At 48.5% G+C, this 116,810-nt stretch overlaps 4 protein-coding genes, 1 long non-coding RNA gene and 2 pseudogenes across 27 annotated transcripts; 3 read left to right on the top strand and 4 right to left on the bottom strand.

Moving 5' to 3' along the window:
* Window positions 1–2,016: 2,016 nt before the first annotated feature.
* Window positions 2,017–22,395, bottom strand: LOC100345355 (polyadenylate-binding protein 2). 5 transcript variants are annotated; one of them, XM_089309875.1, is made up of 10 exons: window positions 22,257–22,395; window positions 21,870–21,957; window positions 20,923–21,362; window positions 20,153–20,269; window positions 6,487–6,601; window positions 5,741–5,808; window positions 5,328–5,434; window positions 4,111–4,198; window positions 3,872–4,023; window positions 2,017–2,932 (listed from the first exon to the last, which is right to left on the bottom strand). In XM_089309875.1, exons 3-10 carry the CDS (start codon window positions 21,352–21,354, stop codon window positions 2,893–2,895), a joined length of 1,119 nt encoding a protein of 372 aa, XP_089166001.1. In that variant the 5' UTR covers window positions 21,355–21,362; window positions 21,870–21,957; window positions 22,257–22,395; the 3' UTR covers window positions 2,017–2,892. The 5 variants fall into 5 exon arrangements, with proteins under 5 accessions (XP_089166001.1, XP_069909975.1, XP_008267833.2 ...); XM_070053874.2 differs by lacking the exons at window positions 20,153–20,269; window positions 20,923–21,362; window positions 21,870–21,957; window positions 22,257–22,395 and adding an exon at window positions 7,433–7,550; XM_008269611.4 differs by lacking the exons at window positions 20,153–20,269; window positions 20,923–21,362; window positions 21,870–21,957; window positions 22,257–22,395 and adding an exon at window positions 6,951–7,309.
* A 41-nt stretch (window positions 22,396–22,436) lies between these two features.
* Window positions 22,437–33,514, top strand: PPP1R3E (protein phosphatase 1 regulatory subunit 3E). 14 transcript variants are annotated; one of them, XR_016217952.1, is made up of 5 exons: window positions 22,437–22,855; window positions 26,783–27,090; window positions 30,273–30,416; window positions 32,244–33,127; window positions 33,219–33,514. XR_016217952.1 is itself a non-coding variant. In XM_070053880.2 (5 exons), exons 1-2 carry the CDS (start codon window positions 27,491–27,493, stop codon window positions 28,596–28,598), a joined length of 840 nt encoding a protein of 279 aa, XP_069909981.1. In that variant the 5' UTR covers window positions 27,132–27,490; the 3' UTR covers window positions 28,599–28,640; window positions 30,273–30,416; window positions 32,244–33,127; window positions 33,219–33,514. The 14 variants fall into 14 exon arrangements, 12 of the variants coding, with proteins under 12 accessions (XP_069909981.1, XP_069909983.1, XP_089166005.1 ...); XR_016217953.1 differs by having other exon boundaries at window positions 22,450–22,607; XM_070053880.2 differs by lacking the exons at window positions 22,437–22,855; window positions 26,783–27,090 and adding exons at window positions 27,132–27,907; window positions 28,176–28,640.
* LOC149123028 (uncharacterized) lies at window positions 33,043–40,501 on the bottom strand. Of its 2 annotated transcripts, none has more exons than XR_016217955.1 (5): window positions 39,079–40,501; window positions 37,544–37,744; window positions 37,374–37,445; window positions 35,587–35,656; window positions 33,043–33,165 (listed from the first exon to the last, which is right to left on the bottom strand). It is a non-coding gene; the product is annotated as an uncharacterized LOC149123028 (long non-coding RNA). The 2 variants fall into 2 exon arrangements; XR_016217954.1 differs by having other exon boundaries at window positions 38,586–40,501.
* On the top strand, window positions 40,444–51,048 carry HOMEZ (homeobox and leucine zipper encoding). The gene is made up of 2 exons (XM_002718078.6): window positions 40,444–40,707; window positions 48,326–51,048. Exons 1-2 carry the CDS (start codon window positions 40,668–40,670, stop codon window positions 49,939–49,941), a joined length of 1,656 nt encoding a protein of 551 aa, XP_002718124.3. The 5' UTR covers window positions 40,444–40,667; the 3' UTR covers window positions 49,942–51,048.
* LOC127483860 (5S ribosomal RNA) lies at window positions 47,610–47,728 on the bottom strand (annotated as a pseudogene).
* A 536-nt stretch (window positions 51,049–51,584) lies between the features above and the next one.
* RNF212B (ring finger protein 212B) lies at window positions 51,585–97,719 on the bottom strand. Of its 5 annotated transcripts, none has more exons than XM_089309876.1 (15): window positions 97,563–97,719; window positions 94,201–94,301; window positions 91,259–91,311; window positions 90,628–90,702; window positions 68,144–68,259; window positions 67,153–67,213; window positions 66,407–66,435; window positions 61,713–61,759; window positions 61,477–61,519; window positions 61,270–61,330; window positions 60,837–60,882; window positions 55,477–55,516; window positions 54,750–54,805; window positions 53,741–53,802; window positions 51,585–51,983 (listed from the first exon to the last, which is right to left on the bottom strand). In XM_089309876.1, exons 2-15 carry the CDS (start codon window positions 94,298–94,300, stop codon window positions 51,918–51,920), a joined length of 855 nt encoding a protein of 284 aa, XP_089166002.1. In that variant the 5' UTR covers window position 94,301; window positions 97,563–97,719; the 3' UTR covers window positions 51,585–51,917. The 5 variants fall into 5 exon arrangements, with proteins under 5 accessions (XP_089166002.1, XP_051678625.3, XP_017203693.3 ...); XM_051822665.3 differs by having other exon boundaries at window positions 51,585–51,968; window positions 54,750–54,847; XM_017348204.4 differs by having other exon boundaries at window positions 54,750–54,847; window positions 97,563–97,718.
* Window positions 94,712–95,497, top strand: LOC100339018 (large ribosomal subunit protein uL15 pseudogene; annotated as a pseudogene).
* Window positions 97,720–116,810: the final 19,091 nt, after the last annotated feature.

Genomic DNA, 116,810 nt, shown 5'->3' on the forward strand with positions numbered 1-116,810 from the left:
TATGGGATGCTGGTGCTTCAGGCCAGAGCTTTAACCCGCTGTGCCACAAATCTTTCATTTTTTTTTTTTTTTAAGATTTATTTATTTGGATGTGTTACAAAGATCTTCCATCCACTGGTTCACTCCCCAGATGGCCACAATAGCTAGTGCTGCACCAGGCCGAAGATAAAACCCAGGAGCTTTTTCTGGGTCTCCTACATGGCTGGCAGGAACCTCAGCATTTGGGCCATTTTCCATCGTTTAAATGGAGCTGCTGGGACACAAACCCACACCCATATGATATACCCGCATGGCAGGAGGGGCCTTATTGGCTACGCGGCAACAAGGATCTTTTAGAGCTAGCCATTTAGTGCCCCCTGGTGGATTTTACCAGCATTTACCCACTCCATAGAGATCACTTGTTATTCTAGTTGTACCGTTAGGAAGAGATTGACCTCAAATGCTTAACCAATCACATCATAATAAATATCAAGTGCTTAGCACTGCTAAGAGAATTCAGAATACAATGCAGCTTGGAAAATGTGCTAAAGCTTCCTAGATAGTCAAGCCATTTCTTTAACCGTCTACGTAAGGGAACTGCATTGAGTTCCCAGCTCCTGGCTTCAGCCTGGCCCAGTCCTAGTCTTTCAATTTTTTTAATACTTTTTTTAATATTTACTTGAAAAGCAGAGTTAGAGTGGCAGAGGGATAGAGAGCAAGAGTCTTCACCTGCTGGTTCACTTCCCAGATGGCCGCAACAGCTGGAGCTGCGCCAGCCCGAAGCCAGGAGCTTCCTCCGGGTCTCCCATAAGTGCTTGAGCCCCTGTTTTTCTGGGCCATAGTAGAGAGCTGGAATGGAAGTGGAGTGGCCGAGACTCAAATTGGCATCCATATGGGACGCTAGCACAGCAGGCGGCGGCTTTACCCACTGTACCATAGTGCTAGCCCCTCAAAGACTTTTTTTCAAACAGTATGCAACTATGGGGCCAGCGCTGTGGTATAGTGGGCTAAGCCTCCTGCAGTGCAGACATCCCATATGGGCAAGGGTTCTAGTCCTGGCTGCTCCTTTTCCGATCCAGCTCTCTGCTACAGCCTGGGATAGCGGTGGAGAATGGCCTAAGTGTTTGGGCCCCTGCACCCAAGTGGGAGACCCGGAGGAAGCTCCTGGATCCTGATTGGCGCAGCTCTGGCCATTGTGGCCATTTGGTGAGTGAAGCAGTGGATGGAAAATCTGTCTATAACTCTACCTCTCAAATAAATCTTCAAAAAAAAAAAAAAAATCAGGCTACTAAGATGGCCAAATTGACAACAAAACCTACAGACCCAAAAGCACCGAAAGCCAGTTGTGAGGTTGACATGGCACGGCAGGTTAAGCCCCTACCTGTTGTGATGCCTGTTGCTCTACTCCCTCCCTGCTAATGCACCCGGGAAAGCAGCAGATGGTGGCCCAGGTCCTTGGGCCCCTGCCATCCTTCTGCCTGGCCCACCCCTGGAGTTGCAGCCATTTGGGGAGTGAACCAGCGGATGATCTTTCCCTCTCTGTAACTGCCTTTCAAACAGAACCTTAAAGCCAGTTGTGAGGCCATAATTAACACAATCCCCAAAGTTAGCATATTAGAAGTGGTCACTGCAAGGATGGACAGAATGCTGTTTCCAATCTTGTCAGCTGTTCAGGCTTTCCTATTTCTTGAGCACATTTAGTTATGCCAGAAAGGTTACCCAGATCCTAGTCTATCAATCTACAGTTGCTGACTATAGATTACATAGTTTACTTGTCCATAAATTTTATCAGGAGCACAAACAGAAGCACCATGAGTTTATTCTAATCAGGCTATTATTTACTATGCAGAAAACCCATCCTCCTCAACTACACACATAATGTTCTTGTATGCTGTAACTGAACTCCTACTCCTGAATTTTTACAAGTGGGAACTTACCCTCCCTAACACCAGTACCTCCACAAAGTACAATTCACAGCCATCTGCAATCTAAGCCGATAGGAAGATAAATAATCTTTACACCTAAAATGCCAAACAATTTTTTATTTTCAAAAACAACTTTATTCATGACACATATTAAAAAAAAATTCCCACCCCCTGGAAATGAGCTAAAAAAATAAACAAAAATCCACCTCCCACCTCCCTGTTCCCACTTCCTCCCATTCCCTCCAAATAAAAGGGAAAAAAAGGCAAAGGAAAAACAAAACAAAACAAAACAAAAAAACAGAAAAACAAAAAAACACCCCAAACCCCCCCAAAACAAGGTAGTGCATTTCCCCAGGGGAGAGGGGAATTTACACTGGAGCCGCTGGGAGCGGAACGGAGATCTTCCGGCTACAGAAACCTGCAAAGAAAGACACTCAAAACAGAAAAAGAAACACAAAAGGAAACAAAATAGATCACCAGGCAATCTGCAGGGGCAGGGAGCCGGAAAAAGAAGGGTGGGGTGGGCGGCAGATCTGGCAGGACAGGAGCAGGCAGGAGGGGACTGTGAGAGGCAGGAGGAGATGGAGGGAAGGTCACAAGCGGAACAGTTTGGTGTCCTTCCAGAGCCCTGGGTAAAAAGACCCTCCCACCACCCTTGCCCACCTACCCTTGAGCAGCCCCCAAGGGGGTGGAGTGGGGCAGGGAAACACGGGGAGCAGCTTGCGCAGTTGAGACGTGTCCATGGCGAATCCCCAGAGTGAATGAGCAGCCCCTGCCCCACTCCCTGGGCCTTCCCCTACTCCCCAAAGCAGGCCCTCCTCAGCAGTTAGTTATAGGATTCTCCCCCCTTCCACAGTATATCTTTTTTTTTAAAAAATATTTTTTTTTCCATCAAGGTCATCTTCTGTTTTTCTTTTTTTTTTTTAATTCTTTTTTTTTTCCTTCTTTCCTCTTTTTTTCCTCTCTCTCCTCCTAATACACACTTTTTTTAGTAAGGGGAATACCATGATGTCGCTCTAGCCCGGCCCCTGGAAGAAAGAAGGAGAGTTAGGTGTTAACATGACCACTAGACAGCTCAGTGCAAGTCCCTCCCCACAGGCCCGTGCCCCAGTTATTGTGAAGGGAAGGGGGAAAAGCAGCTTCCAGTGTCCTACAACTGACCCCATATAACAGAGACAGTTCCACCTAGTGAGGGGGGAGGGGCAGGGGATTCAGAGTTCTCTGCCAACAGTGGCAATGCAGAAGTGCACCTGAGATACAGAAGCTAGGATAGGAAAAGGACCTGCTGTTTATCCAGGTTCCAGCTCTCCAACAGCTCTTAACCCTAGGCCCTCACCAACAGATCCTCCCAAACTCCTAGGAGCAGATAATAGGTAGATCTTATGAAAAGCCAAGGTTATATCATGTGCCTTACCTGCCTATTTAAACATTATGAGACAGAAAGTAAAGCAAAGCAACATGGGCACCACGCCAGGCCCCGAGAGAAAGTTAAAACTTCGGAGTGGCTCAATTAGAGTAAATATCCCAAAATCCTCCATGGCCATCAGGGAGGATCAAGAGCCTCTGATATTCTTCCAAGGGAGGTCCAAGCTTCAATCCCGCCCCTAATTGTGGGAAAAGTAGCAATCTCCTCACAGGGCTCTCACTGCCCTGAGGCCCTGTTCCTCTTGACTTTCTGTGCAAACATTTCACTGCCACCAACTCAGGAGAAAAAAAGGGCTGGGAGAGGTAGCATCTCTCAGAACAGGTGGAGAGATCTAGCCCTTGTCACTCCCACTCCAGAAAAAGATGACAAGATTGGCCTCCTGGCCTGGCCTGCAACTACCTTCCTCACCCTGCACAGGCAGGAGACCAAGTCTCTGGAGACCAAGGGCAGGGGATGGGAGGGAGGCTCCTCAGATCAGGAGAGAAGGAAGCATACAGGGCTCATGGGAGGCGGGGGAGAGGAGCAGCCCATCTATCCTGACCTGTAGATGCGACCCCGGGGCCTGCTGTTAAAACCACTGTAGAATCTAGAGCGGGAACTGTTGTAGTTGGTGGTCCTGGCACGGTAGCGGGCACGTGGGAAACCCCGGTCTGTTGTGCTGATGCCTGGTCTGTTGGTTCGTTTTGGAATCACCTGAGAGTAAGGGATATGCAACAGAAAGCCTCAGAATCTACGTGGCGAGTTTACACAGAATGACAATAGCAAGAGCATGGGGCTTACCTTGATTTGTCTTCCTCTAAATAGGGACTCATCTAAGGCCAGGGAAGTTCTCACTGACTCTTTGTCTGAGAACTCTATATACGCAAACCTGAAAAAAGTGATGTCACTTTATTTTCTTCTATAGGTTGCAAACAGCTCCTAGGTCAAACCCACCCTTCAGACATGCTTTGTTTGGGTACACTGTATTTACATTTAAGTTATCTGTCAATTTTTAAATGGAATATTTTAATCAAAAGTTCCCAGCTACTCTTGGGAAATAGGCCAGATAAGGTCTGGATTTACATGTGGCTGTAACCAAGGAAAAGCTGCCCCTCCTCCTCTAGTTTTTGAGATCCCACCCACACGGGCCTTCACCTTCATCTGTCTACTCTCTGAAGGCATTTACGGGAAACCCCTGACACACCAACACTTGCGCCTATCTCACAAATCAAAGGCTACCTGTTCTGGGGTAGGCATTGTGGCCCAGTAGGTTAAACACCACTTGGGATGCCAGCATCCCATACCAGAATGTTAGTTCAAGTCTTCGCTACTCCACTTCCAATCCAACTCCCTACTAATGCACCTGACAACATCTCAGCAAATGATGGCTCAAGAACTTTAGTCCCTGCCACACATGTGGGAAACCCAGATGCAATTCCTTGATCCTAGCTTTGGCTTCACCCCGCCCCAGCCACTACAGCCACTGAGGAATGAACCAGCAGATGGCAGATGGACCAGTCTGTGTGTGTATGTGTGTGTCTTCCTGTCACTGCCTTTCAAATAAATAAATGTATTTTTTTTTTAAAAGTCACAGAACATTTTCAAAAAACAATAAATTGTGTTCTGTATTGAGCAGTAAAATTTCTTGTTGTTAAGAGGGTCTCTTTTTCTCCACCTAAAGACTTATCTGAAAGGCAGAGCGAGACAGCGCTTCCATCTGCTGGTTCACTCTCCAAATGACCACAACAGCCAAGGCTGAGTCAGGCCAAAGCCAGGAGCTTGAACCCATTTGGGTTTCCCACATGGGTGGCAGCAGCCCAAGCACTTGGGCCATCTTCCATTGTCTTCCTAGGCACCTTAGCAGGAAGCTGGATCGGAAGTGGAGCAGCCAGGATTGGAATGGACACTTCAATATGGGATGCTGGTGGCGTCACAAGCTGCCGCTTAACCTAAAGCACTACAACACTGACCCCTAATTGGCTTCTAAACTATGACAACCTCCTCCTCCCCCTACTTACCCTTTGGGATGGCCACTGAACTTGTCACAGAGTATCGTCACACGGTTGACTGAACCACAGCCATGAAAGTGAGCTTCGAGCTCTTCTGCGGTTGCACCATAGTCCACCTGAGGGAAGGGGGCACATTTCACAGGTACTGGGCAAACTCCTGTCTCCACAGGTACCCCACTCATACTGACCTCGGTCACCTATATACACCAAGGCACATTACATCTGGTCCTGTAAGAAACTAATGCTTCTTCCTCCCAACCCCACGGCCTTTGCTGAAGGCTCCATCCATTACCTTCTACATCCTTCCCAATCTACTCCCACACCCCAGACCACCACTTATCCCAGAGATGTGCCTTTCCAGATTAAATAACTCCCCAAAGAAAGAACTATGCCCCATCTCCAACCAGAGCCCCAACGCATACATTGCCAACATAGATGGAACGGGCGTCAGCCTCCATCCTCTCCTCAATAGACATGATCACTGGGCCAGCTGTGAGGAAGAAAGTGAGAAAGTCTAAACCGTGCGTCCTCACTGGTCTAACACACACACTTCCACCATGGGCACCACCACTAAATAGAAGCCCAACAGTGAAGACAAAGGTTTCGGTCTGTTTGGTTCCCTGCAGCTCTCATTATCTACCACACAGTAGGTGTGCATTAAAGATTTGACAAATTAAGAATTTAATACAACCTTAAGAATCTTAGATAACAGGATAGGAGTCTCCCCACCAAGCCAAGTCCCTAGTGAACAGCTGCCGTTGAAACGCCTTGCACAGCAAGCAAATCAAATGGGCAGAGACTTGACTTTTCCATTGAAAAGCGGAAGACCCCTGAGCTGAGCAGTTTCTGAGAGGGGCTAACTGAAAAGGTAGGTCTGAAGGTCAAATGCCAGCTGGAAACCTCCAGAAAGACAGGGGCAGACTAAGAACAAAGAACACCACATTTACAGTGAGGACAAAGGGAGGCACAGAATACCACCACCAAAACACAGGTTTCGTCTCCCAAAGGTCAAGAGAACACAATGGACTATGACCGCAGCACCTGCCTAGAAACTGCTCAGCCAGGCAGCTTCAGGGTCCCGCGCCTCTGAAGCCGCGTTCTCCGTGCTCCCCACGACCCCCCCAACCCGGCGACCCCAGGCTGCACGTGCACTCGCCAGATGACTCACCATTGCCTGGAGGTGGACTCATATTCATCTGCTTCTCTACCTCGTTCTGCAGCTCTTTTAGCTTCTCAGCTTCCTCCTCCATCTCCCTGACTCGGGCTTTGATCGCTTCCAGCTCCTACAACGAGTGGGGAAGGTATGCAGAAGACCTTAAGGGGAATTACCGCAGGGGCTGTGCCCGGCGCTCGCTCGGCGCGTGGCTTCAGCCGTACTCGGCCATTTCCTCTGCCTCACGCGAGGATCACGACGAAGAAAACCAAACTACCTTCTCTAGGAACACCAGGCACCCATGACGCCCGAATCGACCCGGCCCGGTCCTTTGACACGACCGAGGACCCGTCCCCGGGCCAGCCCCAGCCACGTTATTCCCCGCCCAACCCCACCCCCCGCCTGCCTCCCGCTCGCCGGAGCTCTGGGCCTCCCGCGATCCGGCCCGCCGGCCTGCTCGCTCGCCCTCCTTCCCTCACCGGGTCCTCAATGGCGCTGTCCCCCGGGTCACCCTCGACCAGTCCCGGCTCCTCCTCCTCCTCCTGGTTGCCGGGGGCTCCCGAGCCAGGCCCAGGGCCCGGAGTTCCCGGGGGTGCGCGGGGCCGGGGCGGCTCCTCTTCGGGCTCGGGCTCTGGCAGCAGCTCCCCAGGCTCCAGTTCCTCAGACTCCAGGCCGTTCCCGTAGTCCCCTGCGCCCCCCGGGGCCCCCTCCCCGGCCTCCCCACCGGCCCCGGGCACAAGATGGCGCCGCCGCCCCGGCCCGGAGCCCCGACCGCCCGCAGCCCCCGCTGCTGCTGCCGCCGCCGCCGCCGCCGCCATCGCCGCTCAGACTGGGGCCCGCCGCCCGGCGATTGGAGAACTGCGCCGGCCACGCCGAGGGTTCATTAGTCAAGCATCCTGCCCGTCACCACGAGCTAGGACTCCATTGGGGAAGATTACTTGACAATCAAATAAGACCCCACCTCCAAGGCGGGGCCCTGCGCCAAATCTTCAAATCCTGGTAGGAGAAATGTCCGTCAATCAACACACGTCCCACCTCCTCTGGAGTCCTTAGGTAACAATACCATCAAGCTGTGACGACATTCCTGCTTCTCCCCCGCCTACGGGCGGGCCCACGAAGTATAGGACGCTCTGTGATTGGCCCCTGGCTAGGCGACTTGAAAGGACCAATCTTTTAATCGCCTTACTGCATTGGCCCAGTCTCAGATACCGATTGACTCGCGAGATTCGAAGGGCAGACGCCCGTTCCGTGACAGATGAACCTTGCCCTGAAACGTATTGATGGGCTTAAAGCTAAGGAAACCCGGGGTCACATGACTAATCTGTCCTTAGGGGGCCGCCATCTTGATACTGCTGCCCAGCTGATGAGCTGATGGAAAGCTGGGGGCTGAAACGGCGGCGATTTCTGGAAACTGGTCTCCTGACCAGAAAAACGCCAGGAAGGATGTTGCTGCGGAAACGGAGGTTCTGAGTAGAGCGCTCCACGAGGGAGCTGACTTTTGTCATCCATAGTATTAGCACCACTCTCCACCAGATGCCCTAAACCAGAAATTAGGGAAGAATTTTCACTCCACAGCTACCAGTCACGAGTAGTTCTTGCTTGACCCGTTTCTTCCCTTGCCTCAACTGTTAGCCCCGTTGCCTACAGGCTCTATTGGCTTCCAGGGTCACTCCTCTGTTATCTGCACCACCCGCACAGTGGTCTGGGTGTGTTGGCCGGATAGTCTCAAAAACTCTTCAGCCTGGCCTAAGGCGGCCCAGGACTTGACTCCTTTGTGAATGTTGTCTCCACTTTCCTCATTCCAGTGCGTGTGCCTGCATCTAGCTTGCCTGCGTACCTGCAGTCCCTCTTCAACCACACCGCCAAGCTTTCCTTTCCCTGTCAAGACAAGCAGGCCTTCCTCACTGTGAGCCTACGGCTTTCTGTTCTAACTATGATGTGAGACTCCTCTGTTGTCTGTACTGCCAGCACAGTGATCTGCGTGTGTTGGCCAGATAGTCTCAAAAACTCTTTAGCATGGCCTAAGGCGGCCCAGGACCTAACTATGATGTGAACGCCTGCTGATGAGTCACTGGATCTTATTTATCTTCACACCTCCACCGTGTATGCTTAGCACATAGTGTCACATGGTGTGTTTGTTGACTGATAGATGCATTGATTGGATATCCTGTTATCACCATCTTCAGCACTTTCCACCCTCTAGCTCTCCTTCAGACCCTAAAGGAGTCCCCTCTCTTCCAGGTTTCCACCGCAACCGCTGCCCCCGTAACATAAATGAGACTTGGTCCTGGAAGACACGACTGACACGTGTTAGCGGCGACCCTACACATTTATTAAGAAAGGAATGGCAGTGCTAAACTTGCAAGAGAACATTTTTGTAGACACACCAAACTAGGTTTGAGAGCCAGATTCACAGGAGCCCAACCAATAAGTAAAACAAGCACAGTTAAGGCAAGGAGATTTAAAAAAGAGATCCTATTGACAAACCAGTCAAAGGTGCCTCATTATACCCAAGTCTTCCCATCACTCCCACTTTATCTTGCAATTCCTTACCTCAGATACCGGGGAAGCTGGAGCAGAGTCATAGTTGAAAATTTTTTTCAGCAAATTCATAATCCATTTCAGCTTCAGTGATCTGGGAGAACTAAAGTTGAGTATTGAAAGCAAGCTCTAAATAATTCAGATCTAGGACTGGTATAGCAGATTAAAGTGCCTCCTGCAATGCCAACATCTTATGTATGTGCCAGTTCAAGTCCTGGCTGCTCCACTACCAATCCAGCTCCCTATTAATGTGCCTGGGAAAGCAGCAGAGGATGGCCTAAGTGCTTGGGCCCCTGCACTCACATGGGAGACCCAGGTGGAGTTCCTGGTTCCTGGTTTCAGCCCAGCCCGGTCCTGGCTGTTGTGGCCATTTGAAGTGTGAACCAGCGGATAGAAGATGATTCTCTGTCTCTCCCTCTCTCCCTGGAACTCTGTCTTTCAAATAAGTAAATCTTTTAAAAAATAAAATAAATGAGTCAGATCCCTGGAAGAAAGGTCTTCTATATGGATCCTAACTTAACCATATTTGAGTGTTTCCTTTGTAGCTAATTTCATCAAGGCAGCTAAAGGAAATGTGATTTTAAAAAATGTCTTTGAATCTGACTTTTGTTGAGCACTTGATTTTCTAACAGGCACTGTTCATTATATCTCACTGAATCTCATAAAACATGATCAAGTAAATATTTACAACCATAACCTTTTTGAGGGAAGAAGAAAAGGGTTTAAAGAAGTAAAATAATTTGCCCAAGTCATTGAGCTAACTAGAAGTATGCAGGGAATTCAAGGGCAGTTGTCAAAGTTAGATCAAAATTAAGGTCTGCTTTAACACACCAAAATTACACAAATTATGTATGTATGACACTGACTACTGGAATAAGACTAAATTCCAACAAGAGACAAAAGTTTAAGTGTCCTATATGCAAAGATCATAACCTATTGAAAGGTTTATAGTGTGTGATAAACATACAAAAATAACTTGTCAGGCCAAAGAAATAGAATGTAAAATTATATACAAAGTATTACTACAAGTATGCACATCTGATTTTTAAAAAGAACAACTGGAGCATGGGGAGACAAAAAAAATAAAACAATGCAATCTATTTTATTTTTTGGTAATATGTGCCAAAAGCATTTAAAATGTTGGGATTCTTAACCCAATAATCCTATTTGTTATAATCCCTTCTAAATAATCTATTCTAAATAAGTAAGGGGAGGGGCCAGCGCTGTGTTGTAGCGGGTGAAGCTGCCTCCTGGGGCGCTGGTTCGAGTCTTGGCTGCCCCACTTCCCATCCAGCTCTCTGCTATGGCCTGGGAAAGCAGTAGAAGATGGCCCAAGTCTTTGTGCCCCTGCACCCCGTAAAGACCCAGAAGAAGCTTTTGGCTCCTGGCTTCAGATCCACACTGCTCCAGCTATTGCGGTCATCTGGGAAGTGAACCAGTAGATGGAAGACCCCTTTACCTCTACTTCTCTCTTTGTGTAACTCTTTCAAATAAAAAATAAATCTTAAAAAAAAAAAAGTAAAGGACTGGCTACTCTGTCTCCAACCCAACTTTCTGCTAATGTGCCTGGGAAGACAGTAGAAGATGGCCCTGGGCCCCTGCCATCCATTTGGGAGACCTGGATCGAGGTTCTGGCTTCTGGCTTCAGTCTGTCCCAGCTCTGGCTGTTTGCATCCATTTGCAGAGAAACCAGCAGATGGAAGATTTCCCTTACTCTGTCTCTGTCTGTTGCTCTGCCTTTCAAATAAACAACCAATAAAATAAAATAGTAATCTAAAAAGTGAATATGGGCTGGCGTTGTGGTGCAGTGGGTTAATGCCCTGGCCTGAAGCGCTGGCATCCCATATGGGCGCCGGTTTGAGACCCGGCTGCTCCACTTCTGATCCAGTTCTCTGCTATGCCTGGGAAACCAGTAGTAGATGGCCCAAGTCTTTGGACCCCTGCTCCCTCGTGGGAGACCAGAGGAGGCTCCTGGCTCCTGGCTTCTGATCAGCACAGCTCCAGCCATCGCAGCCAATTGGGGAGTGAACTATCAGATGGAAGACCTCTCTTTCTCTCTCTCTCTCTCTCTCTCTCTTTGCCTCTCCTCTCTCTGTGTAACTCTTTCAAATAAATAAATCTTTAAAAAAAACTTAAAAAATAAAAAGTGAATAAACATTTTTGTTAAAGATGTTTTTTAAAGTGAAAAAAATAAACAACTTAAATGTACAAGTGGGCTTTCAAATTATTATACATGTGAAATTTTATGCAGTTACGCTTTCAAAATGTTTTAAAGACAAAAAATGCTTGCAATATAATGGTAAGCATAATTGGTGGCATACAAAATTCTATATACAATATGACCATAAAATAAAAGCATACATAAAACACTGGAAAGAAATATGCCAAGCTGTTAACAGGAGTTCTTTCTGTGTAGTAGGGTTATGGTTTTCTTTTCTACACTTATGTTAAAAAATCATTCCAGTTTTCAAACTTTCAGTTTGAACTTAGCAGTCATGATTACTTTTATCAAAGAAGCAAACATGCTTAAAAGGATGTTTGAATGGTGTTTTATAAAGTCAGAGCCTTTCTGTATATAAACATAATTGAAAATGAATCTTGATGTGAATGGAAGGGGAGAGGGAGCGGGAGATGGGAGGGTTGTGGGTGGGAGGGAAGTTATGGGGGGGAAAAAGCCATTGTAATCCATAAACTGTACTTTGGAAATTTATATTTACTAAATAAAAGTTAAAAAAAAATAAATAAAGTCAGATCCTACTACATGGTAAAAGGCAGGGATATCATCTTAATTATATTTGTATTCTCTTAACTTATCACTCCATAAACACTAACTGAATGGTTTTTTTTTTTTTTAAGATTTATTTATTTATTTACTTGAAAGGCAAAGTTACAGAGGCAAGGCAGAGGCAGAGAGAGGTCTTCCATCTGCTGATTCACTCCCCAGTTGGCCAGAACAGCCAGAGCTGAGCTGATCCAAAGCCAGGAGCCTGGAGCTTCTTCCAGGCCTCCCACGCAGGTGCAGGGGCCCAAGGACTTGAGCCATCTTCTACTGTTTCCCAGGCCATAGCAGAGAGCTGGATCAGAACTGGAGCATCCAGGATTTGAACCGGTGCCCATATGGGCTCCCAGTACTGCAGGTGGCGGCTTTACCCAATATACCACAGAGCCGGCCCTTGAATGGTCTTATTTAATATCTTGCCTATTTTGTAGACAATACAAAAGAGAAGATTTCTCCTCTGAGAACAAACTTTTTAAATCATTTCTTTGTCCACTTGAAAGGCAGGGCGACAGAGAGCACTTCCAGCAGCTGATCCATTTCCCAAATGCCCACAAGCAGTGAGGTCTGAGCCAGGCCCTAGTGAGGCCAAAGCTAGGAGCCTAGAACTATATCCAGGTCTCTCAAGCGGCTGGCAGGGACCCAAGTACTGAGCCATCATCTGTTGCCTCCCAGGGTGCATCAGCAGGAAGCTGGATCACCAGCAGAGCAGCCAGGACTCCAACTGTTACTCCCATATGTGATGTGGGTGTGCCAAGCAGTGACTTATTACCAACCCCAGTGCACAACAATGGCACCTGAGAAACAAATTAGTGTGGGATTGTCTGAGCTTCACCATTACAAGTATAAATAGAGAACCATGGAGTTTGAGAAAAGCTGAAACTCCTATGATACTGCACCCCAGAAGTGGGCAAAATGCAAAGTTGAGAAAAGGAAAATTAAGCAGTAGAAATGTCTGAGGCACCTCCAGTTCTGTCCAGAGGGACATTTTCTCAGTAGACAACAGACATAGTTGGGTTCTTTATAACTCCTGCTTTGCAATGTTTATAGACTGCAATAATTCTCTGATCTAGACCTACACCATGTAACATGGTAGTCATTGGTTATAAATGGCTGTTGAGCACTGGAAATGTGACCAGTCCAGTCTGAGACATGCTGGAAGTATAAAATACACATCAAATTTTGAAGACTCAGAAGGAGAAAGAGAATGTGAAATAACATATTAGTAACTGTTTAATATTAATTAAATTTTGAAATAGAGTTTTTTATATAATGGACTAAGTAAATATTATTAACATTAATTTTGGAATGGGGGTTTAGTGATTAAGAATAGTTTCACCTGTGGCCCACATCAAGTGTCCAGGTTCAATTCCTGGCCCCTGACCCCAGCTTCCCGCCACTGCAGAGCCTGGGAGGCAGCTGCGATGGCTCAGGCCGTTGGGTTCCTGCCACTGATGTGTGAGATCTAGATGGAGTTTGCCAGGCCTAACCCCAGCCACTGCAGGCATTTGGGGCGTGAACAGCATATGAGCTTTCTCTTTCTGTTTCTGTCTCTCAACACAATTAAAAATAATATAGGATTAGTTTTCCCTGTTCTTTTTGCTTTTTTAATGGAGTTAACTAGGAAATGGAAAGCTTCATGGCGGCTTGCAGTACATTTCTGTTCGAGCCTTTTCTATTTACTTACCTCAGTTTTGGAGCAGATCCCAATTATCTTCCACTGTAGCTCCCTCAGTCTGCCCTGGCATGGCAGTGGGGTAGCCATTTAAATGCAAAGGAGGCTCAGCTGGGTTGCTTCATTGCCAATCTTCTTGAGTAACTTTTTAAAAGCTTTATTCCTGAAACACTTGTTTTAACAAATTGTACCAGAAATATGTATTCATGATCCAAAAAAATCAGAAGATATTGACAAAAGAAGAACAAAATCAAATCTCCCTTAAAATCTACCACCCGGAAATAATCCCTGATGATACGTGAGCATACAGCATTCCTGAAATTTTGAATTGCAAATATAGAGAAAGGCACAGAGAAACATATATTTTAGCAAAATGGGCTTGAATTATTTTTTTACTCAATAAAATACAAAAATATCACTTTGTGTCAATATTTTTCCTATTTTATTTTTCACAGTTTTACTCAAAAGTGACCCGAATGGGTGGATGTTGTGGCCCAGCAGGTTAAGCTGTTGCTCGGGGTGGCTGCATCTCATATTGGAATGCCTGGGATCAAGCCCACCTCTGCCCCTGCTTCTGATCCAGCTTCCTGCTAAGGTGCTTGGGAGGCAGCAGATACTGACCCAAGTATTTGGGTCCCTGACATTCACATGAGAGACTGGGATGGAGCTCCTGCTCCTGGCTTTAGCACAGAGGGTAAAGCCACCAACTAGGATGCCAGCATCTCATATGGATCAAGTCCTGGCTGCTCCTCTTCTGATCCAGCTCTCTGCTATGGCCTGGGAAGGCAGTGGATAATGGCCCAAGTGCTCAGGCCGCTGCACCTGCGTGGGAGACCCAGAAGAAGCTCTTGGTTTCAGCCTGGCCCAGCACTGGCAATTGCAGCCATTTGGAGAATGAACCAGTGGATGGAAGACTTCTCTCTCTGCAGCTCTACCTCTCAAATAAATAAAATCTTTTTTTAAAAAAAAGATTTATTTATTTATTTATTTGAAAGTCAGAGTTACACATAGAGAGGAGAGGCAGAGAGAGAGAGGCCTTCCATCCGCTGGTTCACTCCCCAATTGACCACAACAGCCGGAGCTTTGCTGATCTGAAGCCAGGAGCCAGAAGCCTCCTCCAGGTCTCCCACGCGGGTGCAGGGGCCCAAGGCCTTGGGCCATCTTCCACTGCTTTCCCAGGCCATAGCAGAGAGGGATATGGGATGCCGGTGCTTCAGGCCAGGGTGTTAACCCGCTGCACCACAGTGCTGGCCCCAATAAATAAATCTTTAAAAAATTAAAATAGAGCCAGCGCCGCGGCTCACTAGGCTAATCCTCCGCCTTGCGGCGCTGGCACACCGGGTTCTAGTCCCGGTCGGGGCGCCGGATTCTGTCCTGGTTGCCCCTCTTCCAGGCCAGCTCTCTGCTGTGGCCAGGGAGTGCAGTGGAGGATGGCCCAAGTACTTGGGCCCTGCACCCGCATGGGAGACCAGGAGAAGCACCTGGCTCCTGCCATTGGATCAGCGCGGTGCGCCGGCCGCAGCGTGCTGGCCGCGACGGCCATTGGAGGGTGAACTAACAGCAAAGGAAGACCTTTCTCTCTGTCTCTCTCTCTCACTGTCCACTCTACCTGTCCAAAAAAAAAAAAAAAAAAAAATTAAAATAGGGGCTGGCGCTGTGGCACAGAGGTAAAGCCACCACCTGTAGTGCCAGCATCCCCATATGGGCGCCGGTTTGTGTCCCAGCTGCTCCACTTCCAATCCAGCTCTCTGCTATGGCCTGGGAAAGCAGTGGAAGATGGCCCAAGGCCTTGGGCCCCTGCACCTACGTGGGAAACCTGGAAGCAGTTCTTTGCTCCTGGCTTTGGATTGGCACAGCTGCGGCTGTTGTGGCCAACTGGAGAGTGAACCAGCAGATAGAAGACCACTCTCTCTCTGCCTCTCCTCTCTGTGTGTAACTCTGACTTTCAAGTAAAATAAATACATCTTTAAAAAATTAAAATAAAATCTTTCCTGTGTCCATATTTAAGGCAGCCTTCAAGTTTTCAAAGGAACTGTTATTAAGTAAAAATACAGGATACCTACAATCCATCCATTTGCTAGCAGTTCTAACTACCTGTTGCCCAACTTTCTCAAAAGTGTCATTTGGAGAAACAGCCTTGGTGCAGAATGGTCTGCGGGAAACAAAACCCCCGTCCCTTTAGACAGGGTAAAGACCAGTCCCGCGTTCATGCAGAGAGAGGAGCTCAGGGCAGCATACTTGAGCTACACGTGAAGCACCCCAAGGAACAGGTGAGGACCCTCAATCCCAGGGCGGTGCAGATCTCAGCCTCACCTTGCTATCTGGTGCTACGGAGGGGTCGCCCATCGCACCACTCGGTGTCTCAGCAAAGCTGCCACGCTCTGCGCCCCTCGTGAGTAACAGACAGGCTCTTATAAAGCCCAAGAGCAGCGTGACTCGCACAGTGTTCTCCCCTCTGCTTTTGCTGCCAAGAAGCTCAGAGCTGAAACCATAGCCTTGCTTTAGTATCTGGGGATCCTACACATAGAATGCTTTAGAGTGCACTAATTTTCCTTTTACTGTCATCAACTATTAACAATCCAATTTCCCCTCGACTGGCTGCTGTTTTTGTTTTTTGTGTAGTACTGTAAGGTAATGCAAATGCTTGTTGGAAATAAGCAAAAAGCAATCAATCATTAAATTAACCTTACTGTGGTGGAGATAAATGCTCATCATTCCTGAAGATCTTAACTACTGCCCTCTAATCCCCCTTCCCTAGAAGTTCAGCAAACCACTCTCTGAAACATGGCTTCCTGGGGCTGGCACTGTGGTGCCATAGGCTGAGCGTCCGCCTGCGGCACTGGCATCCCATGTGAGCAACAGTTCGAGTCTCGGCTGTTCCACTTCCGATCCAGCTCTCTGCTGTGGTCTGGGAAAGCGGTGTAAGATGGCCCAGTCCTTGGGCCCCTGCACCCACATGGGAGACCCGGAAGAATCTCCTGGCTCCTGGCTTCAAATTGGTGCAGCTCCGGCCGTTGTGGCCATTTGGGGAGTGAACCAGCGGATGGAAGATTTCTCTCTTTCTCTGTCTCTCCCTCTGTAACTCTCCCTCTCAAATAAATAAATAAATCTTTTAAAAAGAAATACATCTTCCTCTGTAGATTTTTCTACAGGGAGGAATAGAAAGGCAACTATATTTCTCACAATGTAACACATAAACCCAAATATACTGATTTATTGTACTACATTGTAGAAAGACTAGCCGTTCCCACTTGAAATTTAAAATTAGGATCACTATTCCTGTCAGACATGATTTGTATATGGTCCTTAGAGTTACAGGGACGGATGGAATGTTCTTGGAGATTCCATCCGATTTAGCAGTTTGCATCAAAATGGCTGGAGCCATTTCTTAGGCAACCAGGAAAGGCAGCAGGGACTCCATTTTTGAAGTCTGGAGTAGGCATCATGAGATCAGGGAAAACTGGCCATTCCCACACACATGTCTGAGGTTGAACCACAACTGGGGACTTGATTGTTATCACACAAAGATTCTGGGTAGGCTTTCTTTGTTTTACTTTGTTCTTGTGGCAGGCCCGAAGCACCATCTACACAGCCCCCACCCCCGAAGCATGCTTGGGTTGGGACAGACAGAGCTCTTGTCTGGGCATTTGGCCAGGGTAGGGGTGGGGTGAGGAGGATGGGGGCTCAACTCTGATTTGTTGCTTTTTTTTTTTCTTTAAATTTTCTCAACACTTTCCCAATGCCCAGTTACTTTAGTTCTTGCCCTTCCAGGGTCAGGAGGAGATGACTGGATTCAGGAATGTTCAGGCCCCAGGCTGTGTCGTTAGAAGTCACAAACCCTGTTCAGTCCTTTTCTCATTAAACTTCTGGGCTTTATTTATTTATTTTTTTAATACGATCATTACATATTACACAAAAATAAAAGTCAAATGAACTTGGTATTTATAAATTATTAAATAAAAATACAGGAATATATCTTTATATTTATAGAGCTTTTTCTCTTCTTCTAAACTAACCAAATCTGTTCTCCTGCCGTCTGATGATTTAAAAAAGTAAAATAGTGTGTGTGTGCCCTAGAGTAAGTGGAGAGTGGGATCAGTCATCGCAGCACCCAGCGCCCTGCTCGCGTTCCTTCCCTGGCCTACGCAAAATCCCTATTTGTCCCTCCAGGCTCTGGAGAGCAAGAAAAACCCTCTTTATCTTTTTCATCTTTGAAAAAATGGCAATTACATTGATTTCCCTTATTAAAAAAAAAAAAGAAATGGATTTAAAAATGGGGAGCCATACTCAGCCTTCTTGGCCAAGAGCGAATCCCAAGCAACGATATGGCTCTAGACGAGTCCCTGGTTTTCCCTGACAGAAGTCTCTGGGGTTCCCATTGCCCTCACGCTAGGACGGGCAGGACGGGTCAAAACTGCCCGCTGTGGCCCCGCTCGGCCCCTGCTTCTGGGAATCCAGACCGAGCCCTCGGCCACTCCATCCACCCGCACATGAGGGCCTCGGAGCAGGACATTTTGGGTAACCTGACTGTGGTCCCTGCTGCTGCTGCTTGCTACAAGGTCCCCAGCGATGCGAAGGGGCTAGGCGTCCTGCAGTGGGGCAGGAGGGTCTGCCCCAAACCTGGGGGAGCACAGACTCTGATTTGGAACCCACGATCTAGCCAGTGGTTTTCCAACTTTCTTCTTTTCTTTCAGCAGCAAACCCCTTAATGCAAATAAAATCTTACCCTGAACCCCGATACGTAAGACAGCTACAAGGGGAGCTGTTCTGTTTGAGGGCAAATTGCACAGCCTGCTCAGCCCCCCCCCCCCCACCTCCTTGCTCTCCTCATGGACTCCTGAGGCAACCCCTAGGACACTTCAAGACTCTGCCAAGCAGTTTGAAAACCACTGGCCTAGTCTGTCCTGAGCAAGTCAGAGACCCCACCCCCACCCCACCCCACCTGCTCGCCACAGACCAGCTCTGAGCTTCTGGGACCAGCAGACTCACAACAGATCAAGTGGCACGTGCAGTCGACCACCTCCCCTAGAAACACCATTGAAAGTGCAGCCCTCAGAATCAAAAGTCTGGAGTAAACACCTGAGGCCGATTTGGTCCCACATTCTAGCGGGTACAACTCTGTCGCCACATTCTGGGACCAAGTGAGACTCTCCAAGATGAGTCAACCGTGGTCTAGCTAAGCCCCTCAGAGCTCAGGGTCACGGGCAGGGCTCTGATACACTGTGTCTGAAGCCAGCATTGGAGAGCAGCGATTCTAGCACCACCGAAAGTGCAGCAGTGAGGTCTGGCTCAGGGCATGCAGCTGGAGTGAATAGTTCCTTTCTCAAAAAGCCAAAAATAAAAAAATAAAAAACAAAAACAAAAACAAACAAACAAAACCCCTATAATCTGAATCTGTTCCCGAGGACTGGGACTTCTGAAGTGAGCATCCTCAGATCTGAGCTTCAGACAAGGAACACCCATGCAAATAGCCTGGCTTCCAGGAAAACAAACGCTTCTCGGTCCTGGTGGCTGCCCTAGAACCCACACACCTGGCCCTGCTCAAGCAGCAGCCACAGAGCCCACCACACAGACGAGGCCAGTCACCGAGTCCCTGTCACCCTCCTACCCACGGGGTTCAGAGCTGGAATGGCCCCCTTGAGGCGTCAGCAGTCCTGGTGAGACACAGCATGGGACCCAGACTGTATTCCAGATCAGCATTTCTGTCCAAATCCTCAGAAAGAAAAATCAGAGCCCCAATTTGGAGTTGAAATTTGGGTTCGGGGTCCCAGAGACAGAGACCACTACAGGCACTACTGTGCCCCAGAGAGAGGGGACAGTAGCAGGCAGGTCCAGCTACTGAAACCCTCCCCTCCCCCAGGCTCCACAGCCCTGCCCTTTGCTCAGAGCCCAGTGCGATGCACAACCAAGGGGGATGATGAAAGAACAAGGTCGGCTGCAGAGCTGCTCTCTCCTGCCCAGCCCGGCCAAGGACTTTCTGCAGAGACCAGTCAGAGCCTTCCCTCTGGATACAGTGTTTCTTCTCCCTTGGCCTTGAGACATCAGAACAAGAGGAGGGCGGAAAGGAGGACCAGAGGAGGGACTGAGAATTGCTTCCCCTCCGCCTGCCCCTTTCTTGCAAGAGGGAATGTTTTCTTCTTGAAGAATCCCACCACCATCAGAGGACACAAGCAAGCCCAGCGTGCACATGCGCACACGTGCACATGCACACACATGTCCAAGCAGCCCGGGATCCCAGCCACCTCTACCGGACACCTGAGAACCCGAAGCTTCCATTCCAAAGGGATGTGCCTGCTATGTTCCCCAAATGCCACTCATCCAATGGAGACACAACTCCTTAGACGAGTCTACTTTGCTCAGGGCTGCAAGCCAAGCTCCAGGTAGCTGCCTGTGTGCACACCTCCAGTATAATCCCTCCCAGCTCCCCTACCCTGGAATCACTCCATCTCCTGGCCCACGACCATCCCCAAACCTTCCCCACTGTCTCCAGCCCACGCTTCCATCTGCCCAGCCTCCTCAGCTCCCTCACGCACCATCCTGCCCCTGCCCATCCCACGTCGATCCATTCACCCCACTTCCTCCAAGGGTGTTTCTCGGTCCTGTTCCTGCTCTCTTGGCCCCCAGCCACACCTGGCCCCACCTGGCCCCGGACATTCTCATTTGCTAGCAAAAAAGGCCCCTACAGTTACCAGGGCCCCCAGTGCCACGGCCCCCGTCAGCACTGTCCTCACTGACGCCCAGGTCCCCTCCCGCAGACGCCGCGCCTCCTCCAGGGCCCGATCCCCGTACAGAGCTGTGAACTCCGCCTGTGGGAGAGAAGGGAAGTAGAAGAGAAAGAAGGAGAAAGGGGTGTCAGGAGAGGAAAGAATAGAGAGAAAAAGAGAGGAAGGGTTCCAGTTCCATCCACTGGGAGCACTCCCCCACACCCAGCTCCTCTCCGGCCAAAGCTCTGCCGACTGCAAGCCTCTCTGATCCACCCAAGAGCACCCCACCCCCACCCCCACTCCAGCCCAGCCCAGAGCGCCCGGCTCATTCGCCTTCGCTGCCTCAAGCAAACCCCATCTTTTCCTTGGTGAAAAATTCTGCTTGGACCTGGCATCCTGTGCCAAAGCTTGCCTGACTGTCCGTCCCGGACCCTCCCCGCCTCCCACACGACGTGGATTCGGGTCCTGACACCTCCTCCCTGCAGGCACTCCTTGGGTACTGTACGTTCCGTTCTCTGCTGGGGACCCAGAGCCACCCCCGCCCAGTGATTACTGCACAGCAGCCCTGGAGTATAGAAGCGTAATGTCCACCGTGAGGGCGTCTCTCGGTCTGATCCCACCCACGCGTGGAGACTCAGCCCCCATGCCTCCTTCCCGGCCCAGCTGCCCCAGCCTCCAGTGGGAGCCCCCATCTGCCCCCCGGGAGAACAGCTTTGCCAAGGAGTGTGTACAATAGCAATGGAGAAGCTCCTTACCCAGCCCCCGGTGCTGTGGATCCAGCCGGCCAGCTGCGTCTCCAGGTAGGTCACCATCCACTCCTGCACTTGTCCCACCAGGGGCTCCATCTCCTTGTTGACGCTCTCAGCACACAGTGCGGCCCCAAAGGCAAAGAAGGCCACCACGCGGCCCCAGTTGGGACCCCTTTGGAAAAGTTCATCGCAGACCTGGGTGAAGCTCTGCTGTGCTGAGCCTGGGGTCACATGCAACTGAGCGGCCAGGTCGGAGAAGTTTTGCCGGAAGCGGGTCTCGAACTCATCTCCGGCTGCCCGCATGGCTTGGTGCAGCGGGTTAGCTGCCGGGCCCTCTCCAGGGCCAGCCCCACAGACATAACCCTTCTGCCTCAGCTTGTAGCCTACAAAGTCGGCCACCAGAGCCCGTGTGTCTGGGGCTGAGGCTGGGGTCGCCATCCGGGCGGCTGTAAGAGGCAAGGATGAAAGACCGGCATGAATATCGGGAATATGTAGACAGAGGCTCAGAGGGACATCTCGGGCCTGGCCAACTCAGTGAGCCCAGGACGGGGACGAAGCAAATGTTCAGAGACCACTGTGGGGGGGCGGGTAGGGAGAGATGAGAGCAAGGGGCATTAAGTCATGGTGCTGGGCCAGGGCTCCAGGGACTGCTGGCCAGTACATTCATAAGGGCCAAATTATACATAAAGCAAGTCTATCCGACTTCAAAAATACTTTAGATTCTTTTCATAAGACAACACCAGTTCTATGTCACCCCCGCAACATCACCCCCCAACACACACACGGCCCGCCAGTACAAACCTTCCTGGCTAGGGTAAGGGGCTCAGGACCTCCCCAGAAGCAAGATGTGAGGATGTTGGCAGAGGCAGAAGATGGGGAGGAGGCAGGGGCTGAAGAGGAAGGCAGGAGAGGCAAAGGGCTGCCCGGGACAGGGCACGGAAAGGGAAACTCACCCAGCCTGGATGGCAGCGCTTAGGACCCAGCACCGGTGGCAAGGAGCCCCCAGCTGGGGCCTTTCATCCTCCCGGCCAGCGTGGCGCCCTGGAAAGGGGAGGGGGAGATCAGAAGCCGGCAGGGAAGGCCAGGGACCGCGGTCTGGCCTGGGAAGGGCAGGTGCTGCAGCTCCTGGGACTGGGCCCCGGCCTCCAGCTCGCCAGCTGTGTGGCCGAGTCCATGTTTAATGACTGTCCTCCGGGAAACCCAGGGCCAAGGGCTTCCTGCCGACACCAGCTCCAGTCCTGGCTCCCCCGAGGGCAGCCCAAAGGCCCAGCTCCTCCCTTACCCCCACCCTCAGCCTGTCTCCAACCCCGCCCGCCTGCCTGCCAGGTTGGGGATCTCACGGGTCAGGCCGCGGCCGGGATCCGGGCCGTTTCCTGGTGCAGGAGCTGGGAGGGAGGGAGAGAGGGAGGAAGGGAGGGAAGGAAGGAGGGAGGAGAAAGGGGGGTGGCAGGAAGGAGGGCCCGGCGCCGGGTGATGATGGGGCCCAGAGATGCGTCCAGAGAGAGGGGCGGGGCCGGGACGCAGGCCTGGGAAGGGCCACAGCTAGGGAAGAGAGAGGGCCGCTGAAAGGCAGAAAGGGGCCGGACAGAGCAGGCACCGTGGGCCTAGCTGGGCTTCTGAGCCCCGTGAACTGCCCAATGCAGTGCCCTGCGCCTGGGGACATCGCAGAGCGAATCCAGCATTTGCAGAAGGTCTGTGCCGTTCCAGGTACTTGTGGAACTTTTCCAGCCTGCACTGTGTGCCTGGGAAGGAAGAGCAGCCCCCACCACGCTGGGAACTGCCTGGCTGTGGTGTGCCTCACCTTGGTGAGCTTGCAGACATCACAGGGACACCAGACCTTTCCCACTCCTCTCCAGCCCCACGACCTTGAACCAGTGCTCTCTCTTTGAGGGCTGGGGCTTCCGGGAGCCTGGACACGGATAGCCAGTGGTTCCTGCAGGTACTCTCTCTACATCTTCTCCTTCTGTACTCCGATGGATTTTTTTGTCGATTATTATTATTATTTTTTTTACCCAACACATGAGCTCACGTTCTTCACTATGAGAAACATCACACAATAAAGAAGTAGAGTATTAAAACACGAGTTCTCAACTATGTGAATATAGACACACGCACACCCACCACACAAGTCCACCTCTCTCCTTGCAGGCTGACAATGCTAAAAGGCATGTTTATCATTCCAGATCTCGTGTGTGTGTGTGTGTGTGTGTCTTACACATGCCCATGTGTGTATATAGAACCTGAAGCCATCATAAAGGCACCATACGCACCTTGACCCAGCCCTTCCTTGGTCTCCTTGGAGCTGACAATTCCTTGAACTCTTCTTGTGCTTGCTGAGAGCCCTGACCAAAGGCCAGAAAGAGGCAACTCAGTTCCTCTCCCTTTTTTTTAATTTTTTTTATTTTTTTGACAGGCAGAGTGGACAGTGAGAGACAGAGAGAAAGGTCTTCCTTTGCCATTGGTTCACCCTCCAATGGCCGCTGCGGCCGGCGGGCTGCAACCGGCGCACCGCGCTGATCCGAAGGCGGGAGCCAGGTGTTTCTCCTGATCTCCCATGCGGGTGCAGGGCCCAAGCACTTGGGCCATCCTCCACTGCACTCCCTGGCCACAGCAGAGAGGTGGACTGGAAGAGGGGCAACTGGGACAGAATCCGGCGCCTCGACCAGGACTAGAACCCGGGGTGCTGGCGCCACAGGTGGAGGATTAGCCTATTGAGCCGCGGCGTTGGTCAGTTCCTCTCTTTTTCTATTCCTTTTGCTTCTACTTCCAGTCCAAGCCTTGGTATTCCCATCTGCCTTTATGGTCACTAGAGAAGCAAATTTTTTTCTGTAGCCATAGTGGTAACAACACATTTTGAGAACTTATTAGGTGCTAAGTGCTTTCCTTACATGTATAGCATTTTATCCTCACCCCAGTCCATATGCAGCTGCACGCCCAGTGTATGGGTAAGGAAACAGAGGCTTAGAGAGGTTAATTTGCCCAGAGCTGCAAACCGCTCAGCAAACCTGGTATTCAAGCTAATTCTGTCTGACCTGAAAGTCTGTCTGTGTTACTTTAAGATCACCTCTTCCCTTCAGGTTGCCAGGTTCTCGTAGTCTGAATCCACAACCTTTATGAGTCCACCCTCAGCTGCTGCCTCTGTTCCAAAGGCACAGCTTCTCTACTCCTTTACAGCTGTCTCTTTTCAACCACCCTCATTTCCTCTTTGCTCTTGGGCCAATCATTCTGGCAAGGTTGCCGCCTTCTTTAAAGAAAGACCTAGTCTAGGCTTTTATTTCAAACCTAGCTTTTTCCAAGAAATTTACTTGAACCAAAAAACCATTTTGTTATTTCAAGTAAATATCCTAAAAGATGCAAACATGTACATCTACTTCTTTTTTTTTTTAAAGATTTATTTATTTGACAGGCAGAGTTACAGATAGTGAGAGACAGAGAGAAAGGTCTTCCTTCCGTTGGTTCACTCCCCAAATGGCTGCTACGGCAGGAGCTGCACCGATCTGAAGCCAGGAGCCAGGTGCTTCCTCCCGGTCTCCCGTGTGGGCACAGGGGCCCAAGCACTTGGGCCATCCTCCACTGCCTTCCCAGGCCACAGCAGAGAGCTGGACTGGAAGAGGAGCAACGAGGACTAAAACCAGCGCCCATATGGAATGCCGGTGCCGCAGGCAGAGGATTAACCTAGTGCACCACAGCGCTGGTCCCCCCCCCTTTTTTTTTTAAATAAAGATTTATTTATTTACTTGGAAGTCAAAGAGAGAGAGAGAGAGAGAGAGAGAGGTCTCCCATCCGCTGGTTTACTCCCCAGTTGGCCACAATGACCGGAGCTGTGCCGATTCAAAGCTAGGAGCCAGGAGCTTCTTCCAGGTCTCCCAAGTGGGTGCAGGGGCCCAAGGACCTTGGGTCATACTCCACTGCTTTCCCAGGCCATAGCAGAGAGCTGGATCGGTAGAGGAGCAGCCAGAACTCAAACCAGCGCCCATATGGGATGCGGGCACTGCAGGCGGCGGTTTTACCCACTACACCACAGTGCTGGTCCCAGCATTTATTTCTAAGCTCCTTAAGAGCACGAGCTGAATTTTATTCACTTTTATGTCCTCATGGCCCAATAGGCTCTTTGTAAATGTTGATGTAATGACTCAGTCAATGTCTCTGGCCAGTTATTGAGCAGGTTCAACCAGACATTTGAAGATTACTGCAGCGGCTGTTTAAGAAGAAATGACTGGTTTGGAATTAAAGTTTGGTGTGTATTTGAGCAGTCGGGAGAACACAGCTGTGGGACCAATGCAACTTACACCAAAGCTACTTACCTCAAGGATTGTCTCTCACTACACCACAGAGCTAAGAGATGGCACCTTAACCTGTGGACAAGGCAACAGGGCCTTTTTGGAAAACCTGAGAACCCAGCCTTGAACCCGATCCATTTTACTTCAATGACACATCTTTGTTATCAGAGAACATTTTAAACTGCTTGACTATAACATAAACTAACATATGATTTTGTAAAATATTTATTTGATAAAGTAGAGCTACACAGAGGGAGAGGCAGAGAGACCTTGTATCCACTGGTTCACTATCCAAATGGCCATAACTGCCGGGGCTGGGCCAAGAGTCCAAAGCTCCCTCCAGGTCTCCCATGTGAGTGCAGGGGTCTAGGCACTGGGCCATCTCCAGTGCTTTCCCAGGTACATTAGCAGGGAGTTGGGTAAGGAGTGGAGCAGCCTGGACTGGAACCTGCACCCACTTTACCCACTACACCACAATACCAGCCCCATAAACTAGTATATGATTATTTTATATGTAAGTTAGGATAATATGTTCATGGATTTTTATATGTTTAAAATACAAAACTCAATGTCACTTTAAAGATAACTACTGGTTAAACAGCATTCCTGGTGTAAAAATGCAGGCAGGAGTGAAATGTACAATAATAAATGGGATGGTGTATGTCTCACTGTTTTCAATTTAGTCACTTGTGACTTTATAATTTATCCTGCTGCTTTAACTTCTGAATTTTCATCTCTAAAGTTATCCATTTTAATACTCTGGAGATGTTAAATTTGATTATTGAATGTCTTTTAAAATATTTTTGTTTATTTGAGAGGTAGAGTTGCAGACAGAGAGGGAGAGACAGAGAGAGAGGTCTTCCATCTGCTGGTTCACTCCCTAAATGGCCGAAAAGGCCGGAGCTGCACCGATCCGAAGCCAGGAGCCAGGAGCTTCTTCCAGGTCTCCCATGTGGGTGCAGGGGCCCAAGCACTGGGGCATCTTCCACTGCTTTCTCAGGCCACAGCAGAGAGCTGGATCAGAAGAGGAGCAGCTGGGATGCAAACTGGTGCCCATACGGTATGCCAGTGCCACAGGCGGAGGCTTAGCCTACCCCACCACAGCACTGACCCTGATTATTAAACGTTTTAGTCTCATATAACCAAGTGGCTAAGGGTGGGCTTTAAAGCTGGACTTGTGAGGTCCTAATCCCAGCTCCCCAATTAATTACCCTCTTTCCCCCAATGCTCTCATGTGTAAAACAGGCATGTTACTCCTCTCTATTCCTGTGATGTTGGAATATTACCTAAGTTAGTATTCAGAAAAGAATAGCACATTGTCATTGATGTGTAAGGTCAGCAGGAATGTTAGAAAAAAGTGAACACATCTCTCTCTTATTTTCATGAATGTAGATAAAAATGAAAGGGGAAAATGCTGGCTCTATGCCCTCCTGGAAGCTTCCACCAGAACTGGAACCCTGCAGCCTCCAAGGCAAGAAAGCTGTGTGTGTTCATTCATTCATTCGAAGGCCTGCCTCCTACTAAAACTGACCACCAATCAGGCCCAGCCCCTGCCCTCAACACACTTTTTTTTTTTTTTTTTACAGAGGACAAGCCTGAGGGCCAGAGAAGTGCCTTGCCCAAGGTCACTCGGCTAAATAGCACAGCACCTGGGCCTAGAGACCCGTCCTCCCAAAACGCTCCGCGAAGGCCACTGTTCCCGGGAGGCGGTCGCCCCCGACCCTCTGAAGCCCCGCTTGAAGGGACTCTTATCTACCTTTCAGGATCGTTCTTCAGACTACTCGTTGCCAACCCCCTCCCAAACCTGGAGTTTGCGTTTAAGAAAAGGCAACGGAGACCCCTAATAAAGTCACACACTGGGTATTTTGAAGCTCCACTTGAAAGAAAATGCAAGGTTAGTCGGTTCCTCCCCGCGTCCCCCCTTCCTGTGCCGGAGAATTTGAGGACATTAAAGAAGGCTGGTGGCTTCACTCGGGGTTTAAAGGGTGGAGGGCCCGCCCCCTGGTGCGGCAGCGAAGACAGATGCGGAGCCACCTGTCAGAGGGCTGTGGGCGGGGGCCAGGGCGGCGAGGGCCGCGGGACCCGGGCTGCACGTCCGCGAGCGCAGGCTCAGAGCAGACGCTCGCCGGCTGCAGGATGGGATAGTGTAGGACCCTGGGAAGGAAAGGGGGTCACGCAGGCGGGGCAGAGCCACGCGAGGTGCAGAGCCCTGGAGGTGACAGCAAGGAGAGGACGCAACGGCGAAGGGCCACCGAGGCGTCCGGGGCGGGCTGGCCCTGCGGGGCGGAGATGCCATGTCCCGCGAGCGGCCGCCCCGCACCGACATTCCCCGCAACCTGAGCTTCATTGCTGCGCTGACAGAGCGAGCCTATTACCGCAGTCAACGGCCCAGCCTCGAGGAGGAGCCCGTGGAAGAGCAGGGCGAGAGCGGGACGCGGCTCGGGGCCCGATCCCGCGCTCACGCTCCAAGCCGGGGCCGCCGGGCCCGTTCGGCGCCCGCCGGAGGAGGCGGGGTCCGGGTACCCCGCAGCTGTAGCCCCGACACCCGCAAGAGAGTGCGCTTTGCCGACGCGCTGGGGCTGGAGCTGGCTGCAGTGCGCCGCTTCCGCCCAGGAGAGCTGCCCCGGGTGCCCCGCCACGTGCAGGTCCAGCTGCAGAGGGACGCCCTCCGCCACTTCGCGCCGTGCCAGCCCCGCGCCCGCGGCCTCCAGGTAGGCGGCGAGGGCACGCCCCCTCTGCGGGACCTCCCCAGCCGGACGCTGCGGGGGCGTGGGAGTGGATTTGAACGGGAACACACACCTCCATCCCCAACCCTGTGTGTGCGCGCGCGCTCGTCTCTCGGGGGCCAGCGGAGCGGGAGTGGTTCTCGGCTGCTCTGTGGGCGGGGCCCCCGCAGCCGGTAGGGACGCCGGGGCCGGCCTCTGATTGGCGCACGCTCGCCGTAACCCCGCCCCTTCTCTCTCCTCCCTCTGTCCCCAGGAGGCGCGCGCGGCCCTGGATCCGGCCAGCGAGCCCGGCTTCGCCGCCCGCTTGCAGGCGCAACGCATCTGCCTGGAACGCGCCGAGGCGGGCCCGCTGGGCGTGGCCGGGAGCGCGCGCGTGCTGGACCTGGCCTACGAGAAGCGCGTGAGCGTGCGCTGGAGCGCCGACGGCTGGCGGAGCCAACGGGAGGCGCCCGCCGCCTACGCCGGCCCGGCCCCGCCCCCGCCGCGCGCGGACCGCTTCGCCTTCCGGCTCCCCGCGCCGCCCATTGGGGGCGCCCTGCTCTTCGCCCTGCGCTACCGAGTCACGGGTCTCGAGTTCTGGGACAACAACGGCGGCCGGGACTATGCTTTGCGGGGGCCTGAGCACCCGGGAAGTGGCGGAACCCCAGAGCCTCAGGGCTGGATCCACTTTATCTGATAGCGACAAGGAGCCTGCGGCCGACGGCAGAGAAAACCTAAGGCACCTGGGGGCGGGAGAGACCCAGATTGGCGGGGAGCGGTCCGGGAGAGCCAAGTGGGCCAGGGCGGAGGGGCGGGTTGGGTGGGAAGCGCTGCTGCAAGTGAGACGGAAGAAACCCAAGGCATGGGAGAAAAGGCCCCGCAGCGATTAGGAAAAAAGCAACAGAACGGGGGCGATGGTGGCGTTCTGTTCCGTGGGTGGGCACCGGCAGAGTGACCAAGCCCGGGAGGCCCAGGCAGTCAGAGGGTAGGGACCTTCCTTGCAACGGAGGAGGTATTTGGTGCGAGGTCGCCCACCCAGGACGAAGTCATCTGGGTTGCCCACTCGCTCCCTTTACTGCTGCTGCCCCCCCCCCCCCCTCCAAGGTCCCTCAGTGCTGCCCGTCCTAGCTTTAACTCCGCCAGAATTGCCTTGCTTAGTCCCGGGAAATTGGCCATTGCTTCCCCGTCTCTGCCATTGTGACAGGATTTCCTTGTCACCCCTGCCAGTCTCCACGGCTGGCTGGGGAGCGATGACAAGTGGTTGTCAGAGCTCCTTCGGCCTCCAGGCAGCTTTGAGGATTACAATGGAGACAAAAGCAACACCAAGCCCAATGATGAGGCGCCTAAGGAGCTGGTACACTCAGGGGCTTCCAGAAAAATGCCAGCATAACCTTTCTGGGGTGCCTTCTCTTCGCCTCTAAGCACTTTACAGACCGTGCCTAGGGAATCACTGTTCTGGCTTATTCTTTGTGCCTCAGAAGAAAAGGAAGTCACTGACTAGCCTATAACTTTGGGACCGTTGCTTCCCACTTTTGGGCTCCACTTTCCTCTCTGGGAAATTGGGTTCGGGTTAAGTCATCTCCTTAAGGTTCCTCCTTGTTTGACATCTTAGTGATCCGTGCATGACAGAGGGTAGGCCGGAAGCCACATTCTGCAGCCTAGTGCTTCAGGTCAGAACACACAGCACCTCAGGCATCTCGTTGAAGCTAAGGATGGGCCTGGCAGTCTGTAGCAGAGCCCAGGAGGCATCCCATAGCCAGCCTGCAGCCTCGTGGGACCAGAGCTCTTCCCAGCCTCCGCTCATCTTCTGCCCCTTGCTTTTTGCTCTTGCTCTCACAGACTTGCAGCCGGGGTGCACTGAGACTTTCCAGGAGGTGCAGCTATGTTGGGGAAAATGATGCTTGGGAGCCCCAAAGATGAAAGGAAACAGTGTTGGGGCCTCTCTTAAGGATAAAAAATTATGGTTGTATAAGGAATGGAAATCATCAAATCAAGAATCAGAGCAACTTGAAAATTCAGTGGCACCAGAAGATGGCAGTCTGCTCCACACTCCCCACCAAGGGAATGGGAAAGCTGTGTTGTTTTTGCTGTTTCTTTTTTTGTTTGTTTGTTTTAAATCCATTCCCATCCATGCCTTAATTCTCTCCTCCTGGTTAACCTTAACAGGGGAGTCCTTCATTTGCTGGTTGCTGGTTTTCCTTTCTCTTACTCTCTTCTTAACCTCTACTTTTGTCCACCTTGCATTGTTCTACCTTGCCATCACTTTTTTTTCTTTTAACAAAAATGGTATTTCCTGTTTACCTTCGTTTTCTTTATTTCCGTTTGCCTGCTCTTCATCCTTGTTGATCTCTGCTATTCCTTCTCCCTCCAGAAGGGGTGGGGAACCTACTTCCTTTTCTCCGAGACCATGGTTGAGCCACCTTCCTTCCTCAGGCTCCTTCTTGCCGGTCTTCTAGAAGGGAGAAGAGGGAAGAGAAGCAGTTGCTGATGCTAGTGATGAACAAGGAATGCCCAGGTAACCAGCTCCCCACACCCCTTTGTTGCTGATTTCTCAAAGGAAAATTTCTGGGTCCCCTGTTCCTCATCACTAAGGGGAAGCATGCCCACATGGCCATACGTGCGTTCACAGTCGAGTGTGGGGCTTGTTACCAGGCCCTTCCTGTCCACAGTCTTCACCCTTCAAAGAAAGATGGCCGAAAGAGAGGACCCCCTGGGCCATTCCTAGAATAAATGCCTATTTAAATATAATTCTTAGCTTGTGAAAAAAGAAACAATTTGTGCATCTTGTGGATCACCTTCAGGTCAGGGTTGCTGCAAAGTGAAGACAGAAACTGTACGGGAAGTCAGCAGGCAATGTGCTGGGTAGTCACCGGTGAGGACCCAAGGAAGGATAATCGAGGGAGATGTGGGTGCAGCTCAGCAGTGCAATAACTGCCTAACGTGTGTGCGTCATTGTTAGGTGGTATTAACAGCAGTAATAGCTCACATTCTTGACTTTCCACTTAGCTGCTACAATCTGTTTTGCATGCTTGCTCAAAACGACCACATCTGTGAGTTGAGCATTATCACTGTCCCTATTTTTAAAGATGAGGAAACAAGCTCAGAGACCCTCAGTAATATGCTCAAGATCACACAGCTAGCAAAGGGGAGAGCTAGAATTGTTAACACCGGAGATCTCGAGCTGCTGTGTGCAGTCATGATATTCTATAATGCTCTATGTCATTTCTCTTTAGGAAAAGGCTACACTCTCTGATTATGCTCTGTCTTCCCATCCTCCCAGTCTCCCAAACTGGCTTGGAAAAGGCAAAGCACCAAGGGCCCCAGGCTTCCTCTTCTTCCCAGGTGCTTGCTACTATCCCGGTGCCAGTCTCTTGGCCTTGCTGGATCAGCAAGGGATCTGCTAGAGAACTTGGAGACCTATTTAAACTCCAGCCTTTCCATATATTGGGCTTCTCTCCTGGCCACAGCCAACCCTCCATAGCTGTTGATGTACCATCTCCTTCCTCTGTCCCCACTATCACTGAAGAGGCAAATTCACTAAGATTCACACTGTGAGCGTCCCCAGCTAGGACAGTTGCTAGATGGTCTGTGCTTGGGCCTTCTCCAGGATCCCTGCTTTCCTGAGTGGGCGAGTGCATGCTCAGGCAGGAACCGAGGGTGATTCTGTTCCCTAAGCTCTGCCTCTGTAAGAAGTACGTGGTCCACTCCTAACCCCATCTCAGCTTTACCAAAGAACACCCCAGTCTTCTGATTCTCCCGTTAAGGAGCTGCCGCTGGCCGGCGCCGCAGCTCAATTGGCTAATCCTCCACCTAGTGGCACCGGCACACCGGGTTCTAGTCCCGGTCGGGGCGCCGAATTCTGTCCTGGTTGCCCCCCTTCCAGGCCAGCTCTCTGCTGTGGCCCGGGAGTGCAGTGGAGGATGGCCCAAGTGCTTGGGCCCTGCACCCCATGGGAGACCAGGAGAATCACCTGGCTCCTGCCATCGGATCAGCACAGTGCGCCGGCCGTGGCGGCCATTGGAGGGTGAACCAATGGCAAAAGGAAGACCTTTCTCTCTGTTTCTCTCTCTCACTGTCCACTCTGCCTGTAAAAAAAAAAAAAAAAAGGAGCTGCCGCAGGATGTGGGGATAAGCTGGGAGTTTCCCCCGTAGTTGGCCCACGAGCTGCGTTCTTACTACAAATCATGGGTGCCTCCCTTTTTGAAACTGGGACTTACCCAACTGTCAGTACCACCAAGCCTTGCAAGAGTGGGATGAAACTAGTATTTCTTGAGCATTTTCTGTTTGCGATTTCCTGGAGGGACTCCTACCCAGATGCCATCGGTGTGCCCTCCTTTTCCAGGACATGAACACCGAGATGTCTCCAAGCCCCGGGCTTTTGCTCACCTTGGGTTGAACTGGTACAGCCGGGTCCCAAACCCCAGCATCTGCACGTCGACCAAGATGAGGCAGTTCACCTTGCCCTTCCTGCACTGCTGTTTCCACAACTTCCCCACGTTACAGCCTCAGTAGGCAAAGCAGAGAGCCTGTAGACAGGCGCAGCCAGTGGTTTCTCCCAGCTGGTTCGGCCTGACCTGACACGGGAAATGCTAGAGGTGTAGAGATCCTGTTAAGTGTTATCGTTATGCATTAGGCATCATGGTGGAGACCTTCCTCTAAAGGCCGGTGACTATACACGTGAGCAATTTTGGGTATAACATGTTGGCCGTGGTCTGGAAAGTGCCATAAGAGAAAGCGTTACCATGGGCAAGGACTGGGCTCCTTGAGGCAACCCAGCAGGAACATGGTCACCCTTTGCTCCCATCCAGGCCCCAGATGTCTTCCTATTCCTTCCTGTCCTATAGCCTGCCTCCTCTGCCTCTTCCCGTTTATGAATGTAGCACATCGTTTCTCTTCGTTACAACCCCGAATGCTCAGTTTTCCAATCTGGACTTCAGTGCCTTCTAATTCCTGGGTTTCTCTGGAGATCCTCTGGACCCTCACAGTTTGCATGGCATGGAGTCAGAGACCGGGAAAGGCTTGTCATTAGGAATTACCTGGGCCAGGCTCTGGTGCAGAGTGAAGACACAGGTGCAGGGGTGAGAAGCGACTCCAGCAGCATCAAAACATTTTAGTGCAGCTCAAGATGGGCTCAAACCCAGGCTTCCTGATCACATCCATCCCCAGGCTGAGCGGTCCCTGTACAGTCGGGCTCAAGCCTTCTCATGACAAAGGATAACATCAGACGTATGTCATTTCCTGCTACTAGTTTCCATTGCTTCCTCCTACATACATAAAGAAAAGCAAAGGGAACTGACATTTTTCTCTGTGATTCCAGTCTTGGCACTACTGGAGATGCTGCTGAAGAGCAATGGCCTTGCTAAAAAGACTGAGCAGCCCACCCACTGAGTAGCTGCCCCGGGAAGCGCTGCGTGAACCATGGAAAACCACTTCTCACCAGGTGCTTCCAGAGCCTCCCCAGCTCCTTCACAGGGCAGCGCTGTGCCCTGGGCCCCAGACCACTGCTACTATTGTGTGTCACTTGAGCTTCCTCATGCAGCTGCCCTCCCTTCTGGATATTCAACCTTATATTTGAAATAAAGTTGAAATATGAAAACAAAGTACATCATAAAACACTCAGAAGTATTCTTTGTTTGGGGCTGAGGGTGGCAAGAAGTCTAGATGCAAGATTCCCTTCCTAAACCCTCACTCCTCTTTCTCTCTCTCTCTTTCTTTCTTTTTCTCTTTCTTTCTCTCTTTCTCTCTCTCTCTCTCTTTCTCTCTCTCTCTCTTTCTCTCTTTCTTTCCTTCTTTCTCTCTTTCCTTTCCTTCTTTCCTTCTCTCTCTTTCCTTCTCTCTCTTTCTCTTTCTCTCTCTTTCTCTCTCTTTCTTTCTTTCCTTCTTTCTTTCTCTCTTTCTCTTTCTTTCCTTCTTTCCTTCTCTCTCTCTCTCTTTCTCTCTCTTTCTCTCTCTTTCTTTCTTTCCTTCTTTCTCTTTCTCTTTCTTTCCTTCTTTCCTTCTCTCTCTCTTTCCTTCTCTCTCTCTTTCTTTCTCTTTCTCTTTCTTTCTCTCTCTCTCTCTTTCCTTCTTTCCTTCTTTCTTTCCTTCCTTCCTTCCTTCCTTCCTTCCTTCCTTCCTTCCTTCCTTCCTTCCTTCCTTGAGAGACAGCTCCTGTCCATTGGTTCACTCCTCAAATCTCCACAATAGCCAAGGTTGGCCCAGGCTGAAGCCAGGAACTGAGAACCTAATCCAGGTCTCCCACATGGAGGGTGAGGACCTAGCTACTTGAGCCATCCACTGCTGTTTCCCACAGTGCTCATTAGCTGGAATCTGGAGCAAAGCCAGGACCTGAACCTAGCACTCCAGTATGGGATGTGGTCGTCCCAAGCAGCGTCGACCACTAAGACAAATGCTAGCCTGGTCATTTCCTAAAAGTCCTGCTCCGGGGCTGCTGGCATATCGCAGCAGGTTAATCTACTGCCTGTGATGCCATCATCCCCTATGAGCACCAGTCTGAGTCCCGCCTACTCCACTTCTAATCCAGGTCCCTGCTAATACACCTGGGAAAGCAGCCAAAGATGGCCCAAATGTTTGGGTCTGTGCCACCCCCATGGAAGACTTGGATGGAGTTCCAGATTCCTGTCTAGTCTGGGCCAGCCCAGGCCATTGAAGCCATTTGGAGAGTGAACCAGCAGATGGAAGATCTCTCTCTCTTTTTTTTCTCTTCTCTGTGTAACTCTGCTTTTCAAATAAATAAATCTTAAAAAGTCCTATTCCTTTTCTGCTGGGGTCCTCTGGCTGTTTGGAAGTTGCATGGAAGAAGACCACGGGAGAGATGGGCAGCCATGGTTTAAGACACCACAACAGGATCCCTCCACCCTTTTGGGTAGTGGGAGCATAGTCAGGGCCTGGCTCTTCAGTTCCCTGGCACCCAGCACCAGCTGTTGGTGTTGTTAAAGGAACAGTCTGGGAAAACTGTTTCTGCTTTTCACAGGGGATTCTTCTTCTTTTAGGGGGTCATCTCGTTACTTTCTGCTCTTGAGTAGTGGAGGGAAGAACAATGCCCTTCCCTAATAAGGGGTTACCCTAAAACAAAGGGTAAGACAGCTAACGGAGGGGAAAGGAAGGCAAGACCTCTGTGGAATCCAGAATGGAGGGATAGAAATAGATAACAGAGGGAGTCCTTGAAAGAGCAAGTTCTCACAGGATTGGCTCCCACATCACCTGAGTGATGAGAGAACCAATTACCACAAAGTAATGAGGTGACAGCATTCCTAAGAGGCAAGCCCCAAGCACGGAATGCCTGATAGCTCCTCCTTACATCACAAAGGCCGACCTGTGACGTCATCGCTGCCCAGCCCACCGCTCTTCAGTGTGCTCTAAGAGTGCTGAAGGGCAGGGTCAGCATGAGGAGCAAACACCCACGGAGAGGTAAGGCGGGGCTTTCCAGGGCTTCTCTCCACGGCTTCCTGCCTGGAGTCGGAGCCCCAAGCCCTGCACAGACTCCTCACGTCTTCTGGGGTAGGTTTGAGCTCCTCCTGCCACAAACTCCTTCCGCGTTAACTTTCGCTCTCCCAACTCTGTCTCCAAGCCTCAGTACTCGCAGGTCTGAGTAGTCGGCCGCCTCACTGCCTGCGGCTCTGGTCTTTCTAGGAGACAGGGCACGAGCACTGGAGCAGAGTTCCCCTAAGGAGGCAGAGACTCACCATGGCCATCTGGTAGTCCTAGGCTGGAGCCAGGCTTCTGGGTACCTGAAGTATGCAACTTTTGGAGCCCCTTTAAGAAAATTAAATACAAAATTATGATATTTTCAGAATGACAAATTACAATTTTTTAAAAAGCTGCCAAATATCTGCCTAAAATTATTCATATTTCCACTTTTTTTGCCAACAGCCTTTGATAGCCTTTTTGTATAATGATTGTATGTTTTCTATGAGTCTTCTAACATGATCACTTTTGTATTGTTAATTTAAAAAAATTTTGCCCCCATGCCTTGTGATACTTTCATAAATGTTTAGAATTTTTGTCAAACTTGGTAAAACCACTATAAAATTTTGGAGCTTTTCGAATTTGTAATGGCTAATGTCGTATATTCTGAATTGATAGTATCAAGAATAATGGGAACTAGCCGGCGCCGCGGCTCACTAGGCTAATCCTCCGCCTGTGGCACCGGCACACTGGGTTCTAGTCCTGGTCAGGGCGCCGGATTCTGTCCCGGTTGCCCCTCTGCCAGGCCAGCTCTCTGCTGTGGCCACGGAGTGCAATGGAGGATGGCCCAAGTGCTTGGGCCCTGCACCCCATGGGAGACCAGCACCTGGCTCCTGGCTTTGGATCAGCATGGTGCGCCGGCCGCAGCGGCCACTGGAGGGTGAACCAACGGCAAAAGGAAGACCTTTCTTTCTGTCTCTCTCTCTCACTGTCCACTCTGCCTGTCAAAAAAAAAAAAAAAAAAAAGAATAATGGGAACTATAAATATTAGTTTGGGGGCAGGCACATTTGTAGCACAGTGCTTAGGTTGCTGCTTGGGGCACCTGCAACTTGTATGGGAGTGCTTGGTTCAAGTCCTGACTCTGCTTCCAATACAACTTCTCACTGATGCACACTCTGGGTAGCAGCAGTGGTGGTTTAGGTGCTTGGATCCTTGCCACCCACATGGGAAACCTGGATTGAGTTCTGTGCTCCTGGTCTCAGCTTGATCTCTGCCTTTCAAATAAAAAATGGAAATAAACATACAGGCAGGCATTTGGCTCAGAAGTTAAGTCAGCAGCCGAGACACTCCCGTCTCGCATCAGAGTGCTTGTTTGGAGTCCCAGCTCCTCTAGGCTCCTCCATTCCTGATCCAGCTTCCTGCTAATGCACACACTAGGAGGCAGCGGGTGATGGCTCAAGTCCTTGGTTGCCTGCCAGCCTAGATTGAGTTCTGGGCTCCCGGCTTTGGCCTAGCCCAGTGCTGGCTATTGAGGCATTTCAGGAGTGTTCCAGCAGAGGGAAGATCTCTCTTTCTGACTTTCAAATAAAATGGCAGTAAATACACATTTTTAAAACATATAAGTAATTTAATTTTTCAGGGCTGCCATACAAAAATAGCAGAGACTGGGTGTGTGCTAAATTTGTTTTCTCAGTCCTGGAGACTAGAGGTCCAAGACAAGGGCACTGGCTGAGCTGACTGCATCCTGAGGCTTCTGTCCTTGATTGTAGAAGGCTGTCTGCTCATGGTCTTCCCTCTGCCTGTGCATCACAAGTCTGTGCCCAGATTTTCTCGTGGAAGGTCAGCAGTCACACTGTGTTAGGACCCACCCTAATTCATCCATCTCAGCTGAACTTAATCACCTCGAGAAACAACCTAACTCCACACGAAGCTACGTGTGGGGGGACAGGACGTTAACCCTAAGTTTGGGAGGACACAGTTTAATCCATAACACTGTATCCACCTGGGGATAATTGATTCTATTCACAGAAGTAACTGCAAAACCCATCAAGTATACCTACTAACCCCACAGTACACGTGATCCCTCCTCAGCTCCCTCAGCCAGTCTCCAAGTGCCCATCACCTCTCTGTGGACACCTGAGAAAGGGACATGTGACAGAGGTCAAGTCAAGAAGGAGATACCAGTCAATTCCAGTTTGGGGTGTTTTTTTTTTTTTCCCAAGTTTTAGAAAAACCTGTGACGATGTTGGCGTGTTGCTGCAGCTCCTCCAGTGGTGAAGGTCTGTGACAGGGAGGACGCTGCACCTGCAGGGCCTCCAGCTGTAGGGCGAGCGTGCCTCTGGTCAGCACTGCTAATGTCTGAGCCGTGCAAAGGGCAGATGACAGGCATCACATTCTCCAGCGTTAGTCCCTGGAAGGGCTGGCAGGGGACTGTCCTGCAAAACATGGGACTCTCACCATCAGCCGAGGCTTCTCCCCTTCACCCCGGCCCACCCCAGTCCACTCCACATTCACCAGTGGTGAGGGACCTTTTTTTTCTGCCAAGAGCCATTTGGAGATATATATATATATATATATATATACACACACACACACACATCATTTGTGGGCCATGCAAAAGTACCAACTTAAAAATTAGCCTGCGGGCCGGCGTCGCGGCTCACTAGGCTAATCCTCCGCCTTGCGGCGCCGGCACACCGGGTTCTAGTCCCTGTCGGCGCGCCGGATTCTGTCCCAGTTGCCCCTCTTCCAGGCCAGTTCTCTGCTGTGGCCAGGGAGTGCAGTGGAGAATGGCCCAAGTGCTTGGGCCCTGCACCCCATGGGAGACCAGGATAAGCACCTGGCTCCTGCCATCAGATCAGCGCGGTGCGCCGGCCGCAGCGCGCCGGCCATGGCGGCCATTGGAGGGTGAACCAATGGCAAAAAGGAAGACCTTTCTCTCTGTCTCTCTCTCTCACTGTCCACTCTGCCTGTCAAAAAAAAAAAAAAATTAGCCTGCTATCAGTTTGAATTTCCAGTCTCTACTGCGATTGCCTTGGTGGGGCCTGACCAAATGATGTTGAGGGCCGTACATGGCCTGTGGGCCAGACATTCTCCACCCGTCTAGACCTACATAGAGTTCAACTCGCATAGAGGGTTCAGCCTGTACTTTAGAACTAAGGCAGGGGAGTTTCTTCTATCCTCCTTGGAGTACCCCCCCATAAACTTGAATGCTACCCCCACCCCTGACTGTTGGGAGCGAGTGTCCTCAGAAAGAGAGGTGATGGAGTCACCCACCTTTTGTAATTCCAAGCCCAGGATCAGCACTGCCCAGAGTGACTTAGCAAACCACAGGTTCATGGGCTTAGTTCCCACAGACAGCTCCTGCCTGGCCTCCCTTCCAGCCAAACAAGCTCGGATTTATCCCAGTCAATCCAGTCTCCTTAAGTTGTGAGGGAATGACCCCTGCACTGGTCGCTGAGGGCTGCCCACACCTGAAATATCCCACTCTTCCCCCTCTCATTGCAGACACACTCCAGTTCGGCACTGCCGCGGTCCCGACTGTGGACAAGCTCTGTCCACACCAACAGCCTGGCTCACAGCCTGAGGCATGAAACGCTTCTAACCCTAGCCCTAACCCTAACCCTAACCCTAACCCTAACCCTAACCCTAACCCTAACCCTAACCCTAGCCCTAACCCTAACCGCTATCATGTTTTTGCTGGGCGTTAGTTTGAAGGGCGCGGGACTGGCTCTTAAAATTTGAGGTCGTGGCGGGCACCGCGACTCACTAGGCTAATCCTCTGCCTGCGGCGACAGCACCCCGGGTTCTAGTCCCGGTCGGGGTGCCGGTTCTGTCCCGGTTGCTCCTTTTCCAGTCCAGCTCTCTGCTGTGGCCCGGGAGTGCGGTGGAGGATGGTCCAAGTCCTTGGGCCCTGCACCCGCATGGGAGACCAGGAGAAGCACCTGGCTCCTGGTTCCTGGCTTCGGATCAGTGCGGTGCGCCGGCTGCAGCGCGCTGGCTGCAGCGGCCATTGAAGGGTGAACCAACGGAAAAGGAAGACCTTTCTCTCTGTCTCTCTCTCTATCTCACTGTCCACTCTGCCTGTCAAAAGAAAAAAAAAAGTTGAGGTCAATAGCAAATGTAACGAGGGGAAGGCGGCAGGGCCAGACGCATCCAACAGGGCTCAGCACTGAAGGAGGGGTGTTTCTGATGTCTGGCAACCCTGAAAGAATCTAGACCTCAGGGTGCAGCAAGGAAGAAGGAACGGAGGAGTCAGGTGGTTGGTTTCTTGGGATGCAGGGAGGTGGAGAGGTGAGGTGTGAGAATACAAGTCTGAAGTTATTACAAACTGTCATCACGTAGAAGCTGTTAATTAAGTGACCTAAGAAGTCAAAAAGAGACTTAAAAATATATATACAAGAGTCACTTCGGGAAGTATTCTCAAGTTTTAGAAGACGGAGAATTCTAAACACACATTTTGGCCGTGAACTTCCGGCGGTGCAGGACAGGCATCCCAGCAAAGTTCGCTTTATCTTCATCTCTTTCTTGACAGCGAACACCGGGATCCCCGAGAGAGGAGGCAGAGCTCTGCGTCCCCATTACCAGGGCGGGGAGGGGAGCCTGAGGCTCTGCGAGGCACCCGGCAGGTGCCCGCCCCGGCAGGTCGTCTTTGCGAACACCAGTCGAAGGCCCTCGTCTTTCCGGGTGGCAAGACAGCTGGTGCACCTCGACAAGCGCCCGGTCGCTGCAGGCGCTTCGTCACGGCGAGCGCGGCGGCGGCCGGGCGAGTGGAAGGCCAGAGAGCGGACGCTGACAAGGTCTTGCAGGAGGGCTTCCTCCAGGAGGCGACTAATGCGGAGTTGTTGGCGGTCCCGACAGTTCAGCAAAGTGCTGCGCCTCTCCTTGGGGGATTTCGGGAGAAACATGGCTCGGGGTACTCGGAAGGTCCGGCGCCAATAGGTCGAGGGTACGGGGAGGTACCATTCGCGGCACCCTGGCCTCGGGGGACATCGTTCCTGCCCCACACACCCAATAGCTGACCCCTGCCGAGGCCCACGTAGCCAATAGCCGATTTGGGCCGAGACAGACGCAGCCAATGGATGGTCTAGTGCCTTCCGCCAGGGCCCGCCTTCCTGCGTCCACCAATCAGGACTCGGGCCACCTTGGCACAGGCCCTGGACGCCCGCCCCACCCGTCCCCCCCGCATCCAACTCGCTGGAGCTGGGGTGGGCTAGACGGGCGCGCTCTCAGGGGCGGGGGGCATGCCGTCCGGGTCCCGGCCGTCCGCGCGGGTGGGCTCGGAGCAGGCCGCACCGGGCAGCTACCCCACTCCCACCCGGAGCCCCCCTGCCCTCTTTCCCCCCTTACCCCCGGCCCATGGTGCGAGGCTGGGAGCCGCCGCCCGGGCCGGACCTCGGTGAGTGATCCCCAGCCCCTTGGACTTCCCCTCCCAGCCCGTGTGCTATCTCCGACCTCCAGAGCCCCGTGCCCGCGCTGGGGGAGGGCGAATTCTGGATTGGAAGTCGCCCGGTTCTCTCTCCTTTCTCCTCTGGACTTTTCCCTGTTGTAACTGAGGGAGGGTGAGGGGGGTGTGTAGGGAGGAGGGGAAGGCTGGGTTGGGACGTCCTTGGCGAGGGGAGGATTTAGATTCGCCTGCCTCCTGGGGCTCATCGCCCCAAGTGCAGCAACTTTTTGTTCTCTGACCCAGTTTGGAGCCTTCTAGACTGCCTGTGAAATGGAGGCTAGGAGGCACGTTTCCTTCCCAGGCCCCCCCCCCCCCCATCCCCATGACTACCTCCTGGCGACCTCCCACACGCACAGAACCTGGCGGCACTTTGGGGGAGCAGTGGCCTGTGGGAATGAAAGGTTTTGACTCTCGTACCCAGCGGTAGTCGGAAAACCAACCAGGAAACCAAGCACCAGACTCCACGGAGGTTTCTGGTGTTGTGTCCTAGTCGGGGACGAATAAACTGAAAGAAAATTCAAGCTGAGACCTATTTGGTAACGTGGGCCCAGATCAGACCGGGAGAGCTTTTTTTTTTTTTTTTTTTTTTTTTTTTTTTTTTAAATCGTCTATGATTAGGATAGGTAGAGAGCAATAATCGAGAAAGCCAGAGTTGGGGGTTTTAAAAATGATGCATACATAACTGAAACATAATTAAAAAGTACATTAATTTCACCAATCTTTTGGTGTAGTGCTGAGACTGTGTGTGTGTGAAAGTCTGGTGATTGACATTTCTAAGTTACCATTCTCAAACCCGGCTGCACCTTGCAAACTTAAAAACTAGGGATGCTTGGGCCCCTGTCCAGACTAATTAAACCCGGCTGGGAAAGAGGCTGGCCTGGTTTTTCAGTTCCCAGGCAATGCGTGTGCAGTCTGAGAGGAGTCGCTCAGACACTTTCATCATCTATGATTTCCAGTTTTGGTTTCCGTAAAGTGAAGTGAGAGTTCAGACAGGTTGGAAGCAATCTGAGTGCAGAATCCTTTTGAGACTTTTGAAGTCCCATTTCCCACACTTTTACTGCTGTCTTGACCAATGCCACCAATTCAGCAATTTTAGAAATGTATGCTCCCCTTTGTATCATGTCTCTCCAGGGCATCTGTTTTCATGGGAACAATTTTCAGTGCAGTATTTTTCATAGATTTGTGTCATGTTAAATTGCATCATTATACAGAAAAACCATGGGCATAAGCAGTTTCGGAATCACAGTACTGGCCCAAGCGCACAGGACAACGGCGTGAAGCAGACGGTTATGGCACTGCACTGTGGGTATTGATGGGTAACCCACCTGCAGGTCAGGTGAGCCAGATTCCTGGCCCAGTTGGGAGGACAGGAGACAGAGCTTCTTAATTTGACTCCTTAGAAATCAGAGGGGTAATCACAACTTTGGGGGCCCGTAACTTACCTGACTCTGAGGTTCACGATCCAAAAATTAAGACATATATAAGCTAATTGTCACAAAGAGTCCTTAAAGCCATTCCATCTGTCTCACCCAAACACCTCTCAGGTAGTCCTTCCAATCTTTAGGACATGGCTCACTAGGCTAATCCTCCACCTTGTGGCGCCGGCACACCAGGTTCTAGTCCCGGTCGGGGTGCCGGATTCTGTCCCAGTTGCCCCTCTTCCAGGCCAGCTCTCTGCTGTGGCCAGGGAGGGCAGTGGAGGATGGCCCAAGTACTTGGGCCCTGCACCCCATGGGAGACCAGGAGAAGCACCTGGCTCCTGCCATCGGATCAGCACCGGCCGCAGCATGCCGGCCACGGCAGCCATTGGAGGGTGAACCAATGGCAAAGGAAGACTTTTCTCTCTGTCTCTCTCTCTCACTGTCCACTCTGCCTGTAAAAAAAAAAAAAAAGATTTAGGGACTTGAGCAGGATCATATCTAGTCTCCAACTTCAGCCATCTCCTCCTTAGCCATAAGCCTACGCTCAAGCTGAAAGCTTACAGTCCCCTTTTTCCCAGGATTGTGTGAACATGGAAACGAATTTTAAGACAGCCCGTTTTCCTGCCACCTGTCGGGATACAGAAAGTCCAAGGGGGAAGATGTTATGTTCCGACTGACTAAATTTTTTATTAGTGACTTGGGGTAGCAGTAGGGTGTATTTGGCATATTTCATAAAGATATGAACTTGGGGCCAGCGTTGTAGCACGGCGGGTTAAGCTGCTGCTTATAAGGTCAGCATCCTGTATGGGAGCACCAGTTCAGGTCCCGGCTGTTCTTCAGATCCAGTTTCCCGATAACGTGCCTGGGAAAGCAGCGAAAGATGGCCCAGCTACTTGGGCCCCTGCCACAATATGGGAGAGCAGGATGGAGTTCCTGGCTTCTGGCTTTGGCCTGGCCCAGACCTGGCTGTTAACAGCCATTTAGGGAGTGAATCAGCAGCTGCAGAATGTCTCTCTGCGCTCCCTTTCTTTCTCCTTGTTGCTCTGCCTTTCAAATAAATAAATCTTTTTTTTTTTAAGATACAAACTTAATTATTATTCAGGATACTCAGCGCCACCACCCTGCCCTAGGCGTCCATCCTTCTTCAGCTTTCCACAAAACACTGCAGTGTCTTCACTGTGGTTTTGATTTACTGCAGGGTCTGCCCTACTTATAATTCTCAAGAGCCACTTCCAGGGAAGTACCAGCCATCCCCTACCACTGTGTTTCAGGGAGTCTGCCCTAACGTGGGCTTCGTGTAAGTGAAAACTCGATGTACACAGTCCAGCAAATATGTTATTTGCATTGCTGCACATGACACTGAAATCTCAAGCTGAGGCTGAGAATCTGAAGGCTGCCAAACCACATGAATAAAGCAAAATGTTTCCTCTGAAGCTTAGCACTGTATCTGTCTCCCATTCCCATCCGGCAGTCTTTAACCTCCTACTGGACCGCTGTATTCCTTAGGCTACGTTTTCCACAATCTGAAATGTTACAGTGTTTTTCAGAGCAGAACACAAATAAGGTTAAGCGGATGTCAGGCGTTGCCATCATGTTCTCCAGCTTGGATCTGGTGGTGGTCCTGGTGGGCCACTATTTCTAAATGGTGGTTAGTACAGGGCCATGGAAACAGTGTTGCTGTGTCCACAGTGAGCCTGGCTGGCACTGAAGAGAAAGGGAGCCTTATCACGTTGGCAGTTCCCACCGCAATCAAAAAGGATCTAATCGTGGATGCAATTCTCTGAAAGTAGTGGTTTTCGTACTTTCATAAAGCAGCAAAGTGCACCCTGAAATTACATCCAAACCCAAATTATAAAACCTGTTAAAGTCACAAATACCCAGGTTTTCTCCACTGCTAGCTAGAATTGGGGCTCTGTAAGAACATTGAAAATCAGGATTTGTTCTTTAAGATAAATTTGAAATGCAGAATGACAGTGAGAAAGGGGAAGGAAGAGAGATATGTTCCGTAACAGCTGGGGCTAGGTCAGGCTGACGCAGGGGGTCAGGGACTCCTGGGGAAGCGTGGAGTAGCTACGACTTGATACGGAATGCAGGAGTCTCCAGTGGCAGCTTAACCAGCTGTATCCACTCATGATCTTCTTTTAATTATTTTTTTATATTTGTTTACTATTTGAAAGGCAGAGTTACAGAAAGAGGGAGAGACAGATCTTACACCTGCTGGTTCACTCCCCAGATGGCCACAACAGCTGAGGCTGAGCCAGGCTGAAGCCAGGAGCCTGGTAACTCCATCTGGATGTCCCACGTGGACGACAGGGACCCAAAAAGTTGGGTCATCTTCCTCTGCCTTCCCAGGTGCATTAGCGTGGAGCAACTGGGACTCCCAACTGTGGCTCACATGGGATGTTTGCATTTCAGGTGGCAGCACAGCCCCCTGCCCTAATTGTTTTAATTTGAGACAGAGAAGTTTTTCACATCTGCTGGTTCACTCCCCAAATGCCTGCAAAGGCCAGGACTGGGCCAGACCAAAGCAGGGAGCTGGAAACTCAATCCTGGTCTCCCATGTGGGTGGCAAGAACCTAATTACTAGAGCTATTGCCACTGTCCCCGCAGATCTGCACTCGCAGGAAGCTGGAGTCTTGAACCCAGGTACTCTGATGATAGGGGATGTGGGTGTCTTAACCACTAGGCTAAATGTCTGCCTTCCAAAATCATTTTAAAGGATTCTCTTTAAACATTTTTTTCTTATTTTGTTTTTTATTTGAATGGCAGAGAGACAAAGACAGATCTTCCATCCACTGGTTCATTCCCCCAAATGTGTGCAATAGTTAGAGGCTAGGCCAGGCTAAAGCCAGGAACAGGGAACTGAATCTGGGTTCCCACATGGGTGGTGGGGACCCAAAAATACTTGAACCATCACCTGCTGCCTCCCAGGGTGCACATTAGCAGAAAGCTAGAGAATTGGAAGCGGAGCTGGGACTCAAACCCAATCACTCTGACATGGGATGGGGCATCCCAGCTGGTATCTTAACTGCTGTGCCGAGTGCCAGCCCCAGGATTTGGTCTTTCCCCGCACCTTCCAGAACTACCTTATACAGGTGCATCCCATGAAGCCCTCAAGTGATGACCAAAGCTTTACTGAGCCTTTACTTTGTTCTAGGCATAGTGTCAAGTGCATTTTTCATTTAGTCATAAACTTACCAGGTAGATGCTTTTTTTTCTGATGAGAAACTAAGGCTTAGAGAGGTTCAATAACTTGCCCAAGAACAAGTAGCACTGTACAAAGTGGCACAGCTACAGTTTATCTCAAATCTGCCCCACCCCAGACTTTCATCTCCACCAACTGCTTGGGGAAACACCTCACACATAGTAGGTGGTCTGTAAGAATATATAACTGTTGATACACACGGTCTCCATTTTTGACATACAAGGAAACAGTTTCATTAAGTTCAATAGCTTTTCCTCAAGATCACAGAGCTGGTAAGAGGCTTGATTGAGATTCAAACTAACAGGTCTGAATTCATATTTCTGCCTACCATGCCATGCTGCCTGTATGTACCCTCTTAGGGCACTCTTCGGGCTCTATTGCTGATAGGATTTGTATGACCTTCTGTTTGTTAGAGCTGCTTGTTACAAGGAAATGGTCACAATCGTTATAACGCTTCTGAGTTTTTTAAAGCATCATATGGAATCCCTGATGTCACACGATTTTAAGTTTATGGACTTGAAGATTTCCTCAGTTCATCATGTAGCATTTACAAATAGGAATCCTGCCCCGTCCTTTACAGATCAGGTTGTTTATAAACAACAGACGGGATTCCCCTAAGGTAAAGGGTAACACGCGTAAAGGGTCTCTCATGCCTGCAGAGGGAACTGAGTTAAATTTGTCAACAGGAATAGTCTGGAAATAACTTGAGAGGTATTTCAGAAAAAGCCGTACAGTCAGGGGCTCTCCCCACAGTGCTGCTGTGGAGAGCTTGCGGGAGCTGGTTACAATTTCTAATGAGCCTGGCCTCCTGGTCTGGAGGAGAAAGCTGGACTGAAAAGATAAGAGCAGGAAGCCTTGGCCCTGTGTGGAGGGGGGCTGTTAGTGTCTGAGGGAGCTCTCCCGGCTCCCTGGAGGGAGGCTGAGCTACTGGAAGAGACAAAGGCTGGGGGAGGGGATAACCTTTGTTCCCTGGCTGACTTGGGGGAGGAAAACATTCTCTCTCTGCAAGACCTGAGCCAAGGGGAGTGAGCCCCGTTTATGCCAAATCTCCGACCTCTATCTCTTATCCTACGGCAGGATGGAAAGAAAGCAAGCCATTGGTGTGGGCTTGGGTCCTAAAGGCCTGTCATTCCTCTCCTTGCAACAGCCCTATGCCAAGAAGGGGAAGCAGAGAGGGGGGCTGGGCAGAGGACAGTGCTGTCCTACCTCTAGAGAACCATCAGTGGATTCCCAGCTCGCTCTCCGCATTCTAGAGATGATCATACATTTTTAGGAGCTAAGGAGTTAGGGCCGGTTTGGAGATCCTACTCCTCTCTCTTCGTTTGTGACTCTTGCTGCATGACAGTGGGAGACTGCTTCCAGAGTTCCAATTAGAAAGATAAAGGCTCTAGGGGCCATTATCTGGCCTAGCAGTCAAGTCATGGCTTGGGGCACCCCACACCCCAAAACAGAGTGCCTGGGTTTGAATCCCAGCTCTGCTCCCGATTCCAACTTCCTGCACCCTGGGAGGCAGCAGGTGCTCAAGTTCTTGGGTTCCTGCCACACACATGGGAAACCTGGATTGAATTTCTGACCCCTGGCTTCAACCTAGCACAGCCTTAGCCTTTGAGGAATAAATCAGTGGAAGGAAGCTCTCTTTCTGTCTCTTTGCCTCTCAAGTAATTAATAAAAATGTAACAGAAAAAATATTTTAAAGGCTCTAATAGAGTGCATTTTCTTTTTTATTTTTTTTTTTTGACAGGCAGTTAGAGAGAGAGAGAGAGACAGAGAGAAAGGTCTCCTTCCATTGGTTCACCCCCCAAATGGCCTCCATGGCCAGCGTGCTGCGCCGATCCGAAGTCAGGAGCCAGGTGCTTCCTGCTTCCTCCTGGTCTCCCATGCGGGTGCAGGGTCCAAGCACTTGGGCCATCCTCCACTGCACTCCTGGGCCACAGCAGAGAGCTGGCCTGGAAGAGGGGCAAACGGTACAGAACCGGTGCCCCAACCGGGACTAGAACCCAGAGTACCGGCGCCGCAAGCGGAGGAGGATTGGCCTAGTGAGCCACAGCGCCGGCCAAAACATCCCCTTTCTTTCTTTTTCTTTTTTCTTTCTTTCTTTTTTTTTTTTTTTTTTTTTTTTTGACAGGCAGAGTGGACAGTGAGAGAGACAGAGAGAAAGGTCTTCCTTTGCCGTTGGCTCACCCTCCAATGGCTGCCACAGCGCTGGCCCCTTCTTTTTTTTTAAAATAACCCTACAGCACCCCGTATTCCCAGGCAGTCTCCCATGCTAGTACTAACTAGGCCTGACCCTGCTTAGCTTCCAAGATCAGACAAGATCAGGTATGCTCAGGGTAATATGGCCATGAAATTTTTTTTTTAAGATATTTTATTTATTTGAGAGGCAGGGGCTGGGGATGGGGGGAGGTCTTCCATCCTCTGGTTCACTCCCCAGGTGGCCACAATGGCCAGAGCTGTCCAGATCTGAAGCCAGGAGCCAGGAGCTTCTTCCGAGTCTCCCATGCAGGTGCAGGGAGTCCTTGGGCCATCTTCTACTGCTTTCCCAGGCCACAGCAGAGAGCTGGAACAGAAGTGGAGCAGCTGGGACTCAAACCGGTGCCCATATGGGATGGCAGGCGGCTTTACCCACTACACCACAGTGCTGGCCCGTAGACTTCCTTCTTAACCTCTAAAGACAGATTTTCATTTTGGTGACAATACTCGCTAGTCATGTGACTTGAGGTGGTTTCACTTCTATGGAGTTCAGTTTTCTTGGAAAATGGAAATAAATCATAGCAGGCCCTGATGACTGCAAGGTTGTGGAAATTAAATGAGAACTTGTTGCAGCGCTTTAAAAGCAACTCATGATACAAACAGAAAGTTTGGTGTCCAGTGGTTTGGAAGAAATTGAGCCCCGTGTCCCAGTAAAGGAGCCCCAGTGACTGAGCTGTTTCTCTTCCTATTACAGCTTTCTCTGAAGGGCATACATCAGAAAGCACCATGCCTCCTAATAAGGAGGCCAGCAGTCTTAACGGCTCACCGGCGGGTCTCATCTGCCTCCCTCCGATCTCTGAGGAGCTACAGCTCGTATGGACCCAAGCAGCCCAGACCAGTGAGCTGGACAGCAATGAACACCTGCTGCAAACCTTCAGCTACTTTCCCTACCCCAGTCTAGCAGACATTGCCCTTCTCTGCCTACGTTACGGGCTGCAGATGGAGAAGGTCAAGACCTGGTTCATGGCCCAGCGCCTGCGCTGTGGCATTAGCTGGTCCTCTGAAGAAATAGAAGAGACTCGGGCCCGCGTGGTCTATCACCGGGACCAACTTCATTTCAAATCCCTTCTCTCTTTCACTCATCACGCAGGGCGGCCCCCAGAGGAGGTGCCTCCTTCTCCAATGCCACACCCGGAACAAGTCGGTCTTGGAATAGGTCCTCTGACTCCCAGCGCGCCCACTCAGGTGAAAGGACTGAAGGTCGAGCCTGAGGAGTCCTCTCAGATACCACCATTGCCACTAAGTCACCAGAAAGCAAAGGAGCCCTTGCTGACACCTGCCAGTGGAGCATTCCCCCATCAATCTGATTTTTGGCAGGATCTTCAAAGCAGTAGCCTCTGTAAGGAGCAGGCAGGTGGGGGTCCTGAGCAGTCACGTGCTGTAGGCACTGCTTCCTGGAACCACTCCACAGGTGTCCACCAGCCGCGTGCTAGAGATAAGCCCCCACCGGTCTCATTACTCGCCAGTAGTTGTAAGGAGGAGTCAGCATCTAGTGTGACTCCTCCTCCTTCCTCTACCTCTTCTTCCTCTTACCAGGTACTGGCTAATGGAGCCACTGCCACCTCTAAACGCTTGCAGCCACTGGGCTGTGTCCCACAGTCACTGTCACCCAGTGAACAGGCACTACCCCCACATCTGGAGGCAGCCTGGCCCCAAGGGCTAAGGCATAACTCAGTACCAGGTAGGGTTGGCCCCATGGAGTATCTCTCCCCAGATATGCAACGCCAGCGAAAGACTAAACGCAAGACCAAAGAGCAGCTGGCTATCCTCAAATCCTTTTTTTTACAGTGCCAATGGGCACGACGTGAGGATTACCATAAATTAGAACAGATCACTGGTTTACCTCGTCCTGAGATCATTCAGTGGTTTGGTGACACACGCTATGCCTTGAAGCATGGGCAACTAAAATGGTTTCGGGACAATGCAGTACCTGGTGCCCCTAGTTTCCAAGACCCGGCCAATCCTACACCACCACCATCCACCCGCTCTTTGAATGAATGGGCTGAGACACCACCTCTGCCGATCCCCCCACCCCCACCGGATATCCGACCCCTGGAGAGATACTGGGCAGCCCACCAACAGCTGCGGGAAAGTGATATCCCTCAACTGAGTCAGGCATCAAGGCTTAGCACCCAGCAGGTTCGGGACTGGTTTGACTCTCGATTACCTGAGCCAGCTGAGGTTGTAGTTTGTCTAGATGAAGACGAAGAGGAAGAGGAGGAAGAATTGCCAGAAGATGGGGAGGAAGAGGAGGAGGAGGAAGATGAGGAGGACAACGATGACGATGATGATGTGATCATACAGGACTGATGGGGGGGAGGGTGGGGCTGGAGATTGGAGATGAACCAATTTAGTAACTGTTTAAACAAAGAAACCACCTCTTTTTAATTACTTTGTGGCAAAGAACTGAAAAGCTCTCTGTTCTTCAGGGTGGGTGAGGGGCATAGAGTGAGGGTGGGCCAGGGAGGATGACCAGAGGACACAAAGGAAACCCAGGCCTCCAGCCTCACGGTAAAGACTACTAAGGATCTGGCCAAATGATGGGCTGGGAGCCGGCTCCTGCTTTCCTGTATCTACTGGTTTTTCCCTCAGTATACTAGAGGCCTGACCTTGGCCCCGCATCAGCAGGAGGGCTGCAAAGGAGGAGCAAGCAATCCTGACACAGTTGGTTCCAGGGCATCCCCAACCCCACCATTTCCCCTAGAATTCAAGGCTGCCTTGCATCCTGCTTTTCTCTCAGAGTACAAGTCCATGCGACATACAGCTAAGAGTCTCAACATGTCCCAGTCTCATCACAAATAACTCCTCTTCCTCATACCCACCTGACGTTACCTTTCACCTGCCTCATCGGTGAAATCACACAGGCAGCAGAATGTTCTCATTTCCAACACTGGGACCACTTTGCCTTGTACTTTTTATCTCTTTCCAAAATCCCCTCTCTGTTCTCTGTTTGTCTCAGGGTAAATCTTCCCCCACAGAGTTTGTGGAAAAGTTTAATAACGGTGGAGAATACTTTTGACTGGATATTTATTGAGGTGGGAGTTAGGAGAGATGTCCTTTTAAAACAGAATTATAAGGTTGGAGGAGGGATGGTTTTTTCTAGTCAAAGGGTGTTCCATGGAAGTAGGTTCCAGGTTTGGTTTTACAAACCTGACACTACCTCCTGTCCAGCTTGACAGAGACTGGATTTTCATCTTTTTGCTATTGGGTCAGTTTTTGTCCAGAAAAGAGGCTTTTCCTTCTCTCTAAAGGATCTGAATTGGAGACAAAGGGACCATTGTTTCTCATGGAATTTATTATCGATGTTTTAGAATGGTTTTCATTGGTTGGGTTCACATATAAAGCAAATAGATAACCATCTAAAAATAAGATTGGAAGCCTCTGATTGCTAGAATAATAAAAAGGCCAAAAATAAAACTGTTTCTCTCTTCTCCACTTTGCCACTTCTATGGTTTAGGAATTAATGGAACCAAGTCCATTCATGTTTTTATATTTTGAAGGGGCAGGTGTACTTATGAGGTGAACTGAATTTAATTAATGAGGTTAATTTAACAAAAAACTTTCAAAGGCAGCAGGTTAGCATTTGTCACCAGGCAGACTCTGCTTCCCAGCCGCCAGGTGATGATGAGGATGTCTGAGGCTTCAGCAGTGACAGTCTTGGAGACGACTTGTGTGGCCATTCCAGCATTCTAGAGCTTGTAACAATAGAGTTGCAATAGTCAATAAGAAGGCATCCTTTTCATTTTATTATCTACATGCTTGAGTAAGCTGAAACCCTGTCTCCAACTGCTACTTTGACAAAGGAAAATCAACACATTTAATAGTAAGTAGGCCTGGAAGAAACACAGGTAAACAGAAAAGTGTGATCAGTGAGGACAAAGACCAGAGTTGTTACTTGTTAACACTGGCAGTGGAACAAAGCATCCAAACCTAAAAAATGAAAGACAGAAATGAAACGTGGTTGATGAGTTTATTACCCCCACACCCAGCTCAAGCATGATGGCAAGAATATTTTAACAACCTTAGTTGGAAGTTACAGAAAATGAAGGGAGCTACATATGTCTTCTGGGAGTGATACAAACTTTTCTTAAAGCCCTGGCCATGCATAAAACCTGGCCACTTTCCTGGGAGGTAACACAAGGTGTGTAGGGTAAAGACAGAAAAGATGCAGAATGAAACCAGGAAACAAAGCGAGGGTCCATTATCCGAGGCCATCTCCCCTAGTGGGTACAGGATGCTCCAGTCCACCCTTCAGTAGTGCTTGCAGGCCAGATCTTGAAGATGCTCTATCTCGAAGTGCTCCATGCTTCATTCCCCCTGGCTAATCCCATCTGCCTCTGTTGGTAGAGAGTCTTAGCAGGTAACAGGAAAACACACATAAGTGTTTATTGCAACAAAAGGGCAACTAAGTCCCTCTCAAATCATTATACAGAAGCCACCACTGTTACTTCCCCATGGTTTTCTCTATTACATGATAGCTAACTTTTCCAAACTTAAGATTTGCTGTATTTCATGTGACAAAAGCTTTGTTGGTACTTATAAAACTCAAACATTTTCATAGTTTAGGATAATAAGGCTATTAAAAAAAAAAAAAAAACAAGCTGTTTTGCAAGATCTGGAATGACTACCACACCTAGGAATGATTACCGTGGAGATAGAATTCTAATACCTTGGAGGAGGTGGCACTTTCTTTAATAATCCTTAAAAGCTTTTAATGGAAATTAAAAAAAAATACTGAAGTAGATTATTCCAACAAACTCACCCATCACCTAGCTTCAACAATTAACTCATGGCCAATCATTTAATTTCCCATCCATAAATATTTTAGCATGTATGTACAGAACATAAAGGCTATCAAAAACAAACAAAAAAACCTTATCAGGGCCGGCGCTGTGGTGCAGCGGGTTAAAGCCCTGGTCTGCAGCGCTGGCATCCCATGTGGGCACCGGTTCGAGTACCGGCTGCTCCACTTCTGATCCAGCTCTCTGCTATGGCCTGGGAAAGTGGTGGAAGATGGCCCAAGTGATTGGGCCCCTGTACCCACATGGGAGACCTGGAAGAAGCTCCTGGCTCTTAGCTACTCCAGCCATTGCAGCCATTTGGAGAGTGAACCAGTGGATGGAAGACCTCTCTCTCTCTCTCTCTCTCTCCTCTCTCCTCTCTGTGTCTACCTCTCTTTGTAACTCTGTCAAATAAATCTTTAAAAATAAATAAAAACAAAAATATTATCATCATACCTAACAATTAACCTCAATATTAGGAATGCTTTAAATAAATGTTTCAATTGATAACTCAATTTTCCTCAACTTTCTTACAGGGGTTTTAGTTTTGTTTTGCTCTTGGATTTTTACAGCTTGTTTCAATCAAGACACCATTAGGGGCCATGTATTTGTAGACAGTCTCCAGGTCTCTGACGTCTGTTTCCATCTAAGTCAATCCCTCCACTTACAAGGACCTTAGGGAGGGATGCTTTCTCCCCTGTGTTGCCTCTTAAGGCTTAGAACCTAACTGCTTGCATGAAAATAAGGGACATTTTGGAATAAGGTGGCAACAGATATATCTACCTTAGTGTAAAAGAGCTATCCCTGGGGTTGCCAGGAGCTTGGAGTAGAATAAAGGGCCCACATACCCTCAAAACCCAAGTCACCAAGAGGCTGGAATGGACTTTCCACTTAACAGAGCTCCTCATTATCAAGCTCGCTTCTTTTTTGGCTTGGATCAGAATCATAGCCTCATAAAGCAATATTCTAGCTGTCTCTGAAGAACTTCACATGTTTTTTCCTAGTTCAAACAGAACCTCCACTGAAAACATACATTCAGTTGAAAGTACGTCAGGGTCAGTGGGCCCACACTTATTTCACCCTGGCCAAGACCTCTCAGTTCAAAGCCTATCCGTACCATGACTGAATTTAAAACTCCTCACTGGGAACATAGTATGACAGTATGATGTACTCCCCGAAACTGAGGCCATTCTGGAAACCTGTGAACATATGCTCACCACGCTGGCTACATCCTGCCACCCTGACAGGAGACCAGGATGAAGAACTTAGTGGGCAAGCAGAACCACGCAAGTTTCTATACACACACAAGTTAGGCTACCAGGCCTCACCTGCAGGGCTGGTAGCTGGAGACCAGGAAGACTGTCCTGTGTGGCTCTGCCCTCCCTGGGACCTGGTGAATGGAATGGAATGGTAAGAGGTAACTTGCTTGGGCACTTCTCAGCAGTGTTAGTTATGGGTCAGGGTAACTAGGTAGTTCTTAACCAAAGGAACACTAAGAAGGGGAAAGACTATTAGCTAAGCAATGTAAGAGGTGGATTATAAAGTCCATTCTCCTGTTAGGATGGGGCACTGACAGAGGTCTGAGATTTAACTATCAGTGGAAAGATGTAGGGAAAAATCTAAAGATCTGGGTGGAAGAAGGTGCCATGGTATAGCAGGTCAAGCTGCCACCTGCAGTGCCAGCATCCCATATGGGCACCGGTTTGTGTCCCGGCTGCTCCACTTCCAATCCAGCTCTCTGCTATGGCCTGGGAAAGCAGTAAAAGATGGCCCAAGTCCTTGGGCTCCTGCACCTGCATGGAGACCCAGAGGAAACTCCTGGCTCCTGGTCCTGGCTTCAGATCAGCACAGCTCTGGCCGTTGTGGCCATCTGGGGAGCAAACTAGCAGATGGAAGATCTTTCTCTGTAACTCTGCCTTTCAAATAAATATCTTTTTTTAAAAAAAAGTCTATAAAAATAAAGAATAAATGAAGATCTGGGTGAGCTGTGGAAGGTGGCAGCTGCTCATCAAGAGCACTGGCAGCAGAGGTTTTACAGTCCTCAGAACTGAGCTCCCAGTGTGTTCAACATAGCAATCTCAGTAAAACAAACAAATAAAAAAGCCAGCTTAATCCTGTTGGCTAACCTGGATAAATAACCAGATTCAATGGGTGACAGGATGAGTTCTATTAAGGAAAGACCCAGAGCGTCCCTTCAGTGTGAAGGACATGGGATGACTCTTTAAGGAACCAAACTGGAGACAGTACTCTTTGAGGGGTCGATCTCAACTTCCTGTCACCTTGAGAATCTTCATTCAATGGCTGAGGCCCCTCCTTTGAGAATATTATTTAACTTACCAGAACTGTTAGGAGTGCGGACTCTGAAGGGGCCTGAGTCCCCAGTTAGGGATGATCTGAAAGAAAAAATCCCCTGTCCAGAGGAGGCAGATGAAGGCCTGAAGAGCAGAAATAAGAGCATCAGCAAAGGAAAGGAAAGGCCAGAGAGAAAAAGAAAATCCCCTGCTACGAATAAGATGAAATTACTCATATGCGGCCAGCGCCGCGGCTCACTAGGCTAATCCTCTGCCTTGCGGCGCCGGCACACCGGGTTCTAGACCCGGTCAGGGCGCTGGATTCTGTCCCGGTTGCCCCTCTTCCAGGCCAGCTCTCTGCTGTGGCCAGGGAGTGCAGTGGAGGATGGCCCAAGTGCTTGGGCCCTGCACCCCATGGGAGACCAGGATAAGTACCTGGCTCCTGCCTTCGGATCAGCGCGGTGCGCTGGCCGCAACATGCCGGCCGCGGCAGCCATTGGAAGGTGAACCAACGGTAAAGGAAGACCTTTCTCTCTGTCTCTCTCTCTCTCACTGTCCACTCTGCCTGTCAAAAAATAACAAAAAATAAAAAATAAAAAAAGAAATTAAAAAAAAAGAAATTACTCATAGGCACAGTAGACCCAATGCCGGTCCCCCTTCTCTCTCATCAGTGGGGCAGACCAGGACGGAAGCACCCCGTGCGGGCAGCCGGCAGAATGTCCGCGGGGACAGAGGGGACAGATCTCAGGAGAAAGAAGCACAGCATCACTCACCTGTAAGAAAGACTGTGAGATGAAGCTGGGGAAGGGGTTTCTGAAAAGCATAAAAACGACCTGGTGAGACAGTCCTCGGCCTGAAGGGGAATGTAGGTACACTGGCGCCAGGGCAAAAGCAGTACCTATGTTAGGCTTGGGGCTAATGGTAAGTGAAAAGGCTCACAAATCGCTCAGCAGCCTCCTGTAGGTGCTTTCCTTTCCCCTCCATAAGTTTGTGAGTCCAGCAGCCTTGAGGAGCCCTAATGTATCTGCCTTGGTTTCCCCTCGAAGACTGATAACCAGAAAGAAGAGCTAAAGACAAAGCCATTAACTGGCTAACAAGTGATGCCAGGAAAAGCGGTGGAACAAAGGCCTCCAAAAATTCTCTTCCATTGTAAGAAATGAGAAAATGGCCAGAATCAACTTTTTCAGAACTCTGAGAGTCAATTCAGGGCTTGCAGCAATCTGTAAATGCTTATTTAGGAAAAACAGCTGACTGTTGGTTAAAAAGAATTCTTCATTCTCCTTCAGCTGCATGATAGCTTTGAAAACCAGCATGCTACACTCACGGCAATCACGAAGTCTAGTCGTCCCCAGAGTTCTTTCAAAGCTCCACTCCTAGAGGACTCTCATTTGACTTGGCTAGTGGACCCCCTTGCAAGGGTGTCATTATTTGACTTGACTTGGAACTCAAATTTACTAAGACTTGGAGTAGGGGCCAAAGGTGTGGCTCAGTGGGTTAAAGCCCTGGCCTGAGGTGCCAGCTTCCCATTTGGGTGCTGGTCCTAGACCCGGTTGCTCCTCTTCCGATCCAGCTCTCTGCTATGGCCTGGGATAGCAGTAGAAGATGGCCCAAATCCTTGGGCCCCTGCACACACATGGGAGACCCAGAAAAATCTCCTGGCTCCCAGCTTGGATCAGTCCAGCTCCAGCTGAAGCAGCCATTTGGGAAGTGAACCAGTGGATGGAAGACCTTTCTCTCTATATATCTGCCTCTGCCTCTCTGTAACTCTGCCTTTCAATTCTATATATATATATATATATATATATATATTTTTTTTTTTTTTTTTTTTTTTTAAGTTCCAACACTGGGACAGGTTGTGGCCTGGCAGGTTAAGCCACCACTTGGGATGCCCATATCCCATATTAGAGTTCCAGTTCAAGTCCTGGCCAATCTGTTTCTGCCCCAACTTCCTGTTAATGTGCATGAGATGCAGCAGATGATGGCCCAAGTACTTGGGTTCCTGCCACCCATGTAGGAGCCCTGGATGGAGTTCCTGGCTTCAGCATGGTCCAACCCTGGTTGCAGGCATTTGGAGAATGAACCAGTAGATGGAAGATCTTTCTCTATTACACTCTGCCTTTCAAATAAATAATTTTTTTTAAAAAAAGAAAATATTTCACACAAAGGAAGGCAGTGACGTGAGAAACTGAGGAACAAAAAAGACGTAAGACATAGGAAACAAACACCAAAATGGCAAAAGAGAGTCTTTTCCTATCAGTAATGACAGTAAATGTATATGGATAAAACTCTCCAACTGAAACAGAAACTAGGAGCGTGGGTTTGTAGTACAAGGGATTAAGCCACTGCCTGTGACACTGACATCCCATATGGGCCCTGGTTTGTGTCCTAGCTGCTCCACTTACAATCCAGCTCCCTCATGTGCCTGGGAAAGCAGACGAGGATGGACCAAGTGCTTAGGCCCCTGCACTCACATGGGAAACCCAGAGGGAGTTCCAGATTGCTGGCTTTGGCTTGCCCCAGCCCCGGCCACTGAGGGAGTATCCAGTGGATGGAAGATCTCCCTTCTCTCTGTAACTCTGCCTTTCAAATTAAAAAAAAATTTTTTTTAAATGGTAATAACTAACTGTCCAACTATACACTATCAAAAGACTTGCTTTAGATTCAAGATATTTATAGATTGAAAAGTAGAACTATGAAAAAATATATTCTATGCAAACAATGAACAAAAGAGAACTGGAGTAGCTATACTAATATTACACAAAACAGACTTTAAGACAAAACTGTTAGTGGAGAAAACAGTCTTTCAAGAAGATACAATACATTTGTACCCAGCAACAGAGTTGTTTACAGCACATCAAGTAAAACTTCATATCCTAAAGTACATGAGGCAAATAAAAACTGAAATCAATAATCTAACCTTCTACTTTAAGGAAACAGAAAAAGAACAAACTAAATCTAAATCATCCAGAATGAGATTAAATTAGAAATAATTAACACAGAGAAAAAGAAAAATAGAGAAAATAAACAAAACCAAAAGTTGGTCTGGGGCTGGTGCTGGGTGCAGCAGGTGAAGCCCCAGCTTGCGATGAAGCTGGCATCCCGCATCAGAACACCAGCTGGAGTCCTGGCCGTCCTGCTTCCCATGCAGCTTCCTGCTAATGCACCTGGGAAGGCAGCAGAGGACGGCCCAAGCACTGGGGTCCCCGCCACTCCTGTGGGAGACCAAGACAGAGTTCCTGGCTCTTGGCTTTAGCTTCTCCCAGACCTGGCTGTTGCAGCCATTTGATGAGTGAACCAGTGGACGGAAGATCTCTCTTTCTCTTCCTCTCCCTCTCCCTCTCTCTCTCTCTCTTTCTTTCATGCTCTGGTCTTCAATTAAATTTTAAATATCTTTAGAACATTCTTTGAAATGACTGGCCAAGAAAGAAAGGGGAAGGACTCACTTTATAAATATCAGGAATGAAAGAAGAAAAACTTCTACCAACCTGATGGAAATCAGTTGGCTAGAACCTCTATATTTTTCAAAAAGGTGAACATGGGAGAATTAAAGGGAGACTGGTGAATTTAAAAAATGAATTTCTGGGGCCAGTGTTGTGGTGCAGCAGATAAAGCCACTGCCTGCGGCACTGGCATTCATTTGGGCGCTGCTTCAGGTCCCAGCAGCTACACTTCCATCCAGTTCCCTGCTAATGGCCTGGGAAAAGCAATGGAACATGACCCAAGCACATGGGCTTCCTGTACCCCTGTGGGATACCAGGATGGAGCTCCTGGCTCTGGCCTGGTTCTGGCCTGGCTCAGCCCTGGCCATTGTGGCCATCGGGGGAATGAAACAGCAGATGGAAGTTTCTCTCTCTCTCTCTCTTTATAACTCCTTCAAAATAAATAAATCTTTTTTTTTTTTTTTTCTGACAGGCAGAGTGGATAGTGAGAGAGAGAGACAGAGAGAAAGGTCTTCCCTCTGTTGCTGGTTCACCCTCCAGTGGCCACCACGGCTGGCGTGCAGCGGCTGGCGCACCGCTCTGATCTGAAGGCAGGAGCCAGGTGCTTCTCTTGGTCTCCCATGGGGTGCAGGGCCCAAGCACTTGGGCCATCCTCCACTGCCTTCCCAGGCCACAGCAGAGAGCTGGCCTGGAAGAGGGGCAACCGGGAAAGAATCCAGCACCCCGACCGGGGCTAGAACCCGGGGTTCCGGCGCCGCAAGGTGGAGGATTAGCCTATTGAGCCGCGGCGCGGGCCCAAAATAAATAAATCTTAAAAAGATGAATTTTTAACTGGCCTCTTGGGAAAGAAAGGAAAATTCTTCTGATAGTTTCTCTAGGGACTGGCTAATGCCCTTGAAACAGTACCAACAGTCAAAGTTTTAAGGGTATATGGACAAAAATTGAAGTGGCTAGAACCAAAATATTTCCTCACTAGAATATTTTTATGTACAATAGACAGTGAAGAAGCCAGATACCCTTCAGGCAGACAATCAGCATCTTTTTAAGCTTCCTTGTGCTGCCATCTTGTGGCAATTTTAAAAATCCAAGCCAATTGTTTGAAAAGTTCACCTTCATCTCTCAGCCAGTTTTTTTTTTTTTTTTTTAAGATTTATTTATTTATTTGAAAGTCAGAGTTACACGGGGGGGGGGGGGGGGGAGGAGGGAGAGAGAGAGAGAGGTCCTCCATTCATTGGTTCACTCCCCAGATGGCTGCAATGGCCGGAGCTGCGCCAATCCGAAGCAAGGAGCCTCCTCCGGGTCTCCCACAGGGATTCAGGGGCCCAAGGAACTGGGCCATCTTCCACTGCTTTCCCAGGTCATAGTAGAGAGCTGGATCGGTAGAGGAGCAGCCAAGTCTTGAACCAGTGCCCATATGGGACGCCGGCACTTCAGGCGGTGGCTTTACCTGTTATGGCACCGTGCTGGCCCCAAGTCAGTTTTTTTTGTTGTTGTTCCCAATGGTTTCCTATAGTTCAAATTTTATTTTCCCCCTATATGTTTGAGAACAAAATTAGTATTTTAAAAATATTTTATTTATTTATTTGAGAGATAGAGTTACAGACAGTGAAAGGGATAGAGAGAAAGGTCTTGCGGGGGCCGGCACTATGGCGCAGTGGGTTAAAGCTGCGGCCTGCAGCGCCAGCATCCCATATGGGCGCCAGTTCGAGTCCCAGCTGCTCCACTTTCGATCCAGCTCTCTGCTATGGCCTGGGAAGGCAGTAGAAGATGGCCCAAGTCCTTGGGCCCCTGCAACCACATGGGAGACCAGGAAGAAACTCCTGGCTTCAGATTGGTGCAGCACCAGCTGTTGTAGTCATTTGGGGAGTGAACCAGCAGATGGAAGACCTCTCTCTCTCTCTGGCTCCACCTCACTCTGTAACTGTCTGTCAAATAAATAAAACAAATCTTTAAAAGAGAGCGAGAGAGCGAGAGAGCGAGCAAGAAAGGCTGCAAATGGCTGCAATGGCCGGAGCTGGGCTGATCTGAAGCCAGGAGCCAGGAGCTTCTTCTGGGTCTCCCATGCTGGTGCAGGAGCCCAACTCTTGGGCCATCTTCCACCGCTTTCCCAGGCCATAGCAGAGAGTTGGATCAGAAGAGAAGCAGCTGGGACTCGAACAGGCACACCGCATGTGGAGGATTAACCTATTCTGCCACAGCACCAGCCCCTCAAAATAGCATTTCTTTAAATGTAGGGGTGTGCACTGTGGTGTAAGCAGGTAAAGACGCCGCCAGTTATGCCAGAATCCTATATGGGTGCAGTTCAATTCCTGGCTGCTCCACTTCCAATCTAGTACCCTGCTGTTTGCCTGGGAAAAAAGCAAAAAAAGCAAAAAAGAACTTGGGCCACTGCATCCATATGGGAGGCCAGGAGGATGCTCCTGGCTCCTGACTTTGTGGCCATTTGGGGAGTGAACCAGCAGATGGAAGATCTCCCTCTCTGTCTTTTCCTCTCTCTCTGTAATTCTGCTTTCCAAATAAATAAATAAATAAATCTTTAAATAGAAAAGCAGCAGACTTGTAATATATGTCTGGATACCTGGAATCACTATCTAGAAAAAAACCAAAGTGCAAAAGCATTATATTATGCATTAGAAACCAACCCACTGGCCCCACAGAGCATGGTGACTTCTGCCGCCTCTTCCCCCACTCACCAGTGTAAGAGTCTCTGGGAGTGCTCCTTCCCTGCAGGCCTCTGCCCTGATGGACAAACAGAGATATCAATAAAGACACCCTGGTTCTCTGGCCTCCCTAATCCCTGCTACTTCTCTCCACCTACACATTAAAGCAGACACTGTTCTCCCGCAGAGGGCAGCCTCATCTAAGAAGGATCCATGCTTTACTACTCCCACAACGAACAGGACTGTCACTGTTAATTCAGCCCTTGAACAAACCCACTCCTTCTTCCCCGACCCAGGCTCTGTCAGCATATGCAGCAGGTCTCCACTGCCAGAAGACAAACTGGGTCTGGCACGGCCTCAGATGATTTATGCCCAAACCAATATAAACTTCAGAGTCTTGACTTAAATTTTGCTTTCGTTCAGCACAGAACCCTCAGGCTGGACAGAAAAGGTGACTAGTACTTACTTGTCCTATGCTACCAAAGTCAGCCACTCTGTAAGGGATGGACTCCACTGAGGAAGATCGACTATGTAAGGTGAGACAAAAACAAACTGCCGTTAGCCACTTACGTGGACCTGGTCCCAGCCCCGGTCTGAATCGCTTCTACAGCTCTCTCTCGTACTCCAACCTCTGCCGATAGTTCTAAGGCTTCTGTGGAGGCTTTCTACTCACCTGACCACTTGGCTACTATGATGGCAACTGGGCCGAGGAGTCACTGAAAGACAATGGGGTGCAGACAAAACCTGCCATCAATGGGGTGTCCTCCTAGCCTCGCCATTTGGTTGGCACTCGTTATCTGGTTGTATGGTGTTTCCGCATCACACGTAATACTAGGAGGGGCGCGTTATGGTCTACAAGAAGAGAGCATCCTCCATGCGGGGAAAGGACATCTACCCACGGTTCCCTACCTGACTGTGTCGGGGAAGTAATGCCCACTGGTCGGGGTGTGGTCAACCTGTAAGGAGAGGGAGCGTGAGTCAGGCATTCCAATCTCTGAGCAGAAGTACCACTTCTGAGCACCAATCAGATCACCATTTACAGGAATAATGGCTTCTCTGAGCACAAATCTCATGAATTCTAGGCATCACTTCACATGGAGGCAGCGTTTCCAAAGGAGACCCCTTTGCTCCCCAACTCCCTAAATGAAACCTGGTCTACTCTGCTGTCCATAATAGAGGTCATTCTTTTTAAAGACTTACTTTATTTGGAAGGCAGAGTGACAGAGAAAGAGGGAGAGACAGAGAAGAAAGGGCTCTTCCATCTGCTGGTTCACTTTCCAAAAGTCACAAATAGCCAGGGCTGGACAAGGCTGAAGTCAGGAGTCAGGAACTCCATCCAGGTCTCCCATGTGGGAGGCAGGAACACAAGTACTTGAGCCATCATCTGTTGCCTCTCAGGTGCACGAACAGGAAGCTGGATCAGAAGCAGAGTAGCCAGGACTTGAACCGGCACTCTGATTTGGGATGTAGGTATCTCAAGTGGTGGCTTAACCTGTAGCAGTTTGACCTGCTGCATTATAATGCCCAGCCCCATGACAGCTTTGAAGTACTCCTCCATTCTCTCCATCAGTGCCATACCGAGGACTCTCAACTTTACATCTGCCCATCTATTCACTCATCCCTCCATCCTCTCATCCTTCCATCTACAAGCATTCATTCAGTGTCTATTTGTCCTGTATCCCAAGATTACAAACAATGAGGTTTAGAATAAGAATTAGAGAGACCGCCACCTGCAGTGCCCACATCCCACATAGGTTCTGGTTCAAGTCCCAGCTGCGGCCGGTGCCGTGGCTTAACAGGCTAATCCTCCACCTAGCGGTGCCGGCACACCGGGTTCTAGTCCCGGTCGCCCCTCTTATAGGCTAGCTCTCTGCTGTGGCCCGGGAAGGCAGTGGAGGATGGCCTAAGTACTTGGGCCCTGCACCCCATGGGAGACCAGGAGAAGCACCTGGCTCCTGCCTTCGGATCAGCGCGGTGCGCCGGCCACAGCGCGCCAGCCATGGCGGCCATTGGAGGGTGAACCAACAGCAAAAGGAAGACCTTTCTCTCTCTCTCACTATCCACTCTGCCTGTCAAAAAAAAAAAAAAAAAAAAAGTCCCAGCTGCTCCACTTCTGACCCAGCTCCCTGCTAATGTGCCTGGGAAAGCAATGGAGGATGACCCAAGTCCCCATATGGGAGACCTGGAAGAGGCTCCTGCTCTTGGCTTTGATCTGCCCCAGTCCTGCCCATTGCAGCCATTTGGGTAGTGAACCAGTGGATGGAAGATATTTGTCTCTGTAACTCTGCCTTTCAAATAAATGAAATAAAATCTTAAAAAAAAAGAATTAGAATAAAGTTCCTCTCAGGACCAGTATTGTGGTACAGCATAAAGTTAAGCCACCACTTGCAATACCAGCATCCCATGGGGTTCAAGTCCTGGCTGCTCTGCTTCCAATCCAGTTTCCTGCTAATGCACCTGGGAAAGCAGTGGAAGATGGCCCAAGTGTTTGAGTCCCCACCACCCATGTGGAGGACCCAGAGGGAGTTCCAGGCTCCTGACTTCAACCCAGACTAACCTCAGTGGTTACGCCATTTGGGGAGTGAACCAGCAGATGGAAGATCTATTTCTCTCTGTGTCCCTTCCTGTCTGTCACTCCTTCGTATAAATACATACATCCTTTTTTTAAAAAAAGAAAAAGGTCCCTCTCTTTGAGAGAGACTCACAGGCTAATGGGAGGGACAAAAAAGCAGAGCAATGTTTGGTATAATGAATGCGTAAAAAGGACAGAACTATGAAAGAACATTATTCTGTAACTTCTGTGTGTGTGGGGACCATGTTTTCTTTTTAAAAATCATTTACTTGAGGCCAGCGCTGTGGCACAGTGGGTTAACACCCTGGCCTGAGGCACTGGCATCCCATATGGGCGCAGGTTCGAGACCCAGCTGCTCCATTTCCGATACAGCTCTCTGCTGTGGCCTGGGAAAGCAGAAGAAGATGGCCCAAGTCCTTGGGCCCCTGCAGTCAGTGGGAGAACCGGAAGAGGCTCCTGGCTTCGGATCAGCACAGCTCCAGCCACTGCAGCCAGTTGGGGAGTGAACCATCAGATGGAGGATCGATCTCTCTCTCTCTCTCTCTCTCTCTTTGCCTCTCCTCTCTCTGTGTAACTCTTTGAAATAAATAAATAAATCTTTAAAAAAAATTTAAAAATCATTTATTTTCATTTATTTGAAAGGCAGAGTGGAAAAGAGTGAGATCTTCCATCTGCTGGTTCACTCAAATGTCCATAATAGCTAGGGCTGGGCCAGGCCAAAGCCAGGAGCCCAGAACTTCATCCAGGTCTCCCAGTTGGGTAGTAGGGACCCAAGTGTTTGAGCCACCAGCTGCTGCCTCCCAGGCCTGTTAGTGGGAAGCTGTGTCTGGAATGGGAGCAGGACTATATCCCAGGTACTCCAGTACAGAACATGGGCATCCCCAGCAGCAGCTTGACCCACTGTGCATAACACCCGCCATGCCGTATCTTTTTTATTCCACCAATGCAGGACTGATATTAAAAAGAGTTAACAGTTGGCAGGGCACAACTGTTATCACTGATTAGAAAAGACTGATGCTGTACACCTAGCACCTAACACAGTATCTGTTCAATAGCAGGCACTTACACATGCTTTGCAGAGAAAATGATGTGAGTTGAATTGTGAAGGACGAGTAGGCTTTCATAAAATGACATTCAAGAGTGAGCAGCAAAATCAAGATTTCACTTCAGCACTTCTCAGCAAATAATTCTCAAAGAAGTATAAATCCATCCACCATTGTTTTCTATCTCAAAGCTCACAGAACCAAGAGTCAAGAAAGAATGGGGCGGGGGTGTCGTGGTTCAGCAGGTTAAGCCACCACTTAGGATGCCCATATCCCATATCAGAGTGCCTTGTTCAAGTCCTGGGTTCTTGGCGCTTCTTATCCAGCTTCCTGCTAATACACCCGGGAAGCACTGGATGATGGCTCAAGTACTTGGGTTCCTGCTAGCCATGTGGGAGACCCAGAGGGAGCTCCTGGCTCCTGATTTCAGCCGACACAGCCTTGGCTGTTGCAGGCATTTGGGGAGTTAACCAGGAGATGGCAGAGTTCTCTCTTCTTTGTCTCCCCCTCTCCCTCCATCACTCTGCCTTTCAAAGAAGTAAATCTTTAGAGATTTATTTTATTTATTTGAAAGTCAGAATTAGAGAGAGAGAAAGAGCGGTCTTCCATCCGCTGGTTCACTCCCTAAATGGCTGCAAAGATTGGAGCGGAGCTGATCCGAAGTCAGGAGCCAGGAGCTTCCTCTGGGTCTCCTACGTGGGTTCAGGGACCCAAGGCCTTGGGCCATCTTCCGCTGCTTTCCAAAGCACATCAGCAGGGAGCTGGATTTGAAGTGGAATAGCCAGGACTCAAATGTACACCCATATTGGATGCCAGCACTGCAGGCTTAATCTGCTGTGCCACAGTGCTGGTCCCAGAGTATATTTTTAAAAGGGTAGGGGAGAGAGGGAGAGAGAGAGAGAAACAGATGGGTGGGCATTTGACACAGTGGTTAAGACCCCAGCCGGGTTGCCTTCATCCTACGTCAAAGTACCTTGGTTCAAGAACCGGCTCAGCTTCTGAATCCAGCTTCTTACTAACGCATACTCAAGGAGGCAGTAGATGACGGCTCAAGTACTTGGGTCCCTGCCATTCAGGTGGGAGACCCAAACTGGCTCTAGGTTTTGGCCTGGCCCAGCCCAAGCTGTTGTAATCATTGGGGTTTGAACCAGCAGATGGAAGATGCCTCCCTCTCCCTGTTTCTGTCTCTCTTCATTTGCTCTCTGTATCTCTCTCTGTCTTTCAAATAAAATGAAAATAAATAATTTTTTTTTAAAAGAGAAAGAACAAAGGCCAGCATTGTGGTTCATGGGTTATGCTGCTACTTGTGATGCCGGCATCCCAATGGGCACCAATTTGAGTCCTGGCTCCTCCAATTCTGAATCAGCTCCCTGCTAATATGCCTGGGAAAGTGGTAGAGGATGGCCAAACTACTTGGGTCCCTGAACCCACATGGAGACCTGGATGGAGATCCTGGCTCCTGGTTTTGGCTTGGCCCTGTCCCAGTTGTGGCCATTTGGGGAATGAACCAGCAGACAGAAGATCTCTCTGTATGTCTCTCCTCTCTCTGTAACTCTGCCTGTCAAATAAGTAAATCTTTTTTTAAAAATAAAAAGAAGGGGCTGGCATTGTAGTCTAGCAGGTAAAGCTGCCAACTGCAATGCTGGCATCCCATATGGGTATCAGTTCAAGTCCTGGCTGCTCCATTTCTGATTCAGCTCCCTGCTAATGCACCTGAGAAAGCAGTGGAGGGCGGCCCAAGTGCTTGGGACCCTGTACTCACATGGGAGACCAAGAAGAAGCTCCTGGCTCCTGATTTCAGTCTGGCCTAGCCCTGGCATTGTAGCCATTTGAGGAGTGAACCAGTGGATGAAAGATCTCTGTCTCTCTCCCTCTCCTCTCTGTAACTCTTTCAAATAAATAAAATAACTCTTTTTTTAAGAACTGAAGAAAAAAAAGAGATAAATTCAAGGGGCTGAGAAGCTAGTGTGGCAGCTGTTAAAACTAACCTGCTTCCTTGGTACCGACTTGGAGATTCCTGTAGGTAAAAAAAATGGGAGTAAAGGAGGCTGCAGATCAAGGCTCCTAACAATGGAGCTGTCTTACTTGTTAGATCACTAAGCTGCAGTGCCCCCTAGTTGTGGTCGCTGAGATTCCCAGTAGGAGAAGAAAAAAATGCAGTGTTTCCTTTGGAAATTATTAGTTTCAGGGAATAAAAATTTAGTTCCTCTTCATAAGAACCCATCAGGAATCACGCAGACCACTAATACATGTCTCTGGGGAGAGAAAGAAAAATGATGCAATCACAATGTGCTAGAATAGTTTCAGGAGTGGGGTCAGTAGGAAATAGGATGTGAGGGAGAAGAAGGTCCTAGAGGTTTTGGGGCTCTCTGAAAAGAAATTTTAAATTGCAAGAGCCGTCTCTTGTATCAGAGACCCTCCCAGCTGGCATGTCAGGACTCGCTGATGTTTGAGGATGGGTTAAAAGGGTGCTACGCACTGATCCTCTCAACCCTCCAGTCTTCTATGGCCCCGTGCATTGACACTGCGTGCTTGCACAAATGTCAGTTTCTGTGTGTGCCATGATGTGAAAATGGTAAGTAAACACTACTCCATAGTCAGCCACATATGAGGGGGTCTTCAAAAAGTTCACAGAAAATGCATATTCTCTTTTAATTCCATTTTCCCATGAACTTTTTTGTAGATGGGAACAGTAGGAGAGAAAAGAATAGTAAGGAAACTCTGTTGCATTCACCTTTAGAAGGGCCAGATATTTCTTCAGCTCTCCATTCTCCTTTTTTAACATAGACAGCTCTCTAGGCAAAAGATGTCAACAATCAGCTCCAAGAGATCAGGGGACAAAAAAAATTATTATCACCCCCTACTTAATGCTGACTGAAGGATATTGCCAGTTATGCAAGGTATTTCTATCAAGAATGAGGTGACTTGGGGCCGGAGCCATGGCTCACTAGGTTAATCCTCTGCCTGCGGCGCCAGCATCCCATATGGGCACCGGGTTTCTAGTCCTGGTTGGGGCACCAGATTCTGTCCTGGTTGCTCCTCTTCCAGTCCAGCTCTCTGCTGTGGCCACTGTGGAAGGCAGTGGAGGATGGCCAAGTCCTTGGGCCCTGTACCCGCATGGGAGACCAGGAGGAAGCACCTGGCTCCTGGCTTCGGATCGGCGCAGCTCCAGCAGTGGCAGCCATTTGGGCAGTGAACCAATGGAAGGAAGACCTTTCTCTCTGTCTCTCTCTCTGTCTGTAACTCTGTCAAATAAATAAATAAAAATCTTAAAAAAAAAAAAAAAAGAATGAGGTGACTCAGGAAGACAATGGTAAGGCTTTGATGGTGAGAACAATCAAGTGGACAAAATAAGTATGACGTCACAAGTTTGTATGACATTTACACAGCATTTCCTTTCCTTTGCACACCTACCCCTGGCCTGCTGATGCCTACAAATTTCCATCAAGAAGCTCATCTTTTTTAGCTTAAAATCTGCAGAACACCCTCCCAGAGGTAACATTTTCAGTGCTATCACTGTAAGTTAGTTACCTCCGATTTCTCTGTAGCAGCAGCTTTAGATGCAGGAAAACAAGAGGACAGCTAGGAAGTGGGGGGGCCTCCGGAAGGAGGAAAAAGGAAACCAAAATGGAGTGGTTTTCAGACTCTGTAACCACAAGGAAATAAGGGCTATAGATTCTCTAAAAGGAAAAATAAAGCCTCCGGGAGTGTGATGGGTCACCCACTTGTCCTGGCTGGCCATTGTTTGCTGTGCTTCTTGCATGGCTGCTTCCAACTTCGTGATTCTGTGCTTTTGAAAGGCGATGAGGAGATCTGTTTGTTTCTTCTGGAAACTCCACACCTATTAAGGAAAAAAAATCCTTTGACAAACATCCCCACAATTCCTTTTTCCTTTCCTCTCTCTTTTTGAAACAAAGGGCAATCCATGAACAGGAACAGCTCCCCTGAGTTGCTGTGGCTTTGGCATATGGCTCCTCTCTCACACACTCCCACCAGGATGCCATCAGCCTTGCTGTGATTTATCACTGTTCGTTTTCTTCTGGAACCTCTGGCCTAAATCATGACTCCCCGACACTAGAGCACTCAGAACCAAGACAAGTGGAAGCTTTTCATTTCCAGGACACTGGCTTTCTAATACCTTACTTATTTATTTGAGAGGCAGAGACATGGAGAGATAAAGATCTCCTATCCGTTGGTTCATTTCCCAAATGGCCACAACAGCTAGGAATGGGAAGACACTTGATGCAGGTCTCCCACGTGGTTGGCAAAGATCCAATTACCTGAGCCATCACCACTGCTTCCCAGGGTCTGTGTGAGCAGGAAGTGGGAGTCAGGAGCTAGAGCCGGACACTGAACCCTGGCACTCTGATATGGGATGCAGGCATCTTAACTGCTAGCCCAAACGCCCACCCCAAGGTTTTCTAGTACGTGAATGAGAGCATCCTGATGTAACAGAGCAGCCCTTTATTTATTTTATTTTATTTTATTTTAATTTTTTCCATTTTTTTAAATTTAATAAATGTGAATTTACAAAGTGCAACTTTTGCATTGTTGTGGTTCCCCCCCCAACCTCCCTCCTTCCCGCAGCCCTCCAATCTCCCACTCCCTCTCTCATCCCACCCTTCATCAAGTTTCATTTTCAATTATCTTTATATACAGAAGATCAACTTAGTATATACTAAGCAAAGATTTCAACAGACTGCACTCACACAACCGCACAAGGTATAGAGTATTGTTCGACTAGTAGTGTTATCTTTAACTCTCATAGTATAACACATTAAGGACAGAGATCCTACATGGGGAGCAGGTGCCCAGTGACTCCCGTTGTTGATTTAACTACTGACACTCTTATTTATGAGGTCAGTAATCACCTGAGGCTCTTGCCATGAACTGTCAAGGCTATGGAAGCCCCTTGAGTTCACTAACTCTGAATTTGTTTAGTCAAGGCCATATCACAGTGGAGGTTCCTTCCTCCCTTCAGAGAAAGGTGCCTCCTTCTTTGATGGCCCGTTCTTTCGAGCAGCCCTTTAAACATACACTCTTGCATCCTGAGCAAGAAGAGTGATACCCAAAAAACCCTATCTTTCAAGCTCAGAATTGGTTAATTTGTCTATTCATGGACCCGGCTTCCACATTCCTGGCTATTACAGAACACAGGTGACCAATTTACTTTCTCTAAGACACAGTCTTTTGCAGGTGATTTGTGCTTCTACAGTAAAGGACAAAGAGGTACAGACAGAAATGACCTATTCCTGAATTTTATTCTGGGTATGGGCACATAATTTTATCTTTCCTGTCACTTTACCAATCGCCACACTAACGTGACTATCATGAAATTGCTGAGCACGACCAGAAGTTAATATTTAGAAAGTATTTTAGCTTTGTCAGGCTCCACTTCTGAGCGCACAGCAGTATTTGTGTCTCATCTGTTTCCTCCCTGCTTACCCTGTAAACCTTTTGACTGGGATCCTTCCCTAGATCTCAGTATCCTTTTTGTAATTTTTTGGTTCTCATCTAATTTATAAGTTGCTTTTGCCCCACTATCAAATGTACTTACGAATGTATATATTCTTTAGGCACTTTCATTTCTACTTAAAAGCAAATTAAATTAATTCTATATAAACAACAATTTATTGTAGTTTATTTTTCCAAGAAAAAGCTATTTTTAATAAAAATGAAATATGTTTATTTTAGAAAATTTGAACAGTCAAAAAACAGAAAAAGTCACTCAGAATCCCAGGTAGGGGGCAGTGTTGGGGAACAATAGATACTACAAACAGATTAACAGCCAAGACACAGTATCCCAAACATCCTAATCCTACCCTTGGGATCCGCGTGTTTACTATCAGATAACAAGTTCTAGGATGGACACAGTGGCGTAGCAGGTTAAACTGTCACTTGGGATGCCTATATCCCATACTGGAGTATCTGTTTAAGTCCCAGCTACTCCACTAACTACTCCCTGCTAATGTGCCTGGGAAGTAGTGGATGATGGCCCAAGTACTTCAATTCTTGATACCCATATTGGAGACCTGGATGGAGTTCCTGGCTGCTGGCTTCAACCTGGCCCAGTCCTGGCTATTATGGCCATTTAGGAAGTGAACCAGCACATGGAAGATCTCTATATCTCTCTTTCTCCGTTACCCTGGCTTTAAAATAAATAAATACATCTTAAAAGAAAAGATAGCCCAAGTTCTCCCCAAGACTAGTAACACCTCCCAAAGGTCATGTGCACACAGATCAGAGCCCACTGTGGAACTCCAGGGAAACTGGACTAGTGGTGGCACTTTCAACTAAGCCTAATCAGGCCTACTTTGCCCACACCCCAAAACACTGAAACTCAAACTTCAGATCTGACCACCCCTAAAATAAGAAAGACCAATCTAGAAAATAACCACCAGGGCCAGCACTGTGGCACAGTGGGTTAATGCCCTGGCCTGAAGCGCCCGCATCCCATATGGGCGCCGGTTTGAGACTCGGCTGCTCCACTTCCTGTCCAGCTCTCTGCTATGACCTGGGAAAGCAGTAGAAGATGGCCCAAGTCCTTGGGCCCCTGCACCAACGTGGGAGACCCGGAATAAGCTCCTGGTTCCTGGCTTCGGATCGGCATAGCTCCGGCCACTGCGGCCACTTGGGGAGTGAACCATTGGATGGAAGACCCCTCTCTCTCTCTCTCTCTCTCTCTCTCTGCCTCTCCTCTCTCAGTGTAACTTTGACTTTCAAATAAATAAATATCTTTAAAAAAAAAAAAAAGAACCACTAAAATGTGTTAGAGGGGAACAAATGATTTCTGTCTGATGTGAGGGTTCAAAGGTTTAATCTATTTCGAATAAGTCCATTGGAGAAGGTTCTAAAACTTAACTCATTAATGCACCTCAGTATTTGAAAAATATCCCAATAGTTAGCAATCATTAAAATCCTTCAGCATCAGGAAAAGATTGACTGATATTTTCCCAAAGAAAAATAAAAGATAAGTTTTGCTCACTTGCATTTTTAAGAGGGAGTAATTATTTTAATACAATAACTCAGAATAGACGATAAAAGCTGTTCTGTTGATAACACTGAATATCATCTTGACAATGTAACATGTTAAATAGTGTTTACTGTATTGGAACACTGTATGAAACCACCTATTGCTAGGTCCAGATTCTCTTCCTTTATCTTCACACCAGGGCCAGATAAGAATATTGTCATCTTTAGGTTTTGGAGTCCTATTCATTTCAGAATTGAGTGCATGTGCCAAGAGACAAAATTACAACAGACTTAAAATCTTAACTGATTTTGAACAGTGGTTCCCCACCCCCTCATCTCCCCTAAGCACCTTATCCACAGTTTGACTTCTCCACAGTTTCAGGCACCCATATTCAACAGCAGCATGAAAATATTTTCAGATTGACTGTTGCAATACTATAGTGCTGTGGGTTTATTTTTTATTTATTTATTTATTTATTTATTTAATTTTTTGACAGGCAGAGTGGATAGTGAGAGAGAGACAGAGAGAAAGGTCTTCCTTTGGCCGTTGGTTCACCCTCCAATGGCCGCCACGGCTGGCGCGCTGCGGCCGGCGCACCGCTCTGATCCGAAGGCAGGAGCCAGGTGCTTCTCCTGGTCTCCCATAGGGTCAGGGCCCAAGCACTTGGGGCATCCTCCACTGCCTTCCCAGGCCACAGCAGAGAGCTGGCCTGGAAGAGGGGCAACCAGGAAAGAATCCGGCACCCTGACCGGGACAAGAACCCGGTGTGCCGGCGCTGCAAGGCGGAGAATTAGCCTATTGAGCAGCGGCACCGGCCGAGTTTATTTTATTTTTAAGATTTATTTATTTGAAAGGCAGGGAACAGAGAGAGGGAGAGATCTTGCATCTGCAGCCTACAACAGCCAGGGCTGGCAGCCTAATGCCAGGAGCCAGGAACTCCATAGGTCTTCTACATGAGTAGCAGGGGCCCAAGCACTTGGGCCATCACCCGCTGCCTTCCCAGGCATGTTAGAAGGAAGCTGGGTTGGAACACCACTCTCATAAGGGATTTGAGCATTGTGTGCAGCCACTTAACCCACTGTACCACAACCCCACACCCTCGCGCCATGTTTGAGAAACCCTTATTTACTTAATGATGGCCCCAAAGTGCAAGTGCAGAGGTGCTGGCAATTCAGATGTGCCAACGAGAAGCTGTAAGTGCTTCCTTTGAGTGAAGAGGTAGAAGCTCTCAAGAAGGAAAGAAAATGAATCAAATGTTGAGGTTGCTAAGAGCTACTGAAAAACAAAAAGAATCTTCCATGAGATTGTGAACAAGTAAAAGAAAGTTGTGCTAGTTCTGCAGCTAATATGTTGCTACTCTCTCTGTGCTTCATTTATAAACTTTATCAAAGGCATGTATTATAGGAGAAAACAATATATTGGGTCTGATACCATCCACAGTTTCAGAAATTAACTAGGGGGAGGGTCTCCAAAAGTATTCTTTATGAGGTACTGTATTTGTGGTTCTAGAATCAGGCAGTATCGCGTTCTAAAACACAGAATGAATGTTCTGATGATATGAGCTGAGGAAGTTGGTTTTATAGGCAGAAAAAGGTGAAAGAAAGAAGAAAAAGAACAAAAGGCAAATCAGTCATTTCAAAGTTACTTTCCTAGTAAAGGTTAAAACACAGGAGACCTCCTTATCATGTCCCCTACCAGTGGTCTGTTTAGGGATTTGGTGAATATCTCTCCTGATTTCTTGGAAGATCAGATAAACAGCTTAGTGGCATAGAATTTCAATATGAAAAAAAAAAAACCATTTTGGATTGCTCTGTTGGGCCTAGTGCAGGACCTTAGCCCAAACCAATGGCCTCCTATAAATTTTATTTAACACATAGAACATACTTACTGAAGTATTTTAAAACTTCAGTTCTGAATTAGGTCTAAGAAGAAGTTGAAGAAATCCATGAAAGATACTGAGAAAGGCAAAGTAATGGGAGCCAAGGGAGAACTCAGAAGGTTACTACGATGAACCCTATGCCTCAGTTCATTTCCTGTTGCTCAAACGAAATACCTGAAGTGGGTACTTAAAGAGATTTTTGCAGCTCACAGGTTTGGAGGCTGAAAGTCCTCTGGTGAAGCCCCCTTGGCCAAATCCCATGACGGGTGGCATCCGGGTGAGAGCACATGTGAGGGGGGATCACAGGGAAAAGCCAGAACAATCTGAGTCAGGCTTGCTGTTTTCAGAACAACCCACAATCACAGGAATTAACTGGGGACCCAGGAGAACTACACCGATCCCTTCTGGGCGCAGCACCCCCAAAGACTTAATTATCTTGCATTAAGTCCCACCTCAAGGTTCTACCACCTCAACACTGCCACACTGAGGATCAAGCCTCACACACATGAACCTTTTGGGGGATCAACCACATTCAAACCAAAGCTACCTAAGACATTTTGGTCCAACATGGGTTATTAAAAACAAAAGGCTGGGGCCAGCACTGTGGCATAGCGGGCAAGGCCGCCGCCTGCAGTGCTGGCATCCCATATGGGTACTGGTTCAAATCCCTGCTGCTCCACTTCCTGTCCATCTCTCTGCTATGGGCTAGAAAAGCAACCAAGGATGGCTCAAATCCTTGGGACCCTGCACCCTCATGGGAGACCCAGAAGAAGCTCCTGGCTCTTTGCTTCAGATCAGCTCAGCTCCAGCTGCTGCGGCCATCTTGGAAGTGAACCAGCGGATGGAAGACCTCTTGACCTCTCCCTCTCTCTCTTTGTCTCTCTGTAACTCTGCCTTACAAATAAAAATAAATAAATCTTTAAAAAAAACACAAAAGGAGGCCGGCGCTGCGGCTCATTGGGCTAATCCTCTGCCTGCGGCGCCGGCATCCCAGGTTCTAGTCCTGGTTGCTCCTCTTCCAGTCCAGCTCTCTGCTGTGGCCCGGGAGTGCAGAGGAGGATGGCCCAAGTCCTTGGGCCCTGCGGCCGCATGGGAGACCAGGAGGAAGCACCTGGCTCCTGGCTTCGGATCAGCGCATCGCCGGCCGTAGCAGCCATTTTGGGGGTGAACCAATGGAAAAAGGAAGACCTTTCTCTCTGTCTCTCTCTCTCTCACTAACTCTGCCTGTCAAAAAAACAAACAAACAAACCACACACACACACAAGGTTTTTGTCTGTTTATAAAAGTAAAATATGGGCCGGCGCCGTGGCTCAATAGGCTAATCCTCCACCTTGCGGCGCCGGCACACCGGGTTCTAGTCCCGGTCGGGGCGCCGGATTCTGTCCCGGTTGCCCCTCTTCCAGGCCAGCTCTCTGCTATGGCCAGGGAGTGCAGTGGAGGATGGCCCAGGTGCTTGGGCCCTGCACCCCATGGGAGACCAGGAAAAGCACCTGGATCCTGGCTCCTGCCATCGGATCAGCGCAGTGCACCGGCTGCAGCGGCGGCCATTGGAGGGTGAACCAATGGCAAAAGGAAGACCTTTCTCTCTGTCTCTCTCTCTCACTGTCCACTCTGCCTGTCAAAAAAAAAAAAAAAAAAAAAAAAAAAAAGTAAAATATGAGGGCAGGAGTTTGGAACAGTGGTTAAGACACTGGTTAGGATGCCCATATCCGATATCAGTGTACCAGGGTTCAAGTCCCAGTTCTGCTTTTGATTCTAGCTTCCTGCTAATATACCCTGGCAGGCAGCAGGTGATGGCTCACGTACTTGGGTCCCTACCACCCTTGCAGGGAAAGCTGGATTAAGTTTCTAGCTCCTGGTTCTGGCCTGGCTCAGTCCTGGCTATTACAGGCATCCGGGGAGTGAACTGCTGGATAAAGATCTTTCTCTAGCAGAATCTCCCTTTCTCTCTGTCTTTAATTTTGTCTCTCTGCCTTTCAAATAAATAAAAGCTAAAAATAAATAAATAAAAATAATACATGCTTTGGAAATATTACACTTATCCTTTTTGTACTAAATGGCTTCTCTAATTTTTATTTTTTAAATGTCATAGTTTTATTTAGTTTAAAATTTATTTTCACATACAATTTAAAAGTTTTGAATATTTGTAAAGGAGTCACTACATTTTAGAAATTTACTTTAGCCAGTGTTGTGGCATGATGGGTTAAGCTACCATTTGTAATGACAGTATCCCATATCAGAGTGTTGGTTCAAGTCCTAGCTGCTCTGCTTCTGATCCAGCTTTCTGCTCATGTGTCTGGGAAAGTGGTGGGTCATGGCCCAAGTGCTTGCGTACCTGCCACCCACCTGGGAGATCCAGATAGAGCACCTGGCCCTGGGCTTCAGGCTGGTCTAGCATTAACTGTGAGCCAACAGATACAAGATCTTTTCCTCTCTGTGTCACTCTGCCTTTTGAACAAATAAATAATTTTTAAAAGATTTATTTATTTCGGCCGGCGCCGCGGCTCACTAGGCTAATCCTCCGCCTAGTGGCGCCGGCACACCAGGTTCTAGTCCCGGTCGGGGCGCCGGATTCTGTCCCGGTTGCCCCTCTTCCAGGCCAGCTCTCTGCTGTGGCCCGGGAGTGCAGTGGAGGATGGCCCAGTTGCTTGGGCCCTGCACCCCATGGGAGACCAGGAAAAGCACCTGGCTCCTGGCTCCTGCCATCGGATCAGCGCGGTGCGCCGGCTGCAGCGCGCCGGCCGCGGCGGCCATTGGAGGGTGAACCAACGGCAAAAGGAAGACCTTTCTCTCTGTCTCTCTCTCTCACTGTCCACTCTGCCTGTCAAAAAAAAAAAAAAAAAAAAAAAAAGAAAAAAAAAGATTTATTTATTTGAAAGTCAGAGTTACAGAGAGAGAGAGAGAGACAGACAGACAGAGACAGAGACAGAGACAGAGAGAGGTCTTCATTCTGCTGGCTCACCCCACAATTGGCCACAACAGTCAGAGCTGAGCTGATCTGAAGCCAGGAGCCAAGAGCTTCTTCCATGTCTCCCGCATGGGTGCAGAGGCCCAAGGGCTTGGGCCATCTTCTGCTGCCTTCCCAGGCCATAGCAGAGAGCTGGATAGGAAGTGGAACAGCTGGGACTCAAACCAGTGCCTATATGGGATGCTGGCACTGCAGGGGGCAGCTTTACCTGCTATGCCACAGCGCCAGTCCCAATAAATAATTTTTCAAAAAAGAAACTTACTTGAAAGATTTTGATAAATTCCACATCTCCTTATGATACTTAAACTTATTAGTCTGACTCACCCATCTTTTGTGAAACTGATTCCTTCATTCCACAATATCTACAGGTTTTAAACTATAGCTCTATCATTTACTAAAAGAAAAATTTTCTATTTAGAAGTATTCCAACTCTTAAAAAGTAAAAAAAATTTACAGAATTAGAGTATCAGAAATTTGCAACTTCTAAATGAATTCATGGAGCTCTGTAAAGTTCATCAATGGCTACCGGCACATAAAATGAAAAACGGACCATTACATATACCTCTTGGTAGAATAAACACTGCTATGAAGTAGTACTGCTCCACCTTCCCCTAAGTCATCAAATGATGATGATTTTTATTTTTATTTATATATTTTTATTTGACAGGCAGAGTCAGACAGTGAGAGACAGAGACAGAGAGAAAGGTCTTCCTTTCACTGGTTTACCCCCCAAATGGCCACCATGGCCGGCACTGCGCTGATCCGAAGCCAGGAGCCAGGTGCTTCCTCCTGGTCTCCCATGTGGGTGCAGGGGCCCAAGAACTTGGGCCATCCTCCACTGCCTTCCCGGGCCACAGCAGAGAGCTGGACTGGAAGAGGAGCAACTAGGACAGAATCTGGTACCCCACTGGGACTAGAACCTGGGGTGCCAGTGCCGCAGGCGGAGGATTAGCCAAGTCAGCCACGGGGCCGGCCCCCAAATGATGATGATTAAGCTTAAATCTACCTACCAATTTATGGGAAGTAGAGGACAGAGGAGCATATTAAATGACTCCAAAGGTGTAACGAGCCAAACCGACACTATGGGGGCCAGCACTGTGGTGCCTCAAGTAAAGCCACCGCCTGCAGCACCAGTATCCCATATGAGCGCTGGTTCGAGAACCAGTGGCTCTGCTTCTATTTGGCTCCCTGTAATGTGCCTGGGAAGGCAGCAGAGCATGGCCCAAATGCCTAGGCCCCTGCATCCATGTGGGAGACCCAGAAGAAGCCCCTGGCTCCTGGCTTCAGATTGGCCCAGCCCTGGCTGTTGCGGCCATTTGGGATGTGAACCAATGAATGAAGATTTTCTCTCTCTCTAACTCTGCCTTTCAAATAAATAAATAAATAAATAATTCTTTTTAAAGAAATCCAGACTATGAACAAATCTATACTTTTTTCCCAAAAATAATTTAAAAAATTATAAGAAACATTTTTAACAGAAATTTAAGTGGCAGGCATTTGGTGCAGTAGATAAAATGTTAGCTTGGGATGCCCTCATCCCACACTGAGTGCCTGGATTCAAGTCCTGGCTCTGCCCATCTTGTGGGGAGAACGGTGTCCCCAGATGAACTCAAACAAAATTCTTGCCTCTACGTGACATAAGAATTCAAAGCATAGACATAGATAAAATGCAAGAATGGGAGAATTTATTTAAAGAGATGGAGGGGGAGCAGCACTGTGGTACAGCAGGTAAAGCTGCCGCCTACAGTGCTGGCATCCCATATGGACGCCAGTTCACGGCCCGACTGCTCCATGTCCAATCCAGCTCTCTGCTATGGCCTGAGAAAGCAGTGGAAGATGGCCCAGGTGTTTGGGCCCCTGGACCCATGTGGTAGTCCCAAAAGAAGCTCCTGGCTCTTCGCTTTGGATCAGTCCAGCTCCAGGCACTGCAGCCATTTGGGGAGCGAAACAGCAAATGGAAGACCTTTCTCTCTCTCTCTCTGCCTCTCAAATAAATAAATAAATAAATAAGTCTTTAAAAAAGAGAGAGATTGATAGATAGAGTTCACATACATATGTGAATGTAGACAGCCCCCTGAGGAGAACAAGCCCCTTCTACCACTCCTGAGTTTGTGTTTTTTGGTGGGCTTCTAGAGGGCTTCAAGATGGGGGCTAGCCAGAGAAACCACCCACTGAGTAGAGGTTTAGAACTTTCAGTTCCAATTTCTCTTTCCCTTCCACATCAAGTTCAGTCACCAACTGCCAATTATTTAATTTATCATGCCCACCAAACAAAGGAGTTTGGAAAGTTTCTAAACTGGTGAACACGTCAGGGGCTGGGAGGGAGGTGTCCCTGGAGTGGGTATGGATGGCAGGTGCCCTCCCCCAATAGCCTGCCCTATGCACCTCTTCCACCTGGCTGTTCCCAAGCTGTTGTATTCTTTATAATAAACCAGTATTGTAACTAAAGTGCTTCCTTGAGTTCTGATGATTAGTTAGTCATCCTAACTAATTACCAAAGCTGGGGGAGAGGCACAGGAACTCCTGAATCTGTGGTCAGCTGGCCTGGAATGTGGATTGCCTTGGTACCTTATTTAGGAATGGCATCCAAAATGGGAGCAGTTTGTGGGATTGAACCCTTAAACCTGTAGGATTTGAGGATAACTCTAGGGGTTGAGTATCAGAATTGAATTAAACTGTTGGACACCTATCTGGTGTCAAGAGAACTGGTTGGTATCAGAAAATACCTCACAAGGGGCAAAGGACATAATAAATAGCTTAAGCATTATTCATCCTTTCACTTTGTAAGTGTTTACTGATCATTTTGTATCAGGCACAGGAACTAGAAATGCCAAGATCCACAGTAAGGGGTCTGTACTATGGTGGCTCATGACAGTATGGCAGGAGAGACCTGCTGCTCACGTGGGAGACCTGGAGGGAGTTCCAGCGTCCTGGCTTGGGCCTGGACCTGCCCCAGCCACTGCAGCCACTTGGGGAGTGAACCAGCAGATGGAGGCCCACTCTTTCTCTCTTGTACTCTCTCTTTCTGTGCCTCTGCCTTTCAAATAAATGATGTTTTTTAAAAATGAAGAATAACCTATATGGTCTGTAAAAGAACTGAAAGGATTTAAATCTGTCTAAGAGGTTAGGTAATAAATAACCCACTTAATAACTTGTGTTGGTACATGGGATAGGAGGTAGCTGTTGTAGCTGAGGCTTGTGAGGTCAGGAAGAACTAGACCATTAAAACGGGACTATGTGTCACCCTGAGGAAGTCTGAAACCTAGTGACGGGAAACTATCGAAGGTGGTCCCCCCCCCCCCAACGATTTATTTATTTATTTTCTAGAAAGGCAGAGATGGAGACACACACACAGATCTTTCATAAGCTGGCTCACTCCCCAAATGGCTACAACAGCCAAGACTGGCTTAGGCTGAATCCAGAAGTCAGGAACTCCATCCAGGTCTTCTACATGAGCAGCAGGGGCCCAAGCACTTGGGACATCTCCTGCTACCTTCCCAGGTGCATTAGCAGGGGACTGGATTGGAAGCAGAGCAGCAGGTCTTGAAAGGGATGCCAGTGCTGCAAGCAGCAACTTAACTACAATGCTGGCCCAACCCAGGGGTTTTGAAAAAGTTGTTTTTAGGGGCCAGCATTGTGGCACAGTGGGTCGGGCTGCCGCTTGGGGCACCAGGATCCCATATGGGTGCTGGTTTTGAGTGCCAGTTCCCCATGGATGCACCTGGGAAGGCAGTGGAAGATGGCCCAAATGCCTGGGCCCCTGCCAAACATGAGACCTGGATGAAGCTCTAGGGTCTGGGCTTTTGCCTGGCCCAGCCCTGGTCACTGAGGTCTTTTAGGGAGTGAACCAAGGGATGAAAGAATTCTCTCCCTCTCTCTCTCTCTCTGCAGCTCTTTCAAATAAATAAATAAATCTTTAAAAAAAAAAAAAAACAAACAAAAGGCAGAGCAGATGTTGTGGCATAGCGGGTAAAGCTGTCACCAACAGTGCCAGCATCCCATATGGGCGCTGGTTTGAGTCCCAGCTGCTCCACTTCCTATCCAGCTCTCCGCTATGGCCTGCGAAAGCAGTAGAAGGTGGCCCAAGTTCTTGGGCCCCTGCACCCACATAGGAGATCCAGAAGAGGCTCCTGGCTTCTGGCTTTTGGTCAGCGCAGCTCTGGCCGTTGCAGCCAACTGGGGAGTGAGCCAGCGGAATGAAGACCTCTCTCTGTCTCTGTCTCTGTCTCTCTCTCTGCCTCTCCTTCTCTCTGTTAACTCTTTCAATTAAAATAAATATTTTTTTAAAAAAATAATTTTTTAAAAGGCAATAGGAGGACTAAAGGGTAAGTTTTGGGTGTTCCAGGTGAGATGTTGCTTAGAATGCCGACATCTCATATTGGAGTGGTAGGTTCTAGTCCTGACTCCTCTGTTTCCAATCCAGCTTCCTGGCTCCTGGCTATAGCCTGGCTCAAGCCTAGGTGTTGCAGCAGTTGGGGAGTGATCTAATAAATGAAAGACCTTTCTCTATCTCTTCCTCTATCACTCTGTATTTCAAATAAATAAATTAAAAAAAAAAACTTTTTAAAAGGCATCATTCACTATCTTGGTTGTTCAATTTTTTTAAACACGAATTTTTATTTTTATGTATTTATTTATTTATTTTAAGATTTATTTATTTATTTGCAAGGCAGAGTTAGAGAGGCAGAGCGAGAAACACAGAGAGAGGTCTTCTATTCACTGGTTCACTCCCCAAATGGCCGCAATAGCCAGAGCTGGGCCCATCTGAAGCCAGGAGCCAGGAGCTTCTTCCGGGTCTCCCACGTGGGTGCAGGGGCCCAAGCAATTGGGCCATGTTCCACTGCTTTCTCAGGCCATAACAGAGAGCTGGATCAGAAGTGGAGCAGCAGGGACTTGAACCAGTGCCCATGTGGGATGCCAGCACTGCAGTCAGCGGCTTGACCCGCTATGCCCCAGTGCTGGCCCCTCCAAATTCTTTTTCATTTTTTGAAGATTTATTTATTTGCAAGGCAGAGAGGCAGAGGCAGAGGCAGAGGCAGAGAGAGAAAGAGAGAGAGTGAGAGGTCTTCCATCTACTGTTTTACTCCCCAAATAGCCGCAAAGGCTGGAGCTGCGCTGATCTGAAGCCAGGAGCCAGGAGCCTCTTCTGGGTCTCCCATGCAGGTGCAGTGGCCCATGGACTTGGGCCATCTTCCACTGCTTTCCCAGGCCATAGCAGAGAGCTGGATCAGAAGTGGAGCAACCAGGACTTAACCTGCACCCATAAGTGATGCCAGCACTGCAGGCTTTACCCACTACATTACAATGCCAGCCCCAAGAGGTTGTCTTTTATTGTATGTAAAGTGCATTTTAAGGGACAAGCATTGCGGCACAGTGAGTAAAGATGCTGCTTCAGACATCCACACACACTGGAGTGCCTGGGATTAAGTCCTGCTTCAGCTTTCTGTTCATGTGCACCATGTACTCTGGGAGGTAGCAGAGGATGGCTCAAGTACTTGAGTTCCTGTCACCCATGTGGGAGACCCTGATGGTGTTCCAGGCTCCTGGCTTCAGCCTGGCCCAGCTCTGGCTGTTGTAGGCATTTGTGGAGTGACCTAGCAAACGGAAGATGGGTATCTGTTTGTCTTTCTCTCTTGCTCTCTGTCCCTTTGCCTTTCAAATAAAAAAAAAAAAAAGTATACTTTTTTTAAAAAGATTTATTTGTTTGAAAGTCAGACTTACAGAGAGAGGGAGAGACACAGAGTTCCACTGGTTCATTCTCTAGATGGCCACAACACCCAGGATTGGGTGGCCAAAGCCGGAAGCCCAGGAGCTTCTTCTAGGTTCTCCCATGTGGGTGGCAGGGCCCCAAACACTTGGGCCATCTCCCATTGCTTTTCCCAGGCCATTAGTCAGAGAGCCGGATCAGAAGTGGAGTAGCTGGGACACAGACCGGCATCCATATACGGATGCCAGCATTGCAAGGGGCAGCTTTATCCACTATTCTACAACACTGGCCCCATAAATAAACTTCAAAAATAACGTATATTTCAATAAATCCATTTTTTTTAAAGTAGATGAGGTATTGTATACTTTCCAATTTAAAAACTACATGCTTCTTTTTACATGATCTTTCATATAAAAGTTTTCCACATTACTCTTTAATAAAATATAGCTTTCAGAATGGTTTCACGAACATTACTTCAGTAGATCTTTACAAGAAGTAGGATGAGTGTCACTACTTCATATTACATATGAGAGAATTACAACTAGTTCAAAAAAGTCAAATTACAAACTGGCAGACAGATTTGGTTTTGAGATTTCTATTCCAGTTGCCACTTTATAAAATTTTATATGCATTGATGGAAAACCTCGGTAGGGAGGATTATTTTACTAATTTTTTCAAAAAGTATTTATTGAGGAAATGTCTGGCCTAGCTGGTTAAGATGTGGTTTGGGCACCTACATCCCGTATCAGAGTGCCTCAGTTCAAGTCCTGCCTCTGCTCATGTTCCAGCCTCCTGCTAACGTGCACGCTGGGAAACAGCAGATGATGGCTCAAGTAGTTGGGTTTCTGCCACCCACATGAGATAAGTAGATCATAGGCATCTGGGCAGTAAAATAGCAGATGGGGGAACTAACTCTTCCTCTCCCTCTCCCTCTCTTGACAGAGAATAAAAGGGACACTTAACTTAGATACAGTGGTTAGAGAAGGCTCCTCTGAGGTCACATGTAAGCTGAGATGTTACTGGAAATAAGAGATGGAAGTCATCCATGTTAATGATAACCAAAGCTACAGGGGTAGATGAGACTATGCATGAAGGTATACAAAGTAAGAAAAGCAAGCAGGGGGGCCAGTCCTGTAAGTGTAGCGGGTACATCGCTGCCTGCAGTGGCAGCACCCTATATGGGCACCAGTTCAAGTCCCAGCTGTTCCACTTCCAATCCAGCTCTCTGCTATGGCCTGGGAAAGCAGCGGAAGATGGCCTAAGTCCTTGGGCCCCTGCACCCACGTGGGAGACCCCAGAGAAGCTCCTGGCTCCTGGATTCAGATCGGTGCAGCTGTGGCCATCTGGGCAGCAAACCAGCAGATGGAAGACCTCTCTCCCCGCCCCCTCACATCTGCCTCTCTGTAACTCTGCCTTTCAAATAAATAAATCTTAAAAAAAGAAAAAAGACAAGCAATCAGAATAAAACTCTGAGAAACGTAAATACTTAAGAGATGGACAGAGGAAGAGGAGCCAAGAAGAAAACTGAAGTTGATTATGATAGCCAAAGAAAGAAGGTTTCAAGGACAAGACAGTGGAATGTTCCTGAGAGACCAAATATGATAAGAACAAAAAACAAATTATCAGGGCTGGTGCTGTGGTGTAGTGGACTAGGCCTCTACTTGCTGCACTGGCATCCCATATGGGTATCAGTTTGCATCCCAGCTGTTCCTCTTCTTCTATTTTTATTTTTTTAATATTTATTTATTTTATTTGAAAGGCAGAGTTACAGAAAGGCAGAGGCAGAGAAAGAGAGAGAGAGATCTTCCATCTGCTGGTTCACTCTCCAGATGGCCACAAGAGCTGGAGCTATACCTATCCAAAGCCAGGAGCCAGGAGCATCTTCAGGGTCTCCCATGCAGGTGCAGGAGCCCAAGGACTTGAGCCGTCCTCTACTGCTTTCCCAGACCATAGCCTGGGAAAGCTGTAGAAGATGGCTCAGTGCATGGGCCTCTGTACTTATGTGGGAGACCCAAATGAAGTTCTTGGTTCCTGCCTTTGGATCAGCCCAGCTCCAGCCATTGCAGTCACCTGGGGAGTGAACCATTAGATGGTTCACCTGGGGAGTGAACCATTGGATGGAAGGTCTCTCTTTCCATTTGTAACTCTACCTCTCAAATAAATAAATATTAAAACAAAACAAAACAAAACAAATTATCCATTGGATTTGATAACAGGAATGGTATTGATGTCCTTCGCAAGAGCAGTTATAGTGAGCCAGTCTGAAGCCAGACTGCAGAGGGTTATAGAAAATCTTAGGTCGGCTGGCGCCACAGCTCAATAGGCTAATCCTCTGCCTGCGGCGCCAGCACACGGGGTTCTAGTCCCGGTCGGGGCGCCGGATTCTGTCCTGGTTGCCCCTCTTCCAGGCCAGCTCTCTGCTGTGGCCAGGGAGTGCAGAGGAGGATGGCCCAGGTGCTTGGACCCTGCACCCCATGGGAGACCAGGAGAAGCACCTGGCTCCTGGCTTCAGATCAGCGCGGTGTCCCAGCCGCAGCAGCCATTGGAGGGTGAACCAACGGTAAAGGAAAACCTTTCTCTCTGTCTCTCTCTCTCACTGTCTACTCTGCCTGTCCAAAAAAAAAATAAATAAATAAAATAAAATAAAATAAAATAAAAAGAAAAGAAAAGAAAAAGAAAAAGAAAAGAAAATCTTAGGTCAAGAATTAGACCAAGGGGGCTGGTGCTGTGGCGCAGCGGGTTAAAGCCCTGGCCTGAAGTGCTGGCATCCCATGTGAGCGCCGGTTCTAGTCCCAGCAGCTCCACTTCCAATCCAGCTCTCTGCTATGGTCTGGGAAAGCTGTAGAAGATGGACCAAGTCCTTGGGCCCCTGCACCTGTGTGGGAGACCCAGAGGAAGCACCTGGCTCCTGGCTTCAGATCGGTGCAGCTCCTGCCGTTGCAGCCAATTGGGGAGTGAACCAGCGGATGGAGGATCTCTCTCTCTCTCTCTCTCTCTCTCTGCCTCTCCTCTCTCTGTGTTGCTCTTTCAAACAAAAAAAAAAATAAAAAATAAAAAATTAGATCAAGTGTAGAAAAATACCCACCAGTGCACTCCAATGTAGGTTCCTCTCTGAGATTTTACTCAATGTGCTCTCCTGAGGGTCAGCAACAATGCTCACGTTGCTAATTCCAGGTCAGCAACAACCCTCCTGTTGCCAAATCCAATGAACCTTGCTTTGTCCTCATCTTGCTTCACTCTCAGCAGGGTTTGACCTCGCTGATTAGTTCTTCCTTCTGAAACATTGTCCTTTCTCGCTTCTGTGATAGCACCACTCTCTTTGCTTTTACCCCACTGATTGCAGCTCTTTGCTAACTTCTCTTCCCCCCACCTAATTGCTAGATATTGTGATATCACCTACTCACAAGGCTTTAAACACTATCTATAGCCTGACAAATTCCACACTTATACCTCAAATCTTGACCTATGCCCTGAGCTCCAGAATGGTAAATCTGTCTGCCTTCATGACCTCCCCACCTGGATCTCCAACAGGCGTCCAAAACCCAGCACATTCAAAATTTTATTTGCCCTCAAAACAGTCTTCCTAGTCTTGCTTGGTAAAGGATGTAATCATTCTACTCAGTTGTTCAAGACAAAAAGCCAGGGCTCTTCCTTGAGTTCTCTCTTTTTCTCATCTCCCACATCCAAATCAAAAGAAAGTGCTACTAGTTCTTCCTGGAAAAACATCTCTCAGATTTAACCACCTCGCTCCATTTCTACTGCCACCATTTTAACCAAGGCAATCCTGCTTAGATTTTTCCCATGGCCTCCTAACTGTGCTCTCTGCTTCTTTTCTTTCTTCCTTTTTTTTTTTTTTTTTTTGACAGGCAGAGTGGACAGTGAGAGAGAGAGAGAGAGAGAGAGACAGAGAGAAAGGTCTTCTTTTGCCATTGGTTCACCCTCCGATGGCCGCCGCGGCTGGCACAATGCGGCCGGCGCACCGCACTGATCCAATGGCAGGAGCCAGGTGCTTCTCCTGGTCTCCCATGGGGTGCAGGGTCCAAGCACCTGGGCCATCCTCCACTGCCTTCCTGGGCCATAGCAGAGAGCTGGCCTGGAAGAGGGGCAACCGGGACAGAATCTGGCGCCCCGACCAGGACTAGAACCCGGTGTGCCAGCGTTGCAAGGCGGAGGGTTAGCCTAGCGAGCCGCGGCGCTGGTTTGCTTCTTCTCTTAATCTCTCTATGGTTCATTCTCCACACAGCAGCCAGATTCTCCTATAAAATCAAATACCAGATAATGCTATTTCCTGTGTGAGACTCTTCAACAGTGCTTCACTGCCCTTGGAAGAAGTCTAAACTCCTTACCACAACCACTAGCACCCTTATAATCAAGGTTTTCTTTTTTTTTTTTTTTTTTTTTTCTGATCTTACACTGAAAACCTTCCCTCTTAGCCAGTCTTAACATGCAGCCATTCACTTAACAAACATTTCTTATATACCTAATTTGAGCCAGATATCCAATTAGACATTGGATGGCTTTTTTTTTTTTTTTTTTTGACAGGCAGAGTGGACAGTGAGAGAGAGAGACAGAGAGAAAGGTCTTCCTTTGCCGTTGGTTCACCCTCCAATGGCCGCCGCAGCCGGTGCGCTGCGCACCGCGCTGATCCGATGGCAGGAGCCAGGAGCCAGGTGCTTTTCCTGGTCTCCCATGGGGTGCAGGGCCCAAGCACCTGGGCCATCCTCCACTGCACTCCCGGGCCACAGCAGAGGGCTGGCCTGGAAGAGGGGCAACCGGGACAGAATCCGGCGCCCCAACCGGGACTAGAACCCGGTGTGCCGGCGCCGCTAGGCGGAGGATTAGCCTAGTGAGCCGCGGCGCCGGCTTTTTTTTTTTTTTTTTTTTTTTTTTTGACAGGCAGAGTGGACAGTGAGAGAGAGAGACAGAGAGAAAGGTCTTCCTTTACCATTGGTTCACCCTCCAATGGCTGCTGCGGCTGGCGCACCGTGCTGATCCGAAGCCAGGAGCCAGGTGCTTCTCCTGGTCTCCCATGGGGTGCCGGGCCCAAGCACTTGGGCCATCCTCCACTGCACTCCCGGGCCACAGCAGAGAGCTGGCCTGGAAGAGGGGCAACCGGGACAGAATCCGGCGCCCCGACCGGGACTAGAACCCGGTGTGCCAGCACCACAGGCGGAGGATTAGCCTAGTGAGCCGCGGCACCGGTGATACCTGCTTTTGAAAGGTTCCTGGCTCAGTGAGAGAAACAGCCATATGAACAATAAAATAAATCAGTTTTCCAGAGTTAGGTATTTTGCAGTTAAAAGCAACATGGGATAGGAGTACAAAGAGCAAAGCAAAACTCTGCCTATGGGAATCAGGGAAGGCTATTACCAAAGAATTAACAATTACTGCCATACATTTGAAAGATGATTAGTAGTGGGTGTGGATGCAGTCTATATAACCCAGGAATAGAAGAAAGTAAGTCCAAATGGAACTCTCCAACTCCTTATAAAAAAACTGTAGGGGGCGGGGGGCAGTGCTGTGGTACAGCGGGTTAACGCCCTGGCCTGCAGCATCCCATATGGGCACCGGTTCTAGGCCCAGCTGTTCCACTTCCGATCCAGCTCTCTGCTGTAGCCTGGGAAAGCAGTGGAAGATGGCCCAAGTACTTGGGCCCCTGCACCCACATGGGAGACCTTGAGGAAGCTACTGGCTCCCGGCTTCAGATCAGCGCAGCTCCAGCTGTTATGGCCAATTGGGGAGTGAACCATCAGATAGAAGACTTCTCTCTCTCTCTCTCTGCCTCTCCTCTCTCTGTGTAACTCTGACTTTCAAATAAATAAATAAATAAATCTTAAAAAAAAAAAAAAAACATAGGGGGCCAGTGCTGTGGCGTAGAGGGTAAGGCCTCCACCAGCATCCCCATAAGCATGCCAATTCGCATCCCGGCTGCTCTGCTTCTGATCCAGCTCTCTGCTATGGCCTGGGAAAACTGCAGACGATGGCCCAAGTTCTTGGCCCCTGAACCTGTGTGGGAGATCTAGAAGAAGCTCCAGGCTTCAGATCAGCCCAGCTCTTGCCATTGCCATTTGGGGAGTGGACCAGCAAATGAAGACCCCTCCCTCCCTCCTCTCTCCCTCTCTCTCTGCCACTGACTCTCTTTAACTCTGCCTTTCAAATATATAAATAAATCTTAAAAAAAAACTATGTAGATGTGAGCAGCTTGATCAACTGTCGACATAAAATACAGAATAAAAATGCCTCTGTCAGGTCATTACAGAGATTAAGGATGAGGACTAGTTAGAGCACAAATAGATACTTAGAGTGACTCTCCATTCATTCATTCATTCAACAATGCTTTGAGTGTCCACTACATATCAAGAACTATCTATAGGGGTGTGTGTGGTACAACAGTTAAGTTGCTATTTGGGATGCCTGTATTCCATATGAGTGTCTGTTCAACACCACTTTTTTTTTTTTTAGGATTTATTTATTTATTTATTTATTTGAAACGTAGAGTGACACAGAGAGGGAAATAGATGAGAGACAGAGGGAAAGATAGAGAGATATCTTCTGTCCACTGGTTCACTCTCCAAATGGCCATAACAGCTAGTTCTGGGCCAGGCCAAAGCCAGCAGGCAGAAACTCCATCTGATCTCCCACATGCCTGGCAAGAGCTCAAGTTCTTGAGCCATCTTCTGCTACCTCCCAGGAGCATTAGAGCAAGCTAAATTGGAAGCTGAGTAGCGGTACTCATACTGGCATTCCGATACAGGATGCTGGCATCTCAAGCAGTGGCTTAACCTACTGTGCTATATAATGTCGGCCCCTCAGAGTGCCTGCTTCGAGCCCTCAGCCAGCTTCCTGCTGATGCACATCCCGGGAGGCAGCATATAATGGCTCAAGTAGCTGGGTCGCTGCCAGCCATGTGGAAGACCCAGACTGAGTTCCAGGCTCCTAGCTTCAGCCTGGCTCAGCCCCTGATGTTGTGGACATTTGGGGAGTGAGCCAGTGGATAGAAGACCTCTCTGTCCATCTCTCTGCCTTTCAAATAAAGTGAAAATAGATAAATAATTTAAAAAAGAATTACTCAAAAAGAACAACAGACAAAGTCATCCACATCTGTCTTCATGGAGCTTATATGCCAGTGTAGGAGTCAAGATGACAAACAAATATTTGAATGTTAGAGATATGATCCATGATGAAAAATAAGGCAGGCCAATGAGCAGAGAATGGTGGGTTACTATTTGAGATAGGAGAAGCAGTAAAGGTTTGTCTCAGGAAGTTTGGAGCAGACGCCTGAATGAAGCAATTGAGGTATTATTTGGATCTGTTATTTACCTTCACAGATTGGGAAAACACATTTTCAGACTTTGCTGACTTCATCAAACTGGCCCTTTACTAAAGTGATGATTAACTGACCCTTTCCATTTATTTTATCTTGATTATTTGACCATGTGTAATTGGCCCCATGATTAGGCAGGTTAGGATTCAGACTACGTATAATTTCTCCAGTGATCATTAACCCTGGGCTTAGGTATTAACCAAAGGTCTGGTCTTTCTCTTGTTCATGTGACCTTGCTTACATTACTCCTTGAGTCCCAGCTGCTTTTTATCTCCTCATAATATTAAACATAGTATCTCAAATATGATGACCTGAACAGACAGCTAAAGACGGGATGCAGCCAAAGCCTTAATTCCCCTTGATCTACCTCCAGAGCCAGAACTAAGGGGTAAGACAATGAAGAAAAATTAAATCTTCTGTCTCCAAGCAGAAAATAACTAAACATAATCTTCACATTTAAGAAAGGCATGTTTTTCTAAGAACAAGAAGAACACAGGGGCAGGCTTTGTGGTGTCATGGATTAAGACACTGCTTAGGACACTCACAACCCATACTGGAGTGCCTGGGATTGAGTCCTGCCTCCACTTCTGATTCAGGTTTCTGCTAATCTACACCCTGGGAGGCAGCAGATGATGGCTCAAATGCTTGAGCCCCTGCCACCCACAAGGGAGACCCTGATGGAGTTCCTGGCTCCTGGCTTTGACCTGGCCCAGTCCTGGCTGTTGCAGACACGTGGGGAGTGAACCCGCAGACCAGCTCCTCTCTCTCTTCCTCTCTCTGCCTGTTGCTCTGCCTTCAAAAAATAAAAATAAATAAATACACACTTAAAAAAGGAAGTAGGAGTACAGAAAGGGAACAGTATAATAAAGTTTCAAGAAACATGCCAAGATAGGAACTCCATGAGGTGATAAAATAATCTTAGTGGAGGGGCCGGTGCTGTGGCTTAGTGGATAAAGCCACAGCTTTCAGTGCTGGCATCCCATTTAGGTGCCAGTTCGAGTCCTGGCTGCTCCTCTTCCAATCCAGCTCTCTTTTCATGTGCTTGGGAAAGCAAAGGAAGATGGCCCAGGTGCTTGGGTCCTTGCTCCCATGTGAGACTCAGAGGAATCTCCTGGCTCCTGGTTCCTGGCTCCTGGCTCCTGGCTTTGGATTGGTCCAGCTCTGAATGTTGTAGCCATTTGGGGAATGAACCAGAGGATGGAAGCGTTCTCTCTGCATCTCTCCCTCTCTATCTCTGTAACTCTACCTCTCAAATAAATAAATAAATCTTTTTAAAAAATACAGTCTAAACAGAACTTTTGACAAAGGAATAAATGCAATCAGAATTTCCCTGGAGAATCATTTTTTCTTTCTCATACCTGAGAGATGTGATTAAAATACTGCAAAGCGGTCTCCACAGGGCTTCTGAAGAACATTTTCTCCTGAGGTTTCAGCTATGAAGACAGTAAAACACACAGTTGAGCATATCCACAATGGAACGAAATTAAACACTGATCCTTGAAGGAAATAAAGTAATAATTTTATCTTTTTACAACTTCTATCTGCAAATTTCTTTTTTTAAAAAATGATAATCTGGGGGTCAGCGCTGTGGCTCAGCAGGTTGATGCCCTGGCCTGCAGCGCTGGCATCCCATACGGGCACCGGTACTAGTCCCGGCTGCTCCACTTCCTGTATGGCTCTCTGCTGTGGCCTGGGAAAGCAGTGGAGGATGGCGCAGGTCCTTGGGCCCCTGCATCCGTGTGGGAGACCCAGAGGAGGCTCCTGGCTCCTGGCTTCAGATTGGTGCAGCTCCAGCTGTTGCGGCCAATTGGGGAGTGAGCCATGGGATGGAAGACCTCGCTCTCTCTCTCTGCCTCTCCTCTCTATGTAACTCTGACTTTCAAGTAAAATAAATAAATCTTTTAAAAAATGATAATCTGTACTTTGTGTGTACTTTCTACAGATCACTATTGGGATGTGATGGTTTGTGACAGGGAGAGAAAAACTTACATTATCAGAAAGAGCTAGATGCTTGCAGGCAGTTCCACAAACAGCACATTTTTCTAGAAGAAAAAGGGGAAAAAAGTTTGGTTTTCACAGAGATAAGATTAGATTTTCCTACAGTACATGATATCACTCAAGCAAGCTACCAAGGTGAGAAACACAGGATTCTTCCTGAGTTTAGAATGTCACTAATGCTATAAAAGAACATCAACTTAAGCTCTGTTCTCTAATCAGTATTTCCAGACCAGGATGTCAAAGCAGGAGTAAGGCTTTCTCACCATCCCTCCGCTCATCTCCTTCTCTATTTTAAATTCCCAGCTTTCTTCTGTGGGACAGAAGGGACTCTTCTAACCCTCAGCAGGAGTCCTAGGGTGCATTCATAAGGGTATCAGTGATCGTAATTTTAAGTTACTCTTTTTTTAGCTTGTCTTCCAGACAGCAGGCCCACAATGGGAACTGTAACAATCTCCCAGTCACTCCTGCCCTGTTGTCACTGCTAGTGGTCCTAGATTTCGCTTTGAAGTTCTCCTACTCTCATTCTCCAATTAACTCAACCTGAAAGAAGCAAAAATTAAAGTTCTTGCTCTTTCCTTGCAAAGTGAAATTTTAGTAGTGGTGCTGGTCACTAAGATAAATGCCATGTCAGTAGAAAACATCAAAAGTGGCATATGCTTCACAGAGACAAACCACTCCAAACGGAGCTGCTGCTACCAGAGTAAACAGCTTTGTTACACGAGCAGACAATTTAAAAGGGTCATGAGACTTACATGAACAAAAAAGCTTCTCCCGAGACTACCTAACCTCACTGTCCTTTCCTTGGAGACCACAGCTTTTTCCCACTCTGCCTTCCACTGTTCCCACATGAGCTAGCAAGTACATATCAGGTTTATTTAAGAAAAAACAAAACCACTACAGCTGTCTATCACCTACAGACTAAAATTCAGGTTCATTAGCCTGATGCATAGAGATTTCTATCACCTAGCACTGCCTTTCTCCAGTCATTTCTTACCTTATTTTTATACCCAACAATTCCAGTTATGTTTAGTTTAAAAAAAAAAAAAAAAAGACTGACACTGTGGTTTTTACGATGTAATATATCTTTTTTTTAAAGATTTATTTTATTTATTTGAAAGTCAGAGTTACACAGAGAGAGACGGAGAGGCAAAGAGAGAGAGGTCTTCCATTCGCTGGTTCACTCCCCAATTGGCCGCAACAGCGCGGATCCTAAGCCAGGAGCTAGGAGCTTCCTTTGGGTCTCCCATGTGGGTGCAGGGGCCCAAAGACTTGGGCCATCCTCCACTGTTTTCCCAGGCCATAGCAGAGAGCTGGATCAGAAGTAGAGCAGCCAGGACCATAACTGGTGCACATATGGGATGCTGGCACTGCAGGCGGCAGCTTTACCTGCCACACCACACTGCCAGCCTCAGCACCGGCCCAATATAATATATCTTTACACACAAGTTCTCTTAAACTAGAATGATCTTACTTGCCATATTCACTTGGTAAACTCCAGTTTATTATTCAAAACCCTACTGAGATTAAAAGCACTCTACTTTAAATCACTCTTCTGGGCATTTACATATCTTCTAACTATATCTGCATTAAAGAAAAACAATCAACCTTGAAATCAACACTGTCTTCTAAGATTTACTAACTGTAAGAAGCTGGTCCAGGCCGGCACCCCGGCTCACTAGGCTAATCCTCCGCCTGCGGCGCTGGCACACGGGGTTCTAGTCCTGGTCAGGGTGCCGGATTCTGTCCTGGTTGCCCCTCTTCCAGGCCAGCTCTCTGCTGTGGCCAGGGAGTGCAGGGGAGGATGGCCCAAGTGCTTGGGCCCTGCACCCCATGGGAGACCAGAAGCACCTGGCTCCTGGCTTCAGATCAGCGCGGTGCGCCAGTTGCAGCATGCCGGCCACAGCGGCCATTGGAGGGTGAACCAACGGTAAAGGAAGACCTTTCTCTCTGTCTCTCTTTCACACTGTCCACTCTGCCTGTCAAAAAAAAAAAGAAGCTGGTCAAGGGAGGGAGGGAGGGCGGGCATGTTTAAAAAAAAAAGCAAAAAGCAGCTGGTAAAATCACCTATTCTCTTTGGATCAGTCTCTTCATTTCTAAAATGGTCCTACTAATAATTACCATCTGGGATTGTGGTGAGGAGTATGTAAAATTAGTACAAGGGAAAATGCTTTTTAAACTGCAAAGGCAAGGCCAGCGCTACGGCTCAACAGGCTAATCCTCCGCCTTGTGGCACTGGCACACTGGGTTCCAGTCCCGGTTGGGGCACCGGATTCTGTCCCAGTTGCCCCCCTTCCAGGCCAGCTCTCTGTTGTGGCCAGGGAGTGCAGTGGAGGATGGCCCAAGTGCTTGTGCCCTGCACCCGCATGGGAGACCAGGATAAGTACCTGGCTCCTGCCATCAGATCAGCGTGGTACGCTGGCCGCAGTGCGCCGGCCGCGGCAGCCATTGGAGGATGAACCAAAGGCAAAGGAAGACCTTTCTTTCTGTCTCTCTCTCTCACTGTCCACTCTGCCTGTCAATAAATAAATAAATAAATAAAATAAACTGCAAAGGCATCATCATTTCTAACCAAATTGATTTTATAGGCCATACCACTTCTCTTCAAATGGCTGATATCAACCAAATTTTCCCCAATTCCTATCTATTATTCCTTTTTTACTCTGATCAATCTTGATTCCTTGTGGTTTTCCAGGCTACAGTCTTCAAAACATTGACTAATATCTTTTGTTGTTCAAGTAACAGATCTGTTAAATCATTTAGCACCATTATTTATTAATGGATTCCTCCAATTTCCAAAATCAAGTCTCAAAGTATACAGACCACCATTGGCCTACTGGCTTATTTTTATCTTAAGTCACACAAAGAAATGGGTAATCATTATATCTAGGCTAAAAACATTTTTGCCTGAATTTTAAAATAGTTAAGCCACTCACCCAGAGTCACACACGTTTTACAGAAAATATGGCCACAGCTGGTGACAAAGAAATGTGCCCCATCTTTTCGGAAACACTGGTTGCAATGAAACCAATCCATTCTAGAGCAGATAAAGAGAAAGAGTAAGAATAATCTGGGCTATAATATAATTACAGCTGTTCCAAAATCTAGATAACAATGTTTGCCTAGCTTCTGATAATGCATTAGGATGTATAATTGTAGGTATTCCAACTGACTGTAACAAATCCATATATCCATAAAGTGGGGGAAAAAAATCTGCAGACTAGGCTGGCACCGCAGCTCAATAGGCTAATCCTCCACCTGCGGCGCCAGCACACCGGGTTCTAGTCTCGGTTGGGGCACTGGATTCTGTTCCGGTTGCCCCTCTTCCAGGCCAGCTCTCTGCTGTGGCCCAGTAGTGCAGTGGAGGATGGCCCAAGTGCTTGGGCCCTGCACCCCATGGGAGACCAGGAGAAGCACCTGGCTCCTGGCTTCGGATCAGCGCGGTACGCCAGCCGCAGCAGCCACTGGAGGGTGAACCAACGGCAAAGGAAGACCTTTCTCTTTCTCTCTGTCTCTCTCTCTCTCACTGTCCACTCTGCCTGTCAAAAAAAGAAAAAAAAGAAAAAAAATCTGCAGACTATGTTATACCATTTATATATATATATGTAATATAGAAAATGTAAAAAAAAATTTTAAAAAGGCCAGTGACCTGAGTGATGAGGATCTGTGTGTGTTTTTCCTTTATACTTTGTCTGTTGTCCATCTTCTCTAGATTAATTCATGCACTAGCTTCTAATTAGAAAAAAAATCTTCAAAAATGAAAACAGCTCTTTCGTTTCGGCAGCCAATATGCCATCCAGACTGAGGAAGACACAGAAACTGTGCAGCCACATGAGCCACGGCCATGGCCGCATCTGCAAACACCAGAAGCACCCAAGAGGCCGAGGTAATGCTGGCGACATGCATCACCACAGGATCAACTTTGATAAACATCAGCCAGGTTACTTCGGGAAAGCTGGTATGAGGCATTACCACTTAAAGAGAAGCAGACTTCTGCCCAACTGTCAACCTTGATAAGTTGTGGACGTTGGTCAGTGAGCAGACACCGGTAAATGCTGCCAAGAACAAGACTGGAGCTGCTCCCATCATTGATGTGGTGCAGTCGGGCTATTACAAAGTTCTGGGAAAGGGAAAACTCCCAAAGCAGACTGTCATCGTGAAGGCCAAATCCTTCAGCAGAAGAGCCAAGGAGAAGATTAAAGGCATGGGGAAGCCTGTGTTCTAGTAGCTTGAAGCCACATGGTTCATTAAATGCTAGCAAATGCTTTTTAAAAAAAATGAACCATTCATTTCTTTAAAAAAAATATTTATGGGCTGGCGCTGTGGTGTAGCAGATAAAGCCACCGCCTGCAATGTGGTACCATATGGGCACCAATTTGAGACTCAGTTGCTCCACTTCTGATCCAGCTCTCTGCTATGGCCTGGGAAAGCAGTAGAAGATGGCCCAAGTGTTTGGGCTCCTGTACCTATGTGGGAGATCTGGAAGAAGCTCCTGGTTCTGGATCGGCCCAGCTCTGGCTGTTGTGGCCATTTGGGGGGGGGGGGGGGGCGGGAAGCAGCAGATGGAAGATCTCTCTCTCTGCCTCTCTTTTTTATAATTTTTTTTTTTTTTTTTTTGGACAGGCAGAGTTAGAGAGAGAGACAGAAAGGTCTTCCTTCCGTTGGTTCACCCCCCAAATGGCTGCCATGGCTGGTGCTGCGCTGATCCAAAGCCAGGAGCCAGGTGCTTCTTCCTGGTCTCCCATGCGGGTGCAAGGCCCAAGCACCTGGGCCATCCTCCACTGCCTTCCCAGGCCACAGCAGAGATCTGGACTGGAAGAGGGGCAGCCGGGACTAGAACCCGGCACCCATAGGGGATGCCAGCGCCACAGGCGGAGGATTAACCAAGTGAGCTACGGCACCAGCCACTATAACTGACTTTCAAATAAAGATAAATAAATCTTTAAAATATACATTTATTTTTGTTTGTTTATTTGAAAGGCAGAGTTACAGAGAAAGAGGGAAAGACAGAGAGCTCTTTCATCATTTTCATTCCTCAGATAGCCACAACCTCTAGGGTTGGGCCAGGCCGATACCCAGGCACTTCATCCAGGTCTTCCACATGGCTGGCAAGGGCCCAAGCACTTGGGCCATCTTCCACCACTTTCCTACACTTGTTAGCAGGGAGCAGCCAGGACTCAAACTAGCACCCAGATGGGATGCCAGGATTGCAGTGGCAGCTTGCCACAATGCTGGCCCCTCATTTCTTAACCAGATATAGATCACTTATTAGCCACTTGGGACACATTTTATCCAAAGAAAACAGGGTTGGTGATAGTAGTCATGTATACTTTCCATGATACTCTACAGGAACTCAGAATCATAGATATGGAAGGGGCTTGGAAAAATCACATAATGTTTTGTTCAGTTCTACTATTTTCCCAAAGATGTATCTAATGTTCACTGAAATTAAATAAGTTGTCCGAAGTTCCACCCCTTAGTTAGTGGTTACTCTGGGACTGGAAACCAAGTCTCTTGATTTCTCTGTGCAAAGTTCTTGTTTCCATGTGAAATGGCCTTTGTGTTATCCATGGTAACCATATATCCTGCATCTTTTGTCAATATCAATTTAATATAATTTGTTAAATACAAAGTAAATGTGACTTTGTTGAATTTTTTTAAATTGACATATCAAAAATACATAAAATTTAGTTTATGCTTAATTAAATCATGTTTAACTTACCGAATATGCTATTTAAGAATATAATATAGTATAAAAAAGAATATAATATTTATTTGCTTGATGTCCTTTAAAATTAAATTGAAAAAATAATTAAAACAGAAGGGGCTTTTTTCCCATATCTTCTCCCTTAAAAAAATATTAAGTGGTTTAAGAACTAAGTGCTAAATGAATGGGAACTGATTTGCACCACAGTTTAACAATTTTGTCAAGTTAGCCAAGATTTACGTTGAAAACTTACTGCACAAGCAGCCCAATGCAAGGGCATTCCATAGTGCCACGAGCTGCAGATTTTGATCTGTTGCTTAAAGAACTACTTAAGAGGCTCCCCTATCTAATGCCCTGGTTTGCTGAGGGCAGCATCAGCAATTCAATCAAATAGGCTGGACAGGTGAATCCCATATAAGGCGGCCAATTAACAGGATAAGCCGACTCCCCGAAAGCAAAATTTTCCCGTTTTTTGGGGGTGGTGCGAGTTCAGCTATCTCAAATTTCCCAGAGATTCTTTTTTCAGCTCCCTTTCCTACCCGCTAGGTCGCTTTGATTCAGAAGACCTCAGATCTTACGGAAATCACCCACCTCTACTCACGAAGAGCTGGAAATGGCGGGAAATAAGTAGCCAGCCCGGAACCAGGAAGAGAGGAGACTGGGTGTGTCCGGCAGCAGCGTGCGCGCGGAGTGGGCGGGGTCTAAGGCGTGCGTATGTGCGCGTGCGCAAGCGTGGGACGGGGCCGACAACGTGTTATGGGCGGGAGAGAAGCCGGGAAGGTTATTACACCCCTGGGAAAGTTTGTATTATTTGAAGTTGGAGACAACTAGTTGGACGGAAGGTGGCTTTGGAGGTTAGTGTGTTTTCCTTACTTATACATAAGAACCGTATCTAAGGCCCCATAATTGTCATTGATCTTGGCACCACCTGCCCTTAAGTGTGTGCAGTCTCGGAAAAGTGAATAAAAAAAAAGGGAAAAAAAATCTTGCGGGTAATCAGGGGACCCGATCATTATTATCACATAACTGAACCACCTCAAGCTGTGTCGCTTTTACTGAGAATCAGGCTGCAACGATTCCCACCAACGTGGTTTCTTTCTTTCTTTTTTTAAGATTTATTAGTTGAAAGGCAGAGTTAGAGAGGGAGAGAGAGAAAGCGAGCTTCCATCCGCTGGTTCACTCCCTGTGTGGCCATAACCGCCAGGGCTGGGCCAGGCAGAAGCCAGTAGCTAAGGAGTTTCATGCAGATCTCCCGAGTGGGTGGCAGGGCCCCAAACGTCTTCTGCTGCCTTCCCAGGCACATTAGCAGAGAGCTGGATTAAAAGTGGAGCAGCAGGGACACCAACCAGCTTGTGGCAAGCAGTGGCTTAACCCACTACGCCAGCCCCTAAACATGGTTTCTGACAACAGGTGACTAGACATAGATTTTTTTTTTTTAATGGTTTTTTTTTTTTTTTTTTTTTTTTTTTTGACAGGCAGAGTGGACAGTGAGAGAGAGAGACAGAGAGAAAGGTCTTCCTTTGCCGTTGGTTCACCCTCCAATGGCCGCCGCAGCCGGCACACCACGCTGATCCGATGGCAGGAGCCAGGAGCCAGGTGCTTTTCCTGGTCTCCCATGGGGTGCAGGGCCCAAGCACCTGGGCCATCCTCCACTGCACTCCCTGGCCATAGCAGAGAGCTGGCCTGGAAGAGGGGCAACCAGGACAGAATCCGGCGCCCTGACCGGGACTAGAACCCGGTGTGCCGGCGCCGCTAGGTGGAGGATTAGCCTAGTGAGCCGCGGCGCCAGCCTAGACATAGATTTGATGATGCTGTTATCTGTTCTGTTACGAAGCGCTGGTGCTTCATGGTGGTGAATGAGTCAGGCAGGTCCAAGGTCCAAGTAGAGTACAAGAGAGAAGTTTTCATGAAAACTAAGTGTCCTCTCTGGGTCTGACAAAGAGTAAGGAAATCATACAAGGATACTGGGGAAGACTGTGTTCAGGGTGTCTGCTTCCTCTAATGACTCTCAGCATGTGCGGAGACCCATCATGTGCTGCCTTCCTGGGTGCATTAGTTGGAAGGGGAGAAGCTAGGACTTGAACTAGACTGTCTATTATGGACCGTGGGTGTCCCAAGACACAGCGTAACCCACTGCATCACAACACTCACTACCCTTTTCATATTGATGACAGTGACATCTTCAACATCTTTGCTGTGGGTAACAGTATAGGAAAAGAGAACAAAATTGCCATGACTAATGACGAAAGCCATTAGAGCAAATAAAAAGGAGTGTAGTGGGGCCAGTGTTGTGGCATAACGGGTAAGGCCGCGACCTGTAGTGCTGGCATTCGTATGGGTGCCGGTTCAAGTCCTGGCTGCTCCACTTCCAATCCAACCCTCTGCTATGGCCTGGGAAAGCAGTAGAAGATGGCCAAGTCTCCCCTACACCCACATGGTAGATCCAGAGGAAGCTCCTGCCTCCTGGCTTCGAATGGGTGCAGCTCCAGCCATTACGGCCATCTGGGGAGTGAACCAATGGATGGAAGACCTCTCTCTCTCTCTGCCTCTCCTTCCCTCTCTGTGTAACGCTGACTTTCAAATAAATAAATCAGTCTTTTAAAAATGTACAGTTTGGCACATGCTCAATCAGACTTAACCCTAATGGTAGAGTTAGAAACGTGCCAGGGGATTCCAATTCAATCCCATCAAGGTGGCATGTACCAGTGCCATCTCACTAGTCAAAGTGATCAGTTTCACTTCATAATTGATCATAATGATAGGATTAAGAGTCAAAGGGATCACATAAACAAGACTAGTGTCTACTAATACTAATTGATACAATTAAAAAGGAGAGAACAATCCAACATGGGAAGTGGGATACACAGCAGACTCATAGAATGGCAGATGTCCTAAATAGCACTCTGGCCTCAGAATCAGCCCTTAAGGCATTCAGATCTGGCTAAAAAGCCCATGAGAAGCCGGTGCTGCGGCTCACTAGGCTAATCCTCCACCTAGCGGCGCCAGCACACCGGGTTCTAGTCCTGGTCGGGGCGCCGGATTCTTTCCCAGTTGCCCCTCTTCCAGGCCAGCTCTCTGCTGTGGCCAGGGAGTGCAGGGGAGGATGGCCCAAGTCCTTGGGCCCTGCACCCGCATGGGAGACCGGGAGAAGCACCTGGCTCCTGCCTTCAGATCAGCGCGGTGTGCTGGCTGCAGCGGCCATTGGAGGGTGAACCAACAGCAAAAGGAAGACCTTTCTCTCTGTCTCTCTCTCTCACTGTCCACTCTGCCTGTCAAAAAAAAAAAAAAAAAAAGCCCATGAGAGTATTTCAGGAATGGAAAGCCAAGACACTGTGGCACACACACACACACACAAAAAAAACTAAATGAAAGATCTCTGAGAGTGAGATCCCAGTGGAAAGAACAGGCCATCAAAGAAGGAGGTACCTTTCTCTGAAGGGAGGAGAGAACTTCCACTTTAACTATGACCTTGTCTAAATAAGATTGGAGTTGGCGAATTCAAAAGGCTTCTGTAGCCTTGGCAATTCATGACAAGAGCCTAGGGAGATTACTGACGCCATAAACAAGAGTGTCAACAAAAGGAGTCACTGTGCACTTACTCCCCGTGTAGGATCTCTGTCCTTAATATGTTGTACTATGTGAATTAATGGCATAACTAGTACTCAAACAGTACTTTATACTTTGTGTTTCTGTGTGGGTGCAAACTGTTGAAATCTTTACTTAGTATATACTAAATTGATCTTCTGTATGTAAAGATAATTGAAAATGACTCTTGATGTGAATGGGATGGAAGAGGGAGTAGGAGATGGGATGGTTGTGGGTGGGAGGGAGGTTATGGGAGGAAAAAGCCTCTATAATCCAAAAGTTGTACTTTGGAAATTTATATTTATTAAATAAAAGTTTAAATAAATAGGCCGGCGCCGCGGCTCACTAGGCTAATCCTCCGCCTAGCGGCGCCGGCACACCGGGTTCTAGTCCCGGTCGGGGCGTCGGATTCTGTCCCGGTTGCCCCTCTTCCAGGCCAGCCCTCTGCTGTGGCCCGGGAGTGCAGTGGAGGATGGCCCAGGTGCTTGGGCCCTGCACCCCATGGGAGACCAGGAAAAGTACCTGGCTCCTGGCTCCTGCCATCGGATCAGCGCGGTGCGCCAGCCGCAGCGCGCCGGCCGCGGCGGCCATTGGAGGGTGAACCAACGGCAAAGGAAGACCTTTCTCTCTGTCTCTCTCTCTCACTGTCCACTCTGCCTGTCAAAAAAAAAAAAAAAAAAAAAAAAAGTTTAAATAAATAAAAGGGGGTGGTGAGAAGAGTGGCATTGTCTTTCCAATTTTGTAATATTTTACTACCTAGTTTAGTAAAAAGCAGGTGGAGTTGCATATTTGCTTCTGCTTAACACTGTTGCCATGTGCTCTTTTGATTGAAGTGTATAAGGGAGATCTGGACTTACCTAAATATGTCGTTGGAAAAGAGTGCTATTTTAATGGCCTTTTCAAATAATTGTGAACATTTTTCTTTGAGACTATGCTAGAATTCAGGATATGGGAGTTCAATAAGAGGTAATTGCAATATGTGATCTGAAGACATATCAATGAATTTTTATACTATTATATTAAATTAAATCCACTGGGCTAGCTTGCACTTTAAATGGATCCTTTACCCACATGTGATTTGTGTAACATCATTCACATTTAAACCAGATTGGTCATTTGGGAAATATTGGTTCACTGAGTCGTTGACATTTGTTTCATGCAATGTTAGATATACACTTCACCATACTATATATATATATATATATATTTTTTTTTTTTTTGACAGGCAGGGTGGACTGTGAGAGAGAGAGACAGAGAGAAAGGTCTTCCTTTTGCCATTGGTTCACCCTCCAATGGCCACCGTGGCCGCTGCGCTGCGGCCGGTGCACCGCGCTGATCCGAAGGCAGGAGCCAGGTGCTTCTCCTGGTCTCCCATGGGGTGCAGGGTCCAAGCACTTGGACCATCCTCCCCTGCACTCCCTGGCCACAGCAGAGAGCTGGCCTGGAAGAGGGGCAACTGGGAAAGAATCTGGCGCCCCGACCGGGACTAGAACCCAGTGTGCTGGCGCCACTAAGCGGAGGATTAGCCTGTTGAGCCACGGCGCCGGCCTCTTCAATATACAATATTTAAAAATTGGTTTTGTTGCCGGTGCCACAGCTCACTAGGTTAATCCTCCGCCTTGCGGCGCCCGCACACCAGCTTCTAATCCCGGTCGGGGCGCCGGATTCTGTCCCGGTTGCCCCTCTTCCAGGCCAGCTCTCTGCTGTGGCCAGGGAGTGCAGTGGAGGATGGCCCAAGTACTTGGGTCCTGCACCCCATGGAAGACCAGGATATCAGTGCAGTGCGCTGGCTGCAGCGCGCCGGCCGCGGTGGCCATTGGAGGGTGAACCAACGGTAAAGGAAAAACTTTCTCTCTGTCTCTCTCACTGTCCACTCTGCCAGTCAAAAAAAAAAAAAATGGTTTTGTTAATATCACTGCTGTCTCATCAGATAAATATTTTGAGCATTGGGAAGCTGTGAAGCTCGCAGTCACAGACACAAGCTTTCCAGAATTCTGATTTTCACTGGAAAGCTTGAATTTTGTCATTAGCCACAAATATCGTCACTTGTTTTCCTTGAAATGATAGGCTCACTTTGTTTATTTTTTTAAAGAGTTATTTATTTATTTGAAAATCAAAGTTACAGACAGGCAGAGAGAGAGAGAGGGAGAGAGAGGCCTTCCATCTCTCTCTGGGGAGGTCATCACTCCCCAGATGACCACAACAGCCAGAGCTGAGCTGCTCCAAAGCCAGGAGCCAGGAGCTTCTTCCGGGTCTCCCACAAGGATGCAGGGCCCCAAGGACTTGGGCCATCTTCCACTGCTTTCGCAGGCCATAGCAGAGAGCTGGATTAGAAGAGGAGCAGCTGGGACTCGAACCAGCACCTGTATGGGATTCCAGCACTGCAGGCAGGGACTTTACCCACTACGCCACAGCGCCGGCCCCATCATTTTGTTTATTTTTAAGAAAATGTCTACCAGATGCCTGTCTGAATAGCCATAATTTGTTGTGTTGTTGTTGTTGTTCTAAGATTTCTTTATTTGAAAGAGTAACAGAGAGAGAGGGAGACACATACACGCACATGTACACACAGAGAGCAAGAGCGTTTCCATCCTTTGGTTCATTTTCAAAGTGGCTGCAACAGCCAGGGCTGGGCCAGACAGAGCCAGAAGCCTGGAACTCCATTTAAGTCTCCATGTAGGTGGCAGAGACCCCAGTAGTTGGACCATCGTCTGCTGCTGTCCCAAGATCATCAGCAGGAGCCAGATTGGAAATGGGACAATCAAGACTGAAACCAGCTCTCCAACATGGATCTTTTTACAGTGTCTATTTATTATGTAATGCTTCTTAGAATCTTATAGTACAATCTGGGAAGTGAACCATCAGATGGAAGACCTCTCTCTCTCTCTCTCTCTCTCTCTGCCTCTCCTCTCTCTGTGTAACTCTGACTTTCAAATAAGTAAATAAATCTTTAAAAAATTTATTAAAAAAAGAAATCTTATAATACATATAAATATATGCAGCCAATTAAAAATATATAAATTATGGGGCCGGCGCTGTGGTGTGGTGGGTGAGGCTGCCACTTGCAGTGCTGGCATCCTGTATGGTCACCAGTTCAGGCCCTGGCTGCTCCATTTCCAATCTAGCTCTCGGTTGTGGTCTGGAGGGCAATGGAGGATGGCCCAAGTCCTTGGGCCCCTGCACCTAAGTGGGAGACCTGGATGAAGCTCCTGGCTTCAGATTGACCCGGTTCCAACCATGTGGCCATTTGGGAAGTGAACCAGCAGATGGAAGACCTCTCTCTTTGCCCTTGTCTCTCTGTAACTCTGCCTTTCAATTTGTAGTCCTGTGGGGCTGCCCACTGTGGTGTAGCAGGTAGAGCCATTGCCTGTGGTTCCAGCATCCCATATGGGCGCCAGTTTGAGTCCCAGCTGCTCCACTTCCAATTCAGCTCAATGCTATGGCCTGGAAAAGCAGTAGAAGATGGCCCAAGTCCTTGGGCCCCTGAACCCATGTGGGAGACCCAGAGGAAGCTCCTGGCCTCAGATTGGTGCAACTCCGGCTGTTGCAGCTGTCTGGAGAGTGAACTAGCAGATGAAAGACCTCTCTCTGTCTCTCTCTGCCTCTGCTTCTCTGTATAACTCTGCCATTCAAATAAATAAATAGATCTTTAAAAAATAATAAAAATATAGGTTAGTGTAAGAAGTTCTTGGATTATTCGTGTGTGAGATGGACAGTTGAACCCTATCTGGATTACAGAGCATTAGCAACTCGGGACTTGGAAATCCAGCTCGTGGCAGTATTCTCTACAGTACATGCAAGGATCACGCCTTTTATCAAAGACTGGAGAGCCAAAAAGCTTTTCATCTCATGGAGGAAACTTTGTCTAAATTTTCCAAAAGGTTGATTTGCATAATACAGTGGTGTGTGCAGTGGACAAATAGCTGTTACTGCAAAAACTGAAATTTTCATTATCCCTTTTTTTGTCTTTCCTTTCCTGTTTCACCTTCTAAAACTCCCCTACTAGATAAACATCCTGCTGCAGGAGGGAAGGGGAAACCCTAACAGATCTGTCTTTGGGGAGTTTACCTTTGCCCCAGGAGGTGCTGCTCTCAGGGTTGCAGGATCCCCAGGTTGCCAGGCCTTTGACTCCTTTTCCCCACCCATCTCCTTCAGCTGTCCATCATTAATTAACCTGTTTCTTTGGTTGGAACTGGCAGTTCTGCCCCCTTCCTAGGATCTGCCCTTGCACTGCAGCTTGTTTCACAGAGCACTTCCCCCTTTCCCAAAGGTCTGCATTCTAGGGTGTGGGCTGAGTTCTTCTGTAAAGAGATGAACGTGATGCCACAGTTCCCAACACTCAGAATATTTATCTGACAAGACAAGCAATGATATTAACAAAACCAAGTTTTAAATATTGTATGGTGAAGTGTGTATCTAGTATTGTATGAAACATGTGTCAATGACTCAGTAAACCAATATTTCCCAAATGATCCAATGGCCATGATGGCTGAAGCTGGGCTGATCCAAAGGCAGGAGCCAGGAGCTTCTTCTGGATCTCCTTGTGGGTGCAGGGACCCAACTACATGGGCCATCTTCCACTCCTGTCCCAGGTGCATTAGCAGGGAGCTGGATCAGAAGGGGAGGAGCTGGGACTCGAACTTCACCCATATAAGATACTTGTGGGGAGCAACTCGGACTAGACTAAGTTACTGGAATTAAGACTTATTCTATGCATCTGCTCTCCCACAATATGGCGCTGGGAGAGGAGGAAACAGCTTCTACACAGCTGCCTCTCACCAACTTGACAAGCTGCAGGAGCTGCTCCTGATTGGAGGAGAGCAGCGTGCTCGGCGTGTGGGTAGCAGAGTTGGGATTGGTGGAAGAGGACTATAAAGGAGGAGAGAGACAACATGCACCAGGAACATCTAAGGGGGAACATTCGGATAACATCTGAGCAGCCCCCGAGAGAGCCGGCTGGTGGTGTGCCGCTCCCCAGCGGAAGTGGGGAAAGTAGCAGGGGGTCCCGCCCCTCCACGGAGGTGGAGGGACAGCAGCCAACCCGGGAAGAACCAGCAGCAAACCCGGGAAGGGCCGAGCAGACGAAAGAACAGTGCAGGGTCCTGTGTCGTTCCTCCACGAAGAGGGGGAGCGACAATACTGGCACCGCAGGTAGTGGTTTTAACTGCTGCTCCTCAGCACTGGCCCTGCATTTTTTTTTTTTTAATGAGGAAAGGCAGAGGAGTTCTAGCTACAATCAGGAGTGAGAGAAGTGTGCTAGTACCACTTAATGTGGTATTAGAATATTAATACAAAGGGATGAGATAATAACATCTCTTTTAGCAGACAGTGATATAAATCTGAAAATAAACCAAGAGAACCAATGAAAAGCTGTAAATAATAAAATTTAGTATAATAACAGGTTATAAAATTAACAAATACAGTAAACTTTCCATAGTCAAATAATGATCAGAAGATATAATGGGAAAGATTTTTTTAGTATTTTATTTTATTTATTTGAAAGAGTTACAGATAGAGGTAGAGACACACAGAGAGAGAGGTCTTCCATCCGCTGGTTCACTCCCCAAATGGCCACAACGTCCAGAGCTGAGCCAATCCGAAGCCAGGAGCCAAGAGCTTCTACTGGGTTTCCCACGCAGGTGTACTTGGAACATCTCCCACTGCTTTCCCAGGCACATTAGTGTGGAGCTGGATAAGAAATGTAGCAGCTGGGACTTGAACTGGCACCTGTATGGGATGCTGGCACTGCAGGCCAGGGCTTTAACCCGCTGCACCACAGCACTGGCCCAAGAAGACTCTTAAAGTGTCAACAAAGAAGATAAAATACTTAAACAAAAAAATATACAAATGTATATGAAGAAAAATTTAAATATTACTGAAAGATAAAAGTCAAGTAAGTAGAAAGCATATCTTGTTCTTAGGAAGACTCAACTTATTTTTTTTTTTAATTTTTATTTATTTATTTATTTTTTATTTTTTTGACAGGCAGAGTGGACAGTGAGAGAGAGACAGAGAGAAAGGTCTTCCTTTGCCGTTGATTCACCCTCCAATGGCTGCCGCGGCCGGCGCACCGCGCTGATCCGAAGGCAGGAGCCAGGCACTTATCCTGGTCTCCCATGGGGTGCAGGGCCCAAGTACTTGGGCCATCCTCCACTGCACTCCCTGGCCACAGCAGAGAGCTGGCCTGGAAGAGGGGCAACTGGGACAGAATCCGGCGCCCTGACCAGGACTAGAACCCGGTGTGCCAACACCGCAAGGTGGAGGATTAGCCTTGTGAGCTGTGGTGCCGGCTCAACTTATTTTTTTTTTAAGATGAATTTATTTATTTGATAGGCAGAGTTACAGACAGAGAGAAAGAGGTCTTCCATTCACTGGTTCATTCCCTCAATAGCCACAGTGGCTGGAGTTGGGCCCATCCGAAGCCAGGAACCAGGTCTGCCATATGGGTGCTTGGGCCATTTTCTTCTGCTTTCCCAGATTGTTAGCAGAGGGCTGGATCAGAAGAGGAGCAGCCAGGACACAAACTGATGCCCATAAGGGTTGCTGTGCCACAGGCAGAGTCTTTTTTTTTTTTTAATTTGACAGAGTTAGACAGTGAGAGAGAGAGAGACAGAGAGAAAGGTCTTCCTTCCGTTGGTTCACCCCCCAAATGGCCGCTATGGCCGGAGCTACACCAATCCAAAGCCAGGAGCCAGGTGCTTCCTCCTGGTCTGCTATGTGGGTGCAGGGGCCCAAGCACTTGGGCCATCCTCCACTGCCTTCTCAGGCCACAGCAGAGAGCTGGACTGAAAGAGGAGCAACCAGGACTAGAACCCGGCATCCATATGGGATGCCGGCGCCGAAGGCGGAGGATTAACTAGGTGAGCCATGGTGCCGGCCCCATAGGCAGAGTCTTAATTTACTACACTCCAATGCCAGCCCTGGAACATATTAAAATATTTCTTTTTTTTTTTTTTAGATATTTTTTTTTTATTTTTTTTTTTATTTTTTTGACAGGCAGAGTGGACAGTGAGAGAGAGAGACAGAGAGAAAGGTCTTCCTTTGCCGTTGGTTCACCCTCCAATGGCCGCCGCGGCCGGCGCGCTGCAGCCGGCGCACCGCGCTGATCCGATGGCAGGAGCCAGGAGCCAGGTGCTTTTCCTGGTCTCCCATGGGGTGCAGGGCCCAAGCACCTGGGCCATCCTCCACTGCACTCCCTGGCCACAGCAGAGGGCTGGCCTGGAAGAGGGGCAACCGGGACAGAATCCGGCGCCCCGACCGGGACTAGAACCCGGTGTGCCGGCGCCGCTAGGCGGAGGATTAGCCTATTGAGCCGCGGCGCCGGCCATATTAAAATATTTCTAACCTCACTTTCTTTTTTTTTTTAAAGAAGAGGGAGAGACAGAGATCTTCTGTTCACTGGTTCACTACCCAAATAGCCACAATGACCAGGGCTGGGCCAAGCCAAAGCCAGGAGCCAGGAGCTTCATCCAGGTTTCCCACATGTGCAAGGGACCCAAGCACTTGGGCCATCTTCCACTGCTTTCCCAGGAGCATTAGCAGGGAGCTAGATCGGAAGTGGAGCAGCCAGGACTCAAAACCAGTGCTCATATGGCATGCCAGTGTCATAGGTGGTACACCAATAATTCATTCAACAAATACATCCTCAGCAATTGTCATGGACCAAGCACTGTTCTAACCACAAGGGATATAGCAAAGAAGATGACAAAAAAAGAGTCCGCTACACCACAACAGTGTCCCCAACATTTCTCTTTTGCATCTATCAGCATTTGGACAAAGGCACTGTGACTTCAGTCATATCGACCTCTTTGTTTTTGTTTGTTTGTTTGTTTTTTGTTTTTTGTTTGTTTTAGTTTATTTATTTAAAAAGCAAAGAAAGAGATTCCATATGCTGGTTTACTCCCCCAAATGCCTGCACCAGCCAGGTCTGGACCAGACTGAAGCCAGGAGCCCAGAACACCACATGAGTGCCAGGGATCCAAGTACTTAAGCCATCATCTGCTGCTTCCCATAGTGTGCATTGGCAAGAAGCTAAATTGGAAGTGGAGGCAGGACTGGAACTCAGACACTCTGCTAGGGGGTCAGGCATCTTAAGTGGTGGCTTAACCAACACTGTGGCACAATGCTAACCCCAGTCACGTTGAATTTAATTCATGTGCTCTCTCATGTATGCCTTTTTTGCAAGTGGTCTCCTTTGTTTGGTGTATTCTTCCTATCAACTTCATTTGTCATTCCAGACTCAGCTCGGGAAGCACTTTCTCCAGCTTCCTTTTCTGACTGGGTGCTCCCAGAGTATTCTCTGTCTGTCTCCATCATAGCTGTTGTGCCACCAAGCTGTAGTGTTCACCTAATTCACCCTAACCAGACTGGAACTACATTTTTGTTTTGGGATTACCAGGCTTTTCATAGTGTCTGATAACACAGCAGGTGTTCAGTAAATATTTGGTGAATGATGGAATAGAAAGAGAAATTATCAGGGAGACTCTTGCCCTACTTTCAAACCCACTTGAGCACACCAAACAGGACTATGTCTCAATAAGAGAAATGTAAGCATATGAATGAAGAAGATTGATGGTTATTTAAAGTCTCCACCACTAGGTGCCATAGAAGAAACATTCAGCAACCAACGATTGTTATTCATTCAACAAATACATCCTGAGCAATTGTCATGGACCAAGCACTGTTCTAACCACAGGGGATATAGCAAAGAAGATGACAAAAAAGAGTCCTGGCACTTGTGAGGTTTGCACTCTTCTGGGGCTCCAGTGAGGCAGTTTTATCAAGGCTCCCATTATATCCAAGGCATTGAGCTAATTGAGGATGGCAGTGGTGTAAAAACACGTAAGAATCATCATCTTGGCCGGCACCGCGGCTCACTAGGCTAATCCTCTGCCTTGCGGCGCCGGCACACCGGGTTCTAGTCCTGGTCTGGGCGCCGGATTCTGTCCCGGTTGCCCCTCTTCCAGGCCAGCTCTCTGCTGTGGCCAGGGAGTGCAGTGGAGGATGGCCCAAGTGCTTGGACCCTGCACCCCATGGGAGACCAGGAGAAGCATCCTGCCTTCGGATCAGCGCGGTGCGCCGGCCGCGGCGGCCATTGGAGGGTGAACCAACGGCAAAGGAAGACCTTTCTCTCTGTCTCTCTCTCTCTCACTGTCCACTCTGCCTGTCAAAAAATAAAAAAAAAAAAGAAAAAAAAAGAAAAAGAAAAAAAAAAGAATCATCATCTATCCCTTCAAAAGGCCCCGATCTCATGGGAGGTCTGAATGTTTATGCTATTGCACAGACTGCAAAGCAGAACGTGTGATCACTTCAGAATCATCACATCGCCCAGTCCACAGATGCTGTTGCGTTTCTGTGTTTTGTCCCAGCTGTGCATGGTACCAGGGCTGTTGCCTTCGAGGCGCTTCAAGTGCAGTGGGAGAGACAGAATTTGTTTTTTATCTAACAAACAAATATCTAACTGTACAGTATTGTTGAGTACTTTCTAGAAGACAGCATCAGGGAAGGCTCCCCTGGGAAGATACAGAGGCTCTGACAGCACAGAGAAAAGGGAGACTGGGTTCACAGGGGCAGGTTTCCCGAAGGAACAGAATTAGAATGACGCTGAAATGATGTGAAAATGTCAAGCTGCTGAGGTAGAGGCAACCGCCTCCCAGGCAGAGGGACACATCCGCAATGGCGTTACTGTGGGAACGCACAGAGTGGTCCAGTGTGGCCGAGGGCAGTGTGAGCAGGCCCTCGGGAGGGGGTGAGGGGGAAGAAGATGCAAGGGACAACACTGCAGAGGTGGATGGAAGCGCCTATACAGGGTTAGACTTTCGTTTTTATTTTCTCTTGGAAAGTGCCTCCCTCCAGCCATTAGAATTCAAAACTCAGGGACTTTTGTGGGTAAAATGAAGATGGGCCATTACATGAAGTTTCCACCAGAGGGTACCATAGGAGAAGGCGTACCTGAGAAATTATCCAGCACTTTCTCCATGCTAGGTATAGTTTTCGAGAGTGATTAGGACGCTTACTCAGCCAACCTCAGGGACTTTGCACTGTTCTGGGCAATGCGAGCCATCAGAAGCTTTTGAGCAGGACTGAACATGATCAACCTCACGTTTTGTAAGACATAACTGGGAAGAGAATGAAAGGAAGGAGGTCACAGACAGTGAGGAGTGGCCACTGCAGATGGGAGGGATTTTTTTTTTTTTTTTTTTTTTGACAGGCAGAGTTAGAGAGACAGACAGACCTGGTCTTGGTTCACCCCCAAAATGGCTGCTACAGCCGGCGCTGCGCCAATCTGAAACCAGGAGCCAGGTGCGTCTTCCTGGTCTCCCATGCGGGTGCAGGAGCCCAAGGACTTGGGCCATCCTTCACTGCCTTCCCAGGTCACAGCAGAGAGCTGGACTGGAAGAGGGGCAACCGGGACTAGAACCTGGTGCCCATATGGATGCTGGCGCCGCAGGCGGAGGATTAACCAAGTGAGCCACAGCACCAGCCCTAGGGAGGGATTTGAGTCATTGTGGAACAAGCCAGCAGCAGTGGCATAGGAGGAAGACAGCTGTGAGACAGTTTTCAGAGATAGCACCAGCAGGACTTGGTGACCACTTGCACATGGGGCTGAAAACGGAAGAGATGGAAGAAAAAAAGGTGAAGATCTGGGGCCCAGGTGATGGAGAGTGTGATGCTGTGGCCACAGCTGACAAATGGAGACCCAGAATGTAGAATAGCTGTGTCCGAGGGGCTGAGAGGAGTTTTGTGGGGTTTCTTTGCTTGCTTGTTTGCTTCGTTCTGTTTCAAATATTTTATGTATTTATGCTTATTAATCTGAAAGGCACATTTCCCAGATGCCTACAACAGCTGGGGCTGGGGCTAGGGCTGGTCTGTGCCAAAAAGCAGGAGCCTGGAACTTAATTGGGGTCTTCCTTGTGGGTGACAGGGACCCAAGTACTTGGACCATCACTTACTACCTCCCAGGGTGTGCACTGGCAGGAATACTGGGTCAGAATCTAAGGTGAGACTCAAATCCAGCAACTCCAGTACAGAATGTGAATGTGTTAGCTGCTGCACAAAATGCCTGCCCTAGGAGTTTGAGTTTGAACCCAATGACTGGTATGTCCAGAGCTCTGGGCTGGATCCTGTATCCTCTTTTTTTTTTTTTTTTTTAAGATTTATTTATTCGCCAGTGCCGTGGCTCACTAGGCTAATCCTCCACCTGCGGCGCCGGCACCCCGGGTTCTAGTCCCAGTTGGGGCACCGGGTACTAGTCCCCGTGGCTCCTCTTCTAGTCCAGCTCCCTGCTGTGGCCCAGGAGGGCAGCGGAGGATGGCCCAAGTACTTGGGTCCCTGTACCCGCATGGGAGACTGGGCGGAAGTACCCAGCTCCTGGCTTCGGATCGGCTCAGCGCCGGCCATAGCGGCCATTAGGGGAGTGAACCAATGGAAGGAAGACCTTTCTCTCTGTCTCTCTCACTGTCTAACTCTGCCTGGCAAAAAAAAAAAAAAAATTATTTATGTACTTGAAAGTCAGAATTACATAGAGAAGGTAGAGAAGGAGAGGCAGAGAGAGAGAGGTCTTCCATCCGCTGGTTCACTCCCCAGTCGGCCACAACAGCTGAAGCTGTGCCAATCTGAAGCCAGGAGCCGGGAGCTTCTTCTGGGTCTCCCACACGGGTGCAGGGCCCACAGGCTTGGGCCATCTTATACTGCTTTCCCAGGCCATAGCATAGAGCTGGATTGGAAGTGGAGTAGCTGGGACACAAACCGGCACCCATATGGGATGCCACACTGCAGGTGGTGGCTTTACCCCACTATACCACAGCACTGGCCCCTGGATCCTGTATTCTTAATCTAATTTGTGTGCCACAGCACTTACATCTTCATTTTTAACCAAGATCTTTCTTTTAGGCTACAGATCCATGTATCCAACTGTTCACCACATGTCACCACTTTCATGCCCCATATTCAGTCATTCACAGATTTGATTTTTTTAAAATTTATTTGAGAGGGGCTGGCACTGTAGCACAGCAGGTTAAGCCACCATCTGCAGTGCCAGTATCCCATATGGGTGCCGATTCGAGGCCCAGCAGCTCCACTTCTGATCCAGCTCCTTGTTAATGTACCTGGGAAAGCAGCAGAGGATGGCCCAAGTGCTTGAGTCCCTGCACCCATGTGGGAAGCCCAGAAGAAACTCCTGGCTTCAGCCTGGCTCAGTACTGGCCATTGCAGGGATGAACCAGGGGATGGAAGGCTCTCTCTCTCCCTCTCCCTCTCTCTCTCTCTCTCTCTCTCTCTCTCTCTCTCTCTCTCTCTGCTTCTCCCTATCTCTATCTGTAACTCTGCATTTCAAATAAATGAGAAAATCATAAAAAGAAAAGAAACAACAACCTCTCACGGTTGGGTTGGCATTGTGGCACAGCAGGTTAAGATGTAGCTTGCAACACTGACATCCCATTCAGAGTGCTGCTTCGATCCTAGCTACTCTGCTTTTGATCTAGCAGTCCTTCTAATGTGCCTGGGAAGGCAGTAGAAGATGGCCCAAGTTCTTGTACTCCTGTCATTCTGGGAGATCTGGGTGGAATTCCTGGCTCCTGGTCTTGGACATTTGGGGAGTGAATCTGCAGATGGAAGATCTCTGCCCCTCCCTCTCTTTCTCTGTTGCTCAGCCTTTCAAATAAATAAGTACATCTTAAAAAAAAAGAAGAAGAGCTCTCAAGATACAGTGAAAAGAGCAAATGCAGTGAAGTCAGTTAAAATCTAGAATCAAATTATATCAAATGATGGCTTTGCAGTTGTGTCCTTGGCAAGTCGCAGCCTCCCAGACCCAATTTCTTTATTTGTAAAAAGGAAACAACGCTTGCCTCGAAGGGTTGCCTGGGAGGTGAAATGGGATTAAAGCCCAAGTGTCTGGCAGGTGGTGGTTGCTCAGTCAGTGTTGGTCCCTTCCACGGGCACTGCCTCTCCCTGAAGAGCACTGGGAGGGCCTTGGTGCTGCCGGTGCGGGATTCGGCGTTTAAGCTGTGGGATCTAGGCAGTGGCAGAAGACGGTACTGAGTTCCTGGGACTCTTGTACAGGGTAGGGGAGAATTTGTACTACATTGGATCACTGAATAGAAATGAGATTACAGTGAAGGGAGATAGTCACAGAACAATTGGCTCTACACCAGCAGTGGCAAGTGTTAGGAATAAAGGAGATTAAAAGCTTAGGGTGGATAAGGAGACATGGGGAAGATGGGTGGGGAGCAAGCACTTGTAATTCCAGTCGGTTTCTCTGATGGCCTACTTTATTCATTGAAATCTTTCATGTTTCCTAAACAAGTGCACGTATGGCTTTACTTTTACCTCAGAATAACTACTCTAGCTGCACCTCACAGGGTTTTAGGTGCAGTACTTTCATTGTCAGTTAACTTCTAGTTGTTTCATGATTTCCATTGCTGTTATTATTTTCTGATTGCAAGTATGCTCTCTCTCTCTTTTTTTTAAATGTTTATATTTGAAAGGCAGAGTGAGAAGAGGCAGGGAGAGAATCACACACACACACACACACACACACACACAGAGAGAGAGAGAGAGAGAGAGAGAGAGAGAGGAGAGAGATCTTTCATTCTCTGGGTCACTCCCCAAATACTCACAACATCCAAGGCTAAGCCATTTCAGAACCAGGATCCAGGAACTCCATCCAGGTCTCCCACCTGAGTGCCAGGAACCCAAATACTTGGGCATACTGCTTCCAGGATACATTAACAAGAATGCCAGACAGGAAGCCGAGAAGATGGGAAGCAGAGACGCCGGGACTTGAACTGGTTTTCCAATGTGGGATGCTGTGTACCGAGTGGCAGCTTAACCCAGTGCACTAATGATGCCGACCTGACTACTGTGATTATTTAACCAAGATATTTAGTTCATTTTAAAGCCTTTCCAAATCTGCTTTTAAAATGTTTAAGTAGTCACTTTTATTTTTATTTTCAAGGCAGAGCTACAGAGAGAGACAGAAAGAGATCTTCTGTCTGCTGGGTCACTCCCCAAATGCCTACGACAGCCAGGGCTGGGCAAGGCTCGAACCAGGACCCCAAAACTCTACCACGGTCTCCCATGTGGGTTACAGGAACCCAACTATTTGAGTCACCATCCGCTGCTTCCCACACACATTAGCAGGAAACTGGATTGGAAGGGGAGGCAGGACCTGATCGCAGACATCCTGCTGCCACCCAAAGGACAGCTTTATACACTGTGTCATAACACCTGCCCACCTCCTTAAAGCTTTTTAAAACAAGATAGTGGGGCCCATGTTATGGATGGAGTTCCTGATTCCTGTGGTTTTGGCCTGGCCCAGCCCCAGTTGGAGAGTGAACCAGCAGTTGGTAAATCTCTTTCTCTGTCTTCCCCTATCTCTATTGCTGTATCTTTTTTTTTTTGTTTTAAAGATTTATTTATTTGGGGCCGGTGCTGTGGCATAGAGTATTAGTAAAATGGCATGGTCTTATCCACGGCGCGATCTTTGCCCTAGACACCCTCCTAGGCCCTGACCCCCACCGCCATTGCTAGAAGCCAGGTGACCAAATGGCCCTACCACAGGTGTCAGCTCCACCCCCACCCTAACAGGATTCCCTGTTCCTACTTCCCTGCTCCTTGATCTCTCTCTCTCTCTCAACTCCCCCCTCCCACCCACTTCTTTCCTTCCCTTCAGCCTATCAGATTTCCCTCATCAATAAACCCTTTCCCTTAACTCCAGTATTTGGTGTGTTTTGTGGTGGCCTTACATAGAAAATAAAGCCGCCACCTGTAGTGCTGGCATCACATATGGGCACTGGTTCAAGTCCCAGCTGCTCCACCTCCAATCCAGCTCTCTGCAAATGTGCCTGGGAAAGCAGCAGAAGATGGCCCAAGTATTTGGGCCCCTGCACCCATGTGGGAGACCTGGAAGAAGCTGCAGGTTCCTGGTTTCAGATCGGCCCAGCTCCTGCCATTGCAGTCATTTGGGGAGTGAACCAGCGGATGGAAGACCTCTCTCTGTAACTCTGCCTTTCAAATAAGCAAATAAATCTTATAAATAAATAAAGGTGTTTATTTTAAAAGTTATACCTTTACCCTCCCAGTTGGTTCAATATATAATGAATATTGAATAAATAAGTATTTATTGGATGCCTTCAATATGCCAAGACTGTTCTAGGCATTATGGAGATAGTGCTGAAAAAACACGCAAATGTTTTTGTTACTAGAGGCGACTGGAATAGGGGTCCTTATCTTCCCATAGGGAAAGAATTTCAGACATGAGACAAAGATAGACAGTGAGCAAGGTGGTGATGTTTAATAAGGGAATCTACCTGCTGGCCAGGTAGACAACTCTGCAAAGAACTGAGGGCCCAGGCTCTGCACTAAGACTGGAATTTTTATGGATATATGATGCCAGTGTTTCTCCTTCTTCCTGCCTTTTCTGGGATATTGCTGGGATGAGGGCTTTCCAGGTGTGGAATTTGTAAAATTCCTCCTGGGGCTTTATCAGCATGTGTCTCTGGACCTAATATCCCCCTAGAGCAGGGCTGGAAAGATTCCCCTGAGGAGTCCCCAAGGGAGGTTGGGACCCTGTCACATTTGACTGTAAAAGCTGGCTGCTTCCGAGGTCTGCTGCTCCGTGTCTTTCCTTATTCAATGGCAGGAATTTGGTATTTTTCTTCGGGTCCCTCTCACACACATAAACCACTGTCCACCTTCCTAGCTAACATTTTATTTGTTATTATGAAAAAATTTAAACATCCACGAAAGTAGAGAAGATAGTATTCTTCTATTACCCATCACCCAACCTAAATAATATAAGCACAGTCAGCCTTTCACTGGTAATCTCTGCCTCCTTCCTTTCTCCCCGCACATTATTTTGAAACAAACTCAGGATGTCAGATTATTTCACCCGCAAACATTGGCATATGTCTTTAAGAGATAAATATTCTTTAACTAAGAGGCAGTGGCTGGGGCCTGAGCCCTGGTTGTTGGTTCTGAGACCCCCTGCCCTGACTGGCCTGGGAGACAGCTGGAGGCAGGGAATGCCAAGGAGACCCACCCTCTTCTGCCCTGGGGGATGGGAGCTGTGATGGACTCAAGCCCCTTCTTAGCCAGTACATACCCTCCTTCTCCCCACTTCAAAGGTGGCGTTGAGAGCCCTGGCCTCCTGTCCTGTGATCTCCCTAATAAAACAGCAATCGCCTCTCCAAAAAAAAAAAAAAAAAAAAAAAATTCTTTAACTAAAAACAAACAACCTCAACAATCTGGAGTTTA

This window comes from Oryctolagus cuniculus, chromosome 12 (genome assembly GCF_051225735.1).
Source record: "Oryctolagus cuniculus isolate XC-2025 breed Fujian yellow rabbit chromosome 12, ASM5122573v1, whole genome shotgun sequence".
Classification (NCBI taxonomy): domain Eukaryota; kingdom Metazoa; phylum Chordata; class Mammalia; order Lagomorpha; family Leporidae; genus Oryctolagus; species Oryctolagus cuniculus.

What these genes read in the sequence shown, in the direction of transcription:
- LOC100345355 (XM_089309875.1), bottom strand. Translation starts at nt 21,354, where the DNA reads ATGGCGACCCCAGCCTCAGCCCCAGACACACGGGCTCTGGTGGCCGAC. An exon ending in TCCACAGCACCGGGGGCTGG is followed by an intron (nt 20,270 to 20,922) that starts GTAAGGAGCTTC and finishes TCTCTCCCACAG; the next exon opens with GCGGAGTTCACAGCTCTGTA. An exon ending in GTTCCATCTATGTTGGCAAT is followed by an intron (nt 5,435 to 5,740) that starts GTATGCGTTGGG and finishes CCCTTCCCTCAG; the next exon opens with GTGGACTATGGTGCAACCGC.
- PPP1R3E (XM_070053880.2), top strand. Translation starts at nt 27,491, where the DNA reads ATGTCCCGCGAGCGGCCGCCCCGCACCGACATTCCCCGCAACCTGAGC. An exon ending in CCCGCGCCCGCGGCCTCCAG is followed by an intron (nt 27,908 to 28,175) that starts GTAGGCGGCGAG and finishes CTCTGTCCCCAG; the next exon opens with GAGGCGCGCGCGGCCCTGGA.
- HOMEZ (XM_002718078.6), top strand. Translation starts at nt 40,668, where the DNA reads ATGGTGCGAGGCTGGGAGCCGCCGCCCGGGCCGGACCTCG. An exon ending in GCCGCCCGGGCCGGACCTCG is followed by an intron (nt 40,708 to 48,325) that starts GTGAGTGATCCC and finishes TTCCTATTACAG; the next exon opens with CTTTCTCTGAAGGGCATACA.
- RNF212B (XM_017348204.4), bottom strand. Translation starts at nt 94,300, where the DNA reads ATGGATTGGTTTCATTGCAACCAGTGTTTCCGAAAAGATGGGGCACAT. An exon ending in AATATCTGGCCCTTCTAAAG is followed by an intron (nt 66,436 to 67,152) that starts GTGAATGCAACA and finishes TTTTACCTACAG; the next exon opens with GAATCTCCAAGTCGGTACCA. An exon ending in CCGCACTCCTAACAGTTCTG is followed by an intron (nt 53,803 to 54,749) that starts GTAAGTTAAATA and finishes TCCATTCACCAG; the next exon opens with GTCCCAGGGAGGGCAGAGCC.